The following is a 111,945-nucleotide window of genomic DNA, read 5'->3' as shown; positions in this document are numbered from 1 at the left end:
TTCTCCAGCTCAAAATGAAGGTTTTGATGTTAGAAACAACTTTTGTTTTGGACTTTTTCTAAATTTTGCGTTTTCGATGAACAGGAGCCATTTAAAGATGTTAGCGAAAAAAATTGATGAAAAAAAATTTAAGTCAAAATCCTCTTATTATGAGGGTTCACATACCGATTTTTCAAAATTTTTTCAACTTTTGTAGATCACGGTTCTCCGTCTCAAAATGAAGGTTTTGATGTTAGAAACAACTTTTGTTTTGGACTTTTTCTAAATTTTGCGTTTTCGATGTACAGGAGCCATTTAAAGATGTTAGCGAAAAAAATTGATGAAAAAAAATTTAAGTCAAAATCCTCTTATTATGAGTGCTCACATACCGATTTTTCAAAATTTTTTCAACTTTTGTAGATCACGGTTCTCCAGCTCAAAATGAAGGTTTTGATGTTAGAAACAACTTTTGTTTTGGACTTTTTCTAAATTTTGCGTTTTCGATGTACAGGAGCCATTTAAAGATGTTAGCGAAAAAAATTGATGAAAAAAAATTTAAGTCAAAATCCTCTTATTATGAGGGTTCACATACCGATTTTTCAAAATTTTTTCAACTTTTGTAGATCACGGTTCTCCGTCTCAAAATGAAGGTTTTGATGTTAGAAACAACTTTTGTTTTGGACTTTTTCTAAATTTTGCGTTTTCGATGTACAGGAGCCATTTAAAGATGTTAGCGAAAAAAATTGATGAAAAAAAATTTAAGTCAAAATCCTCTTATTATGAGGGTTCACATACCGATTTTTCAAAATTTTTTCAACTTTTGTAGATCACGGTTCTCCGTCTCAAAATGAAGGTTTTGATGTTAGAAACAACTTTTGTTTTGGACTTTTTCTAAATTTTGCGTTTTCGATGTACAGGAGCCATTTAAAGATGTTAGCGAAAAAAATTGATGAAAAAAAATTTAAGTCAAAATCCTCTTATTATGAGGGTTCACATACCGATTTTTCAAAATTTTTTCAACTTTTGTAGATCACGGTTCTCCGTCTCAAAATGAAGGTTTTGATGTTAGAAACAACTTTTGTTTTGGACTTTTTCTAAATTTTGCGTTTTCGATGTACAGGAGCCATTTAAAGATGTTAGCGAAAAAAATTGATGAAAAAAAATTTAAGTCAAAATCCTCTTATTATGAGTGCTCACATACCGATTTTTCAAAATTAAGCTAGATCACGGTTCTCCAGCTCAAAATGAAGGTTTTGATGTTAGAAACAACTTTTGTTTTGGACTTTTTCTAAATTTTGCGTTTTCGATGTACAGGAGCCATTTAAAGATGTTAGCGAAAAAAATTGATGAAAAAAAATTTAAGTCAAAATCCTCTTATTATGAGGGCTCACATACCGATTTTTCAAAATTTTTTCAACTTTTGTAGATCACGGTTCTCCGTCTCAAAATGAAGGTTTTGATGTTAGAAACAACTTTTGTTTTGGACTTTTTCTAAATTTTGCGTTTTCGATGTACAGGAGCCATTTAAAGATGTTAGCGAAAAAAATTGATGAAAAAAAATTTAAGTCCTCTTATTATGAGGGCTCACATACCGATTTTTCAAAATTTTTTCAACTTTTGTAGATCACGGTTCTCCGTCTCAAAATGAAGGTTTTGATGTTAGAAACAACTTTTGTTTTGGACTTTTTCTAAATTTTGCGTTTTCGATGTACAGGAGCCATTTAAAGATGTTAGCGAAAAAAATTGATGAAAAAAAATTTTCAAAATTTTTTCAAATTTTCAAAATTTTTTCAACTTTTGTAGATCACGGTTCTCCGTCTCAAAATGAAGGTTTTGATGTTAGAAACAACTTTTGTTTTGGACTTTTTCTAAATTTTGCGTTTTCGATGTACAGGAGCCATTTAAAGATGTTAGCGAAAAAAATTGATGAAAAAAAATTTAAGTCAAAATCCTCTTATTATGAGGGTTCACATACCGATTTTTCAAAATTTTTTCAACTTTTGTAGATCACGGTTCTCCGTCTCAAAATGAAGGTTTTGATGTTAGAAACAACTTTTGTTTTGGACTTTTTCTAAATTTTGCGTTTTCGATGTACAGGAGCCATTTAAAGATGTTAGCGAAAAAAATTGATGAAAAAAAATTTAAGTCAAAATCCTCTTATTATGAGTGCTCACATACCGATTTTTCAAAATTAAGCTAGATCACGGTTCTCCAGCTCAAAATGAAGGTTTTGATGTTAGAAACAACTTTTGTTTTGGACTTTTTCTAAATTTTGCGTTTTCGATGTACAGGAGCCATTTAAAGATGTTAGCGAAAAAAATTGATGAAAAAAAATTTAAGTCAAAATCCTCTTATTATGAGGGTTCACATACCGATTTTTCAAAATTTTTTCAACTTTTGTAGATCACGGTTCTCCGTCTCAAAATGAAGGTTTTGATGTTAGAAACAACTTTTGTTTTGGACTTTTTCTAAATTTTGCGTTTTCGATGTACAGGAGCCATTTAAAGATGTTAGCGAAAAAAATTGATGAAAAAAAATTTAAGTCAAAATCCTCTTATTATGAGGGTTCACATACCGATTTTTCAAAATTTTTTCAACTTTTGTAGATCACGGTTCTCCGTCTCAAAATGAAGGTTTTGATGTTAGAAACAACTTTTGTTTTGGACTTTTTCTAAATTTTGCGTTTTCGATGTACAGGAGCCATTTAAAGATGTTAGCGAAAAAAATTGATGAAAAAAAATTTAAGTCAAAATCCTCTTATTATGAGGGTTCACATACCGATTTTTCAAAATTTTTTCAACTTTTGTAGATCACGGTTCTCCGTCTCAAAATGAAGGTTTTGATGTTAGAAACAACTTTTGTTTTGGACTTTTTCTAAATTTTGCGTTTTCGATGTACAGGAGCCATTTAAAGATGTTAGCGAAAAAAATTGATGAAAAAAAATTTAAGTCAAAATCCTCTTATTATGAGGGTTCACATACCGATTTTTCAAAATTTTTTCAACTTTTGTAGATCACGGTTCTCCGTCTCAAAATGAAGGTTTTGATGTTAGAAACAACTTTTGTTTTGGACTTTTTCTAAATTTTGCGTTTTCGATGTACAGGAGCCATTTAAAGATGTTAGCGAAAAAAATTGATGAAAAAAAATTTAAGTCAAAATCCTCTTATTATGAGGGTTCACATACCGATTTTTCAAAATTTTTTCAACTTTTGTAGATCACGGTTCTCCGTCTCAAAATGAAGGTTTTGATGTTAGAAACAACTTTTGTTTTGGACTTTTTCTAAATTTTGCGTTTTCGATGTACAGGAGCCATTTAAAGATGTTAGCGAAAAAAATTGATGAAAAAAAATTTAAGTCAAAATCCTCTTATTATGAGGGTTCACATACCGATTTTTCAAAATTAACTTTTGCTAGATCACGGTTCTCCAGCTCAAAATGAAGGTTTTGATGTTAGAAACAACTTTTGTTTTGGACTTTTTCTAAATTTTGCGTTTTCGATGTACAGGAGCCATTTAAAGATGTTAGCGAAAAAAATTGATGAAAAAAAATTTAAGTCAAAATCCTCTTATTATGAGGGCTCACATACCGATTTTTCAAAATTAAGCTAGATCACGGTTCTCCGTCTCAAAATGAAGGTTTTGATGTTAGAAACAACTTTTGTTTTGGACTTTTTCTAAATTTTGCGTTTTCGATGTACAGGAGCCATTTAAAGATGTTAGCGAAAAAAATTGATGAAAAAAAATTTAAGTCAAAATCCTCTTATTATGAGGGTTCACATACCGATTTTTCAAAATTTTTTCAACTTTTGTAGATCACGGTTCTCCGTCTCAAAATGAAGGTTTTGATGTTAGAAACAACTTTTGTTTTGGACTTTTTCTAAATTTTGCGTTTTCGATGTACAGGAGCCATTTAAAGATGTTAGCGAAAAAAATTGATGAAAAAAAATTTAAGTCAAAATCCTCTTATTATGAGGGCTCACATACCGATTTTTCAAAATTAAGCTAGATCACGGTTCTCCAGCTCAAAATGAAGGTTTTGATGTTAGAAACAACTTTTGTTTTGGACTTTTTCTAAATTTTGCGTTTTCGATGTACAGGAGCCATTTAAAGATGTTAGCGAAAAAAATTGATGAAAAAAAATTTAAGTCAAAATCCTCTTATTATGAGTGCTCACATACCGATTTTTCAAAATTAAGCTAGATCACGGTTCTCCAGCTCAAAATGAAGGTTTTGATGTTAGAAACAACTTTTGTTTTGGACTTTTTCTAAATTTTGCGTTTTCGATGTACAGGAGCCATTTAAAGATGTTAGCGAAAAAAATTGATGAAAAAAAATTTAAGTCAAAATCCTCTTATTATGAGGGTTCACATACCGATTTTTCAAAATTTTTTCAACTTTTGTAGATCACGGTTCTCCGTCTCAAAATGAAGGTTTTGATGTTAGAAACAACTTTTGTTTTGGACTTTTTCTAAATTTTGCGTTTTCGATGTACAGGAGCCATTTAAAGATGTTAGCGAAAAAAATTGATGAAAAAAAATTTAAGTCAAAATCCTCTTATTATGAGGGTTCACATACCGATTTTTCAAAATTTTTTCAACTTTTGTAGATCACGGTTCTCCGTCTCAAAATGAAGGTTTTGATGTTAGAAACAACTTTTGTTTTGGACTTTTTCTAAATTTTGCGTTTTCGATGTACAGGAGCCATTTAAAGATGTTAGCGAAAAAAATTGATGAAAAAAAATTTAAGTCAAAATCCTCTTATTATGAGGGCTCACATACCGATTTTTCAAAATTAAGCTAGATCACGGTTCTCCGTCTCAAAATGAAGGTTTTGATGTTAGAAACAACTTTTGTTTTGGACTTTTTCTAAATTTTGCGTTTTCGATGTACAGGAGCCATTTAAAGATGTTAGCGAAAAAAATTGATGAAAAAAAATTTAAGTCAAAATCCTCTTATTATGAGGGCTCACATACCGATTTTTCAAAATTAAGCTAGATCACGGTTCTCCGTCTCAAAATGAAGGTTTTGATGTTAGAAACAACTTTTGTTTTGGACTTTTTCTAAATTTTGCGTTTTCGATGTACAGGAGCCATTTAAAGATGTTAGCGAAAAAAATTGATGAAAAAAAATTTAAGTCAAAATCCTCTTATTATGAGGGTTCACATACCGATTTTTCAAAATTTTTTCAACTTTTGTAGATCACGGTTCTCCGTCTCAAAATGAAGGTTTTGATGTTAGAAACAACTTTTGTTTTGGACTTTTTCTAAATTTTGCGTTTTCGATGTACAGGAGCCATGTAAAGATGTTAGCGAAAAAAATTGATGAAAAAAAATTTAAGTCAAAATCCTCTTATTATGAGGGCTCACATACCGATTTTTCAAAATTAAGCTAGATCACGGTTCTCCAGCTCAAAATGAAGGTTTTGATGTTAGAAACAACTTTTGTTTTGGACTTTTTCTAAATTTTGCGTTTTCGATGTACAGGAGCCATTTAAAGATGTTAGCGAAAAAAATTGATGAAAAAAAATTTAAGTCAAAATCCTCTTATTATGAGGGCTCACATACCGATTTTTCAAAATTTTTTCAACTTTTGTAGATCACGGTTCTCCGTCTCAAAATGAAGGTTTTGATGTTAGAAACAACTTTTGTTTTGGACTTTTTCTAAATTTTGCGTTTTCGATGTACAGGAGCCATTTAAAGATGTTAGCGAAAAAAATTGATGAAAAAAAATTTAAGTCAAAATCCTCTTATTATGAGGGTTCACATACCGATTTTTCAAAATTTTTTCAACTTTTGTAGATCACGGTTCTCCGTCTCAAAATGAAGGTTTTGATGTTAGAAACAACTTTTGTTTTGGACTTTTTCTAAATTTTGCGTTTTCGATGTACAGGAGCCATTTAAAGATGTTAGCGAAAAAAATTGATGAAAAAAAATTTAAGTCAAAATCCTCTTATTATGAGGGTTCACATACCGATTTTTCAAAATTTTTTCAACTTTTGTAGTTCACTGTTCTCCAGCTCAAACTGAAGGTTTTCGCATTAGAAACAACTTTTGTTTTGGACTTTTTCTAAATTTTGCGTTTTCGATGTACAGGAGCCATTTAAAGATGTTAGCGAAAAAAATTGATGAAAAAAAATTTAAGTCAAAATCCTCTTATTATGAGGGCTCACATACCGATTTTTCAAAATTTTTTCAACTTTTGTAGATCACGGTTCTCCGTCTCAAAATGAAGGTTTTGATGTTAGAAACAACTTTTGTTTTGGACTTTTTCTAAATTTTGCGTTTTCGATGTACAGGAGCCATTTAAAGATGTTAGCGAAAAAAATTGATGAAAAAAAATTTAAGTCAAAATCCTCTTATTATGAGGGCTCACATACCGATTTTTCAAAATTAAGCTAGATCACGGTTCTCCGTCTCAAAATGAAGGTTTTGATGTTAGAAACAACTTTTGTTTTGGACTTTTTCTAAATTTTGCGTTTTCGATGTACAGGAGCCATTTAAAGATGTTAGCGAAAAAAATTGATGAAAAAAAATTTAAGTCAAAATCCTCTTATTATGAGGGTTCACATACCGATTTTTCAAAATTTTTTCAACTTTTGTAGATCACGGTTCTCCGTCTCAAAATGAAGGTTTTGATGTTAGAAACAACTTTTGTTTTGGACTTTTTCTAAATTTTGCGTTTTCGATGTACAGGAGCCATTTAAAGATGTTAGCGAAAAAAATTGATGAAAAAAAATTTAAGTCAAAATCCTCTTATTATGAGGGCTCACATACCGATTTTTCAAAATTTTTTCAACTTTTGTAGATCACGGTTCTCCGTCTCAAAATGAAGGTTTTGATGTTAGAAACAACTTTTGTTTTGGACTTTTTCTAAATTTTGCGTTTTCGATGTACAGGAGCCATTTAAAGATGTTAGCGAAAAAAATTGATGAAAAAAAATTTAAGTCAAAATCCTCTTATTATGAGGGCTCACATACCGATTTTTCAAAATTAAGCTAGATCACGGTTCTCCGTCTCAAAATGAAGGTTTTGATGTTAGAAACAACTTTTGTTTTGGACTTTTTCTAAATTTTGCGTTTTCGATGTACAGGAGCCATTTAAAGATGTTAGCGAAAAAAATTGATGAAAAAAAATTTAAGTCAAAATCCTCTTATTATGAGTGCTCAAATACAGATTTTTCAAAATTAAGCTAGATCACGGTTCTCCAGCTCAAAATGAAGGTTTTGATGTTAGAAACAACTTTTGTTTTGGACTTTTTCTAAATTTTGCGTTTTCGATGTACAGGAGCCATTTAAAGATGTTAGCGAAAAAAATTGATGAAAAAAAATTTAAGTCAAAATCCTCTTATTATGAGGGCTCACATACCGATTTTTCAAAATTAAGCTAGATCACGGTTCTCCAGCTCAAAATGAAGGTTTTGATGTTAGAAACAACTTTTGTTTTGGACTTTTTCTAAATTTTGCGTTTTCGATGTACAGGAGCCATTTAAAGATGTTAGCGAAAAAAATTGATGAAAAAAAATTTAAGTCAAAATCCTCTTATTATGATGGTTCACATACCGATTTTTCAAAATTAAGCTAGATCACGGTTCTCCAGCTCAAAATGAAGGTTTTGATGTTAGAAACAACTTTTGTTTTGGACTTTTTCTAAATTTTGCGTTTTCGATGTACAGGAGCCATTTAAAGATGTTAGCGAAAAAAATTGATGAAAAAAAATTTAAGTCAAAATCCTCTTATTATGAGGGCTCACATACCGATTTTTCAAAATTAAGCTAGATCACGGTTCTCCAGCTCAAAATGAAGGTTTTGATGTTAGAAACAACTTTTGTTTTGGACTTTTTCTAAATTTTGCGTTTTCGATGTACAGGAGCCATTTAAAGATGTTAGCGAAAAAAATTGATGAAAAAAAATTTAAGTCAAAATCCTCTTATTATGAGGGCTCACATACCGATTTTAGAAAATTGAGCTTGATCACGGTTCTCCAGCTCAAAATGAAGGTTTTGATGTTAGAAACAACTTTTGTTTTGGACTTTTTCTAAATTTTGCGTTTTCGATGTACAGGAGCCATTTAAAGATGTTAGCGAAAAAAATTGATGAAAAAAAATTTAAGTCAAAATCCTCTTATTATGAGGGTTCACATACCGATTTTTCAAAATTTTTTCAACTTTTGTAGATCACGGTTCTCCGTCTCAAAATGAAGGTTTTGATGTTAGAAACAACTTTTGTTTTGGACTTTTTCTAAATTTTGCGTTTTCGATGTACAGGAGCCATTTAAAGATGTTAGCGAAAAAAATTGATGAAAAAAAATTTAAGTCAAAATCCTCTTATTATGAGGGTTCACATACCGATTTTTCAAAATTTTTTCAACTTTTGTAGATCACGGTTCTCCGTCTCAAAATGAAGGTTTTGATGTTAGAAACAACTTTTGTTTTGGACTTTTTCTAAATTTTGCGTTTTCGATGTACAGGAGCCATTTAAAGATGTTAGCGAAAAAAATTGATGAAAAAAAATTTAAGTCAAAATCCTCTTATTATGAGGGCTCACATACCGATTTTTCAAAATTAAGCTAGATCACGGTTCTCCAGCTCAAAATGAAGGTTTTGATGTTAGAAACAACTTTTGTTTTGGACTTTTTCTAAATTTTGCGTTTTCGATGTACAGGAGCCATTTAAAGATGTTAGCGAAAAAAATTGATGAAAAAAAATTTAAGTCAAAATCCTCTTATTATGAGGGCTCACATACCGATTTTTCAAAATTTTTTCAACTTTTGTAGATCACGGTTCTCCAGCTCAAAATGAAGGTTTTGATGTTAGAAACAACTTTTGTTTTGGCCTTTTTTAAAATTTTGCGTTTTCGATGTACAGGAGCCATTTAAAGATGTTAGCGAAAAAAATTGATGAAAAAAAATTTAAGTCAAAATCCTCTTATTATGAGGGTTCACATACCGATTTTTCAAAATTTTTTCAACTTTTGTAGATCACGGTTCTCCAGCTCAAAATGAAGGTTTTGATGTTAGAAACAACTTTTGTTTTGGACTTTTTCTAAATTTTGCGTTTTCGATGTACAGGAGCCATTTAAAGATGTTAGCGAAAAAAATTGATGAAAAAAAATTTAAGTCAAAATCCTCTTATTATGAGGGCTCACATACCGATTTTTCAAAATTAAGCTAGATCACGGTTCTCCAGCTCAAAATGAAGGTTTTGATGTTAGAAACAACTTTTGTTTTGGACTTTTTCTAAATTTTGCGTTTTCGATGTACAGGAGCCATTTAAAGATGTTAGCGAAAAAAATTGATGAAAAAAAATTTAAGTCAAAATCCTCTTATTATGAGGGCTCACATACCGATTTTTCAAAATTAAGCTAGATCACGGTTCTCCGTCTCAAAATGAAGGTTTTGATGTTAGAAACAACTTTTGTTTTGGACTTTTTCTAAATTTTGCGTTTTCGATGTACAGGAGCCATTTAAAGATGTTAGCGAAAAAAATTGATGAAAAAAAATTTAAGTCAAAATCCTCTTATTATGAGGGTTCACATACCGATTTTTCAAAATTTTTTCAACTTTTGTAGATCACGGTTCTCCGTCTCAAAATGAAGGTTTTGATGTTAGAAACAACTTTTGTTTTGGACTTTTTCTAAATTTTGCGTTTTCGATGTACAGGAGCCATTTAAAGATGTTAGCGAAAAAAATTGATGAAAAAAAATTTAAGTCAAAATCCTCTTATTATGAGGGCTCACATACCGATTTTTCAAAATTAAGCTAGATCACGGTTCTCCAGCTCAAAATGAAGGTTTTGATGTTAGAAACAACTTTTGTTTTGGACTTTTTCTAAATTTTGCGTTTTCGATGTACAGGAGCCATTTAAAGATGTTAGCGAAAAAAATTGATGAAAAAAAATTTAAGTCAAAATCCTCTTATTATGAGGGTTCACATACCGATTTTTCAAAATTTTTTCAACTTTTGTAGATCACGGTTCTCCGTCTCGAAATGAAGGTTTTGATGTTAGAAACAACTTTTGTTTTGGACTTTTTCTAAATTTTGCGTTTTCGATGTACAGGAGCCATTTAAAGATGTTAGCGAAAAAAATTGATGAAAAAAAATTTAAGTCAAAATCCTCTTATTATGAGGGTTCACATACCGATTTTTCAAAATTTTTTCAACTTTTGTAGATCACGGTTCTCCGTCTCAAAATGAAGGTTTTGATGTTAGAAACAACTTTTGTTTTGGACTTTTTCTAAATTTTGCGTTTTCGATGTACAGGAGCCATTTAAAGATGTTAGCGAAAAAAATTGATGAAAAAAAATTTAAGTCAAAATCCTCTTATTATGAGGGTTCACATACCGATTTTTCAAAATTTTTTCAACTTTTGTAGATCACGGTTCTCCGTCTCAAAATGAAGGTTTTGATGTTAGAAACAACTTTTGTTTTGGACTTTTTCTAAATTTTGCGTTTTCGATGTACAGGAGCCATTTAAAGATGTTAGCGAAAAAAATTGATGAAAAAAAATTTAAGTCAAAATCCTCTTATTATGAGGGTTCACATACCGATTTTTCAAAATTTTTTCAACTTTTGTAGATCACGGTTCTCCGTCTCAAAATGAAGGTTTTGATGTTAGAAACAACTTTTGTTTTGGACTTTTTCTAAATTTTGCGTTTTCGATGTACAGGAGCCATTTAAAGATGTTAGCGAAAAAAATTGATGAAAAAAAAATTTAAGTCAAAATCCTCTTATTATGAGGGCTCACATACCGATTTTTCAAAATTTTTTCAACTTTTGTAGATCACGGTTCTCCAGCTCAAAATGAAGGTTTTGATGTTAGAAACAACTTTTGTTTTGGACTTTTTCTAAATTTTGCGTTTTCGATGTACAGGAGCCATTTAAAGATGTTAGCGAAAAAAATTGATGAAAAAAAATTTAAGTCAAAATCCTCTTATTATGAGGGTTCACATACCGATTTTTCAAAATTTTTTCAACTTTTGTAGATCACGGTTCTCCGTCTCAAAATGAAGGTTTTGATGTTAGAAACAACTTTTGTTTTGGACTTTTTCTAAATTTTGCGTTTTCGATGTACAGGAGCCATTTAAAGATGTTAGCGAAAAAAATTGATGAAAAAAAATTTAAGTCAAAATCCTCTTATTATGAGGGTTCACATACCGATTTTTCAAAATTTTTTCAACTTTTGTAGATCACGGTTCTCCGTCTCAAAATGAAGGTTTTGATGTTAGAAACAACTTTTGTTTTGGACTTTTTCTAAATTTTGCGTTTTCGATGTACAGGAGCCATTTAAAGATGTTAGCGAAAAAAATTGATGAAAAAAAATTTAAGTCAAAATCCTCTTATTATGAGGGTTCACATACCGATTTTTCAAAATTTTTTCAACTTTTGTAGATCACGGTTCTCCGTCTCAAAATGAAGGTTTTGATGTTAGAAACAACTTTTGTTTTGGACTTTTTCTAAATTTTGCGTTTTCGATGTACAGGAGCCATTTAAAGATGTTAGCGAAAAAAATTGATGAAAAAAAATTTAAGTCAAAATCCTCTTATTATGAGGGCTCACATACCGATTTTTCAAAATTAAGCTAGATCACGGTTCTCCGTCTCAAAATGAAGGTTTTGATGTTAGAAACAACTTTTGTTTTGGACTTTTTCTAAATTTTGCGTTTTCGATGTACAGGAGCCATTTAAAGATGTTAGCGAAAAAAATTGATGAAAAAAAATTTAAGTCAAAATCCTCTTATTATGAGGGTTCACATACCGATTTTTCAAAATTTTTTCAACTTTTGTAGATCACGGTTCTCCGTCTCAAAATGAAGGTTTTGATGTTAGAAACAACTTTTGTTTTGGACTTTTTCTAAATTTTGCGTTTTCGATGTACAGGAGCCATTTAAAGATGTTAGCGAAAAAAATTGATGAAAAAAAATTTAAGTCAAAATCCTCTTATTATGAGGGCTCACATACCGATTTTTCAAAATTAAGCTAGATCACGGTTCTCCAGCTCAAAATGAAGGTTTTGATGTTAGAAACAACTTTTGTTTTGGACTTTTTCTAAATTTTGCGTTTTCGATGTACAGGAGCCATTTAAAGATGTTAGCGAAAAAAATTGATGAAAAAAAATTTAAGTCAAAATCCTCTTATTATGAGGGCTCATATACCGATTTTTCAAAATTTTTTCAAGCTAGATCACGGTTCTCCGTCTCAAAATGAAGGTTTTGATGTTAGAAACAACTTTTGTTTTGGACTTTTTCTAAATTTTGCGTTTTCGATGTACAGGAGCCATTTAAAGATGTTAGCGAAAAAAATTGATGAAAAAAAATTTAAGTCAAAATCCTCTTATTATGAGGGTTCACATACCGATTTTTCAAAATTAAGCTAGATCACGGTTCTCCAGCTCAAAATGAAGGTTTTGATGTTAGAAACAACTTTTGTTTTGGACTTTTTCTAAATTTTGCGTTTTCGATGTACAGGAGCCATTTAAAGATGTTAGCGAAAAAAATTGATGAAAAAAAATTTAAGTCAAAATCCTCTTATTATGAGGGTTCACATACCGATTTTTCAAAATTTTTTCAACTTTTGTAGATCACGGTTCTCCGTCTCAAAATGAAGGTTTTGATGTTAGAAACAACTTTTGTTTTGGACTTTTTCTAAATTTTGCGTTTTCGATGTACAGGAGCCATTTAAAGATGTTAGCGAAAAAAATTGATGAAAAAAAATTTAAGTCAAAATCCTCTTATTATGAGGGTTCACATACCGATTTTTCAAAATTTTTTCAACTTTTGTAGATCACGGTTCTCCGTCTCAAAATGAAGGTTTTGATGTTAGAAACAACTTTTGTTTTGGACTTTTTCTAAATTTTGCGTTTTCGATGTACAGGAGCCATTTAAAGATGTTAGCGAAAAAAATTGATGAAAAAAAATTTAAGTCAAAATCCTCTTATTATGAGTTCACACATACCGATTTTTCAAAATTAAGCTAGATCACGGTTCTCCAGCTCAAAATGAAGGTTTTGATGTTAGAAACAACTTTTGTTTTGGACTTTTTCTAAATTTTGGGTTTTCGATGTACAGGAGCCATTTAGAGATGTTAGCGAAAAAAATTGATGAAAAAAAATTTAAGTCAAAATCCTCTTATTATGAGGGTTCACATACCGATTTTTCAAAATTTTTTCAACTTTTGTAGATCACGGTTCTCCGTCTCAAAATGAAGGTTTTGATGTTAGAAACAACTTTTGTTTTGGACTTTTTCTAAATTTTGCGTTTTCGATGTACAGGAGCCATTTAAAGATGTTAGCGAAAAAAATTGATGAAAAAAAATTTAAGTCAAAATCCTCTTATTATGAGGGTTCACATACCGATTTTTCAAAATTTTTTCAACTTTTGTAGATCACGGTTCTCCGTCTCAAAATGAAGGTTTTGATGTTAGAAACAACTTTTGTTTTGGACTTTTTCTAAATTTTGCGTTTTCGATGTACAGGAGCCATTTAAAGATGTTAGCGAAAAAAATTGATGAAAAAAAATTTAAGTCAAAATCCTCTTATTATGAGGGCTCACATACCGATTTTTCAAAATTAAGCTAGATCACGGTTCTCCAGCTCAAAATGAAGGTTTTGATGTTAGAAACAACTTTTGTTTTGGACTTTTTCTAAATTTTGCGTTTTCGATGTACAGGAGCCATTTAAAGATGTTAGCGAAAAAAATTGATGAAAAAAAATTTAAGTCAAAATCCTCTTATTATGAGGGCTCACATACCGATTTTTCAAAATTAAGCTAGATCACGGTTCTCCGTCTCAAAATGAAGGTTTTGATGTTAGAAACAACTTTTGTTTTGGACTTTTTCTAAATTTTGCGTTTTCGATGTACAGGAGCCATTTAAAGATGTTAGCGAAAAAAATTGATGAAAAAAAATTTAAGTCAAAATCCTCTTATTATGAGGGTTCACATACCGATTTTTCAAAATTTTTTCAACTTTTGTAGATCACGGTTCTCCGTCTCAAAATGAAGGTTTTGATGTTAGAAACAACTTTTGTTTTGGACTTTTTCTAAATTTTGCGTTTTCGATGTACAGGAGCCATTTAAAGATGTTAGCGAAAAAAATTGATGAAAAAAAATTTAAGTCAAAATCCTCTTATTATGAGGGTTCACATACCGATTTTTCAAAATTTTTTCAACTTTTGTAGATCACGGTTCTCCGTCTCAAAATGAAGGTTTTGATGTTAGAAACAACTTTTGTTTTGGACTTTTTCTAAATTTTGCGTTTTCGATGTACAGGAGCCATTTAAAGATGTTAGCGAAAAAAATTGATGAAAAAAAATTTCTGCCAAAATCCTCTTATTATGAGGGCTCACATACCGATTTTTCAAAATTAAGCTAGATCACGGTTCTCCGTCTCAAAATGAAGGTTTTGATGTTAGAAACAACTTTTGTTTTGGACTTTTTCTAAATTTTGCGTTTTCGATGTACAGGAGCCATTTAAAGATGTTAGCGAAAAAAATTGATGAAAAAAATTTTAAGTCAAATCCTCTTATTATGAGGGCTCACATACCGATTTTTCAAAATTAAGCTAGATCACGGTTCTCCGTCTCAAAATGAAGGTTTTGATGTTAGAAACAACTTTTGTTTTGGACTTTTTCTAAATTTTGCGTTTTCGATGTACAGGAGCCATTTAAAGATGTTAGCGAAAAAAATTGATGAAAAAAAATTTAAGTCAAAATCCTCTTATTATGAGGGTTCACATACCGATTTTTCAAAATTTTTTCAACTTTTGTAGATCACGGTTCTCCGTCTCAAAATGAAGGTTTTGATGTTAGAAACAACTTTTGTTTTGGACTTTTTCTAAATTTTGCGTTTTCGATGTACAGGAGCCATTTAAAGATGTTAGCGAAAAAAATTGATGAAAAAAAATTTAAGTCAAAATCCTCTTATTATGAGGGCTCACATACCGATTTTTCAAAATTGAGCTATATTACGGTTCTCCGTCTCAAAATGAAGGTTTTGATGTTAGAAACAACTTTTGTTTTGGACTTTTTCTAAATTTTGCGTTTTCGATGTACAGGAGCCATTTAAAGATGTTAGCGAAAAAAATTGATGAAAAAAAATTTCTGTCAAAATCCTCTTATTATGAGGGCTCACATACCGATTTTTCAAAATTAAGCTAGATCACGGTTCTCCGTCTCAAAATGAAGGTTTTGATGTTAGAAACAACTTTTGTTTTGGACTTTTTCTAAATTTTGCGTTTTCGATGTACAGGAGCCATTTAAAGATGTTAGCGAAAAAAATTGATGAAAAAAAAATTCTGCCAAAATCCTCTTATTATGAGGGCTCACATACCGATTTTTCAAAATTAAGCTAAATCACGGTTCTCCGTCTCAAAATGAAGGTTTTGATGTTAGAAACAACTTTTGTTTTGGACTTTTTCTAAATTTTGCGTTTTCGATGTACAGGAGCCATTTAAAGATGTTAGCGAAAAAAATTGATGAAAAAAAATTTAAGTCAAAATCCCCTTATTATGAGGGCTCACATACCGATTTTTCAAAATTTTTTCAACTTTTGTAGATCACGGTTCTCCGTCTCAAAATGAAGGTTTTGATGTTAGAAACAACTTTTGTTTTGGACTTTTTCTAAATTTTGCGTTTTCGATGTACAGGAGCCATTTAAAGATGTTAGCGAAAAAAATTGATGAAAAAAAATTTAAGTCAAAATCCTCTTATTATGAGGGCTCACATACCGATTTTTCAAAATTTTTTCAACTTTTGTAGATCACGGTTCTCCGTCTCAAAATGAAGGTTTTGATGTTAGAAACAACTTTTGTTTTGGACTTTTTCTAAATTTTGCGTTTTCGATGTACAGGAGCCATTTAAAGATGTTAGCAAAAAAAATTGATGAAAAAAAATTTCTGTCAAAATCCTCTTATTATGAGGGCTCACATACCGATTTTTCAAAATTTTTTCAACTATTGTAGATCACGGTTCTCCAGATCAAAATGAAGGTTTTGGTATTAGAAACAACTTTTGTTTTGGACTTTTTCTAAATTTTGCGTTTTCGATGTACAGGAGCCATTTAAAGATGTTAGCAAAAAAAATTGATGAAAAAAAATTTCAGTCAAAATCCTCTTATTATGAGGGCTCACATACCGATTTTTCAAAATTTTTTCAACTTTTGTAGATTACGGTTCTCCGTCTCAAAATGAAGGTTTTGATGTTAGAAACAACTTTTGTTTTGGACTTTTTCTAAATTTTGCGTTTTCGATGTACAGGAGCCATTTAAAGATGTTAGGGAAAAAAATTGAGGAAAAAAAATTTCTGCCAAAATCCTCTTATTATGAGGGCTCATGTACAGATTTTTGAAAATTAAGCTATATTACCGTTCTCCGTCTCAAAATGAAGGTTTGAACATTAGAAACAACTTTTGTTTTGGACTTTTTCTAAATTTTGCGTTTTCGATGTACAGGAGCCATTTAAAGATGTTAGGGAAAAAAATTGATGAAAAAAAATTTAAGTCAAAATCCTCTTATTATGAGGGCTCATGTACAGATTTTTGAAAATTAAGCTATATTACCGTTCTCCGTCTCAAAATGAAGGTTTTAACATTAGAAACAACTTTTGTTTTGGACTTTTTCTAAATTTTGCGTTTTCGATGTACAGGAGCCATTTGAAGTTTCAGTGTAAATTTTTGGATTTTCCTCATATAAAAAAAATCGAGATTTTTATTTAAAAAAAATGATATAAAGAAAATCGAAAACATTTTCAAAATTCGTAACAGCCTAAAAAAATCAACCATTTTACCTTTATGCTAATTCATTGAAAGCTTGAATTAGCAGAAATGCGAACAGATTTCGTCAATTCCCGTCATCAGAGGGCGTTAAAGTTAAATTTATTTCACATTTTCGTACTCCTCAATTCAATTTTTAACATTTTTGCACTCCTCAAACTTATTTATCACAAAAACATAAACAAAAAACCGCGTCTCTAACAAAAAACATAAAATTTTAATCAATTTACCGCAGAAACAGGAACAAAAATGGGTCGTCGCAAGTCCAAACGTAAGCCTCCTCCAAAGCGCAAAGCTATCGAACCCTTGGATCAACAATTTAACTGCCCTTTCTGCAATCACGAGAAATCCTGCGAAGTTAAAATGTAAGAAATTTTTAATTTTCCCAAAAATTTTCAATAAAAAATTATTTAAATTTTTAATTTTTTAGGGACAAGAGTCGAAATTCGGCGAAAATAATGTGTCGCGTTTGCTTGGAAGACTTTCAAACGCAAGTCAACTTCCTCTCGGAGCCCGTTGATGTGTACAATGATTGGGTTGACGCCTGCGAAACAGCAAATTAGACCGATTTCGAGACTTTTTGACGATTTTTCTTTATTGATATGTATTTTTTTTCGTTTAAGATACACTTTAATGCTTAGTTTAAGGTAACAATGTAAATTTTTTTGGACTACATTAACGTATAAATAAATAAATTAGCTAGATTTGTCGGATTTTTTGTGCTGTTGGTGCTTCACGTAACACAAAAAGACGTTGTACAAAGTCGTGATGGCATTAATATAAAGAACGCGATACTGCAGCGGCAAGAAATAAAAATTTATGAATTGACATGGGGGCCAAATTAACCTAAAAAAGTAAAATTTTCCATGAAAAAATTGATTTTTTTTTAAATTTTCAATGAAAATCTTACCAATCAGCTTTGTAAACGGTCCAAAACTTGGATTGAAAGTCTTCGTGAGCCTCGTTCATCGTCATTCCCTCCATCAGCGATGCCGGATAGAAATATGAGACAATAAAAAGAGGCGATGCAACAAATTGATCCAACATAATTTTCTTGAAAACCTCTTTTCCGTCATTTTTCGGCATAATTTTGTCGACCCATCCGTAAAAATAGTGATGCATCGGGCCTTGAAACGTCCCAACGATCGTCATTCGTGCAATGCGAGCCAAATCATAGCCGTCTGTCTTCTCGCCGAGCCTTTGTTCGATCGTTTGCGCTGCTACATCGCCAAAAAGCATCAATCCGCCCGAACTGACAGTGTTAAAAAGCAACAAATGTTTCGTCATTATGCGATTCCACAGAGTTTGCTTCTTCGGCGGCGTCTCTTTTGCCTTTTGAAGTGCTTGAACAGCGCGTTTGCCGAAGAAAAAGTTTATCAAGCGTCGCATTTTTGTCAAATTTGAAGAGAATTTTACCTAAAAATCACAAAAAAATTAGTTACGTAATGAAATCCTGTTGAAATTTAATACCTTAAGTCGAATTTTTCACTTGTCGAGTCATGATGATGTCAAAAAAAAATCAGCTTTTAACAATTTTTGTAGAATTTAATCCATTTCGTAATAAATATTTGTTTATAAAATTATGTGAGCGAGGAAAAAAGTTGACACAAGTCATGTGTTTGGCTGTATGTGAAGTCAAGTTGTACGAATTCTGTAGCGATATATGGAGAAATACGTCATTGTTTGCTATTTGAGGCACAGAATATACGCGGAATGGATGATGAAGCGTGTTTGTTCTTATCAAATCGATGGAGACGCCTTGTTTTCGTTTTTTTCTGAATTTAATTTTATTTGAGAGTGAATTTTTGATGGAAATTTATGAGTTAAGAGTTGATTTTGATTTTTTTGAGGTTAAAAATTAACTAAAAAGTTAAAAATTTTCAGTTTTTTAAAAATATTAATTTTTTTCATTATTTTGTTCAAAAAATTAAAGATTCGACAAAAATTGAAGGATTTTTAGAATATTTTTGAATAAAAAATTTAAATCGAACATAGGAGTTTTTTTGCTTTGAAAAAATTTGTTAAGCATAAAAATTTGAAATATATGAAAATTTTGAATGAAAATTAATTTTAATGATTATTAAATTTAAGAAAAATATTAAATTTTTATGAACATTTATTTTAATTAATAATATTTTTCTATTAAAAATTTATTTTAAAATTTTGATAAATTTCAAATTAATCTAAAAAATAAAAATTAAAATTTTTTACATAAATTTTATGATTTTTTATTAAAAAGAGTAAGAAAAAAAAATAGTTCTTTCTTAAATTTATTTAAATGATTTAAAAATTTTAATAGAATTTTAGAAAAAAATTAATGTTTTGAGCCTCGTATTATTTTGAAAGGTTACAAGTTAAAAAAATCTATATTTAACATTGTTGAGTATATTTTTAAAAAAATATATAAAAAAAATATTAAAAAAATATATAAAAAATATAAAAATAAATATTTAAGAAAAATATTTAAAAAAAATTGTTAAAAAAACACTTAAAATATAACATTTAAAAACAAACTAAAAAGTATAAAATAGGGCTTTAAAAAACGCACTAAAAAGGATAAAATAAGGGTCTTTTGTTAGGTAAATCTCTTTAAAAAATTTTCATTATTTCTATTTTAAAATTTTATTTTTAATTTTTTTAAATTTTTAATTTAGTTCAATTCTGCGATATTATAAATTAAAAACTAAATTGGAGTTGGGCGAAAAATTTCGTTAAGTTTTGACCCAAATTTGAGCTCCAAAATGTAAATTAAAATTGAAATTATTTTATGAATTAAATTAAAAATTAAAAAAAAATAAAATTTTAAAATAAAATAAAATTTTAAAGTAAAATAAAATTTTAAAATAAAATTTTAAAATAAAATAAAATTTTAAAATAAAATAAAATTTTAAAATAAAATAAATTTTTAAAATAAAAATAATAAAAAATTATTAATAAAGTTAAAATTTGTTTTTTTTTTATAACATTTTGTAAACATAAAAAATGCAATTTTTCTTAAAAAATATTAAAAGTCTAAAAATTTTTAATTTATTTTTCGCAGTTTTTAAAAAAATTTTTATCAAAATTGTCATTTTATTTTTTTTAAATCATTTTCAACTTGAAAAAAATGATAAAAAGTCAACTAATGGAACTCGCTTTGAAGCAGTGAATAAAAGATTTATGAATTTCTAAGCACGAGACATCAGTTTTAAGTCTATTTTTGTCTCTCTTATCACTCAGTTGTCTTCGTTGCTCGCAATTTCTTATCTGCCTTTCGTGAAAATGCGTCTCGTGAAACTTTTTGTCGCTCAAAGTTGCATTCAGACACTCAGAAAAGTTAACATTGCATCGCCAACAAAACAATTATGATAATTTTTTGTCTCCATTATCAGCGGAAAGTACCTGACGAGAGCGAATGGAGCCCAAACATATGATCGATTTATGTAGTTTTTTGGCCAAGTGATACTGAATTTATTTAAATAAAATACAATTCCGTCTCTCTCTCGAGCTATGTACAGCGTCGCACGTAATAATAATAGGACATCATTTAAATAGAACGAGAACGTGTACGCAAGGCAAGTACATAACAACAACAACAACAACAACACGATACACCTATTTATTTATTTATTTATGTGTCTCATTAGGGTTTAAGTTTCTTTTTTTATTCGAAAATTCAGGAAAAAAAATTAAGAAAAAATAAATATTAAAAAAAATTATTCTATTTAAAAAAAAAACATTTTTTTTTATTTTATTTTATTTTTAAATATTTTATTTTAATACTAAAATTAAAAATTTTTTTAAAAAATAATTTTAATTAATTTTTTTTTTAATATTTTTACAATTTTTTTAATTTTTTTTTTTTAATTATAGTATTAAAAAATAATTTCATTAAAAAAATTATAAACATAAATTTAAAAAAAATTATTTAAATTAAAAATTAATTTTTTTTTAAATATTTTTACAATTTTTTAAACAATTTTTAAAAATTTTTTACAATTTTTTAAATTTTTTTTTTACAATTTTTTTTTTTAAAGTATTAAAAAATAAAAATAATTTCATTAATAAAATTTTTAAAAAATTAAATTAAAAAGAAATAATTAAAATTTACTTAACTTTTAATTTTTTTTTAATAAATCAATTAATTTAATTTTATGCAATATTGAAATTAAAAAAATAAAATAAAAAATAATTTCATGTCATCCCTATTTAATCACAGGTCCAAAATAGTACATAACTTTCTGCAATAAGTTGTACATAAATTTATATTTTGGATGATGATGTGTGTGTGTGTGCGATGTCGAAAAAAAAGTGTAATTTTAAAACCATGACCAGTAACCATTAACCGGCGGTTTTCGAATGGAATTTTTTATTTTTTTTTAACAGAATTTAATGCAAGTCCTTAAATGAGGACACATTAAAAAATTATGTTAATTTTTGAAAAATAAAGGATTTCTTTTTTTAGCAGTTTAATGAGTTCAACAATTTTTTAATTAATTATTATTTATTTAATTATTAATTATTTTAAACTTAAATTTTAGAAATAAATGAATTTTATTTTAAAAATTCTTATATATTTTTTATAAATTTTAAAAAATTTAATCCTGAAAACTTAAAATAATTAATTAAATATTATTTTAATAATTTAAAAAAAATAAAATTTATTCATTTTAATATTTTTAATTATATATTTATTTCAGTTCAATTTTTTTTTATAAACACTTGAATTTTTTTTATTCCTTATAAATCAAAAAAAAATTACATATTTCAAAGTTTTGTGAAAGGTATTCGAGAAAATTTTTTGATTGATTATTTTTTTATTTAATAAGTTTTATTCATTTAATTTTTTCGCGAAAAAAACTTTTTTCGTAAAAGTGAAAATTATAAGTCAAAATTTGAATGTTAATTTTTTTTAATAGGATTGTTTGTCGTCTCGACTACATCATTTTTCTCCATGAAACATGCAAACGCAAATGAATTGTTGCGTCAGATAACCCAAAAATGTGAATTTTAAGCCCCGTTTTGCTAATCTTGTTACTGAACTCAAAAAATCAACCGCCAGAGAGTTTCGCGAGAACAAAAGTTTCTTATTTTTTCATGCTCTAAATGAAAAATTTCTTCGATTTTTAATTTGGCGATGTTGTGATTTCCCGTTTTTCCTTGTGAAATGACCCATTAATTTCCATATAGCAAACCTAATATGCTGGATATTCTAATCGAGGCGTTTTATAATATAAATAACTATCTTGTATTTTTGTCTCAAAGTATTTCAAATTTTTGTATCCATTTGAGAACACTATATTTTTTTTAATATCGAAACTTATCTACTTTTTTTTGTTTCATTAATTTTCGGTTCTTCTTCTCTTAGCATTATTTACATTGAGGTCATCTTTGAAATTACAATAGTTTACAACTCCATCTTTCTTCGTTAATAAATAATCAGAAGGATTATAGATGGAATTTGTCATTACCCTAAACATTTTCAAATTTTTGAATCCATTTGTCAAAGCATTTCCCAAATGTTCCAATGATGGAGAAACGTTGACTTGTATGTCGTGCAATTCGTATGTTATGAGCTCAAACGTTTCAAGTTTTGGACAAAGCTTGTCAATTCTCTTAATGGCTTCAACTGACAATTCTAGAGTCTCGAGTTCAAATTCAAGTACTAAAAATTTTCGTAAAGAAGGCAGACAATTTTGAAAGATTTTAGTTAGATCAAACTCATTTAGCTCAATAAGTTCCACTGACTCCAAATTCTCCCATTGTTGCAATATCACACAGCATAGAGGCTTATGGATTTTTAGTGTTCGTAGTTTTGGCATACGACTATCGAGAATAGTTTCAAAGCATTTCTTGCACTGACAATTTTCAATTTTGAGTTCCAAAAGAGATGGAAAGCTGAAACTGTCATGATTCGACTTACAAATCGCATCTCTAATACGCAATTCAGTAATTTTTGCCAAATTTTTCGGACTCAATTCTCTCAACATTGAAAAGTCCTTAATGCCGTAAATCCTCAACTCTCGAAGGTTTTCCATGTTATTTAAAAGCTCTTCAAACTTCATTGATAGTCTTTCAGGACAACTAATTATGAATTTTTGCAATCCACATTTACAAAACTCCATTAGTTTTTCTCTCTTCAAACTTGAGTATCCAATAACTTCTGCTTTGATTAGTTCAAAATTCACATTAAAAGCTTTCATTGTTGTGTTAAAATTTTTTAACCATTTTGGTTCAGTTAGACGAAGAACTTTGAAGTTTATTACAACTTCTTTCGGTATCATTTTTCGTAATGCAGGAAGTTCATTCATGATGATACGGTTCATGTTTCCTAATAAAGTTTTTTTAATTGTAATACTGAGTTTTTTTAGATTTCTGAAATACACGTTTTTTGATGAAATTTTACAGAATTTCGGGAAATAGTAGCTCTTAATAGACAAAGATTCAACAAATGTCAATTTTGGCAATAAATCATAATATGTTGGATTGAAGCTCTTGAAACAAACTTCCTTGAATCCATTGTCACGAAGACAATTTCCAAACTCTCCAAAATCTTCATTTTTGTTCAATTCAACGATTACCAACTTTTCAAAAGAACCTCCAGCTGCTTCCAAAACTGGGACCATTTCAGCAATCGTACTTTGTTTTTTAAAGTAGATGGTACGATCCTCACGAAAAACAGTAGATTTTACCAAATACTCGTACCATTTCTTACAGACCTCTTTGCATTTCAAACGATCGCGGCGTAACAGTTTCTTAAAAATCATCTCCAATTCCTGAAAAACAGAATTTTATTTTATTTTATTTATTTATTTTTTTTTTTTTGAGAAATAAAAGTTTACTTACATCGTCTTTTAAGTCGTGAATATGACTCATTTTGAAGAAAAAATTAAATGAAATATTACAAAAAAAAAATAAGAGCTTGTTACTACTTTGACTTGAAACAAATGAATGGAAAGGTTTTGAGATTTTGTAAAATATTTTAAGAAAATTTGTCCCTTTTTCAGGTATTTAAGTTTAGTCATGCAAAAATCATCTACTCAAATCTTAAAATGGGTTTTACCAAAAAAAAAAAAAGATTAAAATAAAATGATTTCCAATTGGAAAAAATGTTAAATGTAATTTTTTTTCATTTCTCTAAAAAACAGATTAACAAATAAAAAAAATAATTAGTAAAAACAAAATTATAGACTTTTTGAAGAAATTTAGCTTAATTTTTTTCTTCTTATAAAATTATGTTTTAATTTTTTTTCGAGTTTTCAAATTTTCTTTATGTAAACATTAATTAAAATTATTTTTTTGAAATATTTCCCAAAAAACTTTTGTGAAAAACGATACAAAACGTTTGAGTCGTTGTGAAATTAAAAAAAATTCTCCTGAATCCATTCAAAGAAAATTCGTCTTTTCGCGAGAATTCTAATCAATTAACAAGCATTCAAGATTCGAGTGCAAAAGAAAATCTCCGTGTCTTGTCCTAGATTATGAATAAATTTTCAGCGTTGCAAATTTCATAAATATTTTAAACAACACCATTGCCTTGCGAGACAACGAGCCAGCGAGCAAGCACGATGATGATATTTTTTTTTCATAAATATTTGCTTCAACAACTTATAACCGTTCGTTCGTTCATTTGCTGGTCGACGTCGTCGTCGTCGTATAACAAAACGACGTGTATTTCAACAACAACAAGCAATATCACGGCAAAACGTTTCATAAGTTGAGTCGAGTATAAAAGTGTAGGTACAGCAACTTTACTTTGCCATAGCTTCCATCGACAGACAGCAAAAATTTCAGAAAAGTAACATTTTCGAGGCAAAAGGTTTCTACTTTGCCTCATATTTGTTTCGTTTTGGTCGACGGAGGGAATATCTCATGCCACGGAGCTTCAAAAATGACTCAAATATCGACACAAAGGATTCGAGAATTTTAAATTAATCCCCAGTTACGGACCCCTTCGAGCATCGAGCCATGTCTTGTGTCGTCTATCTATGATTTGCGTTGTTTTCTGAGTCACAAAATATCTCTCTTTGCTGCTACACGAGTACAGAACGAGCAATAATGTGGCAGTCATTCAACAAAGGCAGTGAGATAATACACAACAACATTCTAACTTTTTCCTTAAAGTTTTATTTTACTTCATTTTTTTTTTATTTAAAACTCTCATTTCATTCAGATTGCCCGCAAAAAAAAAGTCATTTACAGCAACTTTGATCCAATCGAGTTTTTTTGTGATCATTTTCTGTCATGAAACGATCGAACAGGAGGAAAATGGCGCAAATGAACCTCACGCCAAATGCCCTGCTTCATATGATTAAATTCGAATGCTTTAAGTTTGTTAAAGCAGAAAACATTGAATTCTATATATAAATTGTATTGTATGACGTTCGGTTATAAAACAAGCCCAACAACGTCGTCGTAGATACGTGCTACGGTACAGAGTATAAAATTCAGTTCATATCACACGGAATGACGCAAAAGTTGCATCTTTCTCGATTATCAATGAAAATTTTAAAAAATAATTTTTAAAAATTTCGAATTTTTCGAGAAAAATCGAAAATGAAAAAGATATTTAGGCAAAATGAATGATTTTTAGTAAAAATTCGAAACACCCTGTGTTCAAACTTTTTTCTTTGTCCTCTAATATTTTAACATTAAGCTGCCAGTGTATGCGTAACAGTGTGTATAACAAACCAACACCATCGTGTTTTCTACGAATTCGACGTATATCTGTCGTACGTGCTGTACTGCTCAGTTCATGTGAATGATCAAATAATAGTCTGTGTCGTACAGATTCCTCAGAGTTGCATGAGCGCAAACGTTTCAACTGGGCAGGGATGGAAATTGAATTTTTTGTTCGTTTTTTTGTCGAGATTTTTTTTAAATTTGAGTTAAAAATTTAATTTTTTATTCCGTGAAGTACTTTTGAAAGAAAAATTTAAAATCTTTCAGCAGTTAATTCACGAGTTTCTTAAAAACTTTGAATTTTTGTTGGTTTAAGTCAAATTTAAGTTGATTCACAAAAAAAATTGAACGCTGATATGATTTGATATTGGAAGCTTTGATTTCATTAACTTACAATTCTGTTTTAAATGTTTAGAGACTCAATAAGTTTCATGTTAAAGTCTTAAGAAGACTTGTTAAAATCTTTTTGAAGCTCCTTTGCTCATTTGTTGAATGATGATTTTGGTCCCTTCCTGAATTGTTAGTTTAGCTTATTATACTCAAGATATTGCTTTTTTATTGGTTCAGTTCTTGTATCAAGATCCTTGTATTATTCCTTGGTCTGACATGTCGTTCAATGTTCTTACAATAATTTGATATTTTTTGTTAGATATTAGTTTTCTCCATGGCTTCTGATATTTTTGTAAAAAATATTTTCTCACAAATTTTTGAAAGAAACTTTAACTTGAGAGACAAATTGATGAAATTCATTAAAAACTTCTGTAAGGGTTTATTTGTTAAAATAAGAACCTGGAAAAAAGTTGAAATTTGATAAATTGTATAAAATAAACTTACCTTTAAAATTTCCTGAAAATGAAGAAAAAATTAATTTTAAAATATTTTCTCATAAATTTTTAAAGAAACTTGAACTTGAGAGTCGAATGGATAATATTCATTAAAAACTTCTTCTATAAGGGTTTCTTTGTTAAAATAAGAACCTGAAAAAAAGTTGAAATTTGTTAAGTTTTCTGAAATAAATTTACCTTTAAAATTTCCTGAAAATCAAGAAAAATTAAATAAAAGTTAATTTTAAAATATATGGATGGAATTCATTAAAAACTTCTAAAATTCTTCTTCTCCTGAAAAGATAAAATTTAAAAAATGTCTAAAATGAAACTTACCTTAAATAATTTCTAAAACAATTAAAAAAATGTTAATTAAAAGTCTATTATAAAACAAAAAAAGCTTACCTCAAAAGCAATTTTCAATTGAATTCTGAAATTTTTGCCATAAAAACCTTCCATCAAATTTCGCCCATTTCACATCCCTGCTCATCATTTCGATTCGAGAGTGTACATATCTCGACTACATATATAATATACAGCACGTTATATATACATAGAGCGCTCACGTATAAAATAATATTGGAACAACAAGCATACACAGCACAAAATTTTCTGTATATTTCACATTGATTGTGAAGTGGTGACTTTCAGCCTATTCTCTCTGTCGCTGCTGCTGCTACACTCGCATAATAACAAGCAAAGCACAAAAAAAAAAAACCTTTATGATGCAAGCATGCTTTGCTGTTTTGTAGCTAGCTGCAAGGTTGAAGGATATGCCAGCAAAAAAAAACCGTTAAAAGTCTTGAAAAACTTCGAGATGACATTTTGCGGGGAGTTTGAATTTTCCTCTGAAATGGAAATTCCAATTTATTTGAGCGCAACTGAATCGAAAAATTATCTGTAAATCCAGCTTTTTTAATTGAAAGCACTCGAGCTACGGATGGAAATTTTTTTCGGAGAAATTTCTGCCAATATTGTTCGATGAGAAGAGGAAATTTACAAGTTTCTTTGGATAGATAGCAACAAAATGAATCAAAAGTAGGCATAATGATTTTTACAGACGATTGCTCGTTAAAATGGGATTTAACTCTTCAAGTCTGCTGACCTCTTTTGTTTTTTTTTTGCAGTCTCAACTTGAACCTTTGTCATATTTTCTCTTTGACACGCTCCCCTGAGATGCGACAAAAGTAACAATAGACAAAAATAAAAGAAGAAGAAGAAAATAGCTCCCATATAATGCGTCATCCGCTAAAAAAAAAAGTAATCAACTAAGAGCAAAGTGAACACGTGAACCTTGCACATTCACCCCTCACTCTTGTTGATGTTGTTTATATTTGAGCCCTCTGCATTTTCGCCGAAACTTCTAATAAGAATTGTGTACCATGGCGAAAATATCAATATGTATTGGGGAAGAAAATGTCGTTCGTACATTCGTACAGGAAGTGTGAAAATTTTTGGTAGGGACCAATGCAAAAAATACTAAACACCCTCATGTTCACTTTTAATCTAACACTATACTACCAAGTTGTAGTAAATTTCGAAAAAATTAATGAAATTTTGTCAGTAGGGGTGTCATGTCATTTCAACGAAAATCGAACGGATTAAAATTCATTTACGCACCCTGTACAACATTTTTGTTTTACTTGATTTGCTTATGTTCATATTTTGTGAGTTTTTTTTTTGTTAGAAACTTGCGTACAATGCCGCGCGCGGATAAAAATAAAAACTTGAAGTCTCTCTATACAAGTCACTTTTTTTTTCCTTCTACTTCTTCTTCGTCGTCTTGTTGTTCAACGAACGTCGTCATCGTCATCATCATCGACAAAAGTGTGTGCATAATATGTGACTGTCCGCAGAAGAAGAAGAAGAAATGAGAAGTGTGTTTGTTTGCATGGATGATGATAATAATAAGTTGGAAAAACTCGTGTGTTGATTTTCTTGTGCGTTATTCATAGAGAATCACACAAAAAAACGTCGCTTTTTCGTTTCTTTTCCTTTTGATTGTCACAGCGACGACGAAACGATTTTTCAAAAAAACGTTGATGATTCAAACATCCTTTGGTATTCAAATCGAACGATCGTTTACATATGCGAATCTTGAAATGTGTTTGAATGAATCACGTTCGCGACAAGTTTCTACTATTTTATTTCGCATCAACATACAAGTGACCGTTAGTAGATCGATCATTTTTTTGAATTTAAAAGTTTTGAAGTATTTCAAAACTTTTAGTTCAAAAAAATATCGATCTTAAATTGATTTTTTTTCGTTGATGAGAAATAAAATAGTAGAAACTTGTCGCGAACGTTTCATTCAAACATTTCAAGATTCATGAAGCTTCGACATTTTCTAAAAGGTATCTTTTGGACAAAATTTAAAAAAAAGTCCTAAAAGAGACCTTTAGAGTGTGTCTCTTTCCATCTCCATAGTCTCTGGCGTTCACAAACAAACACACGAAAAAAAAATATATCCAAAGCTTGAACCCAATATACTTTATGTACCAATATGCTTATGTACGCTTTCAGCCATGCAAGGCTGCTGCTTGCCGCTGTTAAATTTTTGCTGTATACTGCCTACCTACTTCACTTCACGGCATATAGCAGCAATAACAACAACAACAACTCCATACCTATCTGAATCTGCTGATATATAAAATATAATGTTGCTTTTGCCTACAGTTCAGAAATACAGCTCTTAGCTCTTTGGAGGAAAAATTTTCTTTTTGAAAAGAAAAAAAACTTATTTATAAATTCTTAAAATAGAACGAAACAAGGGGAAGTTTGACCTTCCTGTTCAGAGCGAGCGACGCGATCTCTATTTTTATTAACAACATCTGGCGGATAAAGTTTGAATTTTTGTTCGATCGTCGAGTTGTTTTGTTCGAATCGCTTTCGGTTCAGCTCAGAACCCAAAACAAGTTTCTTTCATTAATCACCGTCTGTAAAAGGTTAGATAGAGATAGGTATGCAATATATACCAACAACAATAGCTTTGAATCATCTACCTACGTAGCTTCGTGCACGCCGCGCCATCGACCAACAAAATATACCTACCAAGCAATTCTATATACGCAGATGATAATTTCTGTATATAACACATACACACACATGTCCATACAGCTCTGTACTGTATACAGAGTAGAGCACATCACATCAAGTTGTTGTCTTGCTGCTGCTGTTGTTGTTCGAAATATTACGGCTCCGTTCGAATATTATATTATTATTATTATTTTTCGTGAATTTCGTTTGCCGCTTGCTGCTGTGTCGTTCGACAACGTACTGAAACACTCGCTAGGTTGGTTGGCAGCGACACAGCAGCGGCTCGAAATGTAACGTAGAGAGGAAAAATATATTTATATCTCTCTGTGTACGATGATGATGACGATGGTGTTCGCTGTATCGACGGAACTTGGCGTATACGGAATATTTGTGTTTGTTAAAGCAGTTGTTGCCAAAGTGAAGTTGATCGATATTCGAACGATTTGGAAGTGAGTCGAAGGGATGGGAGATCGTTGCTTTAATTTTTTTGACAATTTGAACTGAAAAAGAAGTTTTGTTGACATTTTCTTATATGAAAATGACATTTGCTTGGTTTGGATTAATTGGAAATGATTTTTAAGTTCGAAAAAATCTGAAAATTAAGAGAAATATAGTTAAAAATTTTTGAATTTCAAACATAAACTTGAAATCTTACCTCAGTTTTTTACATCATCGAAAATTTACTGAAAAAATTGTTAAACGAAAAAAAATTAAAATTTTTCTTCAAATAATTAAAAAAAATAATTAAAAATTTTTTTAAAAAATAATTAAAAAAATTAATTAAAATTTTTTTTAAATTATTTACTATTTGAATAAAGTTTAAAATTTGTATCAAAAATCAATTTTATTTCATTTTTCACTTTTTTCCTTTTTTAAGCTTATTTATTTGGCTTTAATATTTTAAAAATCTAAAAAAATAACTTTTAATAACCTTAAATTTTTTATTCAAAAAATTAATAAAAAAAAAATTAAATTTATTTATTTAATTTATTTATTTAATTATTTTATTTATTTTTTTTATTATTTTTTTTTTATTTAAAAACAACTAAACATTAATATTAAAATAATAAAAAAAATCACTTTTTTTCAAGATTTTATTTTTGGCTGAAAAATTATTAATCTTTAAATCTAAAAAAAAAATTAATTTTTAAATTAAAATTAAAATAATCAAAACTGTTAAATAGAAAAAAAAATATTTAAAAAATATTTAATTACCTTTAATTTTTTTTTCTGAAAATTTTTTAAAAATTTAAAAAAAAATTTCTTTTATTTGAATTTTGGATTCAAAATCAAACAAAAAATAACTTTAAAAAATTTAAAATAAATAAATTTAAAAAATTATTAAATTACCTTTAAAAATATTTTTTCTGAAAATTTTAAAAATAATAAAATATCTCATAAAAAATCAATTAAAAATAATTTTCAACAAAATTATTAAAAATTAAAAATTTTAAACAAAGAAATTCACTTGTCACTTACCAAAAACGTGCCATTGACATTTTAGATCAAAATTAGATCCCGTAATTGCAAATTCTCAACTCCATTTCAACCGTAAATTCCTTCAAAAATCAAATTTTCATTCAAAATCCATGCAGGTAACGATTCTCAGCTTCTCGCTCTGTAAAACCGGTTCCCACATTCTGTCAGGTACTGAAAACCATTGCTTTAGTAAAAAATATATCGCAGGAACAGAAAGTGTATACCTCACATATAACTGCCACACAAATCCCGTACAGCGCGGCAAAATATACAATATTCATTCCGTACGGCAAATATTCACAACACAGCTGCACATTTCGAACGATGTCATACATACATGCCATACAGCCATGCTACGTACACAAACAACAACAAAAAATACTATAATATAAAATATAATATGGACGGGTCTGAAAGCAAAGTAAAAACGAATGGTAGATTAGTAAGAATTTTGTTCTGCTATGAAATAGGTTGTTCAACACGAGCTCTGTGCAAAAATATTTTATAATTTTTCCTTGTGTACGAATTTTTAGTAAAAATTCACGTCGTCGTCTCGCTGCTAAAAGTACTCCGTTGTTCAACAAAACAACATTTATTTTTTTTTCTCTTGACTGTACTAAAAAAAATTAAATAAAATTAATTAAAAATTTAATAAAAAATTGAACTGATAAATAAAAAAAAATAAAAAAATTATTAAAAGTGAAATAAAAAAAAATTAAAAAAAAACTGTGAGGAATTGTAAACTCAAAAAAAAACTTAATAAAAAAATAAAAAGTGACATTTATAAAAAAAAATAATTATTTATTAAAAAAAAATTAAATTATGAAAAAATTATTTATTAAATAATGTGACTGAGGTAAGTGTTAATTAATAATATTTTTTTGTAAAAATAAAATATTTTACCTTTCAAAAAAAAAGTTTGGGCGCCAATTCAATTTTCCACAAATTTTTGCATCCTTTTTGCATGGCAAAAAAAAAATAAAAACAATGATAAAAACATTTGTTGATCAAATCACACAACATACAAAAAAAAAGTTTTTGTTTACATTTTTATTATATTACACTCATCATACATTATGTACAAAACATAACCATTTAATAAAATGACAACAAGTATCATGTACCTATCGTACAGCGTACACCCCGTATACATATCCGCGATATATTCTTCTCAGCTTCAGCTCAGCTCTAAACTATAATAATAATAACATGTACGAAAAATGTACGCAAAGTAAGCATTTTTACTCTTCCTTGTATTTCCTGTATGCCGTATTCGTACACAGGAAGGTGTGTTGATGTAATACTTACAGATACTTTACAATATCCTGAATAGCTGAAAAAAGTTGCACCAAGAGAGACCAATTGAGACGAATTCGCAATTTGTATCGACACACATGCTGTTGAAGGGGTTGCTTCGAGAGAATGTTAGCTAACACGAAAAAAAATTCACAATTTTTTCTCACTTTTACTACATACAGAGCTATACAGTGTAATTAAAAGTGTATAGAGTATTTGCTAATCAATGCAATTTTTTTCGTGTCCGTCGTGAGTAATTAACGACGAAGAGCGGCGCGCGAAATGTATGTCAATATACTAAACGCGGTACGAAACTACTATGCCGAAGATCTAAGAGAGAAATTGATCTATTGAAAAAAATACACAAAATATTTTTATGAATGAACTTCGTATTGGATTGGCTCTCAAATAAGAATGTCACAAAATTTAGAACTTAAAAATAATTTATTATTATCATTCTCGATGTAAGTTTCGTTCGTTCGTTTTTTTTCTTACAAACACCTATTATTTTTTTTTTCTTTTTTTTTATTAAACATTTTTTTTCTTTCTTAATTCCTCTATTCTTTTTTAGTCCGTTTATTCGTTCCTCATCCATCCACGATGATGATCGAGTCTTCTTCTTCTTATTTCTTACATGCGTCTCTACCTACAATGTACTGTAAAAATATTTTCTTCTTTTTTGCTTTCGTCTTCATTTTCGTTATCTTCGTTTATTTTTATTTTTTTTTCGAATATGAAAAAAAAATTTGACTCATTCCAAAGCAATCTGGAATGTCGTTTAGTTGGATGGTTGGGAACAAGGTGTGATTTTAGAGTAAAAGATGCTAAAGTTCTTGATAAAAATCGAGTTTTTCGTGGGATGGAGACGCCTTGTTTTTTTGAAAAAAAAATTTTGTTTAAAAAGTTTTTTTTTGATGATGCAATAATTAAAAATTTTTAATTGAATTTTGAAATTTCTTGAAAAAATAATAAAAATATTTTTTATGAGAAATTTTTTTTTAATTTGAAAAACTTTTAATTGAGTTTTAAAATTTCTTGAAAAAAAAATTATAAAAATTTATAAGGAAAAAAAAAATTTTTTTTTTCAAAACTTGAAGAAAAAATTTTTTTTGGCCAATTCAGAATTATCTAATAGACATTTTAAAAAATTACGTATTTTTTACGTATTTTTTTACGTATTTTTTACGTATTTTTTATGTATTTTTTATGAATTTTTTTATTTATAAAATACAATTTTAATTCTTAAAAAAAATCAAAATACAAAAAAAATATTAAATTTTAAGAAAAATCATAGATTTCAAAGAAAAAAAATTTTATTTATTTTTTTTAACAATTTAATTTAAAAAATATATTTTTTCAATATTTTTCAATTTTTAATGGAAAATAAATTATTAATGAAAAATTATTAAAAATAAAAAAAAATTATTTAGGTAATAAAAATTAAAACTTTAAAATATTTTAAAATTAATAAAATAAGAATAAAATCTTTAATAAAACTTTCTGTTTCTGAGTCGCTGAATCGCATTTCAGTACAAATACTAATATTAATAAGCACATGCGACAAAATTATCTTATCACTTCGAAACGATGCGACTTACTGATAAAAACATTTTAATTGTGAAAAAAGAAATAACTTTTGCAAATTTCACGCGTTCTTTAGCTCATTTATTTATTTACCTTTTTTTACGAAGAGAGCCCTTTAGTTTTGTTTTGTTTACAAAAAATGTCATCAACCTCCGCCGATAAACAGATGCAAAGCACTTCTCCTCTCCTTCGAACGACGACGCGGAGACAACGATGACAACAACAACACATGACATGCCAAACAACAATTTATCGTGTAGCGAGAGACAGCACGCGCGTCATCGTCATCTCTTATCAATAATACATAACACACATCAACCCTTTAAAATGCATGAATGAAATAAAAAAAAAGAAACAAATCTCATGTATATACGGCGAGAAACTTCACTCACGAGCAAGATTCAATGTCAACATTCACATATATATTTATAAGCAACGGCGACATTATTATAAAATTCATACATATGTCAAAATATATGAATTTTTTTTTTCGTTCGCCGCGAGTACAAGTACACTCATGTAACGTACATGTGTGCATATAAGTAGCTGCTCTGATAACACACCGTTTATAACTTTGGTTAGATATTCTCTCGCAAAAAAAAAAAAGATAAACTTCTCATAATAAATTTTGCATACAGACCGTACGAAGCGTTGTACGGCATTTTAGGAGTAAAATGAGAAATTCGATGAGTTATTAAGTGAATCGTAGTAGACGACTATCAAAAAAGTGGGTTATGTAATGTTTTATTGATACGTCGTCGGCATTTCTATAGTACTGAATTCGGAGAGACAGAATTATTATCAAACATAATTGTACCTGTTCTGGATTCTGTATGGAAGCGGGAGGAGAGAGAGACAATGAATGGTCAATGGCATGTCTCTAAACACCGCACAAGAACAATATGGTACGTTACTACATATGTTTTTATGATAATAAAAAAGGGCAAATTTTTTTTTATTGTTTTGATTTGTTTTTGCTCTAACGTGCGTAAATGCCTTTTACGATATGATGGGAAATTTGTGGCAAAGACAAAAAAATAACAAAGTGCAGTTAACACGTGGTTGAATTGACCAATTGAATTGATGATGATTATTATGGCGCGCGCCAAATGATGAATTACCGTGAGGGAGATCAAGGTTCTCATTTATGATGCAATGAGACATGGTAGATGAATTATTATTACAGCTTTGGAAATTGAAGCTTTTGGGAGATGAAGTTGAACCTAATGGAAGAATATTGCTTTGAATAGTGAAGTTGATCCTAATGGAAATTTTTTGAAGAGCCCCGAAGTATTGAAGTTAATTTAAGATTTCTTAATTATGCCAATGTCAACTGGGATTCTTTAGTTTTAACATACAGCTTTGGAAATTGAAGCTTTTGAGAGATGAAAGTGATCCTAATGGAACAATTTTGCTTTGAATAGTTCAAAATTTCCAATTGAAGTTGTTAATTCAAGATTTTTTAATTATGCCAATGCCAACTGAGATCCTTATTGAATACAGTTCGTAAGTTTATCCAAAAATTTTGATTAAAATTTTCTCATAAGGATTAAATTCATTTGGATCCTAAAGTTTGTATTTGATCATCAAGCAAAATTTTTGAATTCAAAAGTTTCATAAAGTTGCTTTCCTGAAAATAATAAAATAATGTATATATTGAAAAGTAAGGGAATTCAGAAAAACCCCTGTAGAAATTTCGTTTAATACACCCTCCATCCGTTTCTCGAGTTCAGCTAGATTCGTATAACCACATCACACAACAAAATGCGGTACGAAAGCAAAAGCTCTCTAAATAATAAATCATCTTTTCCATAGGCGTACATCGTCAGCTATATCTACCTACCTACCATTCTGTGTCGGATATCGCTTCATATCCTTTTCCACACGGAGACACATAAATCGATCTCCATCCCTTACGAGACTCAAAGATCAGATCTTTCTCGTGTTTGGTTGTTTGGAGGATCTGAGAAAAGCAATCAACCCGCTTAGCGTTCTTTTCTTCATTTGCGCGTAAAAAACACCCTCTTCTTTGCCTCAAACTCCCGAACATGGAAAATGTGTCGTACATATGTTCGTTTTTCCTCCGTGTGCCGTCTCTCTGTGGGGTTTAACAGGCGAAATTGCTGCCAGAGAGTAGAGATGATATTTACCCTTAACACATATATACGATATATATGCACAAGGAGTAGACATAGAGGCGAGAGTGTTGTGAACCAACCAAAAATATATCAGAGGCACGACGACGACGACGACAACATTACCGCACACCGACGATGCTCTTACAACAATAAACTTCTTCGTTTGCTTTCCAAGAACCAGTACGTTGCCATACCATGCCAGTCAAATGCTATCTCGTCACACAACGATTTTTTGCTTGCTTGCATTAAAGCCGAACTGTCATTCTGCAAAAAAAAATTTCTGAAAAAAAAAATTTTTCATTAAAAAAAAAGTTGAAATTTTTCAAAAAATCTTCAGAGCTCAAAACAAAAAGTTATTGAGTCTCGAGGCTCCTCATAACATCCCGCAACTCACTAAAGTCGTACGGAAAATTTTTTCCCTGCGATACGACGTGACATTCGTCGTACACTCCGTACAACGAGTAACCATGGCAACATTCCAGCAAAACAAAATGAACGAGAATTTCATATTATATTAGATTCAATATAATAATGAAAGTGGGAGGAAGAGCGAAGCGACAGAGAATGCGTTGTATATGCAACATTCATATCGAGTGAGTGTGCCCGTTCTCTGTCGTTCCGTGTATACTTATTTTGCGTTCGTTCGTGTACCATCATCATCATCAACTCTGACTCTGATGCCCGTAATGTACGGCTGTTAAGTGTTTGCCTCAATATTAAAGTTGTACTGTAAAAAAACCTGAATGTGTGTGAATGTTGGTTTAATTTACTGAACCAAACTACACTGTTCTCGTTCGGAAAATGTCAACTTTTGAAACCCTGAAATTGGAAAAAATTTTAGTTTTTGGAGCTGAATGTCAAATTTTTTATTGAAATTTAATTTTTTGAACATTTTAAGTTATAAATTATTCTCAAAATGTTCACAAATTTAATTTTAACAAAAAAATTGACATCTGTCAAATGTCAAAAAATTTTCAAAACTTTTTAAAATAAAATTTTACACTGAAAAATAAAAATTTAAATTTAATTTATGATAAAATTGAAAAATTTTTTATAAAATTGTTCCTAAAATGCTCGAAAATGGAATTTTAACAAAAATTTTGACATCTGTCAAATGTCAAAAAAATTTCAAAACTAAATAAAATGAGAATTTAAGCTCAAAATTAAAAATTTAAATAATTTTTACTTTCTGAAATGAAAAAAAAAAATCTAAAAGTATCAAAATTTCAATAGAAAACTTACAAGTTTAAAAATTCAGGGTTGCCAAATTACCTTTTAATTAAAAAAAAATTAAAATTTTTCAGCTTTTATCATTAAGAAGCTATAAAAATTTAAAATATGAAAATCTTAAGTCAAAAAATGTCAAAATTTAATTAAAAACTTATAAAATTTTGAAATGCAGGGTTGCCAAATTGCATTTTTAATTAACAAAATTTTAGCTTTTTAACCTTTTGTAACATTCAAAAGCTATAGAAATGTAAAATTAAGGAAAATTAAAATCATAAAATATCAAAAATTAATAAAAAATTTTAAAATACAGGGTTGCCAATCAATTCATTTAAATCACTTTTTCAACTATTTAAATCTTAAACCTTTTTTACTTCTCAAACCTGAAAATAAACGACAAAAAATGAGGAAATATCGATTACTTCCAACTTAACAGTGTACCTCAAACTACAGTAAATCCTCGTTTTCCTCCACAAAACTCAAACTAAAAGCACGCGATCCATAGCAAGTTTGGCCCTTGTAACAATTTCAAACTACATTTTCAACAACGAACGATCGAACTTGCCGTATCAGGCCGTTATATGCGGAACTCTAAAAAAAAATATAAACAAAACATGTTCTTCTTACGAACGTTGTTGTTGTTGGTTGAACGTAATACCGCACTTGTACACGGACAAAAGACATAACAAGATTTGAAAATTTGAAAAATAACGTTGCAATTTTATTGCGCGCTAAATTTTTAACGACATTTGCCTTCAATTTTCATACTACTGTCAAAATATCTCGACGCCGCGACTTTTTGTTTTTTTTTTTTTTTTTGGGAAAAAATATATTCGGCAATTTTCAGTACAGTACGACGCGAGGTATATTAATTAAAGCAATATATAGACACGAAATTATCGCCGTAGAACCGCGAAATGTGTCTTATTTGGTACAATGGCACATTTATACATTTATTAGAGCAACAGGTGATAAGAGGTTTGAAAAAAATGAATGAAAAAAATCATAATAATGTGATGTGTGTGTTTGATTCGTCGTCGTCGTCGTCGTTGTATGATTCACGCCCGTTCACGATGATTTGAAGTCAGTCGTGTTTTGCATGAATGATGAATAAGAGGTTGGTTCTCTTCGCTGATCGAGAGGCTTCGGTGACCTTTTCTCCAAGCCATGAAAAAAAAGAGAAAATCTTTTTTATGTGGGAAAGGAAATATGTCCAAGAGGCAATAACACAGCGTCGAAGAAAGACGACGACGACGAAGAAGCACAAGACAAAAATATATAAAAATCTTTTTTAGTAGAGACATTTTCTTCTTCTTCTTCTTCAAAACCTCGTCACCGAACGCGCTACAGTTCGAGCTCGCTGTTGCCGCTCCGCTGCTAGATGTATGCACAAAAATATCATATAAGATAATTTTAATATACATTTTATATCATGATGTTTTTAGACGTCGTCGGAATGGTGTTAGTCTCTTTTATAAATATATTATGTGTACGTTCGCGTCGCTTCGTACAGCGGCGAGTGAGTTGTATTCGTTCCCTTGCTTTCTGCTTGCTTGCGTCTGTTCTCTCTATATTATAGGTTGAATAGTGTGTCAGAGTCCGAGGAATTTCGCCATATTCCACGATGTCTCATGAAATTTCTGCCCGAACACGCATTCGGCGCGCCTTCGTCGCAACTTCGGCTCTACTTGTGTACGGCATCGGCTCGAACAAATCGAATATGGTGCCTTTCCTGCTTTCTATCCAAGTGCGGGGAATAAAATACTTACGTATATACTGTACCTATATCTATATATATTTCATTTCATATGTAGCAGCTACATATGCTGTGTGTGCGCAGAACAACGAATAGTTGAATGTTATAAAAGAATGAAGTCGGCGCATGTTTTTTTGAAGTTTCATATGCATTTGCTTTAGACAATATGATACTGGTACCTTTTAATAAAATAATGTCGAATTCCAGTTGGATCTCTCATGGAACATTTTTTTGCTTTTTTGAGGTTATCTCGAAAACGAACTCGAAGACCCCCGAATTTTTTTCACTAAATTCACTTATTGGAAAATTACGAATCTGAAAATAAATTAAAATTTTGATTAAAATTGAGTTTTATAGGAAAAAAATTGAAAAAAGTAACAAAAATTATTTAAAAATTTTTGAGGTTATAAAATTTTTTTGGGTTGAAATTTATCACAAAAATTTTTAAAAATTAAAAAAATAATTTATCAATATTTTAAATTTTTATAAATTTTTGGACCTAAAATGTCTTAAAATTTAAAAATCATTTGAAATTCTTTCAAAAATATTTCAACTAACAAAAATTCATGTCAACTAAGTAAAAACTAACATTTTCAGATTCATATTTTTGAAACCTAAATAACATTTTTATAAGCTTTTGATGAAATTTAAAAAATAATTTTATTGAAAAAAAATGGTTTTAAATACAAGAATTTCATGAGAAAGTCAAAAATTTAATCAAATACATAAAAAAAATATTAAAAAAATTTAATTAAAAATTTTGAATTATTTTTCTTTTAACAAATGTCAGTTAAAACTTTTTAATTTGACTTTAAAGATGAAATTATTAATTTTGTATTAAAATTTAAAAAAAATTATATAAATTTGGACTAAAATTTGAATTAAAAAAATAAAATTATCAAATATAAAAATTAATAAATTTTTAAAATTAATATTATTCTTTATAAATTATTAAAAAATTAAAAAAAAAATTTTAAATTTGCAAATTTTCAAAAAAAAAATTTTTTTAATTTTCAAAAAAAAAAAATTTTTAAATTTTTAAAAAATTTTTTAACTAAATTCATAAAAAATAAATTCATGAAAAATTAAAAAAAAATTTGTAAATTCAACAAAAACTGACAAAAATAAAATTTTTTAAAATTTTGAATATATAAAAAATTTTAAAAATTATAAATTCAAAAATAAAAAAATTTGAACAAATTAAAAAAATATTTTTAAAAAAAATTAATTTAAATTTTTAAAAAACATAAATTTTAAAAAAAAAAATAAAAAATTTTAAGAACTTAAAAAAAAAATAAATTCAAAAATTAAAAATTTTTTAAACAAATTTTTAAAAATTTTGAAATAAATTAATTTTAATTTTAAAAAAAATAAAAATTTTTTAAAAAATAAAAAATTTTTACCTCGATAAAAATTCACAAAATTATAAATTTTCAAAAAAATAATTTTTTTTAAAATTATTCAAAAAAAATTTTTTTGAGGTTAAATTCCATGCAACTTCATCAAACCTACATGCCGTTCGCAACACTTTACTCAACTCAATTAGAGCTCAGTGCACACACAATAATCAGAAAACCTCTAAAATGTTGAAATTACGAGTACGACGGCAATACTCTAACACTCTCTATCATCGCCGGCCTATATTAAAAACATTTTTCTCCGTACAGTTCGAGTGTTGCTCGCAAAAATATAAGCGATTGTTGGATATAGATAGAGCTCCAACTTTTTTTTTTTTTTGCTTATTATATTCATTTTTGTTCGTTGTGTGCGCTGTTTGTCTCTCCTCTTGCTCGTTTGCTCGCCTGCCAGTTTGAAATGTTTTACTTCATTTTGTTGGCGATAGAACGGAGTAATGAATTTTGTGGCATATCTACCAGTCGTCGTCGTCGTTGTCGTTGCCGTTGTTTGGAAAAGTAGTTCAAAAGCCTCATATCCTGACAGTTAGTCGATCGTTGATGATCATCGGGAAATGAAATTTTTTTTAAAGAATTTCCTATTTTTAGCAACTTTTTTCTTTCGTCGTAAACAAGAAGAAAAAAAACGTTGTCTGGCAATGCACGTTTTCCACAAATAATTCTCCTAAAAATAGCGACAAAAATCGTTCGAAGAAAATTATGTCAAATTTATTTATTTTTATGGGCGATCATTGATCCTCTGCACTTGTCTCTGGATTTTTACGAGGATCCAAATGACGTAATTTGTTTGTCCTTGAAAAATGAACACGAAAAAAATGTGCATACATGCTCATTATTAGTTTATTACCCGAAAAATAAACACGCAACAGGCGAAAAATTTTATTTTATAACAACATCATTAATAATTACCCCTTCGAACGACGACGACGACGCGACGTACGAGAGCCGTACAGCGAATTTTCATTCATTATTTTATCATCCTTCTCATCAACATGCATACTTTTCAAGTCCATTTCCATTTCGCGCACACAGATTTACTCGAAAAAAATATGCTTGAAGAGTTGCTTCGTTTCCTCTTTGCCAACATCGTCACATGGTTCACGAAAAAAAAAGAAGAAGAGAAAAAAAATTATTTTTTGTTTGAAAACATTGGCAGATGTAGAATGCGAACGCTCCTCAACTAAAAACTTTTTTCGAAATGTGTGTCCCTCTCTATATTTTTAACACACACATGGTTCTATACGCGGGATGCACGTGCATGTAGAAAAATATATTTTAGAAGGAACAAAATATGAACAGGGGAAAAATAATACGGGCATGGATTTTGTAAAAGAGAGAAACAACGACAAAAAATTGAAAGGGAATAAGGGCATTTTTCTATGAGTCACAAGCGATTGAGGATGCAATGGCAGATAAGAATCGCCAAAGAAGGAGTTTCCTTCTGAAATATTCATGAAAAAGTGTGAAATGAGGGTTTTTTTTAATAGAGGAATTTGCGAGATTTTTATCGACTGGTTGAGAGTTTTGCTTTATTTTTGTTTAATTTTTTTTCAAAAATTCCTTTAAAAAAATTATTTTATGAAATTTTTAAGATTTTGATGAGAATTTATCAAAAGTTTTATTTTTTTGAACTTAAAAATAATATTTTTTTTTTTTTCATTTTGTTGAGATTAAATTTTATCAAAAATATTATTTTTTGAACTAAAAATTTATTTTTATTTTATAAAAAAAAATATTTTGAAATGTTCATTTTTTGATATTTTCAGAAAAAGTTCATTCAAATTGTTCATTTAAAAATTTTTTTTAGAACCAAATTCATTTTAAATTCTTAAAAATAAATATTTTAAATTAATTTTTAATAATTTTTACTAAAAAGATTTATTTTCTTTAAAAATGTTCATTTTTGAAAACTTTGAAAATAAAATTTATCTAAAATTCTAAAAAGTTCATTTTTGGCATGAATTACATAAAATTTTTGAAATGAACAATTTGAATGAACTTTTTCTGAAAATATCAAAAAATGAACATTTCAAACTTTTTTTTTATAAAAATTAAATAAAAAAATTTTTTAATAAATTTCAAGTTCAAAAAGTAAAATTTTTTAATAAATTCTTATTAAAATCTTAAAAATTTCATAAAATAAAATATTTAAAGGAATTTTTGAAAAAAAAAATTAATAAATTAAACAAAATTAAAGAAAAACTCGCAACCATTCAAATTCAAAAAAAAATTTTTTTTTTTTTGATAAAAGTTGATCTCAAAAAATGGAAAATATTTTTTTTTAATTTTCGAAAAAATTGAAAAAAATTCAAAAATTTTTAAGTTCATGAGATTTAAATTTTATAAAAAAATATTCTTTATTTAAAATTAATTTTTAAAAATATTAAAAATTAATAATTTCAAGTTCTAAAAAGTTTAAAAATTATTTCAATAAATTTTTAATTTTTATTATTTTTAACAATAAAATTTATTTCAAGAATTAATTTTAAAAATTTCATAAAAATAAATATAAAAAAAAATTCTTGAAAATGAGTTATTATTAAAAATTTAAATTTTCTTTGATAAAAATTTAATTTAATTATTTTTTTTTATATTTTTTAAATATATGTAATTTTTTTAAAAAGAAATTATTTAAATTTTATTTTTATGAAATTAAAATTAAAAAAAAAATAATTTTTTATAAAATCAAATTTTTAAAAATTTTCTTAAATTTTTAATAAAAAAAATAAATAAATAAACTCTTCCTCCAAAACAAATTTTCTCATTAAAAATTCCCTTCTCAACAAGATTTTTTTTAATAATAAAAAAAAAATAAATGAATCATCGCAAATTTCCTCTGAAACACACGTTCAAACTTCACTCCCCCTTCAAAATATTCTCTTCACGCAAATAACGGGAAAAAATCGCGCGCGCCATTTTCATCGAATTCAAAAAGTAGCATCATCGAAGGATGCGCCTTGCTACATTTATCATTATTTCGAAGTACTTGAATGAATATTTTTCCTCTGTTCTTTTTTTTTTTTTTGTTTAAAGGTCGCTCACATTGTGCGTTCTCTTCTTCTGCTGAGGAGTAGAAGGCAAGAATATAAATTATCATCACACATAAAAATAAATTTCGTATCGCGGCGTTCGTTGTCGTCGTCGTCGTAGATAGAGAGGAATGCCTATTATTATTATTATATTTTCTTTTCTGTCTGTGACTCTGTTGCTTCTTCGTCTTGTTCTTCATTTCATTTCAACTCGACTCGATTCGACGACTAACGAACGCGCCGCGTTTTCATTAATTTTTTTTCTCTCATTTTTTCAAATTAATGAACGACGCTCAGAATTTCGAAACGAATGTCGTCATCATTTTTATCAGCACTACAGATAAAAGCCTTCTTCTTGCCACCCAAGTTTTTTTTCCATTTTTTTTGTGTTTTTGTCTGAACAACTGAATGGGAAAATCCTCCAACGCATCGCCAACACGATGAGAGAAAATTACTTGAAAGCATTTTCTTTCTTTCTTTCGTTTCTCGTCTTTTTTTGCTGATAATGATGATGACGACGATAGAAAATAGACGAACGCACGTAGCTCTGTAGGCGGCGATACGAAGGAACGAACGTGTATGATACAGTAACAGCCTTCTTGTTACCTATCAAGCCAAGTTCGCAGCAGAGAATGGGAAAAATGGGATTTTTGATGGAAATGGCAAGAGAAGAAGTTCGTTGCCATTTTTTTTTGTTGCTTTTGCTTTTGGCGCGTGTTCAAACACGGAGTTTACTTTATTTTATCTCTTGCGTGTGGTGTGTCGTCGTCGTCTCTCCTCTTGTGTGACAGCCTGATGCCTCTTTTCGCACAAACACACAGCGCATTAATGTTACACTTTCATTATCAGGCGGTTTTACGATTTTCGGCTTCTTGTCGTTGGGAAAATGGATCGGATGAAAGTGAAAAGTGTGTGACGTCAAATTTTAAATTGAAATTTTTCATTAAATTTTCATTCATTTCTCAATAAAATTTAAATTTTGTGAATTTTTAGAACAAAATTTAACCGAATTTAAAATTTTTTAGTACTAAATTCATTCAAATTTGTAATTTTTAGTACTAAATTCATTCAAATTTGTAATTTTTAGTACTAAATTCATTCAAATTTACAATTTTTAGTACTAAATTCATTCAAATTTGTACTAAATTTATTCAAATTTGAAATTTTTAGTACTAAATTCATTCAAATTTATAATTTTTAGTACTAAATTTATTCAAATTTATAATTTTTAGTACTAAATTTTTTCAAATTTATAATTTTTAGTACTAAATTCATTCAAATTTATAATTTTTAGTACTAAATTTATTCAAATTTGTAACTTTTAGTACTTTTAGTACTAAATTCATTCAAATTTATAATTTTTAGTACTAAATTTATTCAAATTTGTAATTTTTAGTACTAAATTCATTCAAATTTGTAATTTTTAGTACTAAATTCATTCAAATTTATAATTTTTAGTACTAAATTTATTCAAATTTGAAATTTTTAGTACTAAATTCATTCAAATTTGTAATTTTTAGTACTAAATTTATTCAAATTTGTAATTTTTAGTACTAAATTTATTCAAATTTGTAACTTTTAGTACTAAATTCATTCAAATTTAAAATTTTTAGTACTAATTTTAAAATTTTTATTTTTTTTTATTTAAAAAAATATTTTTTTGCTTAAAATTGTAAAAAAAATGTCAAAATTTTATCGAAAAAACGCCCTGTCCTTATAATTTAGGACAATTTTCGTATTAAAGCGAACTTTCCTTATAATTTTCCACAAAAGTTCTCTCTGTATGTTCAAATATATATCAAGGCAAAAGCAGCAAAGGCATAATATAATATGAAATTTTTACCCCAACCAAACAACTTGCGTGTCGTTTCAACAAAAAGGGATCGAGAATTTTTTCCTCCGTACGTCGTTCGGCGTATCTACAGAGCAAAATTTCATCATCAACGACGACGACGACGTCGCTCGACATCACATCGAATGGAAGAGGGAACCTTTTCTACAATATTACATTATTATATGGAATATATTTTTTTTTCCTTCTTCTTCTGCTTTGCCATCCACGCTGCTATCGTTCGTCGATGTCGACGTCGTTCCTTGTGTGTAACATTTTTTTTTTTGTGTGAAACGAAAAAATTGAAGCGAGTTGAGGGGGAGAAGAATAATTTGAACCTTAACACACTTTACTTAGGGAGATACGCGACGACGACGACGAAAAAGAAGAAAATGATCGAAGAATTTTTTTCTCTCTCTTGTAGAATTTTCCTTGATTACTAATGCGATAATGTGTGTGCAGCAAGAAAATGGACATGTGTCCATTTTATCATCGTTCATATGAAGAACAAAAAAAATCGAGGGTGGCAAATTTACTCAAAAAAAAAAAAAATTTTTTTTTTAATCAACTGTTGCTCAAAGAAGAAACACGAAGAACGAAAAACCCACAAAAATTTAGAATTTAAAAAAAAATTTTTTGAGGGATTATCTTCGAACGGGATTTAAAAAGGAGAAAATTTACCTGCGACTCAGGTGCGGATGAAGGAGATAAAACGAATGGAACGTAAAAGGGATTCTCAGAAAATTTTTAGATTGAGGGTTCGGGATGTTCATGAATTTTTTTCTGCCCGAAGAGGTGTGAAAAAGGGCCTTTTGAAGTTCTTTTACGAGTCAAATTTGGTAGTTTGGAAAAGGTCAAATGTTTATTTTAAATGGATTTGAACTGAAATTTTTTAAATTTAAAAAAATTGCCTAAAAAATATTAAAAATTATTTTTTTTTTAATATTTAAAGATTTATATTTTCTACGAATTAAAATTTTATCAAATAAAATAAAATTTAATTAATTTTTCTATTTTTTTAAATAATTATTTAATAAAAATTAAAAATATAATAATTAATTTTAAATTATTATTTAATTAATTAATTTTAAAAAATAATTTTTACGATTTTTTTTGTAAACTTTTAATTATTAATTTAATCATCAAAAAAATTAATAAAAAATATTTTTAAAAATTAAATTAATAAATATTTAAATAATTAAATTTATTTATCAATTTAATTAATTTTTTATATTTCTTTTTAATTTTTATATATTATTTCATGTATTTTTATATTAAAAAAAATATAAAAAAAATTATTAAAAATAAAAAAAATATTAAAAAGTAATAAAAATATATTTAAAAAATAATTAATTATAAATTAAATAAATAACTTTATTTTTTATATTTTTTTTATTTTTTAATAATTTTTTTATAAATTATTATATTTTTTTAATAAAAATAAATACATGAAAAACTATAAAAAAATTAAAAAAATGTATATAAAATCTTAAAAAAATTTTAAGATTTAAGATAAATAAATTTTAGAAAAAAATATTAAAAATTAAACAAAAAAAAATTTAAGAAAAAAAAATATTTAAAAATCAATCCATCAAAAAAATTTCAATTGTAAAAATATTTCCGAACACGTAGGACCTCAAAAAACATAGAAAAATACCAAAACCTAAAATTCAAAAAAAAACACATCACACACAAGAAGATTACAAATCCTTCTTATACTTGACTGGAGACACACATCGGCTCTTTTTTAAAAAATAACATCAGATTTTTAACAAAGGATCGAAAGGAAGTGAACAAAATTTACCTGAGTCCCTTTTCATAATTTTTTTTTGTTTGAAATTCATACAAAAAAAAATATTTTTTTTTTTTTAAATAAATTTATCATTTTTCTAAATTTTAAATAAAAATCGAATAATTCTCAAACCCTTCGATTTTTCTTCAAAATTTTCTCTTCAAATAAAAATCACGCGAGAAAAAAAATAGTAATAATAGCTGTTGCTTATTAAAAAAAAAAAAAAAAAAAAAAGTGAGTTGCGTACGTGAAAACAACCATCAAGCAAGCAAGCAACCTCAAAACACTCCGACACACACTTATTTTATTATTTCTCTCTTATATAAAAATAAAAAACTACGAAACAAAAAAAATGTAAAGGAAAAAATATCGCAGCGCTCTAACAAACGACGACGACGACGTAGTTGTTGTGCTATAAAACATTAACGGTTCGAGTTAATCATCGAACAACGGTATGAAGAAACAGCAGAAAAAATGTACGACGATCGAGTACTGAACAAAAGTTTTTTTTTTATATTTTTTATAAGCGAAAAAAAAAATTGCACGACATTTCCTTTTGTTGCCCGGAAACTCGACGATCGTCCCGAGATCAATTTTCGCTGAAAATCACACGAAAAATTTCGTTCAATGACAAAAGGAGTGCCGCTCGTCTAAAATTAACCTCCTGACATGTCATTTTTCCAATATTACTACAGCCAACAAACAACGCTTATCGCCTTTTCTTATCCGTCATGACACCAAACCATTGCATGACCTTTTCCATACCGAACCATTTTCCACTCAAATATTTTTTTTTCTCTGCCTCACACTCGACACATTTGCATGTTCCGTGCGACGCACGACGTAAAAAGAGGCGAACAGGGAAAAGCGAACGTTCATGCATTAATAATAATAATAACAGCAACAACGGAGCAGGAGAGGCAAAAGAACGGAGTTTTGCGCGCAAAAGTTTAAAATAGAAACTTTTTTTCCGTTTGAAAAGTCGATTTTCACGGAAAATTCTCGCGATTTGGTTGCGTGTGGAGTTTACATTAAAAAAAAATACAAGCTTCGAGCGAGCGAGTGAACGATGTGTCATGACGAAAGGTAACAATTTATTTTGAGTTAACTCGGTTGCGGAAAAAAATTACATAAAAAAAATTGTCGATTTATTGGAAAAAATAAATCTTGGAATATGAAAAAACAAATTTTTTCTTATTGAGAATTTTTCATTTCAGTTAAAAATTTAATAAAATTATTTTAAAATAAAAATTAAATTAAAATAAATTAACTAAAAATAAATTTAAAAATTTTTAATTAAATTTGCTTAAAAATATTTTTTTCTATTTTTATATTGTTTAAATATGTTTAATATTTTTCTTTAACTTCTTTTAACAATTTTAAAGAATTTTTAATTAAAATAAAACATTTAAATAAAAGTTTAATTTTTTTTAATGAAAAAAAAAATATTAAAAATTATTTTAAATCTTAAAATTGCTTAAAAAATTTTTTAAACTATTTTTATGAATTTTTTTATTATTTTTTGTTTTTTAATTAATTTTAAAAAAATATGAAAAAATATTTTTAAGCATTTTTAAGATTTAAAATAATTTTTAATATTTTTTTTCATTAAAAAAAAATTTATTTAAATATTTTATTTAAATATTTTATTAAAAATACTTTAAAAAAAGATTAAAACTTTAACTATTTAAATATTAAAAAATTTAATTAAAAAAAAAATTAAAAAATATTTATTCGACATAAAACAATAAAAATTTAGATTTAAATAAATTTAAAATAAAAAAAATATATTTATTTTTTAAATAAGAAAATTTAAATGAAAAAATATTTTTTTCATATTTAATTTTGAGAATTTTATTAAATATTTCAAATATTTAAATAAATTGATTTTTTAAAATTAATTTTAAATTTTAGTGAGAAAAATAATTTTTTAATAAAAATTTATTTAAAAAATTAAATTAAAAAAAACATTCAGTACAAAAATTGTAAAAAAAATAATTTTTCAGTTAAAAATTTAATTTATAAAAATTTTTGACTGTCAAAAAATTTTTTCGAATCACTCCTTAAAAAAACGAAGAACGAAAAAAATTCAACATTTGTTGATCAAAACTTAACAAAAAAAAATATTTTTCGTGTGTGAAACAAGAAACAAGTCAACATAACACACACAAATGGCCTTCGCTGCTCGCTCAAAGAGACGGCGAAACAACAAAAACCGGAATCCGGTTCTCCGATTCTCGAAACAATTTTTTAAGTTTTCAACGTAGGAGTTTTTAAAAAGCCAAGAAAGAGCGAAAGAACGAGGATTCACCTGATATGCCATTTTTGCGCCTGCCAGCAAATCCCTGTCACAATAGACTTCAAATCACTCCAATCCGAACATTTGCCTTGAAGGGTCGATACCTCGTTGTGTCGTGCCGTACGTAACATACCGCAAGCCGTAACAGCAACAACAACAACAACATTCCTATTTATTCACTGTGAAATATATATGAGCTCAAAACTCTTTTCTATCTCTCGGAGTTCGAGTGTTGTGGCATGAAACAAACAGCCATGCATTTTAGATTCCGTGCCGTACAGCCCGAGTCACACAATGAATTTTATATTTCGAAATTGTTCCTCTATCTATGAGTTGTAGGTTGCGTTGCGTCGTCGTCGTCGTTGTTCGTATATGAAATTCCCATCAAATATAAAACTCTTGCTACAAGTCTGTGAAACAACCGAGATACGAGTCGAGAAGAACAATGAATGTGTGTAATTTTTCCTTTGTGGAGTTTTTTTCGATTTTGACGTCTCTCGAGTGAAAAAATCGATTTTTTATTTCAAAATCCTAAAAATAAAAATTAAAAAAAACTTTGAAAATTATTTTAAAATTTTTAAATAATTTTTCCAAATTTTTTAACATTAAAAAAATTTAAAAATTAATTTTTTATTATTAAAAATAAATTAATAAATTTTTAAAAATATTTTTAAAATTATTTTAAATTTTTTTAATTAAATTTTCTAACTTAATTTATAATTTTTTTTAATAATAAAAATTTTTTAAAAATTATTTTTAAAATCTTTTTACAATTAAAAAATAATTAATTAAGTTAGAAAATTTATTTAAAAAAATTTAAAATAATTTTTTTTAAATATTTTGATTTTTCAACATTTAAAAAAAAATTAAAAAAATATTTTTTTAATTAAAAAAATTAAACTAAAAAAATTAAAATCAAAAAATTAAATTTCTTACAAATATTTAAAAATGAATTAATAAAAATAAATTTTTAAAATAAATAAAATTTTTAAAAATATTTTGAAAATTATTTTTAATTATTATTTTTAAATTTTTAATTAAGTTTTTAATTTTTTTTATTATTCGAAAAAAAATTATTTTTTTTTTTAATTTAAAAAATAATTTCGTGTCACCCTAATTCATTTTTGAATTTCACGATCGCCCTACTCTCCATATTCCATTCAACTCCATGGTTATTTCCCAGTCATTTCATTGTAAATATGTCTGACTCGTCGACTCGTGTATACGAACGACTCTACAGCGTGCCAAGTAAAATATAAAGTAAAGTAAAGTAAAGTAAGCAAAGCAGCACAACAATAATGAAATAAAATGAATGAACGAACAAACTAACGAAACGAGCGACGAACGAACGAACGAAAGATTTTTCATCATACCAAACACTCGCAATGTTCGTTCGCGCTGGATGTTATATGAGTCTCCATCAAAATAATGTTTTTTTATACTTTTGCTGCCTTTTACTCGATGGAGAGTACGTTTCTTCATCGTTTGTCGTAATGATTTTGAATACCAAGCTGTTGTTGCTGCTGCTGAAGAAAAAAAAGAAAACTTTCAAATCTGACGTTAATTTTTTTTTTTTGCTTCTTTCAAGTCATCGCCGCGATGATGATGACAATGGGTTCCGATCGCGCGATGATGAGAAGGGAAAGTTCGAAAAGGCGACCAAATTTTTTTTTACAGAAGGTTCATGATTTTGACAGTATCGATTTTTTTTACTTTTTTGAGCTTAAAATAATTAAAATTTTATTGAAAAATCTAATTTTTTAATATTTTTTTAAAAATCGTAAGAAAAAAAAATTTAAAATAAAATTAATAAAAAATATAAAATTCATGTTAAAACTGAAATTTTAAGTAATTTTCATACAAAAAAAAATTTCAATAAAAAAAATTTAAAATATAAAAAAAATAAAAATTTAAATTTTATTTATTTAAATTTTTATACAAAGAAAAAAAAATTTAAATTTTAATAATTTTTGCAAAAATTTAAATTTTTAATAATTTTCCAATGATAAAATTTTTATTTTATTTATTTTAATTTTCAAAAATTTACAAGTAAAAAAAATAAAAATTTTAATAAATTAATTTTTAATTTATTTCAATTTTAAAAAATTGAATTTTCATAAAAAAATAACTTTTAAGCTCTAAAAAGTTAAAAATCATTTTTTTTTCTGTCAAAATAAAATTTTGAAAACTAAAAAAATAAATTAAAATTTTCAAAAAAAAAAAAATAAATTTTAAGCTCTAAAAATTAAAAAATAATTTTTTTCGATTTCTAACAAAAATTTCCTTTTTTTCTACTTACAGAAACGGCAATGATGGGACTTCAAGTAGCTGCAAGTAAACGAAAGTACGAGATTGGTGCGTGCACCGATCTGAACGACATCCAACCAAACTGTACTCCGGCAAAAAATCCTCGAATTGACGAAATTACGACAACAATAACAACGACAAGTACAAGTTCCTCAACCAGTTCAAGTTCGAGCGAGTCTGTGACACTCGCGCAAGACGACCTAATAATATCAACAGAAGCCATTGATACAATTTCCACGCAAGAAGAGAGCAATGCTGACACCACTTCCATTAGTATTATTCAAACAACGTCAACAACTCAAGTCGTTTCGTCGCCTGATGAGGGTACAAAGTCTTCAATTCCACAGCTCACGGGACGCGGGCACGAATTAACTCTCTCGAAGCTGAATAGCAATTGGGCGACAAACGCGGATGATGACGAACAAGTTATCGATCCCATTAGCAAACTGCAGGCAGTTGCTGTGCCCGACGAAGCATGGGGTAGCGAAAGTACCCGATCAACTCTCGCAACGACACTTTTGCCTCCCGACGACTTAGACGAGGACATGGATGATTTCGAAGACGATTTTGACGATGATGATGTTATGTTGCCGAGTTACGGGCCGCCGCCGCAAGTCGCGTATCATCGTCATGTGCCATCGCCCAAAGGTTACACGCCGCAATTCCAAAAGTACCCGCAAGAACAGTATCACAATCAAAATTGTTCGCGCAGCGCGCCGACATCCGCTTCAACGTACAATCGGTACGGATCGTGGAACAATCAGTATGTCAATGAGTTTTATCATAACGAACCGATGCCCGTCGCAGATCCCCCCCAAACGATCCGATGTGCGGAAAATGGAAAATCTTACACGGAACTCGGGACTTATACGTTTTTCAATGCGAACGCGACGCGACACATTAAACGTTGCTGCGACGGAAAAAATAATTGGTGCAATAATAAACAGTGCAACAAGGAAAAACGGATACGAATGTTAAATTTATCGATGTTCAAGTTGTCACGTTTTCGTCAAGCCTCGGATCAGTCGTTGTACCGTTCGGTGTTGATCTGTAACACGCTAAAGGCGATCGAGAAGGAAATCGAGACGGAAAAACGTCAAGCGGCGCAAATGAGAAGACAATTAAGTCAAATAGGACGTGGAAGTAGCATAATTTTAAATGGAGGAATTCGCTCAAGTACGCCTGTACCGTCGCAAAAACCTCCTGTGAGTGCGTCAGCGACGCCGCAGCAGCCAGAGTATCAAGCGGGAGCTCCTCATGCGATAACGACGCCTGAAATTAACACGACAAACAACAATGAATTACAAAAACGTAATGAATACAGTGAAAATAATCCTAATAGCACGAACACAAGTAGTAGTAATAATTTATTGAACGGCAGCAATTACCTGCAATCCACGCAGCAATACACGAATCACAACAGGATATACAGCAATGGCTTCGAAACGCTTTCCGCACAATCCTCTCCGCCGCAAAACTCGTACGAATATCATCCTTTGAAAGATCCTTCGTCGGGCAGAGCAACTCCATTTCCCGCATCCAATGGATACCCGGATACTGATTCAGGTTATGGGGGCGAAGATGATAATTTAAGCCCGGATGGGCAATTCCGCTCGATTAATTGGGGCAGCGTTCTGAGTCTTTCCTCGCAATCCGCTTTGGATCCTCTCAACAATAACGAACTATTTCCCGCAGTACCCGTCACACACGCTGCATCTCCTGTCTCGTCCCCCGCTCCTTATAACACATGCGGCTTCAATTCAACCCTCAATAACTCCGCAACCACAACGACAAACTATCTAGACATGGATTTAGGCTACGACGTACTCCCAAATTGCTACAAACTCAAGCCAATCGTTTGCGATGACTTTTACACGCCCGAAGCACTCAAAAAGTGGATGGAGCCTGGCAGTAAAATAGTCTGCGATGATTTCTACAAAGCGCCAGATTCGCACGATAATAACATGCCTGATACCTTTTCGACGCACATCATGGTTGGCAGTTAGTAAAAGGGGTGCAAAAACGTCGCGCGTCAATTAAAAGCCTAAAAAAGTATTAAGCTCTAAAAGTCTAGTCCTTCAATCCTGTAAAAAAAAGCAAGAAAATAATCAAATGAAGATTAAAATGATGAACAATTGTATTATGTACACATTAAATTATATTTAAAAATTCATAGTTATATTTAATATTATTATATTTAAAGAAAAAAAAAAAGCATAAAAGATATATGAAAAGGTGCATTAAACATTGTTACATGTTTGACCTTTTACTCCAAAATATACATTTAATAAAAAAAAGTAAATATTACAAAAAATAAAGGAATATTAGACCTAAGCAAAAAATTAATTAATAAAAATTGTATAATAGTTAAGATATTTAGCTAATTTAAAAAGAAAAAAAACAGAAAATAAAAAAAAAACTTATACAAAATTTAAAAAATAATTTTTTATTTTAATTTTTCGCTCAAAAAAAAAAATTTTTTTTTGTTATTGAGAAGTGTTTTGTTGGTAAAAAAGGTAAGTATAATGGCTTCAATATTAAAAATTTATTTAAATAAAAAAAATCATCAAAAAAATATTTTTCATGATTTTCACATTTTTCGTTAACAAAAATTTAATTTAAAGATTTTTTTCGAATATTTCATAATTTTTTTAATTCAAAATGAAAATTTCGTAAAAAAATACGTAAAAATTTACGGATTTTTGAAAATTTTATAATTCATTAATTCAAATATAAAATTCTGTAAAAAATTCGTAAAAATAACGTAAAAAAAATTTAATAATTAATTTTTATTTAAAATCTAAAATTAATTTTATTCTTCAAAATTTCTCGAAAAATTACGTAAAAAGCATTAAAAAATTAATATAAATTAAGATTTTTTTTTAAATTTGATTGAATTTTAAAAATTTCGAGGTATTTGACTTTAAAAGTTTTCTTGATTAATATTTTTATTTTTTTTCTTTGTTTTGAGAAAAAATTCTTTTGATTTTATTTAAAAATTAATTTATGAGCCTTAACAAAAATCTTTAAAATTGCAAATAAATATTAATAATTTTTAAAAAATTATTATTTTAAAAAAATTAAACTCAAATTAATTTTAAACAATTTTAAAAATTAATATTCAAAATATTTAAATTTTTAATTAAAAATTAAAAAAAAATAAAAATTAATTTTTAAGCCTTAACAAGTTTTTAAAATTTATTAAAAATTTTAAAATTTATAAAAATAAATTTATTTTAATTAAATTAAATATTCAAAATATTGAAATTTTTATTAAAAATAAAAAAAAACTAAATAAAATAAAAATTAATTTTAATGAAAAATAATATTCAATATAATTAAATTTTTAATTAAAAAAAATTTAAAATTTAAAAAAAATTAATAACTAAATTAAATTGAAATTTATTTTAAAAAAATAAAAATTAATTTTTTAATTAAAAATAATTACTAAATTAATTTTAAATTAAATAAAAGAAAATAATATTCAAAATAATAAAAAATAAAATAAAAAAAAAAATAATTTAATTTTTAATGAATTATTAAATTAATTATTTTTTAAAGAATTTTTTATACCTACACAATTAAAATAAAATTAAATTTATTTATCAATTTCAAACTTACCTGAAAATTTTTACCATTAAAGCTCAATTTTTAATTTCCAATAATTTTCAAGGCTCTTACTCCATTTTTCTTTAATAAAATTTAAATGACGAAATCTAAATTTATTAATTTCAAAAGAAGAATAGAAGAAAATTTGGTCAAATGATCAGACAATTGCCAAACAAAAAAATCCAAAAGTTAATTCGAAAATAATTGGAAGCTCATCTTTATCCAAAAGAACTTTTTCACGGTGCTTCAATAATTTTTTTACATGAACTTTGACTTTTTCCTAAAAAAAAATTATTTTTACTCACCGTTTCCGTTATCCAATCATCATTAATCGTCCTTTAATCTCTTTTTAATGTCCCAAAAGTCTTGTTTTGAAATAATTTCTTGATCAATTGAATTTATTTTATTTATAAATCGACCTTTTGAGCTTTCGTCAAGCATTTGAAGTTGAATTTTCATCCGATTTTCATCAAAAATTTTTTTCTGAGTAAAAAAAAAAATTTAAAATGGGCGTCATTCAAATTTCGTACGACTTTATCTTGAGATTTTTCAAGATTTTCGGTCTCGTGCCCAATAAAATCGACTTTCCGCGGATGCCGATGTCGCGTGCTTATGCAACAACTGTCGTGAGTGCTCTTTTTTTCTACTGGGCTGTGTTGCTCTTGTCTTTTTGGGTTCCTCACGGGAAGACAAGCAACACAATTTCGATAATTTCGAATTGGATTCAGCTTTTAGTGAATGCGATAACGTTAACAATCGCTTTGGTTTATCCCGTTATCGCGTCGGAAATCGTACCAAAAATTCGCGATTTATTTCTGCATTTTGATCGAAAAGCCGAAGAATTGGGAGTTGGATGCAATTTTCAACGAATTTCGAATATTGTCGGTTTGGTCATTTGTGCGCTCGTGATGTTCAATTCCTACATGCTTTGTTACGATTTGTACGTGACGTACTTCCTGAGCGCCGTCAGCGATTTGTGGTACTGGCTTTTGACATTTTTACCGCTTTTCGTTTATTCCTTCGCTGTTTGCGGGGCACTTTGTGTCCTTTTGCTCCTTCGTTTCCGCTTCAAGACGCTGAATCAGCTGCTGGCACGCGAAGTCAAGGGAAAAGCTTTTACGGGAAAAATTGACGTTTTGGAAGTTGGCGACGTGAAACCTCGCAGCAAATTGACGAATATTTTTTACTTGATGCACGATTTGTACGACCTTTCGAAGCTAATTGGGCAGTATTATGGGCCGGTATTTTTGACAGTTTTTACGGCAATTTTTATCGTGACAACGATCCAAATTTACTACATTTATACCTTTTTTTATTCGTACGATACGGGAAATGAGATGCTCGTTTGGTCCATTTTGCTTTGCTCGAATATCGTTTTTTTGAATATTGTCATGGTTTTTTCCATTACGTCGGTTTGTGAGTCGATCTCGAATCAGAGCAAGAGAGCCATTGATACAATTTCGAAGCTCAAGATTAATGGAACTGTTTCTTGCGGACCTGAGGTAAGTTTTTTTTCAACCTACAATGATTAAAAAAATTTTTAGAAGATGACAAAAGCAAATTTTTTTACTAAAAAATATTTTTAAAAATAAAATAATTATTAAAATTTTAGTTTAATAATTTTTAATCAAATTAAATTATTTTTTTTTTATTTTAATTTAATTTATTTTGTTGATTTAAAATTTTATTTAAATTTTAATTATTTAATTTTAATTTTAATTTATAAAATAAAATAAAATAAAATAAAAAAAATTTTTAAATAATTTTTAGCAAAAAAAAAATATTTAAAACAATTTTGCTAAGCTAAAATTTTATTTTTAATTTTTTAAAATTTAATTTTAACTTTCATATAAAAATATCAAATAAAAATTTTATTTTTAAAAAAAATTCATTTGAAAAAAAATTCATTTGAAAAAAATTTCATTACCAAAATTTACTGTTTTCATATTCTTAAAAAAATTTTAAATTAAAAAATTTAAATTTTCAAAAAACTAACAAAATAAATTTAGTTAAAATTGAAATAAATTTTTAAAAAAAAATTTAAATTAAAAAATAAATTTTTAATTTTATTTAAATTTTTTAAATTTTATTAAAATTTTTTTAATTTAATTTAAAAATTAATAATTATTTTTTTTATTAAATATTTTTTTTAAAAATTTGAAAAAAATGTTTAAAAATTGACATTTGTCATCTAATAAATTATTCGAACAATTAAAAATATTTTAAATTTTTATTTATTTTTTTTAATTAAATAAAATTAATAAGTTTTATTAAATAAAATTAATTTTGATAAAATTATTAATTTAAAATTAAATTTAATTTAAAAATTTAATTTAATTTAAAAATTTAATTTAATTTGCATTTCTGTTCAAAATTTAACGAAAAAGGATAAAAAATTCAAATTTCAATAAAAAATAAAAATATTTTATTGAAAAATTAAATTAAATTAAATTTTTAAATTAAAACTAAAAATTAAATTAAAATTATTTTTTAATCAAAAACTAAAAAAAAAAATAAAAAAATAAGTCTTGAAAATAAATAATCAGGAAAAAGTTGAAAAATCGCCCTTAAAAATTTTTTTATTTAAATTTTGCAGGAAGTTCAAAAGATCGCAAGTGCTTTCAACTGCACAACTTCTTACGTGACATTCACTGCAAGCGGTTTCTTCGCCATCAATTACTCGATGCTTTGTTCTGTAACTCAAAATTTATCATTTTTTTTTTAATTTTTTGAGTTATTAATTTTTTTAGATGATTGGCGGAATTACAACTTACCTGATCATTTACATTCAATTCTATGCGTTATATGGCAAAGAAGGCGGTGAAACGCAAGCATCTCGCAATCATGACGGTGCGACACCAATAGGCTCTAACACTAATGAAGGAAATGGTCCCGTACGGGGTGCAAATGCTCCCCTGCCATCGCGCTCGTTTATGAATTAAATTGTTTTTGAGGTTGAAATTTTTTTTAAGAGTTTCAGATTTAAAATTTTTTTTTTTTGTTTTTTAGGAAGTTCAGAAAATTACAAATGCGTTTCATTGTGCTACAAATCACATTGCTTTCTCAGCAAATGGATTCTTCAACATCAATTATTCAATGTTGTGTTCTGTAAGTTTAATTATTTAATTAAAATTTCAAATTTATTTTAAAAAAAAATTATTTTAGAAAAATTTTTTTCAAAAATAAGAAAATAAATTTTAAAAAATTTTTGAAAACAAATTTTTGGCCTAAATTTTTTTCCCTAAAAAGTCAGTTTTTGGTTTAAATTTTTTTATCTAAAATCTAAAATTTTTTCAAGAGCTGAAAACAAATTTCGTGGCCTAAAAAGTTTTTTTCTGAGAGCTGAAAAGTTAGTTTTTGTATTAAAATATTCTTTTCCTTAATCTGAAAGTATTTTTGTAAAAACTAACAACTTAACCTCAAAAATCTACAAAAACTAACCTCAAAAAACTTAATAAAACTAAATTTTCTTTAATTTTTTCAGATGATTGGCGGCATCACAACTTACCTGATTATCTACATTCAATTCTACTCCGTTTTTGGCAACAAGCCTGATGAGTTGGAAGATAATTTGGAGAAGGCAAATGCGGATATCACACGATTCACAAAATCGACATAAAAAGCTGGTTTGCTGCGAAAAAAACTGAACTGATTCATTTCTTGTAAAGGCCAAAAAAACTGCCAAAAACGTATTAGGTTGAAATTGCTCTTTTTTGCTTGGTTTTAATAAAAAATAAATGTTGTTTGAAAAAATTAAAAAAAAAAATTTTTTTTGCATCACAATATTTATTTATTTTTAGTTTAGTTTTAAGATCAAGAGAGAACACATTGTTTAATATTAATTTTTAATAATTTATCAACCTTTTGTTCTATAATTCTAATCTCACATGTAGTTATGGTCGTTTTGATCGTTCAGATCGCTATTCTAACATTTTTTGTAACTTTAAGAGATAAGCTGCTTTTTTAGGTTTAAAGAAAGGCGAACTATTGTTTTTTGTTTTTCTAATTTAAGAGTTTACAATTCACATTTTTAGTTTATAGAAAAATATATTTTTTATGCCAATTTCTACTTTTATTGCAGCTAAGTAAGTTATTTATCACTCTGCTATTCTAAAAAGATGTTGAAAAAGAGTACGTATGTTCAGAATTGTTCAGTTTTATTGTATATTGGTGGTTGAAGTTGTTTTTAAACATTTTCTGTCTTTATTTGATCGATTTTTATCATTTTTTGTCTTCGATGTTTTTCTTTTTTGAGTTTTAGATTTTTTTTTTTTAATTTTCAGCTCTTTTGAAAATTTTTATTAGTTTTTGGTTTTCAAGCATTTTAAATGTTTTTAAGTGAAATTTATTTATTTTTTGTCATATTTTCTTTGTTTTGAACTAATTTTTTTGAAATTTAATTAATTATTTTATTTTTTTAAATTAATTTTTTATTTAAAAAAAAGACTTTAAATCAAACAATTCGACCCAAAATAATTAATTTAATTTAATTTATTTTTTTATTTTATTTTATTTTATTTTATTTTATTTTTTTTTATTATTTTTTTTTGATAAATTAAGGAACAAACATAAAATCAAATTATTCAAAATTTTCAAAGATTCATTTAAGTTAAAAATTTGACTAAAAATTTTGAATCATTTAACTTAACTTTGACTTAAAAAATTTTGTTTTCTTAAATTTGAAATCTGAAAATGTCAAAATTTGGAAATCGCCATTTTGCTAATTCAAACTTTTTTTTTCATTATAAAAATTATTTTTTTTTAATTTATTAAAATAAAATTATTAATTTATTAAAATTTTAATTAATTTTTATAATGAAAAAATAAGTTTGAATTAGCAAAATGGCAATTTCCAAATTTTAAAAAATTAAATTAAATTTAAAAAATTTAATTAATTTTTTTTAATCAAAAAATGTAAAAAAAAATTCTTCAATATTTTTTTATCTTTGATTTTATAAAAAAAAATATAAAATAACTGAAATTAAAAAATAATTAATTTAAATTTGATTTTTTATGTTCCTGAGTCATTTTAAATCTATTTTGTCTACTAAACTTTTTTAAATTTTATTCGAAAATATTACAAATAATTAAAAAATAATCTCAAACGTGTAAAAAAATTAAAAAATGAGCAAATCTGTTGGTATATAAATATTAAACTTATCAGCTAAAAATATTTTTTTTTTTGTTCTATAGATTCAAGTTAATATCTTTTAAAAAGATTAAACAGTCCGTCAAATTATTCAAGTAGTCTTCTAATCTCAACAATCTCCGTTTTTTTTCACATTTTTCTATCAATATTGATGATTTTCGCCGGGAAAGACTGCATGACTTGGAAGATAATACGGATGAAGTTGGTTCCGATAGCGTTTCGTGATGAAAATTGCAACTAGCTAAAAATGAATTTTTTATTATTTCGACTTGAAAATTAAAAATTTTAAGAAAAAACATGAAAAAAGTGCTGAAAAAACGAAAAACGCATGCAAAAAAGTGCAACAACATCCAATGAAATGTTAAACGAACAAACCTTGCTTGATTTTTTCTCTTTTTTTGTGCTTGTTAGTTGTTTAATGCATTTTTTGTGTGTAAAAGTTTAATTTTTTTGATTAATACTCTGTTATTTTTTGATTTTTTTTTTTTAGAAAAGACACAAAAGAAGATTTTTACAAGAATGCGCTCGGATTTGCACCTCGAGGGTCCTTCAAGTTACGATAACGAACGGTTAACCACACGCCAAAGAACTTTTTTTGGTTAGTTATGAGAGAGGGAGAGAGAAAATTGCGTTATTTTTGCTTCGTACGAGGATGCGGTGAACAAAAATCGATCAAAATGGGCGAAAAAAACTTACTTCGGTGAAACTGAAGAAAAGTCCCAAACTTCCTGCCATGCGGAACGAATCATCGATGGTTTTTTCCAACTTTGGAAGACACGGTTGACAATTTTTCGTGCAATTATCCGCTTGATCCAACTTGCAACATGCCAATTTGAGACAGGAGGGATGTTCGTTGGCGCTTGAATTGATCAAATTTGACGACAAACCGCAACAATCGAACTTTTCCTGCAAATCTGCCTTTGTTACGTTCGGTAAAGTAGTCCATGCTTCCTCAGCGAGATGTTTTTGCTACAAAAAAAATTAAAAAATTAAATTTTTTCATTAAAAATTCATTTTTTAGATACAAACCCGTTCGGAATTCACCGCTAAACAACTACAAGCGATCGAAAATTGGATCACGAAGAGCACAAAGAGGATTATCATGTAGAAAAAGAGAATAACTTGATGATGTTTCACAGCTCCAACGAGACCAAGAATCGAGATCAGGATCAAAATGATGCCACAAGCGAGAATTCCTCCAATTATCGGCAAAGAAATCACTCCCGTTGCAACTTTTGAGATGTAAATCAACAAAATTCCGAGCATCTAAGGAAAAAAATTCGAATTTATTAAGACGTCATTGTCAAGGCACGAGAAATTTCTTACCACATAGAATATGTTGAGTCCGATAAGAGTATTTTTGCTGCACGAGTATCCGCCGCACATTTTTCTAATTATTTTTTTGGTTTTTTTCTTTTAGCTGATGACTAGATTTTCACGCAACTTGGGGAGCTGCACACAAAAAACTTGCACGAGACTTCAAGACTTTTCCTTGACAATCAAAACAATGCGAAGGAAAATTTCTACTACTACTTACGAGCAGCTGTTTGTCAAAATTGCTTCACGTACGAATGACGATGGGGGAAGTTGAGTTAATGTTATGTGTTTTTATGTGTGGGGAGAGTTGAAACGGTAAAAAATCATTGGCGAACGGTATGGATTCAAATGAAGGAAATTATGTGAAATACGTTAAAATTATTTTTTATTATTTTAAGATTTTTAAATTTTTTAATACTTAAAAAAATTAATTTTTAAATCTTTTGAAAAATTTTTAATTAGATTTTTAAAAAATTATTAAAAAGTTATAATTTTAAATTATTTTTAAACACAAAAATTCATTTAAAAAATAAAAATTTTAGATGTTAAAAGTTTTATAAAATTTTGAATTTAAAAATAATTTAAAATTATAATTTATTTTTTTTTAAATTTAATTAAAAGTAATTTTTGATTTAAAATTAATCCAAAAAATTTTAGATCGTATTTTGAGGTTAGAATTTTAAAAGATCGTTAATTTTGAAGGATTTTAAGTCTTTAACTTAACTTAAGTTTTAACTATTTTTGTTAGAAAACTTTTAAAAATTCAAATTTTCTTTAATTTATTTTTTTTTAACTTTTTGAATTCTTCAAAGTTTTAGATCTTTCGAAATTCTAACCTTAAAATGCGATCTAAAATTTTTTTTTCATAAATTTTAAATCAAATATTATTTTTAATTAAATTTTTAAAAAATTAAATTATAATTATTTTTAAATACAAAAATTCATTTAAAAAATTAAATTTGAAAATAATATAAAATTATGAAATTATTTTTTTTTTAGAAATTAAAAATCTTTATGATACGACATTTAGATCATATCGTTTTCACATAACCTCGAAAAACAGAAAATATTAGAAAATTAATATTTTGACTTTTAAATTAAATAATAAAACATTTTTCGAATTTGTAATCATGAAATACAGAAAAAATTATTTTTGAATTCTAACCTCAAAATTTTAATGGATCTAAAAAATTGACATAACCTCAAAAAAATAAAAAAAATAAAAAAAAATATAAGAAAATGATAATTTTAATTTTAAATTTAATTCTAAAATATTTTTTTTTCGAATTGATGAACGTAAAAAAATATTAAAAAATTAATTATTATTTTTTTAATTCTAACCTCAAAATTTCAAAAGATCTTTCAAGTTAAAATTTTGACATAACCTCAAAAAAAATTTTTTTTTTCAAAAAAACTCTTAATTAAACACTCAAAAAAACTTTATTTTCTCAAACAATTTCTGTCACGACGATTTATTTAATATTTTTATGAATAATTAATAACAAATGTCTTCATGAGTATCTTTTGGACTAATGATAATTATTGTAATGAATGTTGCTTGTAAATATTTAACCTTAACAAATATCCTTTCGGTATTATTTATTATTTAATATAACAACAACAATTATATCGATCGAATTTCGTATTTTTATTATTATTTAATGATTTTATTTAATTTTATTATTATTATTTTGTGGTTAAATATGTGCAAAAATTGGCGTGTCTTGTCTTTCATTTCTGTGATTTTGCTTGCAAAAAATATTTTTTTATTTGTTTTTATTTTTAATTTTAATGATGAGCATGAATTATTCGAAAATTTTATATTAATAATTTTTTTATTTTTATTTTTAGGACACATTTCAATGGTTCATCGTTCATAAGGTAAAATTTATTGTTCAAACGTTTTTTTTTATTTCTATATTTAATTAATTTTTATTAAGATTGTATATTTTTTCATATCCTTAAAAATTCATCGTATATTTTTAAAATAATTATTAAAAAAAATAATTTTTTAAAAAATTATAAAATTTTTTTAAAGCTATTTTTCGTTTTTAAAAAAATAACCCAAAATAAAATAAGTAATTCAAAATTTTCATATTTTAAGCCTAAAATTAATATTTTTTTTTTTATTTTTGGTAAATATTCTAAAAATTAAATTTAAATCTATTTTTTATTAAATTAAAATGCAATAACATTTTTAAAAAAATTATTTTTTTTTGTGTTGACGGAATGGACTAGAATACTTTCGTGATTTGTCTCGAATTCTTTGAAATATTTTTTTTAACAAGAAAGACAAATATTTTAATCAAAAAATGTGGAAAGACAGCAAGAGAGCGAGTTAATTTAGTTCTTATCAACTAATGAGTTTTTGCTTAAGAAAAGTCGATATTAAATTTTTGATAATTATCAAAAATTTTCAATAAAAATTATTTTTTTAACAATTTTTCAAATAAAATAATTTTCAACTTTGAAAAAAAAATTTTAAATGAATTTTTTTAAAAAAAAAAATTTTTCACAATTTAAAAAAAAAAATTTAAAAGTTTGTTTTTTTTTTGAATATTTTGCTTTAAAATATAAAAAAAATATTTTTAAAAAAATTTTTTAAGCAAAAAAAATTTAAAAAATCTATAAAATGAGATTTTTCAAATATTTTACTTAAAAAATGTAAAAAAAAATATTTTTTTTAAATTTTTTCAAGTAAAAAAAAATCTTTGAAATGAGATTTTTTAAAAATTTTACTTAAAAAATTTTTTAAAATAATTTTTGTAAATTTTTCAACCATCAAAATTTTTTTTCGACTCCCTTAACTTAAAAATCTTGCACTTTTCCTATTCTACTATCAAACGCTTGTGTAAATATTGTGAAATCATGATTATCCCGTATTGATTTTCTACCATTTTAGGCATTTTTTTTCTAATTCTGCGGATGCAAAAAGACCCGTTCGTCAGTTTCGATACGTGCCTGATCAATTTCCGACACTGTCGGTATTCCGCTGGGCCATTCAAGCAACTCCTCTTCATGATTCATAATCATTTCAGCTTCGGCATTAATTCGATGCACCTTTGTTCCGTACGCCAAATCCGCATAATACCCGAGAACGAAGCTCATCGGGATAAGAGGAGCGAGAATTGCGGGTCTTTTCAAGCGACGAAACCGTGAAATGAGACCTGTAGTTGTGACGCCATAAAAAGCCGAGAGCCAGAAGAAAAGTTCACGATTTTTCGCAATTTCTTTTGCCATTTCTCGCTGTTTTATCATGTAGTGCATCTGAATCCAGCGTTCCATCTGAAAGATTTTTCAAGATTTTTATTAGATTTTAAGTTTTTTATGAAAAATTAATTTTTTACCTTAATTCGATTCATTTCGGAGATATATTCTTGGTTCTTGCGGAATGTTTCATGGAAACTTGGCGATGAAAAAATCGAACCCATTGCTGCGAGTGTCGTCAAAGGTCGTCTAAATTGATCTTAATTAAGGTTAGTGTTAAATATCTAATAAAATTTCGTCTAAAAAAATTTTTTTCCACAGAAGTTCTACGCAAAACAGCACTTTATTGATAATATTTTGTTGTTTCGAACGGAATGACGTCAGAAATTTCCGCAACTTGAGCGTATTTTTCCCATTCCATCGACGTAAAATGCCTTTTTGGACGATTTTCGCTCGAGAAATGTCAAAAACCGCTCGTACCGCAACAAAAGTCAAAACATTCTCACACATTTGAAATGCAGCAATTTCGCACAAAATTCCAAAATGTGCCGAAAAACGTTCTTACTTGGTTTCCGGGGCACATGGGACGCAGTCTGAAGGTCATGCAGCAAAAGCTCAAACAAGTAGATTGCATAATCGAAGTCCATGACGCCCGAATTCCGTTCAGCGGGCGCAATGAAGAGTTCAAATACACAATTCGCGGCGTAAAACCTCACATAATGGTCTTCAACAAGAAGGATTTGATCGAAAATCGACATTTTCGGGCAATTTCGAGGCAAATTCAGCAAGAAGACGGCTTGAATGACGTTCTTTTCACGAATTGTCGAGACCAAAAGTGCGAAGGAATTAAAAGATTGCTGCCGTTGGCCACGAAATTGATTAGCGAGAGTGACAGATTCAACAGAAGCAACGAAAAAGACTTTAATATTATGATAATTGGAGTGCCGAATGTCGGCAAAAGTAGTTTAATTAACGTTTTAAGGAATCGCCATCTGAAAAAAACGGGGGCGGCTGCTGTCGGAGCTGTTGCGGGCATCACAAGAAGCGTTTTGAACAAAATTAAGATCTCCGAAACGCCAAAAGTTTATTTGCTCGATACGCCGGGGATTTTGATGCCGAGTATTTCGGATACGGAACAAGGATTGAAGCTCGCGTTGTGTGCCTGTACCCAAGATCATCTCGTTGGCGACGAATTAATTGCGGATTATTTGCTTTTTCGACTCAATTTGGTGCAGAATTTCGATTATGTCGAGTTGATGAATCTTGAGGCGCCAACGGATGACATTACGGAGTGTCTTGTTGCGTGGTGTCGAAAACATGAGAAATACCAAAAAGTTAGATCGGCGGAAAAAGCGGGATTTGTTCTTAGACCGAATACGAAAGTTGCGGCGCAATTTATGTTGAAGCAGTTTCGAACGGGAGTTTTAGGGAGAATTTTTCTTGATGAGAATTTGTTAGTGCAAAGTTAATAAAAAAAATAGTTAGTTTTAGAATTTTAACCATTTGTTTCTTTTTTTGCGAAAAAAAAATTTTTTTTTAATTGGAATTAAAATTTAATTTAAAAAAAATAAATTCATTAAAAAAAGCTAAAAATTTGAAATTGAATTTAAAAAAATCAAAATTATTTTTTTACTTTATTTTTAAAATTAAATTAAATAATTAATTTTTAATTTAAAAAAAAATCAAAAAATATTAAAATTGCGAGAATCTATTTTTTTCAAAATTCAAGTGCAAAATATTTTTTAATACCTATGTCTGTTTGATTTTTTTTATTTTTTTTTTAATTTAAATTTTCAAGAAAAAAAAATAATTTTTCATTTTAATTTTTAAAATGTTTTTTAATTAATTAATTTTTTTTTAAATTTTATATTTTTTTTTAATTTAAATTTTTTTCATATTAAAAAAATTATTATTATTTTTTCAAATTACAAATTCATTGAAACAAACTAAAAATACTTAAAAAATTAAATTTTAGAAAAAAAAATTTTAAATAAAAAATAAATTTTCATTTTTAAAATAATTTTTAAAAAATTAATTAATTGAATTCAATTAATAATTAAAAAATTTTTAAAAATATATATAAAATTTGTGCGAATTTTAATATTCTTTTATGTAGAGATATTTTTTATATGTTTAGTTTTTTTATTTAAATTTTTAATTTTTTTATTTAAAAATAATTTTTAATCATTTTTTAATTTAATTTTTAGAAATATTTTTCCAAAATACTTTATTTTTTTTTTTAATCTAAATTATTTTTTTTTAATAAAATTTTTTTAATCAACTTTTAAAAATATATTTTTTACAAAAAAAAATTAAAATTGATTTAAAAAAAATATTTTTCAAATTTTTTTTTTTTTTTTTAATTAAAAAAAAATTCGTATTAAAATTTTCTTTTAATTTTTTTATTTAAAAACTTTTTTTTGTATTAAATTATTTTTTAATTTTATTTTTTTTTTTTATTTTTTTGTAATACAAAAATTTAATTTTATATTTCCAACCATTCATTCATATAAAGACACGTTTTTGCCGTTATCGATCCGCAATCCGAGCAATTTTTCACAACTGGGCAAATTCCGCAGGGCATTTGAACGAGTCCCGTTGGTTCGATTGCGTGATTCACGGCTTTGTACAAATACGTGCCATCACTCTGTAAAATCCTCTCTGCTTTCCCATCGTAAAAGACAGTTTTGAGAATTGTTTCTAAATCTTCGGCATCGAGGGCAATTTTACTGATTCCAAGTTCGCTGATGAATTTGTGAACTTGAGCGACGGAACAACAAGACATTGCGTGAGCTGCTAAAGGACCCTCATCCATTTTATTTGCTTGATCGCGACGCATTTGGAGAAAACGCAGGCATTGTTGGTTCAGAACGTCGACAAATTCTGCTTCGAAATCTTGATCTTGATACCATGCGCCTCCGCTTACAGAACGATCGGGCTCGAGATTGTACAACATGTAGACTTTTTTCTTGCTTGCCTGAAAAATAGAAGAAATTTTTATTAGTTTCAAAAAAAAATTTAAATTTTTTTTCTAAAAATCATTTTTTTTTTTAATTTTTTTTAAATTCATAAAAAAATTAAAACTTATTGATTAAATATTTAAATTTTTTACTTATTTTAATTTTATATTTTTTCACGAATTATCAATCAAGTCAAATTAAATTTCCATAATTATTTTCAATATTTTTTCTTAATTTTTAATTTTTTTAAAGAATTTCTGATGGTTTTCTAATAATTTTTATAAATAAATTTTTTAATTAATTTTTCAAATTTAATTTTTATTTTTTTTAATGAACTTTTAATAGTTTAATTTTTATTTTCAGTTAGGTATTTAAAATTAAAATTCAAAAATTAAAATATTTTTATAAATTAATAAAATTATTTTTTTGTTATTTTTAACTTTTTTTCATTAATTTTTTATTTCTATATTTTTTATAATTTAAATGGATTTCAATTAATTTTTATGAATAATTTTTTTAATTATTTTTTTCAAAATTTTTTAAAATTATTTTTTATTAATTTTTATGAATTTTTGAAATTTTAATATTTAATTTTATTTATAAAAAAATTAACAGTTTTTTTTATATTTTTTTTAATAATTTTATAAAAACTTGAATTAAGTTTTTAAATATTTTTTTTTAAATCGAAAATTCAGAAAAAATTAAATAAATTTGTTTTATTTAAAAATTAATTATTTTTTCAAAAATTCAATAAAAAATAAATTTTTAAAATTAAAAATTTTATTATATTTTTTTACATTTTTATATTAAATATTTTATGAATTTTCTTTTAATTTTTTGATGAATTTCGAAAAAAAAGTAAAATTAAATTTGAAATAAATTTTGAAAAAATAAAATTTCTTTTAAATAATTTTTTAACATTTTTTTATTCATTTTCGGAAATCATCTCATTTTTTAAAATTTGCTTAATTTTTAATAATATTTATTTAAAAATTTTTATTATTTTTTGATTCAAGATTCTGATTTGCATAAATAATTTTTTTTATTTTTCATTTTATTATTTTTTTTCAGAATTTTTTAAAATAATTTTTTATTATTTTTTTAAATTAATTTTTATGAATTTTTAAAAATTTAATATTTAATTTTATTTATGTATTTATTAAAAAAAAAAATCAACACTTTTTAAAGATTTTTTATATTTTGTTAAATAATTTTTTAAAAATAAAAAATTGAAGATTTAAAGAAAAATTATATTTAAAAAAATTAAATAAAAAAAAAATTAAATTAAAAAAAATTAATTTAAAAAAAAAATTCAACTCACATTAACACTCTTAACCGCCTTGATCAACTTCTTATTCTCCAAATTCTTCAAAATCTTATTCAACTGTGTCATAATAAGGTTACTTTTTGTCCTGATATCCCGAATCCAAATCCCCTTATTGCCGCCCTCCTCAATTATCTGATAAATAACCTTTTCCTCATTGTCAATATCGCCCGGCGCCGTACTTTTGCCCGACTCTTTGATGCGATAAATGAGACTTTTTCCCTTTTGCAGCAGCTCAATTGTGCCGGCTTGGAGCAATTTGTTGATCGCCTGCAACCGAATGGCGACAGGAATGTCACTCAATTCCGCATTTAAATCTTCATTCGTGAGACCTCCGCTGCTCGTTTTCGTCGCTGACAGGGCTGTGATCCTCACACAAGCTGCGGAAACGGCAACGCCATCAGACTCGGATTTTACCTCAGGTTCAGTCATTTTTTTATTGTGACTTTTTGGTTTGACATTTCTTGCGGTACGAAGGATTTTGACGTTTTGAAGTGTCATGTTCGCCGATGACTCGCAAAAATCAAGAATTCGAGGAAAGTTGAACACAAAATATTAAAAAGTCCCGATTTTTAAGTGAAATAATCGAAAATGGTGAGTTTTGAAATCAATTAATTAAAGTTTTTTCTTCATTTTTTAAGAAATTGTATAAAAAAAAGTAAAAAAATTATAATTTTTGATAAAATTTCATCAAAAATTTTCCTTTGTTGTTGATAACTTCAATTTTTTACCGTTTCAGGGTCAAAATCAATCGGGAGCTGGCGGAAGCGGCGACAAAAAAGACGACAAAGACAAGAAAAAGAAGTATGAGCCTCCAATCCCGACGCGCGTCGGCAAGAAAAAGCGCAAGGCAAAGGGTCCCGATGCCGCGATGAAACTTCCGCAAGTCACGCCACACACAAGATGTCGCTTAAAGTTACTCAAGCTCGAGCGGATCAAGGATTTCCTGCTAATGGAAGAGGAATTCATCCGAAATCAGGAACGTTTGAAGCCACAAGAGGAGAAAAACGAAGAAGAACGTTCAAAAGTCGACGATTTGCGCGGAACTCCCATGTCTGTGGGCAATTTGGAGGAAATTATCGACGATAATCACGCCATTGTCTCAACTTCGGTCGGTTCGGAGCATTATGTGAGCATTTTGTCGTTCGTGGATAAAGATCAACTCGAGCCCGGATGCTCCGTGTTGCTAAATCACAAAGTTCATGCCGTCGTTGGGGTCTTAAGTGACGACACAGACCCCATGGTGACGGTTATGAAGTTGGAAAAAGCTCCGCAAGAGACTTATGCCGACATCGGAGGGCTCGATACGCAAATCCAAGAGATCAAAGAGTCTGTCGAATTGCCTCTGACGCATCCGGAGTACTACGAGGAGATGGGAATCAAACCTCCGAAGGGCGTAATTTTGTATGGAGCACCGGGAACGGGCAAAACTTTACTCGCAAAAGCTGTTGCCAATCAAACTTCGGCGACTTTTTTGCGTGTTGTCGGTTCGGAGCTCATCCAAAAATACTTGGGCGATGGTCCAAAACTCGTTCGTGAACTTTTCCGCGTCGCTGAGGAACATGCCCCGTCAATTGTCTTCATTGATGAAATCGATGCGGTCGGTACGAAACGTTATGACTCCAATTCCGGCGGCGAACGTGAAATTCAACGAACAATGTTGGAGCTTTTGAATCAGTTGGATGGCTTTGATTCGCGCGGCGATGTCAAAGTAATTATGGCAACGAATCGCATTGAAACCTTGGATCCGGCGTTGATTCGTCCCGGACGTATCGATCGTAAAATCGAGTTCCCCTTGCCCGATGAGAAGACAAAACGGCGTATTTTTAACATTCACACGGCGCGAATGACCCTGGCTGAGGACGTAAATTTGTCCGAATTGATTATGACGAAGGATGATTTGTCGGGTGCCGATATTAAGGCAATTTGCACGGAAGCTGGCTTGATGGCGTTGCGCGAACGACGCATGAAAGTCACGAACGAGGACTTTAAGAAGAGCAAGGAAAGCGTTTTGTACCGAAAGAAGGAAGGAACTCCCGAGGGATTGTATCTTTAAATATTTTTTTTTTGTATTTTCCTCGATTTGAAACTTAAAAAAAAATAAAAAAAAAATTAAAATTAATTTTTTGTTTCGTTTTCGTATGAAATCTCCCCAAAATCGGTCTTTAATTGAGAAATTCTCTCAGTATTTTTTGAAATTTGTTTCTCCCGAAGGATTTTTAAGTCAAGTTTAACTAAATTCGCATCGAGGCATGTTAAACATTCGCCTCGCGACGTGTTTTCTAAGGAAATAGGTCCTTTTAGGGCTTTGTATTGTCCCAAAATGAAAGCAAATTTGAAAGCATCTTCGAATCCAGCGTCAAATCCTTGTTGGAAAACAGCATCTCGACCATCGGAAAGTCCTTCGGCGAATCCATCCTGTGAAAAAAACATAAAAAATTGAAAATATTTGTTTAAAAAATGTTTTGGATGAACTTACAACTGAACTTTTATCTTGAACTTTTTTGAATCCGCTGAGAATTGATTCGTCTTCGTCACTTTCTTCCATGATTTTTACGAGTTTTGATTTAAAATCATTAATTTTTGTATGGAATGGATAAAAAATTGAAGAATTATGATGAAATTCGGTTTTTGTTTATGTTTTTATTTTGCTTGTCACTTATTTTGACGTTTGAAAATTAACCTCAAAATAACGGTATTTATGATATTTTTTTAAAGAAATTATGAATTTTTTTTAATAGTTTTTGTGATTTTTTTTTTAATTTCATAAAAAATTAGGGCTTCAAATTTTATATAAAAAATTAAAAAAAAATTAAAAAACAATTTTTAAAAAAAATTTAAAAAAAAATAATTTTATTTAAAATAATTTAGAAACAAATAATCGAAAATGAGAAGATGTTTCAGAAAAATTGAAAAAATTTGATTTTAAAAAAATTATTAAAAATTTTAATTTTTGAGTATCTTTCAAAATTTGATTTTTTTTTCATAAATAAAAAAAAAACATTTTAAAAAAATATATAAATTAAAGATTTTATAAAATTTTGGAAAACATGAAATTTAAGATTTTTTTTTTCAAAATCTGAAGGATTTCAAAAATATTTTAATAATTTGAAAAAAAAAATTATTTATAAAAATTAATAATTTAAAAATGTTTTTTAAGAAATTTTTAAAATCTGAATTTTTGAAAATTTTTCGAAAACCTGAAAGATTTTAAGAATTTGATTTTAAATATTTTTTTAATTATTTGTTTTAATAAGAAATTTAGAAAAAAAATCTACATTTTTCAAAAAAAAAAATAAATTGTAATTTAAAATTTTTAATTTAAATTATTTAAAAAATTTTATTAATACTTTAATAATTTTTTTTAAAGAAAATTGAAAAAAAAATTGAACATATGGTATTAAAAAAAAATAATTTGAAAATTAAAATAATTAAAAAAAATTAATAAAAAAAATTAAAATAAAAAAAAAAAATAATTAATTTTAATAAAAAATAATATTAATTTATTAATAATTTGCTAAAATTTCAATAAGTTTAAAAACATTCAAAAATATCTTTTTAATGTTTTTTTTTTTTTAAATTAAAAAAACATTTTTTTTTTTGCAAATCATATAAATAATTAAATTTTATTCGTACAAAAAATTTCAATAAATAGGAAAAAATTACAAATTACTTAAGTTCGAAAGTGCATCGGTAATATTCAAAATGCACGGAGACCAAATCTGATCAAAATTATCCAATCCATCAAAAACATTAAAATAAGTACTTGTAAAAGTCGCAATGAGTCCAAAAAATATCACCGCAATCGACAACAAACAATCACTCTTCAGCACATTATAAAATGCGTGGCAACTCGATTTCCAAACACTTGAATTTTCCTCGACACTCATTTCAGGAACAACTGACATTATTGCGCCATATCCCGAATATTTCTCTTTGACTTCTTTCTGAACTCGTTTAAAGACTTGCTCGTCATCCGTTGAAGCTGAAACGTCTCTTAATTCTCGCACTGTGGCTCGTTCTTCGTCAAATTCGCGTTCCATCTTGAGGATTTTCGTGTAAAATAACGGCGGAAGGATGAAAATTAGCGGGCCTGTGAGAGTTCCGCCAATGAGTCCCATTACGACATCAAATCGCGGCAAAAGTTCGCCCAAAATGACAGCTAAAGCAACGAGCGCTGAACGAATTACGCATCTTTTAAAGGAAAAATCACGTGAAGCGCCGAGAAGATCTTCGATGTGTTGAAAAAGAGCTGAACTTCCAACTGCTGAACTGAGACAAAGTTGCAACGTGACGAGAAGAATGATGAGATAGAGATCCCAACTGCGAGGAAGTGACTCGAGAACGTTCGCTGTTGTGAAAATTCCGTAACGATAGGATGCGAGAAGGGTTGTCATCGCGGAAAGGAAGCAAGTTGCTGAAAGAAAATTAGAAAAAAATATTAGAAAAAAAAATTAATTAAAAAAAATATTTAAGAAAATAATTCAACTTAAATTCGTAAAAAAAAAATTTTTTTAATTTAAAAAATTTAATGAGAAAAGATTTCTTAAAAATTTTTTTAAAATAATTTCAAACAATTAAATAAATAAAATGCAAAAAAAAATTAAAATTTAAAAACAAATTTTTTTTTTGATGGGTTTCAAAGCTAAAAGTTAATAAATATTCATTCTAAAGTTGATTTCCATTGCTATCTGATCGATTTTTGATGAAATAAAAAAAAGTACGATTTTATCATATGAGGAGCAAAAATCGTACTTTTTTCTCAAGTCAATTTTCAACCAACTTTTGATGGGTTTCAAAGCTAAAAGTTAATAAATATTCATTCTAAAGTCGATTTCCATTGCTATCTGATCGATTTTTGATGAAATAAAAAAAAGTACGATTTTATCATATGAGGAGCAAAAATCGTACTTTTTTCTCAAGTCAATTTTCAACCAACTTTTGATGGGTTTCAAAGCTAAAAGTTAATAAATATTCATTCTAAAGTCGATTTCCATTGCTATCTGATCGATTTTTGATGAAATAAAAAAAAGTACGATTTTATCATATGAGGAGCAAAAATCGTACTTTTTTCTCAAGTCAATTTTCAACCAACTTTTGATGGGTTTCAAAGCTAAAAGTTAATAAATATTCATTCTAAAGTCGATTTCCATTGCTATCTGATCGATTTTTGATGAAATAAAAAAAAGTACGATTTTATCATATGAGGAGCAAAAATCGTACTTTTTTCTCAAGTCAATTTTCAACCAACTTTTGATGGGTTTCAAAGCTAAAAGTTAATAAATATTCATTCTAAAGTCGATTTCCATTGCTATCTGATCGATTTTTGATGAAATAAAAAAAAGTACGATTTTATCATATGAGGAGCAAAAATCGTACTTTTTTCTCAAGTCAATTTTCAACCAACTTTTGATGGGTTTCAAAGCTAAAATTTAATAAATATTCATTCTAAAGTCGATTTCCATTGCTATCTGATCGATTTTTGATGAAATAAAAAAAAGTACGATTTTATCATATGAGGAGCAAAAATCGTACTTTTTTCTCAAGTCAATTTTCAACCAACTTTTGATGGGTTTCAAAGCTAAAAGTTAATAAATATTCATTCTAAAGTCGATTTCCATTGCTATCTGATCGATTTTTGATGAAATAAAAAAAAGTACGATTTTATCATATGAGGAGCAAAAATCGTACTTTTTTTCTCAAGTCAATTTTCAACCAACTTTTGATGGGTTTCAAAGCTAAAATTTAATAAATATTCATTCTAAAGTCGATTTCCATTGCTATCTGATCGATTTTTGATGAAATAAAAAAAAGTACGATTTTATCATATGAGGAGCAAAAATCGTACTTTTTTCTCAAGTCAATTTTCAACCAACTTTTGATGGGTTTCAAAGCTAAAAGTTAATAAATATTCATTCTAAAGTCGATTTCCATTGCTATCTGATCGATTTTTGATGAAATAAAAAAAAGTACGATTTTATCATATGAGGAGCAAAAATCGTACTTTTTTCTCAAGTCAATTTTCAACCAACTTTTGATGGGTTTCAAAGCTAAAAGTTAATAAATATTCATTCTAAAGTCGATTTCCATTGCTATCTGATCGATTTTTGATGAAATAAAAAAAAGTACGATTTTATCATATGAGGAGCAAAAATCGTACTTTTTTTCTCAAGTCAATTTTCAACCAACTTTTGATGGGTTTCAAAGCTAAAAGTTAATAAATATTCATTCTAAAGTCGATTTCCATTGCTATCTGATCGATTTTTGATGAAATAAAAAAAAGTACGATTTTATCATATGAGGAGCAAAAATCGTACTTTTTTCTCAAGTCAATTTTCAACCAACTTTTGATGGGTTTCAAAGCTAAAAGTTAATAAATATTCATTCTAAAGTCGATTTCCATTGCTATCTGATCGATTTTTGATGAAATAAAAAAAAGTACGATTTTATCATATGAGGAGCAAAAATCGTACTTTTTTCTCAAGTCAATTTTCAACCAACTTTTGATGGGTTTCAAAGCTAAAAGTTAATAAATATTCATTCTAAAGTCGATTTCCATTGCTATCTGATCGATTTTTGATGAAATAAAAAAAAGTACGATTTTATCATATGAGGAGCAAAAATCGTACTTTTTTCTCAAGTCAATTTTCAACCAACTTTTGATGGGTTTCAAAGCTAAAAGTTAATAAATATTCATTCTAAAGTCGATTTCCATTGCTATCTGATCGATTTTTGATGAAATAAAAAAAAGTACGATTTTATCATATGAGGAGCAAAAATCGTACTTTTTTCTCAAGTCAATTTTCAACCAACTTTTGATGGGTTTCAAAGCTAAAAGTTAATAAATATTCATTCTAAAGTCGATTTCCATTGCTATCTGATCGATTTTTGATGAAATAAAAAAAAGTACGATTTTATCATATGAGGAGCAAAAATCGTACTTTTTTCTCAAGTCAATTTTCAACCAACTTTTGATGGGTTTCAAAGCTAAAAGTTAATAAATATTCATTCTAAAGTCGATTTCCATTGCTATCTGATCGATTTTTGATGAAATAAAAAAAAGTACGATTTTATCATATGAGGAGCAAAAATCGTACTTTTTTCTCAAGTCAATTTTCAACCAACTTTTGATGGGTTTCAAAGCTAAAATTAAATAAATATGCATTCTAAAGTCGATTTCCATTGCTATCTGATCGATTTTTGATGAAATAAAAAAAAGTACGATTTTATCATATGAGGAGCAAAAATCGTACTTTTTTCTCAAGTCAATTTTCAACCAACTTTTGATGGGTTTCAAAGCTAAAAGTTAATAAATATTCATTCTAAAGTCGATTTCCATTGCTATCTGATCGATTTTTGATGAAATAAAAAAAAGTACGATTTTATCATATGAGGAGCAAAAATCGTACTTTTTTCTCAAGTCAATTTTCAACCAACTTTTGATGGGTTTCAAAGCTAAAAGTTAATAAATATTCATTCTAAAGTCGATTTCCATTGCTATCTGATCGATTTTTGATGAAATAAAAAAAAGTACGATTTTATCATATGAGGAGCAAAAATCGTACTTTTTTCTAAAGTCAATTTTCAACCAACTTTTGATGGGTTTCAAAGCTAAAAGTTAATAAATATTCATTCTAAAGTTGATTTCCATTGCTATCTGATCGATTTTTGATGAAATAAAAAAAAGTACGATTTTATCATATGAGGAGCAAAAATCGTACTTTTTTCTCAAGTCAATTTTCAACCAACTTTTGATGGGTTTCAAAGCTAAAATTTAATAAATATTCATTCTAAAGTCGATTTCCATTGCTATCTGATCGATTTTTGATGAAATAAAAAAAAGTACGATTTTATCATATGAGGAGCAAAAATCGTACTTTTTTCTCAAGTCAATTTTCAACCAACTTTTGATGGGTTTCAAAGCTAAAATTTAATAAATATTCATTCTAAAGTCGATTTCCATTGCTATCTGATCGATTTTTGATGAAATAAAAAAAAGTACGATTTTATCATATGAGGAGCAAAAATCGTACTTTTTTCTCAAGTCAATTTTCAACCAACTTTTGATGGGTTTCAAAGCTAAAAGTTAATAAATATTCATTCTAAAGTCGATTTCCATTGCTATCTGATCGATTTTTGATGAAATAAAAAAAAGTACGATTTTATCATATGAGGAGCAAAAATCGTACTTTTTTTCTCAAGTCAATTTTCAACCAACTTTTGATGGGTTTCAAAGCTAAAAGTTAATAAATATTCATTCTAAAGTCGATTTCCATTGCTATCTGATCGATTTTTGATGAAATAAAAAAAAGTACGATTTTATCATATGAGGAGCAAAAATCGTACTTTTTTCTCAAGTCAATTTTCAACCAACTTTTGATGGGTTTCAAAGCTAAAAGTTAATAAATATTCATTCTAAAGTCGATTTCCATTGCTATCTGATCGATTTTTGATGAAATAAAAAAAAGTACGATTTTATCATATGAGGAGCAAAAATCGTACTTTTTTCTCAAGTCAATTTTCAACCAACTTTTGATGGGTTTCAAAGCTAAAATTTAATAAATATTCATTCTAAAGTCGATTTCCATTGCTATCTGATCGATTTTTGATGAAATAAAAAAAAGTACGATTTTATCATATGAGGAGCAAAAATCGTACTTTTTTTCTCAAGTCAATTTTCAACCAACTTTTGATGGGTTTCAAAGCTAAAAGTTAATAAATATTCATTCTAAAGTCGATTTCCATTGCTATCTGATCGATTTTTGATGAAATAAAAAAAAGTACGATTTTATCATATGAGGAGCAAAAATCGTACTTTTTTCTCAAGTCAATTTTCAACCAACTTTTGATGGGTTTCAAAGCTAAAATTTAATAAATATTCATTCTAAAGTCGATTTCCATTGCTATCTGATCGATTTTTGATGAAATAAAAAAAAGTACGATTTTATCATATGAGGAGCAAAAATCGTACTTTTTTCTCAAGTCAATTTTCAACCAACTTTTGATGGGTTTCAAAGCTAAAAGTTAATAAATATTCATTCTAAAGTCGATTTCCATTGCTATCTGATCGATTTTTGATGAAATAAAAAAAAGTACGATTTTATCATATGAGGAGCAAAAATCGTACTTTTTTCTCAAGTCAATTTTCAACCAACTTTTGATGGGTTTCAAAGCTAAAAGTTAATAAATATTCATTCTAAAGTCGATTTCCATTGCTATCTGATCGATTTTTGATGAAATAAAAAAAAGTACGATTTTATCATATGAGGAGCAAAAATCGTACTTTTTTCTCAAGTCAATTTTCAACCAACTTTTGATGGGTTTCAAAGCTAAAAGTTAATAAATATTCATTCTAAAGTCGATTTCCATTGCTATCTGATCGATTTTTGATGAAATAAAAAAAAGTACGATTTTATCATATGAGGAGCAAAAATCGTACTTTTTTCTCAAGTCAATTTTCAACCAACTTTTGATGGGTTTCAAAGCTAAAAGTTAATAAATATTCATTCTAAAGTCGATTTCCATTGCTATCTGATCGATTTTTGATGAAATAAAAAAAAGTACGATTTTATCATATGAGGAGCAAAAATCGTACTTTTTTCTCAAGTCAATTTTCAACCAACTTTTGATGGGTTTCAAAGCTAAAAGTTAATAAATATTCATTCTAAAGTCGATTTCCATTGCTATCTGATCGATTTTTGATGAAATAAAAAAAAGTACGATTTTATCATATGAGGAGCAAAAATCGTACTTTTTTCTCAAGTCAATTTTCAACCAACTTTTGATGGGTTTCAAAGCTAAAAGTTAATAAATATTCATTCTAAAGTCGATTTCCATTGCTATCTGATCGATTTTTGATGAAATAAAAAAAAGTACGATTTTATCATATGAGGAGCAAAAATCGTACTTTTTTCTCAAGTCAATTTTCAACCAACTTTTGATGGGTTTCAAAGCTAAAAGTTAATAAATATTCATTCTAAAGTCGATTTCCATTGCTATCTGATCGATTTTTGATGAAATAAAAAAAAGTACGATTTTATCATATGAGGAGCAAAAATCGTACTTTTTTCTCAAGTCAATTTTCAACCAACTTTTGATGGGTTTCAAAGCTAAAAGTTAATAAATATTCATTCTAAAGTCGATTTCCATTGCTATCTGATCGATTTTTGATGAAATAAAAAAAAGTACGATTTTATCATATGAGGAGCAAAAATCGTACTTTTTTCTCAAGTCAATTTTCAACCAACTTTTGATGGGTTTCAAAGCTAAAAGTTAATAAATATTCATTCTAAAGTCGATTTCCATTGCTATCTGATCGATTTTTGATGAAATAAAAAAAAGTACGATTTTATCATATGAGGAGCAAAAATCGTACTTTTTTCTCAAGTCAATTTTCAACCAACTTTTGATGGGTTTCAAAGCTAAAAGTTAATAAATATTCATTCTAAAGTCGATTTCCATTGCTATCTGATCGATTTTTGATGAAATAAAAAAAAGTACGATTTTATCATATGAGGAGCAAAAATCGTACTTTTTTCTCAAGTCAATTTTCAACCAACTTTTGATGGGTTTCAAAGCTAAAAGTTAATAAATATTCATTCTAAAGTCATTTCCATTGCTATCTGAAGTTTTTTCTCAAGATTTCCATTGCTATCTGATCGATTTTTGATGAAATAAAAAAAAGTACGATTTTATCATATGAGGAGCAAAAATCGTACTTTTTTCTCAAGTCAATTTTCAACCAACTTTTGATGGGTTTCAAAGCTAAAAGTTAATAAATATTCATTCTAAAGTCGATTTCCATTGCTATCTGATCGATTTTTGATGAAATAAAAAAAAGTACGATTTTATCATATGAGGAGCAAAAATCGTACTTTTTTCTCAAGTCAATTTTCAACCAACTTTTGATGGGTTTCAAAGCTAAAAGTTAATAAATATTCATTCTAAAGTCGATTTCCATTGCTATCTGATCGATTTTTGATGAAATAAAAAAAAGTACGATTTTATCATATGAGGAGCAAAAATCGTACTTTTTTCTCAAGTCAATTTTCAACCAACTTTTGATGGGTTTCAAAGCTAAAAGTTAATAAATATTCATTCTAAAGTCGATTTCCATTGCTATCTGATCGATTTTTGATGAAATAAAAAAAAGTACGATTTTATCATATGAGGAGCAAAAATCGTACTTTTTTCTCAAGTCAATTTTCAACCAACTTTTGATGGGTTTCAAAGCTAAAAGTTAATAAATATTCATTCTAAAGTCGATTTCCATTGCTATCTGATCGATTTTTGATGAAATAAAAAAAAGTACGATTTTATCATATGAGGAGCAAAAATCGTACTTTTTTCTCAAGTCAATTTTCAACCAACTTTTGATGGGTTTCAAAGCTAAAAGTTAATAAATATTCATTCTAAAGTCGATTTCCATTGCTATCTGATCGATTTTTGATGAAATAAAAAAAAGTACGATTTTATCATATGAGGAGCAAAAATCGTACTTTTTTCTCAAGTCAATTTTCAACCAATTTTTGATGGGTTTCAAAGCTAAAAGTTAATAAATATGCATTCTGAAGATGATTTTCTTAATTTTTAAACAAATTTAAAAACTTCAATTAAAAAACTCACTTAAAATCCCGTAACAAACAGCTTTCCCAATCTTCCGTTTCTCCTTCATGTCAACCTGAATCGTCAACAGCATCGGATGAATATCAAACTGAAACGCAATAATCCCGTAAGCCTTCAACAAATTAATCGCCGGCGGCGGATCCATGCTCAAACCCGCAAACGGTTCATATTCCCTCACAATTTCCTCCTCCCAAATATCCGTTGCATTATTCGTCACATTTCCTCCGACCCACAAATCATCGCTCGTGTTATCGACGATATTTGTGTCATCAAAAATTGACAACCACGTGAGCACAGCAACGGAGGAACAAACCGTGACACTCACTGAAGCCAAAATTTTCATATTTTTCGGCGATCCGAGCCACATAAGGGGACACAACAAGCATCCGATGATGATCAACCAATAGCAGAAGGAAAATTTAAACGCGCCGTGTGTGATTCGAGAGCCAAGTAATTCCAAATTTTGCGAAGCGACGAGCAAATTTGGGATTCCGCCGCCAAAAACAGTGACATCGAGCAAAATTGTCACGAGATAACTCATCTTTTTGCCGAAAGTTAGTTCAGCTATTGCAGCATATGGGTAGCGATTTTGGTTGTTGATGGAAGGCTTGAGACGTTCAGCAATTACCCAACAACGCCCGAGAATGACAGCTGTGTAAATTTGCATCGTTATCACGAAGAGAACGAGAGGGACGCCGTAAAGACCTGAAAAAATTAAAAAAAAAAAATGAAAAATTTTTGGTAAATGAACAGATTTTAATTTAATCTTTAAATTTATATTGAGAAAATTTAATTTGATTTAAATTTTTTAAAATTTTATTTTTTTTTTAACTTTAATTTTTTTTTTTTAATTTTTATGAAAATTTTAATAACTTTTTTTTTATTTTAAATAATTTTAATATTTTTTAATTAATTTTTTTTTTTTTAATTTTCATTTATAGTTGATTTTTTTATTTATTTAATTAATTTATTTATTTTTCAAAATCTTTAAGTTTAAATTTTATTTTTAATTATAAAATTTTAATAAACTTTAATATTTTTTATTTATTTTATTTTATTTATTTTTTTTTTTAAATTTTTTCACTTTTATTTTTTATTTATTTTTAAATTAATTTTTATTATTTATGAAATTTAAATTTTATTAATTTTTTTATATTAAATTTTAATTTTATTCTTTAATAAATATTTATCTATTAATTTTTTTAATTTTTTTTTACACTTTTTTTTTAGCTTTTTTAATAAAATTTGTTATTTTTCTCATTTTTTTAATACTTTTTCAGTTTTTTCACATTTTTTCCAAAAAAATACACCAAATTATTTCCCAAATTAATTTGAAATCCGACAAAACCTGAAGAAAAAATGACAAAACTGTTGAAAGTGTATCGAATTACGTACCGCACAGAATAATGCTTCTCGGCAATGCGACAATGGGAAATACGCCGAAGAGATCGATGACACAAAGGCTCGCGAAGAACAGTGACAAAGTTTTTGATCCATGTTGAAAATTTTGCTGTGAGTGCCTCGGAGCTTCTTCTTCTTCATCAGATCCCAAAAGAAAATCCTCTTCAGACATTTTTACGGAAAATGAGACGAAATCGACGTTTCAAGTGCAGCAACGAATGAAGACTGAAATAGTTTTGAAAGAAAAAATGAATTTTTTTTAATAAACGAACAGGAAGGTATTCAGAGGGAATTTTTTTCTATATAAAAATGTTAAAAGTACTGCCCAGTTGTGTTTACATCAAAGAAGCCAAAAAAGTGTGACGTGAATTTTTTAAACTGAAAGTCATAAAGGTATAAATTTGAAATTTGCGTTTCGTTGCGTTTTTATAAAAATATTTTTTTTTTTTTTTGAAAAATTAAAATTAAATTAAATTAAAAGAGAAATTTAATAAAAAAAAATTAGGTAAATATTTTTTGAGAATTTATTTTAATTTTTCCTTTAAAATTTAATCCATTAAATACTCACCAAAATTTTTCGTGACAAAATTAATACTTTTTTATTCCAAAATTTCTTCAAAATTGTTTAAACTTAACTTTATTAACGTATTTTGCGCGACAAAAAACACGCTTGCTTGCCATAACTTGCTGTTTAAAACTAATAATAATCACAAAAATCTGGAAATTATGTTGAAACTATCTCTCTGTGCGATGATAATAGTGAGTAAATGACGATGATTGACCCTTTTTGTACAGTTTAATACAAAATCACGATGCACAAAAAACGTATATTTGTAAACAATATGATAAGCAGCAAATTTTAGACTCGAATTATTTTGTGATGATTTTCCGTGCGGAGATGCATCGTTTCGGGATCAACTTCAAACAGTCTGTCATGCGATTTGATCTGTTGCGTTTTAAAGTTTCGGTAGATTGTGTAAGCAATTATCCATAAATAGATGCTGATTGCTAAAAAAAAAAAATAAATTTAAAAAATTTTAATTTTAAATAAGAAAAATAAACTTTAAAATAATGAAAAATAAATTTAAAAAAAAATATTTTAAAAAAATTTAAAATTTAATTTTGTAAAAATTTAATATTAATTATTTTAAAACAAAAAATAAAGTTAAATAAAAAAAATAATTAATGAAATTAAAAATAAATAAATAAAAATTTAATTATAAATGTTAAATTAAATAATTAATATAAAAAATAATTAAACAAAAACATTAAATGAAAAAAAAATAAATAAATTAAAAAATAGTAAAAATTAACAAAAGGTACAATTTAATTTTTTTTTTAAATTAAAATAAAAAAAAATTATATTTTCTTATAATAATGGTATGAAAAATATTTTAAAAAAATTAAAAAAATAACAATTTTTATTTAAAATTAAAATCGAAAAAAAAACTCCTTAAAAGTTTTCATACCATTATAAGAAAATATATATTTTTTTTATTTTAATTTAAAAAAAAAAATTAAAAAAATAAAAGAACCTTTTGTTAATTTTAACTATTTTTTAATTTATTTATTTCTTTTTTCATTTATTTTTTTTTGTTTAATTATTTTTTATGTTAATTATTTAATTTAACATTTATAATTAAATTTTTATTTATTATTAATTATTTTTTTTAAATATTATATGAGAAATTATATAAAAAAAAATTTTTTCTGTGTCTTACCATTAATAACCATCAATTTAATTCCATAAAACGGATCAATGTAGAAAACGTAAACATTCCTTGCAATTGACGGAAACAATTCCAATCCTCCAATCACGAAATAAGTCTTCATAAGGTCCAAATTTCTCATTGCGACGCCCAAAATGAGAGTTAAAATTATTAAAACTCCAATTATTCGCCACATAATAATTGTTCCATCGAGAATTTGATCAGCTAAAAATTAATTTCTTTAAAAAATAATTAAAAAATTTGGAATTTCATCAAACTTACCATCATGCGGCGTCAAGGACTCCGGACTGTGATCATATCCCAAATACGTATCGATAAAAATCGATGCATGACCCACGATTGACAAAACGCTCAAGATAAAACATCCAATTTCGAGATCGATGCAGCAACAACAAACTCTCGGCAATGCCATTTTTTTTTATTAAATTTAATTTAAAAACAATTTGAAGAACTTGTGCCTTCTGTATTCTTGAACGAACAAATTATCACTGCAGAATATTCTTAAAAACGGAGAGAGATGCGATAAAGAATGATGATGAATGGAAAGAGGAACGCACGAAGAAATTGTTATCATCAAATTTTTGACTCTCCATACAGAGGAGACTACGATGATTCACCTTTTGAACCTGATTTTGTGTTGATAGGATACGTACAAAAATTATCGTCTTTCAATATTAGTCAGATTTTAAAATTTTTGTGTGTTTTTGTTTGTTATCAGTTCATTTTTTGGATGTTTCAACACGAGACAACAAATTTTCTGTGTTATTGAATTTTTTAACGGCAAAAATTTGAAATTTTTGAAAAGGAAATGAAATTTAAGTTGAAGAAATCATCAATAGATGGCGCTTTAAAATAAAAATAAAATTAAAATTTATAAAAAATATCAATAGATGGCGCTTCAGAACGTAAATATTAATAAAATAAGATAAAATTTTCAATAGATGGCGCTTTATTATACAAAAAGTACTCTAGATGGCGGTTTAGGTCCAAAGCTTCGGGAATTTCGTTAAAATTTTCTAAAATTTTAGCTTTAAAAAAAATAATAATTACAATAGATGGCGCTTGAGAACGTTAATTTTGATAAATTCAGAGGAAATTGTTGTAAGTTATCGCTTAATTACACAAAATTTACTCTAAATTAATTTAAAGAGGTTTTATAAAGAAAATTTCAACAGAGAGAGCTTCTTTTCATGATTTTTTTTTATGAAAAAACTTTCATTAGATGGCGCTTTATTATACAAAAAGTACTTCAGATGGCGCTTTTTAAATAAGTTCTTCAGGATTTTGTTGAAATTTTCATTAAATTCAGTTTTAGAATAAAAATTATACAACAGATGGCGCTGTAGAACACAAATTTTATGAAATTTAGATAAAATTGTTGTAAGATGGCGCTTAATTATTCAAAATTCACTCTGCATTTCTTATTCGAAAAAAAAATGTCAAAAATTTTTTATTAAAAAAAATCTCAACAGTCTCAAGCTTTACTTCAGAGGGCGCTTTTTGAACCGTAATTTTACTCATTATGAGAAATTCGTCGTTAGATGGCGCTTTAGGATAAAAAATTTTTCCTCAAAATGAACTTTTTCAATGCGAAATTTAAAATTTTTCCCATAATTTATCATTAGATAGCACTTTATAATTAAAATTTTCCATCAGATGGCGCTGTTAAATACAAAATTAAAAATTTTCGTAAAAAATACTCCATAGATGGCGCTTGAAATATAAAAATAATTCAAATTAACTGCTTTTCAATTAAAAGAACATCAACTTCAGATGAAGTTAAACCGGAAATGCTTCCTTTCCCTTAAAAAAAACTTTCCATCAATCACAATATTTCATCAAAAACGTCGTCTTAATCGTATTCAAAGTCAACTTCGAGTCAATTCACGTCAAAATACGTTCAATCACAATAAATACATTTGTTATTATTTAACAATCTGTCTTATCAATTTTCATGTTGAAGTACTTTACACAGCTACTGATCGTCAGTAGCACTATCAGACACTTGTTCAAATAAGCAGCTGTAATTTTTTAAGTTCTAAAGTCAAAATTCGCTGAGAAAAAAATCAATTGTTCCGGAAAAAAATGAGAATTTTCTTTGCATCTGTTTCATATAACTGTCACTATAAAACGATTATCGCATATTTTCACACATTCAAATTGTATCAATAAATTCGTGTAGTGTCCATGCTCGCACGGGGAAACTTTTATCATGTTTATTTAATCATCGCATCGACACACAACAGACCGTGCCCCGGCAAAGTTGCTCGCTAAATATATTCATTCACGCGCGAGAGAGAGTAAGTAGCTACTATTAAAAAAAAATTTTTGCCGTTTTCATATCAAATTTAATAATAAAATAATAACAAACAAAGCAGAGATTACGCTCCTTTACGCTCAGTTCGTGTGCGCGTCTCAACGGGAAAAGATGTCGACTGACGCGATAAGCCGCGCTACCATTTAAAGCGCATTATAAGCTATCAACTTTAATTAATAAATACATAATCTTCGACGATACGACGCTTATCACCTGAATTAATACAAATTTTTTTCGATTAAAAACAGTCCGTTGTTGACTTTGCTGCGAAACGGAGGTATTTGAACTTCGCGCCAAAACACGTCAAAACAAACAATTAATTCGAGAATTAATTAGAGAGTCAATATTTATCCAAATTTTCCAAATAAACAAACAATTAAAAATTAATTTGTGATCAAAAAATTTCAAAACAATGAAAGATCAAAGAACATAACCTCAAAAAAAGCAAAAATTGAGGTTATCATGCGCCATTTTGTTTTTTTTTTGTTAAACAAAGAAAAAATTAATTCTTAAAGACTTAATAAATAAAAGTTCTGTGATCAAAAGTCATTTAAAATAAAAAAAAAATAAAGAATGCTCATCAGGTTGACGTCGTTTATAGTTGTCGCCCAGGCGATTATTGTGATAACAGCTAATCGGAAGGCTGGTGAGTGTTTCGTTATCGCAGGCTTATTTTGGAGCTGCGATATTTACCCTTGATAAGATATCGTTGATAATATTTGAATATTTAGTTGGCTGCAATGGGGGATTAGAAGTGAATTTGCATAAATTTTGATAAAAATTGAAAAAAAAATTTCGAAAATTCATGAAAAATTTAATTAAAAAATAAAAATTTATTTATTTATTTTTTGATAATTAAAAAAAAAATTTAGAAAATTAATTTTTCAATCTCAAAAAAATAAAATAATAAATTATGAAAATTTGTAAATTTTTTATCGATATAATTTTTTTTTTTTTTTTTTTGATAAAGTAATTTTGGAAAAATTATTTTTTTTATTTATTTTTTTTAATTTTTAATTTGTTCTTAAAATTTAAATTATTATTAATTTTTTTAAAAATTATCTCAATTCAGAAAAATTTTTAACTTTAAAAAAAATTAAAAAATTTGTAAATCGCTTTTTGCTAATTCAAATGTTTTTGTTTAAAAAATTTACAAATTTTCATCCATCCAAAAATTTTAGTATTATTAAATTATTTTTTTATTTTTTTAATTGAATAAAAATAATTAAAATTATTTTAAAACTTTTTAATTAAAAAATTAATGTTTTTTAAATTTTCATTTTTTTTTTTAATTTAAAAATCAATTATGTCAGAACTATCAAAAAAAAATTTTTTCATAAAAAAATTAAAAAATAAAATTACCCAAATTCGGTCTGAAAATTCTCGTCTTGTGAAAATCTTTAAAAAAAATTATTTAATTTTTTTTAATTTAAATATTTATATATTTTTAAAAAAATAATTATTTTCTAAACTAAAAAAAATATATGTCAAAACTGTAAGAAAAATTCCATAAAAAATAATAAAAAAATTAAAATTTTCAAACCTTTGAAGTTAAAATTAATTTTTTTCTCATTTTCAGACAATTCCCTATCTCGGATTCGGCGCGATCGCCCCAAACAAAACGACACAGACATTAGTCGCCTTATTGAAATGGAAATCGGCTCCAATATTCAGATGAATTGTACTATTAGTCCCGATCACTTACCTTTTAACCAAAATTCCTCCGTTGTGTGGTACTTCAAGCCATGCACGAGCATTTTCTGTGATGATAGTTATAATTATTCCGAAGTTTCGAACGAAACGGAATGGATTCAGTTGAATCACAGCACTCCGATACTCAAAATTTCCGATTTGGATGTCGATCGGGACTCGGGGTTGTATCGTTGCTCCGTTGAGCCATACAAAGTGCGCGAAAATGTGACACTCAACATTCAGTTTGTCATGAATCATCATTTGGTTGTGATTGGTAAGTTCGGAAAATTTTCATATTTTCTTCGAATATTTTTGGAGTTTTGCGAAATTTTTATAATTTCCTTCAAATAATGTCAAAAAATTTAAATAATTTTTCAAAATTTCCATAAAATTTCCGGAATTTTTATAAAAAAAAAACTCATTTTTTTTAATTTAAAAATTTTAAATAATTTTCAAAAATTTCTTAAATTTTTTTTAAAATTTTCTTCGAATATTTAAATTACAAAAAATTCAAAAAATTTATTAAATTAAAAAAAATTGTATTAAAAGTTTTCTAAAATTTCCTTTAATTTTTAAATTTTCTGAAATTTTTATAATTTTCCTAAAAAACTTAAAAAAAAATCTTAAAAATTATCAAAATTTCGAAAAATAATTAAATTAAAAAAAAAAAATTAAAATTTGAACATTTAATAATTTTCAAAATTTTTTTTTTCTAAAATTTTTATAATTCTTCTCAAAACTCCAGAAAAAAATTAAAAAATTTAATTAAGTTTAAAAAAATTCATGTAAAAAAAATTAATTAAATTTGAACATTTAATAATTTTCAAAATTTTTTTTCTTAATTTTTTTTTTTTTCAAAAAACTCAAATAAAACTTAAAAATTTTCAAAATTAAAAAAAAAATAATTTAATTTAAATAAAAACTAAATACTTAAAAAAATTATTTAATTAAAAATTTTTTTTTTTAAAATTTCCTTCAAATATTTAGATTTTTTTTTTTAAATTTCGACAATTTTTTTTCGTTCATGTCAAATATTTTCCTCAAATTTTCGTTCGATTTTTTTTTTAATTTTTTTAAATAATAAAAAAAATATCAAAATTTCGAAGAAAAAATTTAAATTAAAAAAAAATGTCAAAAAATTAATCTTTTCACATAATTTTCAGACAGCAAACGAAGAATTCCTCACATTTTGGATCGCACGCCGGCAAATATTTCCACGTACGAAGGTCAAACGGCGATTTTCCATTGTCGCGTACGCGGTGACGAAACCACGAGTATCCGATGGTACAAAAGGGGCATGCCACACACGGGAGACTCGTTGGCAACTGCCCGATCTATCACATATTTGAACGTCAAGTACGACTTGATCCGTGCCGGCGACCAGAAAAAACTCGCTGACGACTTGTACTTGAGCAAACTCATGCTAACGGGCGTCTTGATACGAGATAGCGGCATTTATGGATGTGCTGCCATGAGTTATGGCGGCTTCCAAAAGCAAGAAGCTTACCTAAATGTCACGCGGGCTCCCGTGGGAAGCGATTCCATCAAAATTACGAGTTCACAGGAAATTCGAAGCTTTTTTTGGCTGTTTGCGATCCCAATTTGTCTGTTTATTCTGCTTCCGTGCATCATTTGGATGTGGTTTCATACGTACAAGAAACAGTGCACGATGGAAAAACGCTTGGAGCCCGAGGGAGGATCCAGTCGATGGATTGCAAAACCAAAAAACGGAAAAAATCCGTATTTAATCGTTAATTTAGACGTCATTTAATAAAAAAAAATAATTTTTTTATGAATTTTTTAAAATTAACAAAAAATCCCTTATTTATTTACTTTTTTTTTTAGAGAAAAAACCGAAAGTTGAGAGAAAAAATTAATACCGCACGGAAAATTTTTGTCAAAGTTGAGTTTGTAGCATTTTTTGTTATTCCTGAAGACAGTCGAGGTTGTTCTTGTTGTGTTGAAATGTGAGTGTGGCGCAAAAAAAATCACTTTTAATTAATTATTTAACTACTCGATCAATTTCTTCGCCTTGAAGAAGCGCCTCAGATACAGAACTTGCCATGTTGCGAGCCCCAAAAGGCAACACATGCTGAAGATTGAGAAGAAAAGGACACGATTGTTGGTTGATTCTGAAAAAAAAGTTAAAAATTTTAAATTTTTTCGAGTGAAAGTTGATTTTTTTTCGACTGACGAACCATTAGTGTCTCGCATTTCTTCCTCATTTTTGCGCATCAAAGCAAAATCTTGAACAATTGCATCCGAGAGATCTTCCAAACGTTTGAGATCTACTTCGAGAGGTTTCAATTTAGCAGCTTCGCCCAACTAAAATACAAAATTTTGTTAAAAATGATTTTTTTTGATGAAATTTCATCAATTCAACTCACTCCTTCGTAACTTTTGGTCTCGATGCCCTTTTTGGTGTTCAACGAGACTTCTTGCACGACGCCGTTATGCCCTCCGAGCACTTTCGAGATGAAACAAATCTCATAAGTGTCGTACACTTCTGACGTAATTGAGAATTTCCCCCTCGAAATGTCCTCTTTTTGTGTGAAAATGTGTCCCTTGCTGTCGCGAACCTACGAAAAAATTTAAAATTAATTTTTTTAAAATTATTTTTTTGTGAATTTTCGCACGAAACTTACCACATAGTCAATTTTTTGTCCGGGTGCCGAACTGACTTCGTATTCGCCAGCGACAATTTGATGAGCTTGCATCTCCTCTTTCAAGCACTTTTGTGTGTTTGGGTTCAGGTTGAACATGATTGCCTGCGCATACATGATGCTCAGGCAGATTTTCAGCAGGAAAATTAGGGTTTTCATCTCGAACGGACAAATCGGAAAATATTTTTGTGATTAAAATACGTGGACTTCGTCGAATTTGACAGTTGTGATAAACATTTGACAGAATTTGACGTTCATGTATCCTTGGAGAAATGCGGTATGAATTCCATATGAATTCCAATCGACATACAAATTGTTCATTTTTCAAAAATAATGAATGAAAAATTTAATGAAAATTAGTTTTTTATGAAAATTATTTTTTTTATCAATTTTTATTTATTTATTTATTTTTTTTTTTTTTTTTAATAATGAAAAAAAATTGTTAAATATTTTTTGCAGGGTAGCGTTATCAGTAGAATAGCCAAAGTATCCAAAACTAACAGATAATCAGTTGTGAAATTGCAGAATAATTTATAACTTGAAGCGATTCAGACGCAATTTTAACAAGTCTTAATATTTTATACAAAATGTGTCATATTCTTCAATTAAATCATGACGTAAGCAAAACTTTTGCCCTCAAAAAAGACCTTTTACCTAATTCTTTACCACTTTTCGAAGAAAAATTCGGTATTGAACTCGACTTGTATTTAATTTTCTTAATTTTTTCAGGAATTGGAGATGATTTTCAAGAGACTCTCACGTGACGATCGCTTAAAATGCAAAGAAGTCTGTAAGAAATGGTACGAATATTTTATGGAACCACTAAATTTTCGCGAGGATCGTACCATCTACTTAACAAACGAAAGTCGAGTTGATGCAATGGTCTCAACTTTGGCAGCAGCAAAAGGTTCTTATGAAAAGTTGGTAGTCGTTGAATTAAATAAAACGAAAAAGTTTACAAAGCTTGGTAAATGTCTTCGTAAAAATGGATTCAAAGAAGATTGCTTCAAGAGCTTCTATAATGATTTGTTGCCAGAATTGACATTTGTTGAATCTTTGTCTTTTGAAATAACCTCCGATTTTCCGAGATTCCGTGAAGTTGCATCAAAAAACGTTTTTTTCGAAAATATAAAAAAGGTTGCAGTTTCAATAGACTATGTTGATTTTGGAGAAATAAACCATATCATCATGAGTGAACTTCCTGCATTACGTAAAATGATACCAAAAGATGTCGTAATACATTTCAAAGTTGATTGTCTAACGGAACCTAAATGGTTGCCAAATTTTAACACAACAATGTATGCTTTGAATGTGAACTTTAAACTAGTCAAAGCAAGAGTTGATGGGTTCTCAAGTTTGGTGAAAGAAGAACTTTTGGATTTTAGCAAATGCAGAATGCAACAACTCGATATTCAATATTCTGAAGGACTGCCAATGAAGTTAGAAGAGGATTTAAATAACATGGAACATATTCGAGAGTTGAATATAGCCATCATTGAGGACATTTCAATGTTAAGAGAATTGAGTACGAAAAATTTGGCAAAAATAAATGAATTGGATATTGACGTTGCGATTTGTAAGTTGAATCATGACATCATCAGTTTTCCATCTCTTTTAGAACTATATCTCTCTGATGTTCAGTGTGAGGAATGTTATAAAACTATTCTTAATAGCTATACGCCAAATCTAAGAGAACCCAAATGGAAGAGAACTTATTGTCTTTGGATTTCCGTCTTCTATGACTTTGCAAAAATGGGAGAATTTGGAATTTGTGAATTTTCAAAAACCAAAAGAGTTTGATCTAAAAAATATCTTCCAAAATTGTCTGCCTTCTTTACAAAAAATTTTGGTAGCTAACATCCAATTTCCGACTCCAGAATTGTCAGTTGAAGCAATTGAGAAAATTGACAAGTTTTTTCCAAAACTTGAAACGTTTGAGTTCAAAACAAACGTATATTTGGATTTAGAAGTCAAGGTTTCTCCATCATTGGAACATTTGAGAGATGTTTTGACAAATGGATTCGAAAGTTTGAAAAAATTTACGATAGATAATTGTGAACTTATAAAGAAAGATGAAGTTGTCGAGAAATTCCTTAGAGTAAAAGAAAGACCGATTTATAGATGCGGAGGGGTTTTTTAGAAGTCTTTCATTAATGTATGTCAAAGAAATGAATCAAAAATGTCAAGAGAATGAATTTAAACTTCTATTTTCCTTATTTAACAAAACAATTTTCAAACTTCCTTTGAATTATCTAAACTAAAATAATATAAAATACTTTGTATCAAAAAATATTTCATAAATAGCCAAATAAAATAAAACTTTCTAAACAATAAAAAATTTTACATTTTTAGAACGTTAAATTTATTGAACAACAATGTGCTTTGCAAATGGTCTAACAGAAATAAATAAAATTATAATTGTTTAAATATAAGATTTTACAAAAAAATCATATTTTACGTTCAAAAAATTCAAAGAAAAATGAAATTCGAGTTACGTGCCTCCAATTTATGAAATCCACAGTCACGAAATAAGTAAACAAACGGAAATTTCTCTCGCGTGAAAAGTCTTAATTTCCCCGAAAATAAGGAAGAATGAATTGAAAAATCGTGTCAATTCAAAACCTTTCCATTCATTTGTTTCAAGTCAAAGAAGTAACAAGCTCTTATTTTTTGTAATATTACATTTAATTTTTTGTTCAAAATGTACCATATTCACGACTTAAAAGACGATGTAAGTAAAATTCTATTTGTCTAAATATTAACTTTTTTAAGAATTCTGTTTTTCAGGAATTGGAGATGATTTTCAAGAAACTCTCACGCCACGATCGTTTGAAATGCAAAGAGGTCTGTAAGAAATGGTACGAGTATTTTATGGAACCACTAAATTTTCGTGAGGATCGTACCATCTACTTAACAAACGAAAGTCGAGTTGGCAAAATGGTCTCAACTTTAGCAGCAGCAAAAGGCTCTTATGAAAAGTTGGTAGTCGTTGAATTAAATAAAACGAAAAAGTTTACAAAGCTTGGTAAATGTCTTCGTAAAAATGGAATCAAAGAAGTTTGTTTTAAGAGCTTCAATCCAACATATTATGATTTATTACCAAAATTGACATTTGTTGAATCTTTGTCTATTGAGAGCTACTATTTCCCGAAATTCTGTAAAATTTCATCAAAAAACGTGTATTTCAGAAATTTAAAAAAAATCACTATTGTAATAATACATGGTTTCTGCTTTGGAGAATGGAACGGTATGAGTGAACTTCCTGCATTACGAAAAATGATACCAAAAGATGTCGTAATACACTTCAAAGTTCGTTATCTAGATGATCCTAAATGGTTGCCAAATTTTAACGAAGCAATGAAAGCTTTAAATGTACACTTTGAACTAATTCAAGCAATTCTAATTATTGGATACTCAAGTTTGGAGAGAGAACAACTTTTGGAGTTTAGCAAATGCGGATTGCAACAATTCATAATTCATTGTCCTGAAAGACTGCCAATGAAGTTTGAAGAGCTTTTAAATAACATGGAAAACCTTCGAGAGTTGAGGATTTACGGCATTAAGGACATTTCAATTTTGAGAGAATTGAGTGCGAAAAATTTAACAAAAATTACTGAATTATGTATTAGGGATGCGATTTGTAAGTCGAATCATGACAGTTTCAGCTTTCCATCTCTTTTGGAACTCAACATTAAAAATTGTCAGTGCAAGAAATGCTTTGAAACTATTCTCGATAGTCGTATGCCAAAACTACGAGAAATAACAATTGATAAACCTCCATCCCCTGTGATATTGCGACAATGGGAGAATTTGGAGTCAGTGAAACTTATTGAACTAAATGAGTTTGATCTAACTAAAATCTTTCAAAATTGTCTGCCTTCTTTACGAAAATTTTTAGTACTTGAATTTGAACTCGAGACTCTAGAATTGTCAGTTGAAGCCATTAAGAGAATTGACAAGCTTTGTCCAAAACTTGAAACGTTTGAGCTCATAACATACGAATTGCACGACATACAAGTCAACGTTTCTCCATCATTGGAATATTTGGGAAATGCTTTGACAAATGGATTCAAAAATTTGAAAATGTTTAGGGTAACGGGTAATGAAGGTTGGAGTCAGTTGCAACTAACGAAGAAAGATGGAGTTGTAAACTATTGTAATTTCAAAGATGACCTCAATGTAAATAATGCTAAGAGAAGAAGAACCGAAAATTAATGAAACAAAAAAATGTAGATAAGTTTCGATATTTAAAAAAATATAGTTTTCTCCCTATATTCATATCGACATGCATGCAGCATGAAATTTACATGTCGACATGTAAAATATGAAAATAAAAATATTTTGAAAAAAATTAATTTTTTAAAGAAAAAAACAATAAATTTTTTTTAAATTTTTACAACGTGTATTTCATTTAATAACAATGTGCTTTGCAAATGGTTTAACGTAAATAAAAAAAAAATTGTCTAAATATAAGATGTTATGATTAAAAAACTTCAAATTTTTTTTTTAAAAAATTTTATTTTTCGAAAAAAAAAAATTTTTTTGAAAATTTTAAATTTTGAAAAATATTTTTGGTTTCTAAATTAATCAGAAATTCTTAATAGAAATTAAAATCAGAAATTTGAAAAATCACATTTTTAGCTTATCAATCTATTAAGCCATTCAAAATGTTGACTTAAGTCAAAGTAAAAGCTTTTTCGTTATTGACTTTTTGCTTTTACTTAAGCAAATGTAAATCAATTTTTTGAGCTTTTACTTTTGACTTTAAGTAAAAAAACAATACTTTCATAAAAACTCACAAAAAAGTTTTTCGACCCTGAAAAAAAAATTTCTTTCGAATTTATTGTTCAAATAACTTTTGGCATAAAATTATTCACGAAACTCCGAAATTATTCATTTAACCGCCATTTTGAAAAAATTGCTTCTATAAATAAAATTTTTTTTCAAATTTTCTTTTTTATTTTAAATTTGAAAAAATTCAAAGTTGAAAATGAATATCTAATATTTATTTTTAACGAACTTTTAAAAAATAATTTTTTTGAATTTTATTCCGTAAAAATACTACAGCGTGTACGAGTTATACATAAAATCAGCTGTTTTCTGTTGATAAACCAAAAACTGCTGTAAAAAAGTCGAAGGAGGATAAAAAATCAAAATTTTTCCCTTAAATTCGTCAACAAAATGTCTTATTCCTTCCATCAAAACATCAAATTCCACAATTACATCAGCTCCATACAAAAAGTTGTCGTTTACGAGACACGGGCGCGTCTCTATCTCGTCGGCTCGAACAACAAAGAAAGTCGTTTTCGTCTTCTGGAGATCGACAGAACGTCGCCCGACCTGAAATACTTTGAGCATCAAGGCGAATTCGAGAAACGTGAATTGGTTCGCTTGCTTCCGTCAAATTTGAAGGATTGCCGGCCCATAAGTGCATATGGGGTTCTCGGATTTGTTCGTTTCACGAGTTGCCATTACCTGATTCTCGTCACAAAACGAACAATGTGCGCTCTGATTGGCATGCACATCATTTATACGATCAAGGATACGGTCATGATCAAAATTAACGAGGGACGAGGCGTCGGAATGAATCCAATGGAGCAAAAATTCCTGAAACTCTTCACGAATGTCGATATGAACAGCAATTTTTACTTTAGTTACAGCTACAATTTGTCGCGAACGTTGCAATATAACATGGCGCCGCCGCGATTCATCGAGCCGGATGGGCTTTCGCGGCAAAATGTCGACGGAATTGTTTGGGAATCGATGGAGGCAAAGTCGCGGATGGATTTTTCGGTGCGCGGGACTTCGAGAAAACGCTTCATTTGGAATGAGTTCTTGATGCAACCCGTTAAAGGCAAAATTCATCCAGATTGGCTGCTTGAAATCACTCACGGGTTCGTTTCGCAATCGCATATCAGCATTTTTGGACGTCCCATTTACGTTTGTCTCATTGCGCGTCGCAGCAATCGTTTCGCAGGCACGAGATTTTTGCGACGCGGCGCTAATTTTGTCGGCGATGTCGCCAACGAAGTCGAAACGGAGCAAATTGTCACGGATGGCGCTCGTTTATGCAGTTTCGTGCAAATGCGAGGCTCCGTGCCGCATCGATGGTCCCAAGATATCAGCAAAATGGTGCCAAAACCCCAAATTATGATCGATTTGTCGGATCCGTATTCCGAAATTGCCGGCAGACACTTTCAAAAGTTGTTTTTTCACTACGGAGCGCCAATTATTTGCTTGAATCTCGTGAAAAAACGCGAGAAACGCATGCACGAGAACATTTTGACGAGCGAAATGGTCGGAAGTATCAAATATTTGAATCAGTTTTTGTCCGTGGATCATCGCATCAAGTACATTCACTTTGACATGGCGAAGAGGAATCGCGATGGGAAAGTTATGAAATCGCTTGCGGATATTGCGGAGAGGGTTATTCAACAAACGGGGATTTTTTTGAAGAGTGAGGAGCAGAATTTGTTTCAAACGGGCATTATAAGGGTGAATTGCGTGGATTGCTTGGATCGAACAAATACGGCGCAGTTTTCGATTGGAAAATGCGTTTTGGGACATCAATTGCACAAATTGGGATTTATTAATTCGCCAAAGTTGGAATTTGATTCGGATTGCATCACGATGCTTGAAAGTTTGTATGAGGATCATGGAGATACGCTTGCTTTGCAGTATGGGGGATCGCAATTAGGTAAGATTTATTTTTTATTTTATTTTAAAATTTAAAAAAAAAAATAAAAAAAAAAAATTTTTTAAAATTTTTCATTAATTAAAAATTAATTATTGAAATATTAAAATTATTTAATTTTTTTTTAAATTTTTTGAAATTTTAATTAATTAAAAAAATATTTGTTTATTTAATTTAAATTAATAATTATTATCAAGTTAATTACTCTTCAAATTAAAAATAATTATTTTTTTAATTTCGAAATATTTATTTAATTAAAATTTACAAAATAGATTTTTAAATTAAAAATTTTTATTATTTGTTAATTGATTTTTTTTAATTTCGAAAATTCTTTTTAATTAAAACTTAATTTTATTAATTTTTTATTAAATTAAATTTATTTTTTATTTTATTTTAAAATAATTTTTAAATTTAATTCATAAAAAAAAAAAATTTAATTTAATTTAATTTTAATAATTATTTTATTAATTTAATCAAAATAATTTTTTATTATAAAATATTTTTTAATATTTTTCATTTTTTAAATATTTTTTAAATTAATTATTGAAAAATAAAATAATTATTTAAAGTTATAATAATTTTTTTAGATTTTGATTAATGAAAAAATGTATTAGAATTTAATTTTCATTCAATTCAATTTAAAAAAACAAACAAGAAGAATGTGTTCAACTTCTAAAGTAATTTTAAAAAATCAATTTTGTGCTTAATTTTTTTATTCAATTTAATTTTATTTTTAATTTTTTTTTAATCTTTAATAAAAATTTTGAAAATTTTAAAAAAAAAACAATTTAAAAATAATAAAAATTAAAGAATATAAAAAAAATCAGAATCTAAATTAAAAAAAAAATTAATTTTTCGAATTTTCAATAATTATTTAATTAATTATTTTTGAAAAAAAATTTTTTATATTTTTTAAAATTTTAATTTTTATTATTTTAAATTTGTTTTTTTTTTTCTTTTAAAATTTTAAATTAATTTTGAATTTAAACTTTAATTTAAATAATATTTTTTTTATTAATTTTTAAATGAATTAAATTTATTTTTTACTTTTATTTGTATTTTTTTCAAATTTATTATTTTTTCTTTGCAATAATTTTTTTATTATATACCTATTTTTTTAAATTTTCAAAAAACTTCATAATTTAAATTAATTTTTTCATTCCAATTACAGTTCATCGCATCAAAACTTACCGAAAAACTGCTCCATGGACATCGCAAGGCAACGACATCATGCAAACTTTGAGTCGATATTACAGCAATACCTTCAGCGACACCGAAAAGCAACACAGTATCAATTTATTCCTCGGATATTACGTCCCGATCGACTTTAGTGCGAAAGATTTGCAAACTATCACAGACATTCCAACGGATCATTATTACCTCACACGAGCTTTCGACCCCAAATTCAACGAAAATCCCCTCACGCAATTCATTTCCGACAAAATTGCGCGAAATCTTCCGCATTCCTGCAGCAACGCGAATAAAATTGTCAAAGAACTCGTTCGAATCGAATCTCCTGACATCGACATGGTCGACGTTTACTCAAATTACCATCAACCACACAAAATTACGACATTCGAAGAAACGATCGCGTATCAAATCTCGCAAATTTCCCGACATTTTGTGTCGACTTTCAAAACGAACTTTAGTCCTTTCGAACCGGGACGACGCAGAGAAGATCGCATCACAAATAATCCATCGATGACGGGTCAAAGTTCAACTGGATCGACAAATTCTTCAACGACAGACGAAGATTCGAACGGCAGTCAATCGGAAAATGACTCAGAAAATGAGACAAAAGTCACGCAAAATACTTTGCAATCGCAAAATTTTGTGGAAAAACCAAAATTACCGCTTTCGAGTACGCGCGAAAGTTACGGAATTGAACTTCAGAGCCCGAGTAAGGAAAATATGAAAAAATATAAAGATTATATCGCGTTATGGGAATATTCGAGCAAACTGAATGCGGGAGGAAAAGTTGACTTGACGAGTAAATTCGAGTATAAAATGTATCCGGAAATTAAAGTTTCGGAGGAAAGTCGAAAAATTTATGAGAATTATTGTAATTTACCGAATAATTTGACAGTTAAAGATGAGACAAGAGTCGTAATTGCCAAATATGTCGCAAGTTTGTAATTTTTTATAAAGAATTATTATGAAATAAAGTTGAAATGAATTAAAATTTTGATAATTTTAAACAAATTTAATTTTTTTGAGTTTGAATTAGCGAAAAAGCGATTTTCAAATTTTTAACGGTCATTTTTTGAATTGACATTTACGAAATTTGAATTGAAAAATGCCAAAAGTTTGAAATTTTTATATGAAATGAGGTCTTAAAATTTTATTTTTTTTATCGAAATAGTTTTTATGAAAGCAAAATTGAATAAAAAATTAAATTTAAAAAAAATATTTTTTTTTTAATTAAAAAAATTTTTTTGGGCACTTTTCGTATTTTTTTTTTTTTTTGTAAAAAAAATAAAAACTTAAAAAGATTTAAAATTTTTAAAAATTATTTACTTATTTATGAATAAAATTTGAAAATATTTTAAATAAACTTACAAAACAATGAATAAAAAACTTGAGAAGGCTCAAAAATTAAATTAAAATTAATTAAAAAAACACAAAATATTTAATTAAAGTAATTAATTTTATTCATATTATTTTTCAAAAAAATAAAATAATTAAATTTTCAACAATTTTCATAAAAAATAATAAAAATATCTTTCAATTTTTTTTTTCATTTTTTCTTCATTTTTATATAAAATTTATTTAAATTCTTTATTTTTTTTCGGAATAATAAAAAAAATTATTTAAAGGCAAAAAAAATATTTTTAGAAAATTTTAAATTTTTGTAAATTTTTTTAAAATTCTAATTTTTTTTCCTTAAAGTTTGTGAAATAAAATATTTTTTTAATTTTTTTTTAATGTTCAACTTTGAGAAATTAAAAATTTTATAAAAAAAAATAATTTTCAAATTTTTAAATATAAATTTCTTTTTAATTTTTTTAAGAGAAAAATTTAAAAAACATTAAAATTATTCAATAAAATTTTTCAAAAAATATTTTTATTAAAAAATTTAAGAAAAAAAAATATTAAAAGTTCTTATAATTTTTTTTTACTAAATTTCACATAAAAAATCATCCCAAACGCGTAAGAAAAAAAAGTTGAATGATTAAACGCCAGACAGATTTCTATTAAAGATTTGTTCCATTTTTTACGCCCCGCATTTATCACTCTGTCTGAATCACTTAACTCAGGAAGTAAAACTTTCCAGACAATTAACATAATTTTTATTTAAAATTTCTCCTTGATTCAATTTTTTGTAGTTTTTACCTTCTTTCATTTCCTTTTGTCATTTATTTATTAAAAAAAATTAATAAAAACTTTTTTTTGTTGTAACTTGACTTCTTCACAGCAAAAATATCAAATTCATCTTCCTTCGTCGTCACTTCCTAGAAATCGAATTAGATTACCTTTGCTCCTCTTTTTTCGCTCGTAACATATGCTTCTTGTCATTTTTTGCGCCGAAAAAGGCGACGATGGTCGAAAAATGCAATCAGAAGCTTGAAATTAGCACGGACTATTAACACGTAAATTTTTTTGGTTGCTTGTTAAATTAGCTTTGAAAAGGGTTCTGACAACTTTTTGAGCAAAAAAATCACAAAAAATAGCGTGACTCGTGAATGCAAGAATAACGGTTCAAAAAATGAGAAATTTAATTTAATAATGTGTTAATCGTCGAGCGCCATGCCCTCATGATGAATTAATAATTCGTTAATTAGTGCCTTGATAAATTCTCGATTTTTTTTTTTTTTTTTTTTTGTAATAAATTATTCATCGAAGGGTTGCATCTTTGGCGGTCCGCGGGTGTTACAGCAACATTCACAGCGAGAATTTTTGTGTTTTTACCTAAAAGTCAAAATAAAATAAACAAAAAACAAAACATTTGACGCCCCTTTTGCCCGTTTTACATCAAAATTCTCCTCGAAACGCGCATATTATGGACTTGTTAATTTTTTTTTTAGAAATATTTTTATTACAAGATTATTAGTTTTGTTGTTTCGGATGATTTATTGCCGATTACAACTCTATCTCTCGAAAAAAAAATAAACAATTAATGGAACGTTTAGCAAGTTGTTCGGGCAAGGGGTGATAAAAATGATTAATTTCGGGTCCAAAAAGAGGCAAAAGACGTAAAAATCGAAAAAAGGGATCGAAAATTCTCTGAAATTATCCTTTTTCGCCTCGTTCGTTTGTCTGGCGATCCTTTTTTTCACCGGAGTTACTTCTGAGAAACGGCGTTCGAAGACAAATTGAATGATATTCCTGCAATTTTTAAGGATTTATTTTTCGTAAAAAAAAATAATTAGATAATTTTTAAACTTTACCATGTTAATTTTTTTTTTGCTTCGGTCTAATCGCTTTATTTGCATGTTTTTTGAAGTTCATTGGAGAAACCAGTCATAATTTGTGATAATTTATCAATCATCGTTATCATTGTCAAATTTTTTTCTTCTCATGTTTTCTTTGGAAGACGAGTTGAGACGAAAAAAAGGGCGTTTGAATGTCAATCTGTCAATAAATCCATCAAATTTTTGGAACTCCCGTGAGTTTAAGTTGTTTTGCGGAACTTTGACGTACAAATTATGCGATGAAGGAGAAAAAGGAGGTCGGCAAATGTGATTTGCGCAAGCAACGGATGCGTAATGAAGTAGAATTAACGGAAGCGATCATGTTGCGGGGGAAGAAAATTGTCAAAAGTTGCTCAAAAATTTATTTTTTTTTAATTTAAAATTTTTAAAGATGCAAATTTCAATTTTTTTAGACAAAATTTTACATTTGAAGAAGAAATTTTAATATTTTTAAGCGAAATATGTCATTAAATTATTATTTTTTAATTAATTAGGTATTATTTATTTTTTAATTATTTATTAATTAATTTTTAATTAATTCTTAATTTTTTTTTTATTTTTATGTTGAAATTTTTATTTAATTTATTTTTTTTATTTAATTTTATTTTTTTATTTATCGAAAATTTTAAATTTTATTTTTAATTTATTTTTTTATTTAATTTTTATTTTTCGAATATTTTTATTTCTAATTTTTTTTTATTTTTTTATTTAATTTAATTTTTTATTTTTCGAATATTTTTACTTTTTATTTTACTTATATTTTTAATTTTTTTTTATTAATTTTTAAGTTAAATTTTTATTATGGAAATATTTATTTAAAAAAATTATTTCTTTAAGAAAAGATTTAAGAAAATTTTTTCACTTTTCCATGTTCATTTTACAAAATTTAAAAAATTATTTTTCATAATTTTAATATTAAAAATTGATTTTCAAGAGAAAAATTTCGAAAAATGATAAAAATTTCCTTAAATTAATTTTTTAAAAATTAAATTTTAATTAAAAAATTTAAGAATACAAAAAAATTCTCACCTTGTCGGAAATCCTTGAATGAAATTTCAAAAAAAAATCACACTTGAAGCAAAAAAAAAAAGTTCTTACCTGTTCAATTCATCCAATTTAATTGACAAAATCTTCTTTCGCAACGAAAAGCCGACGAACCTCAAACAAAACCGAAGCACTTGACTCTCTCAAGCACCGGATTAAATGTCAATATTATTACAAAAAATTTTTTTTCATCACAAAGAATCCCGATCTTGCGTCAAAATCCTTAATTTTTTATGTCAACATTGTCTGCTACTGAATTTATTGCTTTCAAATCGACGAAAAAGAGACAAAAATGCAATAAATATCTTTTTAAATGTTTTTGGGATTGATCTGATGTTGATTTTATTGTCAAATTTTGTCGTTTTTTCCTTTTCTTATCTCGTTTTGTGGTTTGTGCCGATATGATATGAGATCGTTTTTGTCGCAAGAAGGTCAGGGGGCGTGCCTTAAGACAATTTGGCGTCCTATTTATTAACCGCTGTGACACTTTTGTACCAAAATATTCCTCCCTTCAGGTGTTTTCGTCGCTTTGGGATGAATGAAAACCCCTTTTACGAAGGGAATTTATGATTTTTTCCGTTCTCAGTCTGAATTCGAGGCGTTGATGTCTGAAAAAAGAAGAAAAATGATAAATTTATGTGTGAATTCGATCCGTCTCGCAACGAGAGACGATCCTGTCTACAAAATTTTTTGATTTTTTTCCGAACCGGAGCAAAAGTTTACACAAAAATTAGCAAATCATACTAATTTACGAAGGAAATTTACGGAAACAAAGGTAAAAATTGATATTTTGATGATTTTCAGGACTTGTCGAGTCATTGTTCTAATGATCGCGTCGGATTTCTTTTTGGGATATTAATCTCTGTGCGCAACTCTTTGTACCAAAACACGTCAAATCAACGCAAGGCGCGCGTCATTAGCTCCTAAAACGAAAAAAATTAAAAAAAAAAAATTATAAAGGACGAAAAATTAAAAATCGAAAAAAAAATTCTAATAAAAATTTTAATACAAGGAGAAAGACAAGGAGATATTGAGCCATCTGGCACACGTCGAGTAATCTTAATATGCCTTGTTTTCGTTCAAAATGTACACGTGTTGTTGATATTTCCTTTTTTTCTCGATCCCCTTGCTTACAAAGTCTCGATTAAATACACAAAAGGTGATTGCAGAAGGACATTTTTCTACGTTTTGAATGAAAAATGTGGATCAAAGTTGATTGTAACGTTATTTCTTCAAGGGTGAACAGTTGGATTGACGACATGATGCACGACGCAGCAAAATTTTCATGCTTGGAAAAAACTTTTCAGGTGAGTTTTTGAAAGATTTTTGTTCGTTTAGAGTAAAAAGTGATGAAAAATTTGATCTTTTGTGACTTTTCATATAAAAACCTTCAAAAAAAAAAATTGAATTTTATAACAATTTTCTTCAAAAATCGTCTGAAAATGATTATTTGATGTAAATTTCCTTTAGAATCTTTAATATTATGAACTTTTCATATCATTTTTGGATGATTTTGATAATTAACAGTCCATAAAAAGCCTTAAAATTAAAGAAAAATTGAATTAATTTTGAAATTTTAGATAATTTTAATGAATTCAACCAATTTTTAAATTTTCTTTTTTAATAGATATCCTTAAAATTTTACAAAAATTCAAATTTTTAATAATTTTGTACAGGAACTGTTTAAAAAGTGTTCAAAATTCGCTTTACAATTATTTTTTTTTTATTTTTAAAATTTTTTTATTTTTTAATTTTTTAATATTTTGAATTTTTTAAATTTTTTAAATTTTTTAATTTTTTAAATTCTTTAAATTTTTTAATTTTTTATAATTTTATTAAATTTTTTAATTTTTTAAATTTTTTAATTTTTTAAATTTTTTAAATTTTTAAATTTTTTAAATTAAATTAAATTTTTCAAATTTTTTAAATTTTTAAATCTTTTAATTTTTTTTTTATTTTTTTTAAATTTCTTTAAAGAGTTTTTTCGTAAAAATTAAATTTTCTTAAAAAGTAATTTAAAATCTTCAGTATTTTTTTTTTGTATTTTTGTAATTTTTTTTAAAATTATTTTTGTTCATTAATGTTAGAAAATAATGTTAATGTTGCATAAGGCATGTTAAAAAAAAATTTAATTTCAGAAAAAAAATTCTTCAAATAATTTTTAAGCAATTTTTTTACATTTTTTATAACAATTTCGAAGAAAGTTATTTTAAATTGCATTTTTTTAAAAATTATTTCACTTTTCTATAAAGAAAAAATTAATAAAAGGCAAATTTTTATCACTTTTCAGATGAAAATCGAAGAAAATTCATAAAATTTTGTTTATAAAGTACGAAATTTGTCTCAAAATCTTCTTCAAAGTTCATAAAATTCATGAAAAATCCTCCAAAACCTCCATAAAACGTTAAATTTCTTTCATTTTCTTCATTTACTTTCGTCAAAAGTCACTTTAATCTCCGTTGACATCTTATCCTGAGGGCAATTCAACTGCCAACGACGACGAGACATTGTCCAATCCATACGAAGCATTTATTAAAAATTTCTATTGGTTGTTTGGCGCGTGCCTCTGATGCTATTCTTCCTTCGTTCTGCGTTCAATTTTTACAGGTACAAGAAACAGGTAACACAAAATTCCCCTCAAATTGCAGAATGAATCTTTTTGTGTGTGTCGATACCCGAACGAACGATGCACGATGATCGCCGGCACGAAGGAAGGTATAAAAACATGAGATGAACATCACGACAGGTTAGTTTTGAACGAAACGTCTCAACGAATTGATCCCATCGAGAAAAAAATCTAAAAAAAAATTTTTTTTTTAAATTTTGTGAAAAAATTTAGTGTTTGATTAAAAAAATTTGTTAAAAAATTTACAATGATGGATATGTATCGTTACGTTTACCTTCCATCGACGGAGAAATCTGGCTTGCCGGAGATGCAAAATGCCTTCACGTCACAAAATCTCCCACAAATGCACGAAAATTTCGCGTCAACGTACTTGTCGTCGTACGAAATGATGCATTGCGGCGCCTCGGATGGCTACCAAACAGCATCTCCCGACAGTTTGCGCTCCTCCAGCCCGGAATATATCTCCATTGGCGGTGCTCCCGATACTTATCACGTTCCAACGTTTCCTGATGCCGCATTAAATGGCTCCCTGCCCGTGTCAATGTTCAAATCGGAGCCCGTCAAAGCATCTCCTGCGGAAAAACCGAAACGAAAATACACGAAAAAAGACACAAAAATCACGCCAACCATCAAAGTCGAGTCATCAGGCTTCGAATCGCCCGATTGCAGCAGCAGCAACGAAGAATCTCTCCTCAACGACAGCAACTCCTCGAAAGTCGGACAGAAAAAACGTCGCGGTAAGATGGTGCCTCCTGTCGTGAAGAAAAAGCGTCGTTTAGCGGCAAATGCTCGAGAACGTCGCCGCATGCAAAACTTGAACACCGCTTTTGATCGTCTTCGGCAATACCTTCCATCGCTCGGAAATGACCGACAATTGTCCAAACATGAAACTCTTCAGATGGCTCAAACGTACATCACGGCGTTGTGTGAATTGTTGAACTAAAAAAAATAGAAAAAAATCAGTATTTAATAGAAATTAAGGAAAAAGTGATCCCAAAGTAAAAAAAAAATATTTTTTAAGTTAAGCAGGAAAATACTTGTTAAAAAAAAGCAACAAAGCTAGACGCACCGAAGTTAATTTTTTTTTCTTTGCCATAAATTTGTTAAGTTTAACGTTAAATTTTTTTGTTAAATAAATTTTTCGCGTTAAGGAACAATTAACCTCTCAAAGTTAGGAATTTAGTTACTCGATGTACTAAAAAAATAGTTTTTAAATTAATTTTAATTGAAAATTGTACAAAAATTGTAAAAAAAATAATTAAATATTGAATTAAATTATTATTAAATATATTATTGAAATAAATTTTAATGTTACTAAAAATAATTTTTTTTTATTTTTTTTATCTTCGTTTTTTTCTTAGAAATCGTGCATGCAGATAATTGGTTGGATCAAAAAAAAAAAAAAAAAAGAAGAAGAAACACTTTTGCTTGTAACTTTGTAAATTAGTTGAATATTCTTCTTCTTTTTTATTTTTAACAATGGACCAAAAAATAACCAGACAGTCGGTGCCAATTTTATTCTGAGAAAAGAAAAAGATGTAACTGACCTTTTCCAAGTTGAAATTATGATGAATGAAAGTTTTTTTTTGATAAGAATCTATTTTTTTCTGAAAAGAAACCACAACAAAAGACAATTTTTTATTTTATTAATAAAAAAAATAATAAATAATTTACCTAATTATTATCCTTTTTTGGTCCTTGAAGATTTTTTTTGATGCTTAAAAAATAACGAATTTAATTGACTTTAATTAGCTTAAAGTGAAAATTTTTGTTAAAGTTAAAAAAAAATAAAAATTTAGAAATTTTCTTTAAATTTTTAAATTTTTTTTTTAATTTTTTAATTAAAATTTAATTACCTAATTATTTTACTTGAATTAGTATTATTTTAAATTAATTAATTATTTAATTAAATTATTTAAAAAATAATTTTTTACGAATTTCTTCTTTAATTAGTCTTATTTAATTTTTTCTTAAAGTTAAAAAATCATGAAAAAAAATTAAAATTATAGAATTTCCTTACAATTTTTATTTTTTTTATTTTTTAAATTTTAAATTAGATTTTTTTTAAATTAATATTTAATTAATTATTTTAATTTATTTTTTTTTTAAATAAAATTTAACTTAATTTAATTTTAAATTAATATTATTTTCTTAATTTTCTTAAAATTTTTATTTTTTCTTAATTTTTTTTTTTTAGATTTTTTAAATTAATATTTAATTTATTTTTAAACATTTAAATTTTTTAATTTCATTTTTAATTAATTAAATTTTATTAATTTATTATTAATTCAAAATTATATATTTTTTTAAATTTTTAATCAAAATTTTAAATTATTTTTATATTTTAATTAAATTATTTTTTTAAATTTAATTTTCACTTTTAAAATTATTTTCAGTTAAAATTTTAACTTTTATTTAGAACAAAGTTAAACATAAATAAATTTAGACATTATATTTATACTAAAATTATTAGTTTATAAGAAAATTATATGTATTTATACAAAATTTTATTTTTTTAATATATATTTTAATTTTGATTTTTTTGTAAAAAATTTTTTTTTTAAATTACTAATTAAAATTTTAATACATATTTGTAGAAATTATAATTTTTAAAATAATTTTATATAAGAAAATTCGTGAAAATAATTAAAATTTTAAAATTTCAAGTCCCGAAAAATAACCAAAAGTCACGTAATTCTGATGAAAAAAAAGACCTGCATTGTATAATATTATAATAAATATAAATATAATTATAATTAACAACATATGTTTGACAATAAAGACGACAGGTAGTGAGATGATTATTTCTTCCGTACGTCTTCAATTCTCTTTTTTTTTAACCAACATAGACAAGGTTACTTACACTCGTCGTAAAAAATAAAAAAAGAGAGCATGCTAAGCTATTGTTACAATTATTCGTTTAATTTCTTTTTTTCGATACTTTACTTACTTTTTTTTTATTTTTATTTCATTCATGCACCCTGTCCATGTCTTGAATGAGGTTGAAGTGTTTCCTTCCTCATTTCCTTTTTGAATTTATTTTTTTTTATTTTTTTGTTTAAACCAAAAAAAAAAGTTTTTTTTTTTTAATAAAATTGCACATGTTGTTACTTTTGTTTCGTTTTTTTTGCGTGATATCGATGACATTTGTGTGCAAATTAAGACGAATCGTGGATCCCCTAACCAATTATTTTCCCTTCCGCTCGATATTTTCTTCAAAGGAACTGATCTCGATCAAAATTGTACGAAATCGCTTAAGTGGCTCCTTGTCGCGTCTTTGGATGAATGAAAAGAAACAAAAAAATAGTGAGTAAGCACAAAATTTAACCATAAAAGCCACTTATGAACAAAAAATAAATTAAATTGTTTGTTTTTCGATATGCTTTTGTCTTAAGCAGCTTTTTTAAGCGAATCTCCGTTTAATCAAAAACAAACATTTTTTTTCTTTTCACAAAGTATAAAATTATACACCTCGTAAAGACGTGAGGAAATTATCGGCTGCATCGTGCATTTAAGACACCAAAAAACGATTTTTTGATGATTTAATAAAAGAACGAGAAACGTTCGATGCGTCAAAAATTATGATGTGTTTGGATTTTGACGCGTGATACGATCGATGCGCCGAAAATTGGCAATTTGCAAACGATCAATATGGGTTCAACATCTTAATTTGGAATCATCAAAACTAATTTATTTTGGGGCAGAAATCATGATGTCTTTATTTGCGAAAAAAGTGAATTTAAAAGAAGGAAAAGAGCAATTTTTGAAGAGTCTGTCTGTTAATTTGAAATTTAAAACGCCATCTGGTGAGTATTTTTTTTAAGAAATTAATTGAAAGAATTTATTTTGAAATTAATTGAATTTTAAAATTTTGTGGATATTTTATCAAAATTTTAATATATTAGAATAATATAAAGCGCCATCTGTTGGATTTTTTTTTTCTAAAATTGATTAAATTTTGTATTTCAGTTAGTTTTAAAGGCATGGTGCTTTCATATAATTTTTTAAAAATTCCATCATAGGGCGCTATTTCAAAGCGCCATTTGTTTTTTCAAAAAACGCCCTTAAAATTTTTTAAAAATTTAATTAAATTTTAAAAAATTTTCAAAATGCGTTTTAAATCTTTGTAAACATTAACAGAAAATTTTTAAACATTTTGGAATTCACTTTTTTCGCAAATAAAGCCAATGGCAAATAATTTTTTAAAATTTGATTAATTTTGTGCCCCAAAATAAATTAGTTTTGATGATTTCAAATTAAAATGTTGAAATATTGATTTTGCAAATTGCCAATTTTCGGCGCATCGATTTTCACGCGTTTTAAAATCATAATTTTTGACGCCATCTGTGGGCAGTTTTAAAAATTTAAATATTTTTTTGGTGTCAAAATGCACGATGCATTGATAATTTTCAATTCTTTACGAGGTGTCAATTCAACTTTACTTGAACAAAAACAAATTTTCATTCATTAAACTCTTCAATCAAAAAATCAAAGAAAAAAAGACGTAAAGCAAAAGAGGAAGTAACATAAAATTTCATAATATTTCTCCGCAAATAAATCGCAAAACCCATCATTAAAATTGGTTCCCAATATTGCAAAACAAACAAGGTGCTTGCTTGCTACCTTCTTGCATCCATCCTTCCTCAAATCATTGATCTTTTGATAAAACGTCGTTCTTTGGTGTGATTCTCTTCACTTTTCTTCTTTTTTTACCTGAAAAAGTTCACACAATCCGTGTTTCAATCCATTCGCGAACAATTAACTCGTTTATTTAAAAAATTAAATTTATTCAAGTCATTTCACCCGAAAAATAGCCCAAAAACGTAACAAAGCGTGTGTGAGGTCCGCTATTATTTGAATAAATTGGGGAATAATCGAGACTTTTAATAAAAAAAATTACCCAAAAAACGAAAATTTTGTATTGAGAGTCGCAGCATGAACCAAATTCAAGCTTTAATCGATAAATAATCATTTCTAATTATTTTCAGGATAAAAACAGGAAGTCTAATTTTTTCTTTGAACGCCGAAAAAAGGGTAGTTTAACGGTTTTTGTGTCATTTTCTACCCGATAGCGTGTTGCTGAAGGTGTAAATTGATAAAAAATTAAAAAATTATTTTTTCTCACGTGATCCTTTCTGTCTTTAGAGAAAATAGAAAGTAGAAAAAAAACAATAAATGTCCTTTTCTTGATCTAATTTCAGTAGCAAAGCCTCAAGGATGTCTTTAATAACATGTTCCGTGCAACAATAAAACCGCATATGAGCTTATTAAGATGCAATTAGCCAACGCCAGACAATTTTTTATCTATTGTTGAACTTTTTTCTTTTTCGACTTTTGAGGATTTCGAGAGTATCATTAACGGAATTTTATAACAATAAATCAAACAAAATTGAGGAAATCAAAATAATGTCAAAACAAGATTTTTTTAGAGTAAAAAGTAAAAAAAAATCTATTGTTGATCATCAAATTCAAGGATCAAAAAGGATATAAAAATATGACTAATTAGGGAGGTGAGTTATTTTTTTTATTGAAAAATTTAGAAAAAAATTGTCTTTTGTTAATTTTTTTATCTGGAGTCGACTCGTCATCTCTATTGAAAAAATCTTAAAATTTTAAAAAATTATTTTTTTTTTATAAAATAATTTCTCATTTAATTTAATTAATTTAAAATTAAATTATATAAAAATTAATTATTTAAAAATAAATTAAAATAATTAACTAAATATTAATTTTAAAAATCTAAAAAAAAATTAAAAAAAATAAAATTTTATGAAAATTCAAGAAAATTAAGAAAATAATTTTATTTTTAAATTAAACTAAATTAAAATTAATTATTTAAAAAAATTTAAAAAAATCTAAAAAAATTAAAAATGAAAATTAAAAGTAAAATAAAATGAGGCAAATTATTAAATATTGTATTTTTTTTATAATTTATTTTTTATTAATAAAAAAATTGTCTTTTGTAAATTTTTTTAACAGAAGTGATTTCTTCTTAAAATTTTTTAAAAATTTAAAATTTGTAATAAAAAAATATTTAATAAATTTGTATTAAAAGTTGCTCTAAAATTTGGAATTTGTATAAAAAATTATTAAAAAATAATAAAATTTGTAAAATATTTATTTTAAGTTAAAATTAAACTAAAAAAATTTTTTAAGTCAAAAATTAGTACAAATGTTTTAAAAAAATTTTTTTAACGAAAAAATATAAAATTTGATTTGCAACAAAATTTCTAATCTAATCTAAACTTTACTTTAACAAACTCACAAACCACAGGAGAAAGAAAGAAATTAATTTTTATACATTTTTTTGTTGATTCTTTTCAGATTCACACACAAAAAACCCCAAACAAAAAAACATAATAAAATTATAAATCAAAAAAAAGGAATAAAAACAGAAAAGGAAACCAAAAACTTGTAATAATAATTTGTTACGTCTTTTGTGTAAAAGTATTCACGATCGAGGATAAAGAAGGACGAACCTCTTGATGCAATTCTATTAGTTCTTGTTCAAAATAAAAAAAAAACTATTCCGCCGTGGTAAGTCAAAAAAAAAAAAATTTATTGGAAAAAAATTGAAATATTTACCCTTGTTTATCGTAGGTTGGTTCAAGGCGGAACAGCGAGCGAAGAAAAAAAAAGTCCGACATCAAATCCGACGAAAAACCAGAAATAAATTAGATTCGCTTATAATTCGATAAATAATGAGGAAGAAATTTGTGTGCCTTACGAATGATGGATCGTCAAGAGGGCGGACGAACATTTAACT

The 111,945-nt window shown here is 27.3% G+C and overlaps 16 protein-coding genes across 20 annotated transcripts; 9 read left to right on the top strand and 7 right to left on the bottom strand.

Annotated features, from left to right (window-relative positions):
- Positions 1–16,887: 16,887 nt before the first annotated feature.
- On the top strand, positions 16,888–17,439 carry LOC134833500 (transcription elongation factor 1 homolog). The gene is made up of 2 exons (XM_063847824.1): positions 16,888–17,100; positions 17,166–17,439. The coding sequence occupies exons 1-2, from the start codon at positions 16,985–16,987 to the stop codon at positions 17,296–17,298; spliced, it is 249 nt and encodes an 82-aa protein (XP_063703894.1). The 5' UTR covers positions 16,888–16,984; the 3' UTR covers positions 17,299–17,439.
- LOC134833499 (mpv17-like protein 2) lies at positions 17,431–18,365 on the bottom strand. The gene is made up of 3 exons (XM_063847823.1): positions 18,206–18,365; positions 17,646–18,151; positions 17,431–17,581 (listed from the first exon to the last, which is right to left on the bottom strand). Exons 2-3 carry the CDS (start codon positions 18,122–18,124, stop codon positions 17,431–17,433), a joined length of 630 nt encoding a protein of 209 aa, XP_063703893.1. The 5' UTR covers positions 18,125–18,151; positions 18,206–18,365.
- A 13,107-nt stretch (positions 18,366–31,472) lies between these two features.
- Positions 31,473–53,629, top strand: LOC134834482 (rho GTPase-activating protein gacU). The gene is made up of 2 exons (XM_063849178.1): positions 31,473–31,591; positions 51,404–53,629. Exon 2 carries the CDS (start codon positions 51,412–51,414, stop codon positions 53,413–53,415), a length of 2,004 nt encoding a protein of 667 aa, XP_063705248.1. The 5' UTR covers positions 31,473–31,591; positions 51,404–51,411; the 3' UTR covers positions 53,416–53,629.
- A 1,895-nt stretch (positions 53,630–55,524) lies between these two features.
- Positions 55,525–58,637, top strand: LOC134833609 (gustatory and pheromone receptor 32a-like). The gene is made up of 5 exons (XM_063847983.1): positions 55,525–56,520; positions 57,615–57,713; positions 57,769–57,912; positions 58,028–58,126; positions 58,503–58,637. The coding sequence occupies exons 1-5, from the start codon at positions 55,525–55,527 to the stop codon at positions 58,635–58,637; spliced, it is 1,473 nt and encodes a 490-aa protein (XP_063704053.1).
- Positions 58,638–60,059: 1,422 nt separating this feature from the next.
- On the bottom strand, positions 60,060–61,753 carry LOC134834460 (tetraspanin-31). The gene is made up of 4 exons (XM_063849154.1): positions 61,494–61,753; positions 61,197–61,433; positions 60,864–61,136; positions 60,060–60,408 (listed from the first exon to the last, which is right to left on the bottom strand). The coding sequence occupies exons 1-4, from the start codon at positions 61,551–61,553 to the stop codon at positions 60,310–60,312; spliced, it is 669 nt and encodes a 222-aa protein (XP_063705224.1). The 5' UTR covers positions 61,554–61,753; the 3' UTR covers positions 60,060–60,309.
- Positions 61,754–64,264: 2,511 nt separating this feature from the next.
- LOC134833616 (plasminogen receptor (KT)) lies at positions 64,265–65,073 on the bottom strand. Its single transcript, XM_063847993.1, has 2 exons — positions 64,832–65,073; positions 64,265–64,769 (listed from the first exon to the last, which is right to left on the bottom strand). Exons 1-2 carry the CDS (start codon positions 64,913–64,915, stop codon positions 64,398–64,400), a joined length of 456 nt encoding a protein of 151 aa, XP_063704063.1. The 5' UTR covers positions 64,916–65,073; the 3' UTR covers positions 64,265–64,397.
- Positions 65,074–65,153: 80 nt separating this feature from the next.
- Positions 65,154–66,190, top strand: LOC134833615 (mitochondrial GTPase 1). Its single transcript, XM_063847992.1, has one exon. The coding sequence runs from the start codon at positions 65,207–65,209 to the stop codon at positions 66,158–66,160; it is 954 nt and encodes a 317-aa protein (XP_063704062.1). The 5' UTR covers positions 65,154–65,206; the 3' UTR covers positions 66,161–66,190.
- Positions 66,191–67,123: 933 nt separating this feature from the next.
- LOC134833606 (DNA-directed RNA polymerase III subunit RPC6) lies at positions 67,124–69,476 on the bottom strand. Its single transcript, XM_063847979.1, has 2 exons — positions 68,973–69,476; positions 67,124–67,668 (listed from the first exon to the last, which is right to left on the bottom strand). The coding sequence occupies exons 1-2, from the start codon at positions 69,474–69,476 to the stop codon at positions 67,177–67,179; spliced, it is 996 nt and encodes a 331-aa protein (XP_063704049.1). The 3' UTR covers positions 67,124–67,176.
- LOC134833103 (26S proteasome regulatory subunit 4) lies at positions 69,449–71,097 on the top strand. Its single transcript, XM_063847300.1, has 2 exons — positions 69,449–69,569; positions 69,715–71,097. The coding sequence occupies exons 1-2, from the start codon at positions 69,567–69,569 to the stop codon at positions 71,029–71,031; spliced, it is 1,320 nt and encodes a 439-aa protein (XP_063703370.1). The 5' UTR covers positions 69,449–69,566; the 3' UTR covers positions 71,032–71,097.
- LOC134833104 (uncharacterized) lies at positions 71,094–71,623 on the bottom strand. Its single transcript, XM_063847301.1, has 2 exons — positions 71,455–71,623; positions 71,094–71,393 (listed from the first exon to the last, which is right to left on the bottom strand). Exons 1-2 carry the CDS (start codon positions 71,521–71,523, stop codon positions 71,094–71,096), a joined length of 369 nt encoding a protein of 122 aa, XP_063703371.1. The 5' UTR covers positions 71,524–71,623.
- Positions 71,624–72,588: 965 nt separating this feature from the next.
- Positions 72,589–84,437, bottom strand: LOC134833442 (uncharacterized). 2 transcript variants are annotated; one of them, XM_063847758.1, is made up of 7 exons: positions 84,349–84,437; positions 83,993–84,231; positions 83,723–83,935; positions 82,570–83,009; positions 81,996–82,226; positions 80,601–81,305; positions 72,589–73,392 (listed from the first exon to the last, which is right to left on the bottom strand). In XM_063847758.1, exons 5-7 carry the CDS (start codon positions 82,171–82,173, stop codon positions 72,638–72,640), a joined length of 1,638 nt encoding a protein of 545 aa, XP_063703828.1. In that variant the 5' UTR covers positions 82,174–82,226; positions 82,570–83,009; positions 83,723–83,935; positions 83,993–84,231; positions 84,349–84,437; the 3' UTR covers positions 72,589–72,637. The 2 variants fall into 2 exon arrangements, with proteins under 2 accessions (XP_063703828.1, XP_063703827.1); XM_063847757.1 differs by lacking the exon at positions 84,349–84,437 and having other exon boundaries at positions 83,993–84,296.
- A 1,388-nt stretch (positions 84,438–85,825) lies between these two features.
- LOC134834569 (fibroblast growth factor receptor-like 1) lies at positions 85,826–89,550 on the top strand. Of its 3 annotated transcripts, none has more exons than XM_063849296.1 (3): positions 85,826–86,031; positions 87,628–88,014; positions 88,904–89,550. In XM_063849296.1, the coding sequence occupies exons 2-3, from the start codon at positions 87,699–87,701 to the stop codon at positions 89,509–89,511; spliced, it is 924 nt and encodes a 307-aa protein (XP_063705366.1). In that variant the 5' UTR covers positions 85,826–86,031; positions 87,628–87,698; the 3' UTR covers positions 89,512–89,550. The 3 variants fall into 3 exon arrangements, with proteins under 3 accessions (XP_063705366.1, XP_063705365.1, XP_063705364.1); XM_063849295.1 differs by lacking the exon at positions 85,826–86,031 and adding an exon at positions 86,083–86,325; XM_063849294.1 differs by lacking the exon at positions 85,826–86,031 and adding an exon at positions 86,084–86,694.
- On the bottom strand, positions 89,510–90,649 carry LOC134834572 (transmembrane emp24 domain-containing protein bai). Its single transcript, XM_063849297.1, has 4 exons — positions 90,386–90,649; positions 90,128–90,319; positions 89,939–90,065; positions 89,510–89,872 (listed from the first exon to the last, which is right to left on the bottom strand). Exons 1-4 carry the CDS (start codon positions 90,560–90,562, stop codon positions 89,751–89,753), a joined length of 618 nt encoding a protein of 205 aa, XP_063705367.1. The 5' UTR covers positions 90,563–90,649; the 3' UTR covers positions 89,510–89,750.
- A 284-nt stretch (positions 90,650–90,933) lies between these two features.
- On the top strand, positions 90,934–94,699 carry LOC134833546 (uncharacterized). 2 transcript variants are annotated; one of them, XM_063847899.1, is made up of 2 exons: positions 90,934–91,020; positions 93,191–94,699. In XM_063847899.1, exons 1-2 carry the CDS (start codon positions 90,991–90,993, stop codon positions 94,616–94,618), a joined length of 1,458 nt encoding a protein of 485 aa, XP_063703969.1. In that variant the 5' UTR covers positions 90,934–90,990; the 3' UTR covers positions 94,619–94,699. The 2 variants fall into 2 exon arrangements, with proteins under 2 accessions (XP_063703969.1, XP_063703968.1); XM_063847898.1 differs by lacking the exon at positions 90,934–91,020 and adding an exon at positions 92,937–93,134 and having other exon boundaries at positions 93,191–94,698.
- An 855-nt stretch (positions 94,700–95,554) lies between these two features.
- Positions 95,555–99,392, top strand: LOC134833942 (polyphosphoinositide phosphatase). The gene is made up of 2 exons (XM_063848451.1): positions 95,555–97,100; positions 98,269–99,392. The coding sequence occupies exons 1-2, from the start codon at positions 95,585–95,587 to the stop codon at positions 99,231–99,233; spliced, it is 2,481 nt and encodes an 826-aa protein (XP_063704521.1). The 5' UTR covers positions 95,555–95,584; the 3' UTR covers positions 99,234–99,392.
- Positions 99,393–105,429: 6,037 nt separating this feature from the next.
- Positions 105,430–106,122, top strand: LOC134833603 (protein atonal). Its single transcript, XM_063847974.1, has one exon. It carries the CDS (start codon positions 105,430–105,432, stop codon positions 106,120–106,122), a length of 693 nt encoding a protein of 230 aa, XP_063704044.1.
- Positions 106,123–111,945: the final 5,823 nt, after the last annotated feature.

This window comes from Culicoides brevitarsis, chromosome 3 (assembly GCF_036172545.1).
Source record: "Culicoides brevitarsis isolate CSIRO-B50_1 chromosome 3, AGI_CSIRO_Cbre_v1, whole genome shotgun sequence".
Taxonomy (NCBI): Eukaryota; Metazoa; Arthropoda; class Insecta; order Diptera; family Ceratopogonidae; genus Culicoides; species Culicoides brevitarsis.
Note: the sequence above shows the minus strand (reverse complement) of the source record. Positions and strands in the feature narration are given on the sequence as shown.

Bases quoted from the DNA above. Each gene is read 5' to 3' on its own strand.
- LOC134833500 (XM_063847824.1), top strand. From the start codon at position 16,985: ATGGGTCGTCGCAAGTCCAAACGTAAGCCTCCTCCAAAGCGCAAAGCT. The intron at 17,101-17,165 runs GTAAGAAATTTT...TTAATTTTTTAG, and splicing joins AAATCCTGCGAAGTTAAAAT to GGACAAGAGTCGAAATTCGG.
- LOC134833499 (XM_063847823.1), bottom strand. From the start codon at position 18,124: ATGCGACGCTTGATAAACTTTTTCTTCGGCAAACGCGCTGTTCAAGCA. The intron at 17,582-17,645 runs GTAAGATTTTCA...TTACTTTTTTAG, and splicing joins ACCGTTTACAAAGCTGATTG to GTTAATTTGGCCCCCATGTC.
- LOC134834482 (XM_063849178.1), top strand. From the start codon at position 51,412: ATGATGGGACTTCAAGTAGCTGCAAGTAAACGAAAGTACGAGATTGGT.
- LOC134833609 (XM_063847983.1), top strand. From the start codon at position 55,525: ATGGGCGTCATTCAAATTTCGTACGACTTTATCTTGAGATTTTTCAAG. The intron at 56,521-57,614 runs GTAAGTTTTTTT...TAAATTTTGCAG, and splicing joins CTGTTTCTTGCGGACCTGAG to GAAGTTCAAAAGATCGCAAG. The intron at 57,913-58,027 runs GTACGGGGTGCA...TTTGTTTTTTAG, and splicing joins CTAATGAAGGAAATGGTCCC to GAAGTTCAGAAAATTACAAA.
- LOC134834460 (XM_063849154.1), bottom strand. From the start codon at position 61,553: ATGTGCGGCGGATACTCGTGCAGCAAAAATACTCTTATCGGACTCAAC. The intron at 61,434-61,493 runs GTAAGAAATTTC...TTTTTTCCTTAG, and splicing joins GACTCAACATATTCTATGTG to ATGCTCGGAATTTTGTTGAT. The intron at 61,137-61,196 runs GTTTGTATCTAA...TTTTTTTTGTAG, and splicing joins TAGCGGTGAATTCCGAACGG to CAAAAACATCTCGCTGAGGA.
- LOC134833616 (XM_063847993.1), bottom strand. From the start codon at position 64,915: ATGGGTTCGATTTTTTCATCGCCAAGTTTCCATGAAACATTCCGCAAG. The intron at 64,770-64,831 runs GTAAAAAATTAA...AAAATCTTTCAG, and splicing joins CCGAAATGAATCGAATTAAG to ATGGAACGCTGGATTCAGAT.
- LOC134833615 (XM_063847992.1), top strand. From the start codon at position 65,207: ATGCAGCAATTTCGCACAAAATTCCAAAATGTGCCGAAAAACGTTCTT.
- LOC134833606 (XM_063847979.1), bottom strand. From the start codon at position 69,476: ATGACACTTCAAAACGTCAAAATCCTTCGTACCGCAAGAAATGTCAAA. The intron at 67,669-68,972 runs GTGAGTTGAATT...TCTATTTTTCAG, and splicing joins AGGCGGTTAAGAGTGTTAAT to GCAAGCAAGAAAAAAGTCTA.
- LOC134833104 (XM_063847301.1), bottom strand. From the start codon at position 71,523: ATGGAAGAAAGTGACGAAGACGAATCAATTCTCAGCGGATTCAAAAAA. The intron at 71,394-71,454 runs GTAAGTTCATCC...TTTTTTTCACAG, and splicing joins TTCAAGATAAAAGTTCAGTT to GATGGATTCGCCGAAGGACT.
- LOC134833442 (XM_063847758.1), bottom strand. From the start codon at position 82,173: ATGTCTGAAGAGGATTTTCTTTTGGGATCTGATGAAGAAGAAGAAGCT. The intron at 81,306-81,995 runs GTACGTAATTCG...TAATTTTTTCAG, and splicing joins GAGAAGCATTATTCTGTGCG to GTCTTTACGGCGTCCCTCTC. The intron at 73,393-80,600 runs GTGAGTTTTTTA...ATTTTCTTTCAG, and splicing joins TGTTTGTTACGGGATTTTAA to CAACTTGCTTCCTTTCCGCG.
- LOC134834569 (XM_063849294.1), top strand. From the start codon at position 86,622: ATGCTCATCAGGTTGACGTCGTTTATAGTTGTCGCCCAGGCGATTATT. The intron at 86,695-87,627 runs GTGAGTGTTTCG...TCTCATTTTCAG, and splicing joins AACAGCTAATCGGAAGGCTG to ACAATTCCCTATCTCGGATT. The intron at 88,015-88,903 runs GTAAGTTCGGAA...CATAATTTTCAG, and splicing joins TCATCATTTGGTTGTGATTG to ACAGCAAACGAAGAATTCCT.
- LOC134834572 (XM_063849297.1), bottom strand. From the start codon at position 90,562: ATGAAAACCCTAATTTTCCTGCTGAAAATCTGCCTGAGCATCATGTAT. The intron at 90,320-90,385 runs GTAAGTTTCGTG...ATTTTTTCGTAG, and splicing joins GACAAAAAATTGACTATGTG to GTTCGCGACAGCAAGGGACA. The intron at 90,066-90,127 runs GTGAGTTGAATT...TTTGTATTTTAG, and splicing joins AGACCAAAAGTTACGAAGGA to TTGGGCGAAGCTGCTAAATT.
- LOC134833546 (XM_063847899.1), top strand. From the start codon at position 90,991: ATGTGTCATATTCTTCAATTAAATCATGAC. The intron at 91,021-93,190 runs GTAAGCAAAACT...TCTGTTTTTCAG, and splicing joins TTCTTCAATTAAATCATGAC to GAATTGGAGATGATTTTCAA.
- LOC134833942 (XM_063848451.1), top strand. From the start codon at position 95,585: ATGTCTTATTCCTTCCATCAAAACATCAAATTCCACAATTACATCAGC. The intron at 97,101-98,268 runs GTAAGATTTATT...TTCCAATTACAG, and splicing joins GTATGGGGGATCGCAATTAG to TTCATCGCATCAAAACTTAC.
- LOC134833603 (XM_063847974.1), top strand. From the start codon at position 105,430: ATGGATATGTATCGTTACGTTTACCTTCCATCGACGGAGAAATCTGGC.